The sequence below is a fragment of the Antechinus flavipes genome, chromosome 3, assembly GCF_016432865.1.
Source record: "Antechinus flavipes isolate AdamAnt ecotype Samford, QLD, Australia chromosome 3, AdamAnt_v2, whole genome shotgun sequence".
Classification (NCBI taxonomy): Eukaryota; Metazoa; Chordata; class Mammalia; order Dasyuromorphia; family Dasyuridae; genus Antechinus; species Antechinus flavipes.
Window position 1 is genome coordinate 177,419,313 of NC_067400.1, and position 144,179 is coordinate 177,563,491.

Here is a 144,179-nt window from a genome sequence, read left to right on the forward strand (position 1 = left end):
GCTACTGAGTCCAATATAGTTCTCTAAGACAAAGTTGTCAATACTGGTACAGGCAATTTCTTTCCTGGATTCCCTATGCCAATGATATGACAAGTCAGTTTTTCTTCTGACCCTACCAGAACAGTTTTTAAATGCTTAAAAACTGCATCAATTTTTTTTTAATTTTTGCTTTTTGAAGAGCAACTTATATGAAATTATTTCATTTTCCTTTAACTATTATTCTCATCCTCTGGTTTAAATTATACTGAAATTGCTATGATTTAATTCTTCTGGTAGTATCTCCATTCATTAATCAATGAACATAGATAACTAGTATTTCCATAGCATTTCGTATTTAAAGCACTAACTTAATAAGTTCATATTGATAGTCTAAAAACGGATGCTTCATTTTCTACTATTCTCTAACCATTAATGCAGAAAGAAAGCATGTTGCACAGGGCCAATGTCTATTTTATAGTTTTTCTTTGCTTCATAGGTTGCTATGGCTAACAAATTTTTACCCAGTGACAAACCTTCCAATAAGTTTTCTGTATTTAGACTGGCTATTAAAAACAAACAAACAAAAAACAAAAAAAAAAAAAACCCAAAACATGTAGTCAGTGGTAGGATCATAATAAAAATACAATAATAATAATAATAATAATGAATCCCTGTCCTCAAAAACTTGAAAATATTCTAATGAGATGATGTGATGTATTCAGAGATAAATTGTTGCCAGATAATTTGAGGAGAGAACATTATCATCTGGAAACAACAGGAAATATTAATGAAAGAATATATACCTAATCTGAGCCTAAAGGTAGAAAAATAGAAATGAGAAGAAAGTTTATTCCAGAAATAATTTGTTTAACTACTAAACTTTAATAAGTAGTCCATGTCGAGTATTTCTTAGTCTCATAAACCCAAAGGATAAATGAAAGAAAGAATCATCTCAATGAATCAAATACCTACTATACCTGCTGGTGAATGACCAATCTATTCCCTGATTGGCAACCCCTGTGGTCTGATGATATTATAAATTGGTCCCTAGATTAGGAAGAATCCCTACTCACTCTCTCCAATCTCTAGCATCTTCCTTGTAGAATGACTACTAATAATCAATGATTTGGGGAAATTCAGATTTCCCTCTTTCTCTTTTACCTTCATTTCAAGATCTCACTCTTTGAATGTTGAATTAACCTTCTCTTTTATGCAGACTCCACCCAGCCATTGTGTTCCACTCTGCTTTGGATGGGGATAAATTCTTTGAATAGATTGCCGTTAATTTAAAAAGTAAACAGCATAAACAAAGTTCAAGTCCATCCCCCCATTGTAATACTTATTCTTTCATTGATTGTTAACCAGAGTTATTTGCCACCCTGTGTAACATCTACTCTCCAAGAGCCATAAACTGTGACCCCACCACCATGATTGTCTTTGATCTAAGAAAGAGACAATCAAATGACCATCTTTTATTATAATGTTTCATTATTAATAAAATTATTAAATTACCCAGAAATTGTCTCTCAAAACTTTTTTAAATGCCACAGTTATAAGTATTAAAAATGTACAATCCTTGCCTGGTGATCATCCATTCATTCAACAAGTATTTTATTGAGCACCTTGCCACTCCCCAGAAATTGTCTCTCAAAACTTTTTTAAATGCCACAGTTATAAGTATTAAAAACGTGCAATCCTTGCCTGGTGATCATCCATTCATTCAACAAGTACCTTGCCACTCCCCAGAAATTGTCTCTCAAAACTTTTTTAAATGTCACAGTTAAAAGTATTAAAAATGTACAATCCTTGCCTAGTGATCATCCATTCATTCAACAAGTATTTATTGAGCATCTTGCCACTCCCCTTATAACATATTTGATATCCAATGTATGTGCTTTGCACAGATTTCCTACATACCTGGAATATGATTCTTCTTCACCTTTAGCTCTTAGAATTCCTCACTTCCTTGAAAGTTCAATTTATAATTCTACAGAATGTCTTTCTAGATGTCTATAGTTATTAGTATTCTCTCACTGACACTTTTCTCAATATTATATGAAATGACGTTATATCCCATGAAATGATATAATAATCATAATAAACATTTGCAAAAATGACACCATGAAAATAATTGTAGTTTACAAGCCAAAATCTGGCTGAAAATGAGGAGTAAAATTCTATGAAGATCTTAGTAAAGTCCTCCAAACTAAATAAACATATATTTTGATGTGCAGTGATGTCATTGTATAAAAGGACGAAGGGGAGGTTTCCAATAAAGCCATTGGAAATTATGGTTCAGAAGTAAAAAAAAAAAAAAAATAAGACAAGCTTAGATATTGCACAGAAGTTTCACAGTGACTACTTTCTTTGAGAAAAGATTAGGAGAACAGGACAAAGCAAGGACCAAATAGCATAATTTAAAATGAAATTATGTTGCAACACACAGGAACTGGCTTATTATGGATGTGAAAGTCACTTCTGAATTAACTGTTCAGAAGTGACTTGTTAGAACAAAGATCAAAATTAATACAAAACTAGAAGAAAGAATAAAAATGACAAAGATATATCAAACAATTCAGCTACTGGCACCAAAAATGGGAAAATCATAAAGGAAAAAACACTGACACAGACTGATATAAATCAATGGCCACAATGACATTTAAAAAGCTTAAGAAATGACCTCAGCCAGTAAAATTAGATTTCCTTGCCAAGCAAAAAGACATGGAAGCCAAGGGCAATACTATTTTAAAATATAAACTTTGCTGTAAAATTTTACAGAAGCAGATGGTCAACAGTATCACTTTATAAAAGTGAGAGGAACTTAAGGGAAAAAACAAATTTTAGAAAAGCGTGGCAAGAGACATACTAAGCAAAGTTATTCCAAGGGCATTTAAGGACAAAAAGTGGAAGATGGATGATAGATAAAACTTAGAAATTATTTGTGGAGATTTTTATTTAAGAAGCAAAATACATTTCATCATCAAGAAATGCAAAGCTATTAGGTTTAGGTTCCAATATTATAATCCCTAGTCTGTAATACAGGGAAGTAGAATTTTTTAATGGAGAAAGCAGCTGGATAAATTTTCAGAGAAATAGGTCTTATATGATTGAATCTCATGTTTGATTTAAAAAATAGTATTTGATATTCTCTAATACCAAAAGCATGACAAAAATAAATTTAGATCTCATTATTAAAAAAAAAAAAAGTGAAAGAGGGAATACTACCAATGCTAAGTAGTTCAATGTATAAAACTATGGAATCAGGAAGACCTGGATTCAAATCATACCTCAGACATTTACTTAGACCTTAGGAAAGCCATTTCATTGCTATTTACCCATTTCCTCAATTGTAAAAAGGAGATAATAATAGCACCTACCTGCCAGTGTTGTGAGGATTAACTGAAATAATATTTGTAAATTGCTTCTCACAGTGGCTAGCTTATAGGAGGTACTTAATAAATGTTTGTTATCTTCATTCTCTAAGGAACTAACTTCTGACTTAGCTTTCTGTTTTCCCATATATAATCATCTGCACAGGCATCCTTGATGAAGGTATTAGAAAAAATATGCAGGTTTTTGTTTATAATATTCTTTAGCCTATTGCATCTATATAAAACCTCATAATTGACTCAAAAGTGTAAAAAATGCACACTTTCTTTGGGTTTATTGTTTCTTACCTTTTAAAAAATCATTTGATTTGGTAGCAAAAAATGCAGCATTAAATGATCTTCTCTAACAAAATTTTCCTACTCTGTTTTTGCCAAGATCACATACAATGTTTTAAAATGTATTTTAACATAACACTTTTCTATGACTCACTGATTTTTGTGACATATAAAAAGCTACATATTTCTTACCAAAGGATATTGCTAGTCTGAAAGAGAATGGCTGAATGGAAAAGGGATATTCTATACATATTTTATACATGGGGAAGAGATATACAAAATGCTATTGTTTATAGATAGATTGATGGCACCAAGCCCCCATACATTTCAAAATTTCTTAAAAGTGATAGAGAACCATGCTCACTTTGATGTTATAGTGACTTGTTGTTAAATTTGGTGTCAAGGAAGAAATGATTTCAATTTCTACCTGAAACATTTGGTAGCTATGTGCCTGAGAAGTTTGTTTATCTTCTTTCAACTAGTTTTCTCATATGGAAAATAGGGATAATAATAACCAAGTCACAGAATTGTGAACCCTAAACAAAATAATACATCTAAAGCACTTTGCAAACCTTGAAATTACATTAGCTATTGTTCATTTCAAATTATTTATTTTTTATTTCAGATTACTTGATCTAATTAGCCAAAATGGAAAAGTGAAATAGATGAAGAATGCCTGTAGTCTACAGTTTCATATACAATTGGAAAAGCAGCCCATAGAACCTTTCTTAAAAACACAAATATGAACAATGTTTAAAGCCAGGAACTAAAAAGGAAAAAAAAAAGAAAAGAAAAGAAAAGAAACATGCTGGGTTGTACATAGTGTGTGGAAAAGGTAAAGAACTTACAGCTCAAGCACATATTAATCAGTAACCGTTAGCTAGATTAGCTGAAGCCTGGAGGCTTCAGTTTTGGCTTCTCCAGAGTCAAATGATTTTAGACAAGGCGTGGACTACATTCCATTGTCCAAAGAAGGAACTAAAAGTATATGTGGCCAGAGGAGCAGCTATACCATTATCTCATTTACTGCATTCTACTTGCCAAATAAGGGAATAAAGACTTATGTAGCCAGTAGTAACATGTAGAGGGTGGGATTTCTGGGCTTCTTTGTCTGAAACATATAAAAACTGCTCACACTCTCAAGGGAGCAGCCTTCCTACCACGAGTTTTCTCTTTCCCTTATCTCGTGGTGGGACTGCTCATACTCATGAGGATTTAATAAATAATCTTTTTGTTTTCTACTTTGAGTGATCTCTGAGTAGTCATTTTGGGTAGGGGTCTAAAATCTCCCTAACACAAAGATCACATTTTTAAAGCAATATTCTTTCACGAAGTTTGTATGGTTGGTATGCAGTGGAAAACCAGTCTTTGAAGAAAAGAAGTAGAAGATGTCTTACAGGATAATGAAGAAACACATAGTATGAACAAGCTATATGAAGAACTGTGTACACAGATGAAGAGTTTTAAAGAGAAAATAATACAAATAATATCATCAGAGGAATGGAAGACTAGAAAAAGGGAAAAAAAGCACATGCTTCCATCATATATTGTGAGTGAAAGACAGCTGATAAAGAACCTACATTTTTCATTGAGTATCCACACAATGTCTTAGAAGAAGTTCTGAATGTCATTAGGAAGGAAAATATGAGAGAGAAGTAATATTAGACTGACTACCAAACTGAAGGTCTACAGAGCCATTGTGCTGACCTCATTGTTGTATGCCTGTGAAAGTTGAATAGTATACTAGTGCCATGCCAGGAAACTGATTCACTTCCATTTGAACTGTCTTAAAGGAATTCTGAATATCATTTGACAGATAAGATACCAGACCTTTCTTGAACTAAATCACCAAGCATTCAAACTTTATTACAGAGAGCACAACTACACGGGGCTGATCCACTGTTCAAATGCCAAATATATCCTGGCCAAAAAATCTATTTTATGGAGAACCCACACAGGGCAAGTGCTCACACAGTCTTCAGAAAAAGCCAAAGGTCTCTCTGTAGAGTACTGTAGAATTGATCATATGGCATGGGACTACCCAGGATAACATGGGCTCTTCAGAAAAGATGCTGTGCTCTATGAGCAAAGCAGAATTGAATTAGCTCATAAGAAAGGCAGAATGTACCAAGTTGGAGGAGCCACCCCAAATATTCACAGGGACTATTTGTGTCTGGCCTGTGGCAGAACATTCTGAGCTTGCATTGGTCTTATCAAATACAGTAAGTTATATCTCAATTGTAACATAATAAATCATTTTGATCTTCTTCAAGAACAAAGGACAACAACTGTTTAACCAAAGCTATGGACAAGTCTCCAAAACATCACATACTCCTCTGTATTCAACTCCTTATATTCAGTTTGACTGAGACAAAGCCCATTTAGTGATTAAGGCTAGGTAAAATGAACTGATGCTGAGTGAAATGAGCAGGACCAGGAGATCATTATATACTTCAACATCAATACTATATGATGATTAATTCTGATGGACATGACCATCTCCAGCAATGAGATGAACCAAATCAGTTCCAATAGAGCAGTAATGAACTGAACCAGCTACACCCAGGGAGTAACTCTGGTAGATGACTATGAACCACTACACAGAATTCCCAATCCCTATATTTTTGTCCACCTTCACTTTTGATTTCCTTTACAGGCTAATAGTGCACTATTTCAAAGTCCGATTCTTTTTGTACAGCAAAATAACTGTTTGGACATGTATACTTATATTGTATTTAATTTATACTTTAACATATTTAACATGTATTGGTAAACCTGCCATCTGGGGGAGGGGAGGAGGGGAAGGAGGGGAAAAATTGGAACAAAAGGTCTGGCAATTGTCAATGCAGTAAAATTATCCATGCATATAACTTGTAAATAAAAAGCTATAATTTAAAAAAAAATTAAAAAAAAAAGGCTAGGTAAGAAGTGTAGCAAAGAATGACCTCTTCTACCTAGTCAAAAAAAAAAATCCATTAAAAAAATCCATTCTGTAAGAGGAAGAACTTCAATGTTTCTAAACAAAACAAAAGTAATTGCTGTTTACATGACTCTGAGTCAATCAGGGTCCAAACAATGACCAATGAGAGGTTGGCCTAGGACCTATTGCTGGCCAATCAATGACAACCAGAGTGATTTAGATTTAAGGCATGCTCCTTAAGAAAGAAATCTAACCATAAACCCCAAGATTTCTTAGGAGGTTTCAGTGATTAAAAAAAAAAATTAATGCATTCTTTTGGGCAGAGCATTCACAAGTAAGGGAATCAACAATGTCCCTAGATTTTTACAATATTCTTCTAATAACTTTCCCTATTTCCACTTGTTCCCCTTCCAAACTGTTCTGTAGACTAATCTAAACTCTTTTATGTATAAATATGATCATATTATTGCTTTGTTTTTCCCTCTACCCTTCCTTATCCCCCCAAAAAATCAGTAGATTCCTGCTGCCTATAGAATATATATATTTTTAAATTCTTTGCCTGGCATTCAATGTTCTTTATAAATACCATGATCATACCATTACAGCCAGCCATTATTATATGCTACTACATTCTCTCTACTACAGCCAAACTGCACTGCTCTCTGCCCCAACCTTCCTCTCATACCACAAGCTTGTTTGTTTTACATCTCCATGCCTTTGATCCTTAATGTTTCTCATGCCTTCATGTCCTCTCCCAATTTGCCTGCTAATATAATAATAATATATATAATAATAATGTTTTATAATTATATACTACTACTAATAATAATAAAATATGCTAAGCATGTTTTAAAGACCAATTCAAATTCTATCTCCACCACAGAGACTTCTCTGACTACCTCTGATTGACCACTTAGAGTTTCCTAAAGCACTTTGTTTTGGAGCTACCTAATGCATTAAGTATTACATTATAGCAGGGTATCAGACTACTCAATAGTAGGTACTCAATAAATGTTTGCTGGATTGAAATGAATTATAGTTAATCTGAATATGTTTCCCATCCCTCTTCTAGATTATGAGGGAAAAGGAGGACATTATATAAGCTTTGGGTCCTTCCTGGTACAGAGTTGCATACACTATTGTTGTTTTATAGATTTTCAGTCATGCCCAACTCTTCGTAATCCCAATTTGGGGATTACTTAGCTGCTTAATAAATTTTTATGCAGTATATATTTATGAAATATATATTTGTAAATATACAGTGTATACTTATTTAGTATACTTATTCAGCTATCATCATAATTATTATTAGTCTGCTATCACCATCCAAATTCAAAGAAAAACTAATATCAGAAAAAGTTGGGCGGTCCAAAAAAACATAAATGTCATCCTTTGGTGTGCATATTATTGAGAATAATCTTTATGCTTAGCAAAGTTCCTGGCATATAAGTGTTTAATTGAGGTAGCAAGGTGGCACCATAGTGCCCATAGAGTGCCCAGCTTAGAGTCAGGAAGACTCATTTTCCTGAGTTCAAATCTGATTTCAGACATTTACCAGCTGTGTGGCCTTGAGCAAAGCACTTCACCCCATTTGCCTCAGTTTTCTCATCTGTAAAATGAGCTGGAGAAGAAAATGGCAAACAACTCCCCAAATGGGGTCATGAACAGTCAGATAAAGCTGAAACAATTCAACAAAAACAAAGAGTTATTAAACTGAACTCCAGTGAAACTTTGGGATACAAATCTGTAACAAAATCTCTACTCCAAAGTTCCTGAGCAACTGTCTCCTCTCAATTCCTTAGAGGGAATCTAAAGCCAGACAAAAGTCCTAATTGATGTACCAGGTACAGTGTCAGGCTCCATTAACCCTTGACAATGCACATAGGTTTGAATGTTTATTTCACAGAGAATCTTGCTGTTGATGCTGACCATCAAGTCAAAACCGATTTGCTCATGTCATGAAAAAAATGTGACTCCATTAAAATAAAAAAATAGAACAAAATATTTTCTTCTTTCTCTCCCCTCAATTATTTTTATTGCATTCATTAAACTTTTTAGGAATAGAGAAATATTTTCTGCATGGTGCTATATATACCTAGAGGTGCTATAGCAATGTTCAAATCCAGATAAAACTACATTAAGATTTAGATCTAAGATTAAAAAATAGCAATGTTAACTCGAGCAACAGAAATGAGAATATCATTTCTATGTTTTGCCAAGTAGAAATTTTAGTTCACAATTTAATTTCTAAAGCAAGTACTAACTTGGTGCTCTGAAACTTGAGGTGTGTGTGTGTGTGTGTGTGTGTGTGTGCACATGTGCCATACACCTATATTTTCGTTGTTATTCTGTCATTTTCAATCATGTATGACTCTTTGTAACCTCTTTTGGAAAAGATAATAGTTTTTCATTTCTTTTCCTAGATCATTTTAAAGATGAGGAAACAGATACACAGGGTTAAGTGACTTGTTCAGGGTCACATGGCTAGTAAGTATCATAAACCAGATTTATATTCAGGAAAATGAATCTTTTGGATACCCTAGCCTGGCACTCTATCCACTGCCCAGCACCTATATGTAATCACTCTAATTTATAACTACTATAAGGAAGAGGAATACTCAGCATTAGATGCTCAATATATGCTTGCTGATGATAGGTTTATCTCTTTTTGCCATTTCCTGAATTGTTTTTTCTTGTTTCTTGCAAAATTTTCTCTTTGATCTGGGGGTTTTGAAATCTGGCAATAATATTCCTATGTGTTTCCCACAAAGGATCTATTTGAGGTGGTGATCAGTGGATTTTTAAAATTTCTATTTTTCCCTCATGTTTTATCACTCCAGGACGATTTTTTAGGATTATTTCTGTATTATTGTGTCAAGGTCCTCTTTATGGTCACAGCTTTCTGGCAGACCAATTATTCTTATATTTTCTCTTCTTGATTCTCTTTTCTAGATCTGTTATTTTCTTATGAACTGTTTTACATTTTGTTCTATTTTCTCATTGTTATAATCTGTTTTGTTATTTTCTGGTCTCTCATAGCTTGACTGGCTTCCCCTTGCCCATTTCTAATTTTCAAAGAGTTATTTTCATCTTTGAGTCTCATTTTCTAATTGGTTAACTTTTTTTTCATAATCTTGTTTTTCTTGGATCATTTTAATTTTTTTCTTTAGCTTTTCCTCAATGTCTCTCATTTGATTTTGAATTCTTTTTTGAGTTCTTCTATAAATTCTCTCTAAGTAGGGAATCATTTCACATTATTCTTTGGGTAGAAGTTTTTTTTTTCTTTAACTAATGTATCCTTCTCTGAAGATGAATTCCAATTTTTCCTGATCCCATATGTTTCAGTGGTGGGGTTCTTTCCTCTTTGCCAATTCATTTTTTAAAATAAGATGTGTTATTGTATCTCTAATCAGCTCTCCATTCTGACCAGGAACTCCAAACCAAAAGCTCCAATCTCCTGCAAATGCCCACAACCAGGAGTCCCTCTGCCCCCTTTCTTCTGCATTCACCAGGTGCTGGTTCCTTCTCGTCCACAGTGGCTGAGGTTCGCTCTGATTTCCTGGACTCAAACTCTATTAGACAACCAATCCAGGAGGTGAAAGTCTCTGTGGTTCCTGCTGAGGCTCCAGCCACAATTAGATAGTTCAAGGGATCCCCACATGATGTTTCTGTGGAGCTAACCTGGAGGTGTTTGTACTTCAGACAGCTCAAGCCCTGCTTAGGGTCTTTCTTCAGATCTTGTTAGATTGTATAAGGAGGATCCCTATTCTATCCTAAATCCTCTTGGTTTTTCACCAATCAATGTTTGCTCTGAGGCACAAATTTGTTCCATTCATGGGGGAAATCCAGAGAGCTTGAAATTTATGAACATACTCCCATCATCTTCCCAGAATTCTCCTATGGTTAAGTTCTTTGCACATAATCTTTAGAAAATGTTTGGATTGCTTTTTTTAAAATTGGTTTGATTGGATTTTTCTTATGTGGCATGATAATTATATAAATATATATGCATATATTGAATTTAACATATATTTCTACCAAGTTTAACATGTATTGGACTATTTACCATCTAGGAGAGGGCGTGGAAGAAGAGGGGGAAATTGGAACACAAGGTATTACAAGGGTAATGTTGAAGAATTTTCCATGCATATGTTTTGAAAAATAAAAAATCTTAATAAACAAAACAAAATAAAACAAAACAAAAACAAAAATGTTTGTATTGAATTAGGCTGGATTGAATTGGGTTAAACAGGCTCATCTGGATTGGTTTGAAATTAACTATCACATAAGTAGTAATGGAGACAGGTGGGCTTCAGATTTTATTCAATTTAATTCAACAAAAATTTATTACAGAATCACAGAATCTGAGAGTTGGAAGGGAACTCAGAGGCCACTGAGTACAAGTTATACCCAAAAGGAATCACCACCATAACATATCTGCTAAATAGTAATCCAGAATTTTCTCAAAGTTACAAGAAAAGGAAAAATGCCATTATCTTGAGGCATTCCATTCCACTTGTGGATGACTCTAATTTTCAGAAAAAAATTTTTCTAACATCAAACCCAAATTAATCTCTTCATAACTTCTATCCATTAAGCATGAGTCTTCCCTTTAAGGTCAAACAGAACATATCTAATTTCTTCTACATGACAGCCTTTCAAATGCTTGGAGACAGTTCATGTCTGTTCTGAGCCTTTGTTTCTCCAGAGTAAAGGTGTCCAGGTCTAATTAATTATTAGTGCCATTTGCACTGCTCTCTCCTAGGCACTGAACATACAAAGACAATAATGAAAAGCAGTTCCTAACATACACCCTAAAAAAGTAACATAACAGTCTACTGGCACTTAGGTTTTCTGAATTCAAATCCAGTGTTCTTTCCTAATTTGTTGCCAAGTTTAGTTCTGAATCTAAAAGATGAAGTGTAAAGATAGTGGGGATCCCATTGTGCTTCAGTACTGGTAATCAAGTGGAACAAGAAAAGAAATATCTGAATTATTTCTTTATATGGGATGTGATAAAATTGTATTTACATATGTGTAAATTTTCACATACATTTATTTATATATGGTGCTTGGTTGATTGATATAACTTGGGTTCTAATACTGTAATGTTCAGGCTAGCTTTCTGGAGGTCCTTCAGATGACTTGGTCTTAGCAGGTTAGACACCACGAGAATGGTCAGGAATAAAGTTTAGAGTCTTTATTCTGGCCCAGTCTTGATGGAGGAGTGCAGGAGGCAGAAGAGCCACCAGGAGGAGGGTCAAAAATGGAATGTATCATTTCCAGTCCTTCTCAGATCTTAAATACCTTGGTACAATTACATCACTACAGCATACTGATTATGTGTGAACTAGAGAACCATTGCATCACCATGCTAAGTACTAAGTAGATGTATACTAAAGAACCATCATCTCATCAATTCCACTGAGTTAACATCTTGTTGTAAGTATCCTTGTTTCAAGTATACTTCTCCAGCATTCCAGCACTCTACATAATGCTATCTAGAAATTGCAATGTTGCATATAGTTTGGGGCTGAAGCTGCCATTTTCTTATAGGACAAAGCTTTTCCTATTGGTACTTTCAATAACTAACTCAGTGCCCCACCTATATAATACTTTCGTTTCTCAAAGTACTTTCACATAGATTATGCTAACAGCACATAAGCTTAAGAAGAGAAAGTATTTTTACACACATTTTAAAAACATGAAAAAATGCAAGTCTACAGCCTAAAATTATGTTGTTGTTCAGTTATTTCAGTCATGTATGACTGTGACTCCATTTAGAATTTTTTTTTTACAAAAATAATGGAGTGGTTTTCCATTTCCTTCTCTGGCTCATTTTACAGATAAGGAAACTGAGGTAAACAGAATCAAACAGCTAGTCTGAGATGGATTTGAATTCAAGACTTTCTGACTTCAAGACCTGCCACTATCCATTACACCACCAAAAGTTATATGATGATAGTAGCTGGTGAAACCTGCACCTTTCCACACCTGCAAAATACTTCACTCAACTTCACTTCTTGAAATCCCTAGTTATATTCAAGACTTCGTTCAATAATTGCATCTTTTTGTTTGCTTTCTTGGGGAAGGGGAAAGGGAAGAAGAAAAGAAAATTAGAACTCAAAAAAAACCAAATGTTGAAAACTATCTTTACATGTAATTAGAAAAATAAAATACTGTTGAAATTAAAAAAAATTATATCCTACATAAGATCATTTCTAATGCATCTAATAATTAATACCCTTTTCCTAAAAAAATTGTGTTTATCTTGTATTTGGTTTGTATATGCCTATACACTTATATATTATCTCTTCCATAAAGCTCATGGTGGGAGGAGACTTACTTTTTTTCCTGTAACTTAGCACAGAAACAGCACATTGTAGGTGATTAATAAATGCTTTTTGATTGATTAATTATGTCCCTAGGTCAAATGGTCTTTCAGTATGCAGCATTGCTATCTTACTTTCATAATATTCTTGAGACTTATTGAGAATACATAAAGGTAATTTTGTACTAATGAGCATAACAAGAGACTCAAAACTATTTTTTAACTTAAAAAAGAGTATAAAACTGTAATAAAACACTACAATTGAAACAAATATGGATCCAGTATATTAAAACCTCCCTGACTTCAGTTATAAGATCAGAATAATGTAAATAATCTAATCAAAATAATCTTGCTGCTTTATTCAAGCAGCAAGCATTTTGTGTGTGCTCAGCACTGTAGTAAATACTTAAAGAATATAAACCAAGGAGAGTCATCAGTTCTTATGTGCAAGGCGGCTATAACCAAGATAAGAAAATAAAACACTCCAAGGAAAATATTAGATAGGAATGCTAAGCAATATATGATAAAGTGTTAGACAATATGATTAGAAATTGTGAAATATTCTAAGTTCCCTAGAATAACATTAGCAAACTTGAATGTACTTAATTGCTAAAGGGAATGATAGACATAAGAGCAGGGATCAGGAAGGGTATTCATGGAGGGAAGAAGAGAAATAGCCAAAGCATAGAATTGTGTGTGATATTGTTATTATTTGTCCTTTATTATCAAAGAGCACCATAAAATTAGAAAGGTAATATATGACTTGCAAGTGAATTGGATTTAAGTGAGGCTAGGCTAATATGAAAATACTAGCAAGTAGGCTGACCTGACTGGAGCTTGAATTACAAGTCCCATGTCTGGATATCCTTGTTCTTCTCTGGAAACTCATTTTCCCCTTACTGAGACCATGGTGAATCAGAAACTTAACATCAAAGTCTTCATTACAGCTCTCTAGTATTAGGCAGTAGTAAAGCCAAAATCATAGTCTAGCTTCCTTTTGCCTTACCTCCCTCTTCTCTCCAACCCATACTTCCATTTTTCTCATCATATACACTCACACTCTCATCACCAAGTCTCAAAATACCTTCTGGGCTATCACCTCCAACCTGAATGAATCACAGCCTGATTCTCTGGCAAGAACCACAGAGAAACCACATTCACACCATTCCCTCAAGCACACCAACTCCCAAATCTCACAAATATACTCAGATCTTCTATTATGATTTTATCACAAAAATACCAGTTTTCATGAACACACATTGCTTCTCTGATTCTCTTAACTGTATCCTAGGACTAGTTCTCCTATTATCAATCCATACATTAAACCACTTTCCATATACCTTAGACCCAGTAACTTCATATAATGCTTACTACCTATGTCAACTGATTATCCAAAAGCCTTAAATACAGGCCCACAAAATTCCAGGGAACAGCTTTTCTACCTTTCAACCCTGGGCCATCCTATGCTCTAAGAGAGAAGAAGCTATTTGAGGATCTATTTGATAGGTATGGAATATTCAACAGTTAAACTGAAGAGTGCAAAGTCCTTTCAAAACATTCCCCTCTTGAGAATAGTTTTGGAAAAACCTGGTAAGACCTATATGAATTGATGCAAAGTGAAATAAGCAGAACCACCTTGTACACATTAAAAGCAATATTGTAACAACAATCAACAGCAAAAGACTTATCCATTTTGATCAATACAATGATCTATGACAATTAAGGACTCATGATAAAAAAAATGCTGTTTACCTCCAGAGAAAGAACCAATTGAACTTTGAGTACAAAATCAAATATAATCATTTCCCTTTATTTTTCTTGTTTGCTCATGTTTTCGTTTTTTGTAACATAGCTAATATAAAACTATGTTTTATATGATTTCATATGAATTATCTTACTTGTATTCTCAATGGACGGGGAAGAAGCTGGAGGGAAGGGGATATTTCATTACTTAAATTTTTTGAGAGAATATCAGAAATAGTATTTTAAAAACATTTTAAAATTATATTTTAAGTGAGTTTTTTTTATTAGGAAACAAATCTATAGATCCCTCAAATATGACCTGTTGAACCTTTTAGAAGGGTTGTTGTATAGTGGACTCTTTGCCAGTTTCAAAAGAGACCTGGCATCAAATCCCACTTTTGACACATAATGACTATGTAACCCTAGTTAATATGTTGCTTAATTTTTCAGGGCTCTGGGAAACTCTTCATAACAATAAATTGCAGCAAAAGTACCAATCTTTAGGAGTAGAGGTAGTTTCCTCACTTGGGAATTCCCTATAATAATAAAATAATGGAACTTGCTAATTTGGTTGATCTAAAAACAAAATTAAGGGAATGTCTCCTTCAAGTAACCATCATATTTTTTAAATTATTGCTTTTTTTAAAAAATTGAAATGAATCATACACAATCAAAGAAGACTTTGACATTATATAACTTGTTAAGGGGCTCAAGAGCATCAAAAGAAATATTCCTTCAAGTTCAACCATAAAAACTCCACAAAATGTTTGGAAAGGCAAAAAATAATAATAATAATGACAGGCAGCATTTACATAATAACTTACAATTTGTAAAACTCTTTACAAATATTACCTCATTTTACCCTCATGACAACCCTGGGACATGAGTGCTATTATTGTCCCCATTTTACAGGTAAAGAAACTGAAGTTAAGTGACTTGCCTTGAGTTACACAGCCCATAAATATCTAAGGCTAGATTTGAATCAGGTCTTCCTTGAAGTTTTTGTTTAATTGAGATTTCATTATATTTGTGTGGTAGCTCCAGACAAAAGAATTAAAGTATTCAGCTTACTTTTGTTCTCTCAGATTCTCCTGAGATTTAATGGAATATAAAATAGAAGATTTCATGGCCCAGAGGATCATTTCAGATCAAATAATTTGGCAATATTAATGATAGCATTTCAGACAGCTATTTTAGAATTATGTAACTTAATCATTAAAATGAGGTTTGCCAAATTATTGCATGTTAATATTAATTACTGCAAAATATCAATAGACCATTTGGGAGAATAATATGTGTTTATTGATTCATGTTTACATTGTGTGCCCTGAATATGTTTTCTACTGTAAATGCAATAAAGACAACTATGGCAACAACACATAGGAAAAAACTCTGTAAGAATGTATGACATGTCAATGATTAATGGCCTACAGAATCTTGAATGAGAAAGTTTACATTTATAGTAAGGAGCTCTGAGTTTTATTTTGGTTCTCATGATTTATTTTGACATTCATTCTATTTCCCTCTATCAAAAACAACCAAATATTTATTACACACCTACAATATATATATAGTCCAGTGCTAGGCTCTGGAGTTTAGTAAATATATAGTAAACATAAAAAGTTTAGTAAATATAAAGAACCTACATTCATGGGATTTACAATCCAGTAAAGATATAGAATTCACACAGAGATCGTATTAACTACAGATTTTAGATGGTAATTAACTATAAAACAAGGAAATACGTCCAATTTTCCTTATTTGTAGAATGGGAATTGCATATACAAAATCTGGTAATAATGCCTGAGAAATACGTCTAAGGTTAAATAATCTCTACCGTATAATTTGAGATACTCACAAAAAGGCAATCATACTAAGGCACATAATTAATCTTATCTTCTTATACTGTATGACATGAAACGTTCTTATGGTTTTAATTATTCTTTCCCTTAAAGAAGAATATTATTGAAGAAATAGTGTAATATGTAGAATCAACCTCCTGAAATTGCCAATCTCTATTTCTAGGAATAATGCTTTTAAGTGTATAGAGGATTGTTCATTTGGAGATAGAGGTTAAATTTTTCAGACAGAGTTGTTAAATACTGATGTGGATTACAGAGGGAAATGGTGAAATCTCTTTGCTATCTATATACAATAGAAATTCTCATTTATTGAGATTAATTTAGATTCTGAATTGCCTGAAGATAGAAACATGGATTAAATGACCTGGAGGTCACAGCTAGTCCTACATTATTATGGAGTGAATAGGAATCCTCCACATGGCTCCACAATTCAAATTGATATTCTAAAAATACAGAACTGATGATATCACCCTCTCACTCAAAAATGTCCTATGATTCCTATAGCTTCTACAATAAAATACAACATTCTCAGTCTTCAATTAAAGACCTCATCAATATGACTCCCACCTACCTGTCCAGCCTTCCTCCTGACTCCACATTACTTTCTTTTATAAACTCTATGTTGCAGGCAAACTGGTCTTCTAGCTAGTCTTCATAAGGAACATTTCATCTCTTACCTTTATTGTTGGAATGTATTCCTCCTTAACTTCTCCATGTAGGATCTTAGTTTCCTTCAAGGGAAAGCTCATCTTTTTTGATCTTTCTGAGTTATGGTTCTCTTTCCCTTAAATTTACTCTGTATTATTTCATATATGCTTTGTATTTATTTATATATTTATTATATGTGTTTATTTATATTCATTTACATGTATCTTGCCAGTATAGCACAAGCTTATTGAAGGCAGAGGTTCATTTTGTATTCCCAGTGCTCTAACACACAATAAGTATTTAATATGTTTGTTGAACTGAATTGAATAGACATATTTTTCAAAATACAAATTATCCCTAGAAATAAATGAGATTGTTCAGGGAATTTTCACAAAATTTGGTATAATGCAGCAGGAAGTATATAACATTAGCTAAAAGAGCTGACCAATAACTGAATAAGAGTAGATTCCCAAAGATGACTGGATTTATTCATTTAGAGCTTTAATGTTTTCATTTTTCACATCCTTCCATTTAATCCATTTTGTGCAAATCTAATTTTAATGGTAATAATAATTTCTTCCACTTTGCCTTAGAATCAAATTGTTTTGGAGACAGAGGTTTCCCTAGGAACCCTCTTGTTTAACTGCATTATTTTACAGATATGGAAACTGAGTCCCAGAGAAGTAACATGATTTGACAAAGATAAAATAAATGAATCAAAGTCAAGAATAGGACCCAAGCCTCCTAAATCCCACTCCATTGTTCTTTTTATTTCCACTAACCTTTTTTCCCTCAAGAGTCCTATATTTTCTCCATCAGTTTCTGGGGTAGTTGAATCTATGGGATAGGGCAGATGGTCCTTGCTCACAGTACATGTTGGCTACCACTCTTTCAAAAGATACCACCAGACAATCTGAAACTATTCTGCCTTCTCCCTTTATTCTGGAAGACAATCTGTCTTATGATCATAAACTCCTAGTTTGGGAATTAGAAAAGATTTTAGAAACCACTGAGCCCAATTCCCTTATATGACAAATAAGGAAACTGAAACACAAAGAGATTAAATAAATTGCCCAGTTTTAGAGCTTGAGGGGGGATTCTTCAAACTTATTTTATCCTGACTTCAAATACAGTACCCTGCCCACTACATCACCTTGTTTCTCTATCATAACATACAGATATCTGCACTGTAAAAAAAGAACAATTTTCTTTCAGGTTTTGCCTATGTTTAAATTTCTGGAAATGAGTTCTGAACGATTTGCCAGAACATTAGGTCAATATTTAACAGATAAGGCTTTGCAAATATAGAAACATTCTTCTCTTAAAAGACTTGAATTTGAAGAATTGAACAACTAACCACTTTTTCATCATTTGTACTTTCCTAGATTCAAGGCCATAAAGAGGACTGTTAGTCTTTGTGATAATTCTCTATAAAATTCTGAATTGGGTAAACAGTATTCTCTGAATTATTTAGGAGAATAGATTTATAGTTTAAAGGGTCCTCAAAAGCAATCTATCCCAATTCTGTCACTTTATAAATGAGGAAACTGAATCTCAAGTTGGATAAGTGACTTGCCCAATGTAATATAGATAGTGGTAGAACTAAGATTTGAATTCAAGTCCTAAATCCAAAGGGCTTTCTACTATGCCATTTTTTCCCTAAATGTCGTCTTAAAACTTAGTTGGATATTTGGAAGCTAAGTAGATACCATAATTTCATTATCCGGGCTTCTACCTACCCTTTCCTGCTTCCATATAAACCACAAAAAGATCCCCCAAAACCAAATTAAAAAACCCAATTGAGAGAAACCTTTAGTTTCTTGGTTTGACTATCTTATTCTTTGTTTAATTGATGAATTGATACTATTCAATGAATAGATTCTATGAAGAAGTCAACTAATACAAAAATACTGAAAGTATTGTGCTAAAATACATTAAGAGGCAATTTACTTCTTGATCTTTTCTTGGAAACAACTTCAGTATGACTTTGATATTCAGATTCTGTTTTTAAACCATACTTTAAGCTTCTAATGAGTTATGGATTTTTTAAAATATCATTTAAGTTTTATCAACTCGAAAATGCCAGTTAGAAGAAGTGGGTTTGAATATTCTGGTTCTCTGTGATATTAGGTAAATGACCTATCCTTTTATGCTTCATTTTACTTACTTGTAAAATGGACTGAAAACATGTTACAACTATAAGATTATTGTGAATTTTAATACAATAAAATCCAGCAAGCATTTAAAAAAATATTTGTTATATATAACACACTATGCTACTAAGTACTGGACATATTAAAAAAAAATGTCATCACTGCCCTCAGGAAGCTTACCTTCTATGAAGATGAATAATAATAATAATAATAATAAATCTATGTGTGGGAAAGTCTTTTGTAATAATAGGTTTAGTGCCTTTTTTTTCTTTTCATTTATCTCTTGCTTCCTGTCAAGATTGAACTTCCCTTTAGGCTCTATTCTTGATTCTCTACTCCCCCCCATCAATGTCCTCTCACTTAATTTTCACTTCTCTGTAGATAACTGACAGATTTGTATCTTCAGCTCCTATCTTTTCTCTTGAATCTTATAAACTGCCTGCTGGATACTTCCATTTGTATATTCTGGCAACACTTGAAAATAACAAGTACAAAATTATGCTCCTAATTTTCCACCAGTAGATTGTAAGTTCTTTAAAGTAGATTTTATTTCTGTTTTTCCATCTCAGCATGTTTAAATGTTTGTTAATTGAATTGATAGTATCCCATTATTCTAGACAAAAGTTAATATCACAAAATTACATCTGATTTTTCCCTCTTCCTCCATTTCTCCACCTCCATTTTTAGTTGGGGATAATCTTAATGTTATATACCTGAGAAACTAGAAGAAGGATATTGTATTTATCTTACTAAATTTCATAAAAATAACATCTAGCATTTGTATAACACTTGAAAGTTTCCAAAGAGCTTAACAAATATAATTTCATTTGATCCAATAACCCTGTGGCAGATGCTATTATTACCTTCATTTTTAAGGTGAGGGAACTGAAGCAAACAGAGGTTAAGCTGCTTGCCTAAGCTCATACAGTTATTAAGCATCTGAGACTATTTTTAGTTCAGGTCTTCTTGAATTTCTGAATGTAGGTCCAGTATTCTAACCATTATATCATCTAGCTATTTTATCATTTCTATCTCCATTATGTCTCATTTACCTTCTTTCATATCCCCTCTATCATTTTTGGACTATTTTAGGAGCATGCTACATGGTTTTCCTGACTCTAGGATCTCTACACTCTGATCCATCTTTCTTACTATTGCTTAATTTAGTCATTTTAATATGTTATTTTGGTCATATCACTTCTTTAGCTCAAAAACCTTCAATGACTCCATTTGGGAGGAGTTTCTGGTAGTAAAATCATTTAATAAATAAAAATTACCTAAAAAATAAATATTACTTTATTACCAAATTATTACAAAAATAAAAATTACTTTTAAAAATAAAAATTACTACAAAAATTTTCAAACATTATTATACATTACCTATTACATTTCAATAATATTACATATTATACTTTATGCCTCTACTACAGAAAAACTACTCACTATTCCCTCATAGTTCTAATCTACCAACATCCAGAACAACTTTCTTTTTCCCAATAAGTTTAGTACCTAATTTATGGTATCTCTCTTTTCCCCAAGTCCTATCTTGATTAGAGTATTTGAAGGAGAAGCAATATATTTATTAAAATCCTTACCTGCGAGAGAAGCAGTTGGGCAGGTGAGAAAAGTTGTGATCCAGATCCTGAATTCACTGGGGAAAGAAGGCAAGTATGCAAGAAATCCAAAAGAAAAGAAAAGAAACAGACACAAAGACAAAAAGAAACAAAGAAAAAAAAAAAAGAAAAAAAGCAACCAAAATTTTGATTGAGAGATACGAATTATATGAATGGTAAAGTAAGAAAGGTTACTAAATGGCAGAAGTAGGGGAAAGTGGCAAAAAATGGAAATAAAAACTAAATTCCAACTTCTCTGCCTCAACTACTGAGCAAAAGAAAATGAATAGGACTTCCGGTTAAGATGGCGGAGAGGAGGCACACAATTGTATAGCTCCACGCTTTCTCTCACTATCCATTTCATTACAAGCCTCTGAATTAATGCTTGACTGAAAAAAAAACTCACAAATAGTTACCAAGAGAAGCCATCCTTGAGATTCGCCAAGAAAGGTCTGTCTTTACTGGAGGGCTGGGACGGTTTTAGATCGGGCGCAGGCGGCGGGCAGCGGCAGTGAGAGCACGGGAGCAGACTGGAGAGGGGGTGGGGAGTGATCGCAGCCGTCTCTGAGGGGAGAGCTTCGCTACAGGACTGGATACTTTGCTCCGGCAGCAAGTCAGCAGCCCAGCAGAGAAGCTAAAAACACCGGGGGTGAAGAATACAACCCCAAACAGCTGGAGTCTCTCGGGACCTGGCCGCCCCCCCTTTTACCCCCCCACAGTGACTCAGCACGCTCTGGGATCTCAGAGCGCAGGTGCAGCACAGTAGGGCTAGTGCCTCACTGCTGCCCCCCCCCCCCCGCCCCTCCCCCCCTCAGTCTGGAGAGGAAGCTCGGTAACACTACCCAGCCCCTCCCCCAAAGAAAGACTCCAGTTTTTTCTGTTTTTCTTTGCTAGTTTGTCTTTGATTATTAGACAGAATGAGCAAGAAACTGAAGAGGACTTTAACCCTTGACAGCTTCTATACAGATAGAGAGCAGACTCTAAATCCTGAGGAGACTAAAAACAGACAGTCCCCAGGTGAATCCCCAAAGGAGGAGATCATCTGTTCCTCAGCACAGATGAACCTCATAGAAGTGATTAAAAAGGCTCTCACAAGGAGAGAGTGGATAAAGAAGTAAAATCCTTGAAAAATAGGATTGGTGAATTGGAAAACAAAATTGGAGAAATGGAAAAAAATTCCACAGAACAGAAGAACTCAATGGGACAATTAGAAAAAGATTTTTAAAAAGTGAGTGAAGAAAATACTTCACTGAAAGTCAGAATTGAACAATTGGAATTGAATGACTCGAGGAGACAAGAAGAATCAGTCAAGCAAATCCAAAAAAATCAAACAATGGAAAAGAATGTGAAATACCTTCTGGGGAAGACAACAGACCTGGAAAACAGATCCAGGAGAGACAATCTGAGAATTGTTGGACTTCCAGAAAAACATGATGAAAAAAAGAGCCTGGACACTATTTTCCAGGAAATTATCAAAGAGAACTGCCCAGAAGTCATAGGAACAGAGGAAAAAATAAACATTGAAAGGATTCATCGATCACCCACTGAAAGGGATCCTAAAATCAAAACACCAAGGAATATAGTGGCCAAATGCCAGAACCCTCAGACGAAGGAAAAAATATTGCAAGTGACTAGAAAAACCCAATTCAAGTATCAAGGAGCCACAATAAGGATCACCCAGGATCTGGCAGCATCCACATTAAAAGATCGAAGGGCCTGGAATATGATATTCCGAAAGGCTAAGGAACTTGGTATGCAACCAAAAATAATTTACCCAGTGAGAATGAGCATCTTTTTTCAGGGAAGAAGATGGACATTCAACAAAGTAAGTGAATTTCATCTATTTCTGATGAAAAAAACCAGAACTTAACAAAAAATTTGATCTACAAATATAGAACTCAAGAGAAATCTAAAAAGGTAAAGATTAATCTTGGGAACTATATTTCGACTATATAGATGTATAAAGAATACATGTATACCTTATTCTAGAAATTCATGTGGAAAGGACATTGTACCAGAAAAAGGGTAAAGTGGGGGTAGTACATCTCATGAAGAGGCATAGAAAACCTATTATATCTGAGAGAAAGAATGGAGGGGGATGAATATAGTGGGTATCTTACTGCCTTCAGAATTGGCTTTAAGTGAAAAATCTTAAGACATATTCAATCTATGGTGAAACTTCTCCCACTTCATTGAAAAGTGAGAAGGGAAAAGTGAAAAGGGAAGGAATAAGCTAAGCGGAAGGGAATACGGAAACTGGGAGGGAAAGGGGTAAGATAGGGGGAGGAACTCTAAGGCGGGGGGAGGGATACTAAAAAGGGAGAGCTGTGAGAAGCAAGTGGTGCTCACAAGCTTAATACTGGGAAGGGGGGAAAGGGGAAAGAAGGGAGAAAAGCATAAACCGGGGTTAACAAGATGGCAAGTAATACAGAATTGGTCATTCTAACCATAAATGTGAACAGGGTAAACTCCCCCATAAAGAGGAAGCGGTTAGCAGAATGGATTAAAAGCCAGAATCCTACAATATATTGTTTACAGGAAACACACCTGAAGCAGGGAGATACATGCAGGTTAAAGGTAAAAGGTTGGAGTAAAATCTACTATGCTTCAGGTGAAGTAAAAAAAGCAGGGGTAGCCATCCTGATCTCAGATCAAGCTAAAGCAAAAATTGACCTAATTAAAAGAGATAAGGAAGGACACTATATCTTGCTAAAGGGTAGCATGGATAATGAAGCACTATCTATATTAAACATATATGCACCAAGTGGTGTAGCACCTAAATTCTTAAAAGAGAAATTAAGAGAGCTGCAAGAAGAAATAGACAGTAAAACTATAATAATGGGAGATCTTAACCTTGCACTCTCAGAATTAGATAAATCAAACCACAAAATAAATAAGAAAGAAGTCAAAGAGGTAAATAGAATACTAGAAAAGTTAGATATGATAGATAAGATAAAATCCCCAGGATCAGATGGATTTACATGTGAATTCTACCAAACATTTAAAGAACAATTAACTCCAATGCTACATAAACTATTTGAAAAAATAGGGATTGAAGGAGTCCTACCAAACTCCTTTTATGACACAGACATGGTACTGATACCTAAACCAGGTAGGCTGAAAACAGAGAAAGAAAGGAATACACTTTCTTTTCAGCAGTTCATGGAAGCTATACAAAAATTGGAGACAGAAAGGAATACACTTTCTTTTCAGCAGTTCATGGAAGCTATACAAAAATTGACCCTATATTAGAACATAAAAACCTCAAACTCAAATGCAGTAAGGCAGAAATAGTAAATGCATCCTTTTCAGACCACGATGCAATGAAAATTACATTCAACAAAAAACCAGGGGGATGTAGACAAAAAAATAATTGGAAACTAAATAATCTCATACTAAAAGAATGATTGGGTGAAACAGCAAATCATAGACATAATTAATAACTTCACCCAAGAAAACAATAACAATGAGACGTCATACCAAAATGTATGGGATGCAGCCAAAGCGGTAATAAGGGGAAATTTCATATCTCTAGGGGCCTATTTGTATAAAATAGAGAAAGAGAAGGTCAATGAATTGGGTTTGCAACTAAAAATGCTAGAAAAGGAACAAATTAAAAACCCCCAGTCAAGCACTAAACTTGAAATTCTAAAAATAAAAGGAGAGATCAATAAAATTGAAAGTAAAAAAACTATTTAATTAATTAATAAAACTAAGAGTTGGTTCTATGGAAAAAAACCAACAAAATAGACAAACCCTTAGTAAATCTGATTAAAAAAAGGAAAGAGGAAAATCAAATTGTTAGTCTTAAAAATGAAAAGGGAGAACTCGCCACTAACGAAGAGGAAATTAGAGCAATAATTAGGAGTTACTTTGCCCAACTTTATGCCAATAAATTCGACAACTTAAATGAAATAGAAAAATACCTCCAAAAATATAGCTTGCCCAAACTAACAGAGGAAGAAGTAAATATCCTAAACAGTCCCATCTCAGAAAAAGAAATAGAACAAACTATCAATCAACTCCCTAAGAAAAAATCCCCAGGACCAGATGGATTTACATGTGAATTCTACCAAACATTTAAAGAACAATTAACTCTAATGCTAAATAAACTATTTGAAAAAATAGGGATTGAAGGAGTCCTACCAAACTCCTTTTATGACACAGACATGGTACTGATACCTAAACCAGGTAGGCTGAAAACAGAGAAAGAAAATTATAGACCAATCTCCCTAATGAATATTGATGCTAAAATCTTAAATAAAATATTAGCAAAAAGATTACAGAAAATCGTCACCAGGATAATACACTATGACCAAGTAGGATTTATACCAGGAATGCAGGGCTGATTCAATATTAGGAAAACTATTAGCATAATTGACTATATCAATAACCAACCAAACAAAAACCATATGATCATCTCAATAGATGCAGAAAAAGCATTTGATAAAATCCAACATCCATTCCTAATAAAAACACTTGAGAGCATAGGAATAAATGGACTTTTCCTTAAACTAGTCAGGAGCATATATTTAAAACCATCAGTAAGCATCATATGCAATGGGGAAAAACTGGAACCTTTCCCAGTAAGATCTGGAGTGAAGCAAGGTTGCCCACTGTCACCATTATTATTTAATATCGTATTAGAAACACTAGCCTCGGCAATAAGAGTCGAGAAAGATATTAAAGGAATTAGAGTAGGCAATGAGGAAACCAAACTATCACTCTTTGCAGATGATATGATGGTATACCTAGAGAACCCCAGAGATTCTACTAAAAAGCTATTAGAAATAATTCATAATTTTAGCAAAGTAGCTGGCTACAAAATAAATCCCCATAAATCCTCCGCATTTTTATACATCACCAACAAAACCCAACAGCAAGAGATACAAAGAGAAATTCCATTCAGAATAACTGTTGATACCATAAAATATTTGGGAATCTATCTACCAAAGGAAAGTCAGGAATTATATGAGCAAAATTATAAAAAAGTCTCCACACAAATAAAGTCAGACTTAAATAATTGGAAAAATATTAAGTGCTCTTGGATCGGCCGAGCGAACATAATAAAGATGACAATACTCCCTAAACTAATCTATTTATTTAGCGCTATACCAATCAGACTTCCAAGAAAATATTTTAATGATCTAGAAAAAAATAACAACAAAATTCATATGGAACAATAAAAAGTCGAGAATCTCAAGGGAATTAATGAAAATAAAATCAAATGAAGGTGGCCTAGCTGTACCTGATCTAAAATTATATTATAAAGCAGCAGTCACCAAAACCATTTAGTCTTGGCTAAGAAATAGATTAGTGGATCAGTGGAAAAGGTTAGGTTCACAAGACAGAATAGTCAACTATAGCAATCTAGTGTTTGACAAACCCAAAGCCCCTAACTTCTGGGAAAAGAATTCATTATTTGATAAAAACTGCTGGGATAATTGGAAATTAGTATGGCAGAAATTAGGCATGGACCCACACTTAACACCATATACCAAGATAAGATCAAAATGGGTCCATGACCTAGGCATAAAGAACGAGATTATAAATAAATTAGAGGAACATAGGCTAGTTTATCTCTCAGACATGTGGAGGAGAAAGAAATTTGTGACCAAAGATGAACTAGAGACCATTACTGATCACAAAATAGAAAATTTTGATTACATCAAATTAAAAAGCCTTTGTACAAACAAAACTAATGCAAACAAGATTAGAAGGGAAGCAACAAACTGGGAAAACATCTTCACAGTTAAAGGTTCTGATAAAGGCCTCATTTCCAAAATATGTAGAGAACTGACTCAAATTTATAAGAAATCAAGCCATTCTCCAATTGATAAATGGTCAAAGGATATGAACAGACAATTTTCAGAGGATGAAATTGAAACTATTACCACTCATATGAAAGAGTGTTCCAAATCATTATTGATCAGAGAAATGCAAATTAAGACAACTCTGAGATACCACTACACACCTGTCAGATTGGCTAAGATGACAGGAAAAAATAATGATGAATGTTGGAGGGGATGCGGGAAAACTGGGACACTAATGCATTGTTGGTGGAGTTGTGAACGAACCAACCATTCTGGAGAGCAATCTGGAATTATGCCCAAAAAATTATCAAATTGTGCATACCCTTTGATCCAGCAGTGTTTCTATTGGGCTTATACCCCAAAGAAATACTAAAGAAGGGAAAGGGACCTGTATGTGCCAAAATGTTTGTAGCAGCCCTATTTGTAGTGGCTAGAAACTGGAAAATGAATGGATGCCCATCAATTGGAGAATGGCTGGGTAAATTGTGGTATATGAATGTTATGGAATATTATTGTTCTGTAAGAAATGACCAGCAGGGTGAATACAGAGAGGACTGGCGAGACTTACATGAACTGATGCTAAGCAAAATGAGCAGAACCAGGAGATCATTATACACTTCCACAACGATATTGTATGAGGACATATTTTGATGGAAGTGGATTTCTTTGACAAAGAGACCTAACTGAGTTTCAATTGATAAATGACAGACAAAAGCAGCTACACCCAAAGAAAGAACACTGGGAAACGAATGTGAACTATCTGCATTTTTGTTTTTCTTCCCGGGTTATTTATACCTTCTGAATCCAATTCTCCCTATGCAACAAGAGAACTGTTCGGTTCTGCAAACATATATTGTATCTAGGATATACTGCAACATATCCAACATATAAAGGACTGCTTGCCATCTAGGGGAGGGAGTGGAGGGAGGGAAGGGAAAAAAAATTGGAACAGAAACGAGTGCAAAGGATAATGTTGTAAAAAATTACCCTGGCATGGATTCTGTCAATATAAAGTTATTATTAAATAAAAATTTTTAAAAAAAGAAACACATTAAAAAAAAAGAAAATGAATAAAAGTATATCCAGTATTGTAATAAGTGTCTAGACACTGTGTTATCAAAATTTTCAGGAATAGCTGGAACACTGAAGAAATGGTAGAATCTCTTTTTATTATCTTTTTATTTAAGATGAGTGGAAATTTATTATCTATGGAATAGGCACTCCAGAGGACACAGTTGAAAGGCTCAGTAGGATTTGGTCAAAACTTGAAGCAGGAGAATTGAAGGGGATGGGAATAAAGAATCAGGTGTTAGGGGAAGGGAATGGGGTTTGGATAATGACCTGTGGATTTTCATTATGACTGTGATGTATAAGGTGTAAGGCATGAAAATGTTCATCACTGAGTGGAAGGTTCCACTTCTTCTCAGATGAGGCTAGAATTTAGGATAGAGACAAGTACTCATGATATGAAAGCTTAATAAAGTGGAAAGCCTTATTTCACCTTTCCTCTTCCCCTTATAGGCTGAAGATCAACCAGAAAACTGCATATCAGGATCTGGAATTCAAATATGCACAGCAGGCGAAATTAGTCCCACTTCCCAACAACTTTATTCTTCATCTTCCCTCAAGGATCAAGAACAATAAAATATGAAAGATCAAAGGTCAAAGAGAAAGTTAATCCTCTTTGCACCGAAGACATTTTTATATCTCAGTTTGGAGAGCAGTCTGACATTAGGAGCTAGAAGCTATCTTGTTCTGGCACAAATGGAAATCACTCCACCTCTAGAAACTCAGGAGACATGTGCAACAGGAAATGGAAGGTTCCTAATCAGAGGATATGAACAGATCACTCTGCTTCTTACCTGCAGATGTAACAGACCTATAGCAATTCTCTAAAATTTTAAGTTACAAGAAAATACCAAATTACATTGGCTGAGAAGTTCTCTTTTCTGATAATACTCAATACCAAGGAAACCATTGATTCATTGCCTATTTATATCTTCATCTTTATATTCAGTTTAATAACTCTGAAAAAACTTCCATATCAGAAACTTATAATTCCAAGAATGTGTGTATATATATATATATATATATATATATATATATCAGTAGTTGGAATGAGATGGTTAGATGTAAGGAATCATGTTGTTGTTTGGTCATTGCAGTCATTACCAACTCTTTGTGACCTCATTTGAGATTTTCTTGGCAAAGATTACTAGCTAGAGTGGTTTGCCATTTCCTTCTCCAGCTCATTTTGCAGATGAGGAATCTGAAGCAAACAATTAAGTGACCTGTCCAGAGCCACACAGCTAGTAAGTGAAGCTAGATTTGAACTCCAGAATGTGTCTTCCTAACTCTAAGCCTAGCATTCTACCCACTGCAGGATAGAATCTCCCTATGGAATCATAAGATTATATAGTTAGAGTATGAAGGAACATTAGTGATCAGTGATTCCCATTTCCTTATTTATAGATGATTGGAGGATTGAATTATTTGCTTAGAATTACACATAAAGTGAAATTAAAATCTTGTTCTTCCTTTCCTCTAAGGGTTCTAAGTAGAAAAGAAGCAAAAATGCCCTTAGGAGTAAGTTTCACCATCAAACAATAAGGAATGTTTTTCTTGAAAAGAAATGAGAGCAAACTCCTCACTTGACAGAATTCAGTAATGAAGATGAAAATATTAACCAAGCATTTTGTGCTGTTTTCCAAATCAAGGTCAGGGTCAATCAAAACACCAAATATGATTGCTGAATAAAAAACAATAATGATTATAAATACATTCTGACTCTGACATTTAGACTGAATTAGTATGCTTAGTGAGGGATACCATTCCAAGAAAATTTTATCAAGAAAATTTTATCAAGTGTTATGCTAATGGACCATCTAATCTGTTCATCCCTCAATGAATGAGTACCCCAAAAACATCTAAAGAAAAGGAGTAAAAGATAGCAAACTTCACTGAAATAGCCTAGTACAAGCTTGTGAAACTGAGAGGGAGCATGTTTCTGAAATAAAGCTTCAAAGACAAATATAGAAATAGAAAAGCAATGGAACTCAATGTACAAAGAACACATATAATTAATTTACACTAAATAAAGTCCATTTAAAAAGTAGAAATGTTATTGTGAAAGGCTAGAGAAATAGCAGTTATACTGGCTTATTCTTACCACCACTTAGTTTTAGGAGTATAAGATTTTTGAGGACCAACAAGTAAAGTAACTTGTCAAAACTCACAGGTAATAACAGAGCTGAGACTGGTCTTCTGATTCTGAATCCAATTCTTTCCCTTTAAAAAAAATCTTTATGATTATAAATCTAATAAAAATCAAACACATGAACTTTTAATGTAGAAAATAAGAAAAAAAGAATTGCATATGAAGCTGTAAACTCCTGCTCAGTCGAGTTCATTTTATTTTTTTCAAAATTAGTTTTAGTATATCAGTAACAAAACTGTTATGTATTTGCTTCCCCTTCTGGTTTTTCTTCCTTTGTCGAACCACACTGGCCAATTTTCACAAGAATCTAGAAACCTAAATCTGTTTGATCCTTCTTTTCAAGAGGAATGGATAATTCTTTCAGTATCTCACTGGCAATAAAATTACTCTAAAATCAGAAAACTTTGTATACTACAGTTGTCCCTGTGTATGCTATTAAAATTTTAATGGTTCTCACCAGACAAAGTAACAAGAAAGTGAAGGTTAATATGATTTAAATGAAGATGAGTTTTGTTTTGGATTGTTTCTAGAACTTTTCAGAAATGGATCTCTCTGAATCTAAAGTTCTAGAATGAATGAAGTTTAACTATTCAGGACAGTATAAAAAATAAAATTTAGTATAGTAAATTTGAGTCTCATGCCAACCTCAGGCCATTTACTCCATTAAAATAAGAAAATGAATAGTATTTATGTTTGTCTAGAGTTCAGATTAAAAACCAAATACATCTTAAACCAAATTAAAACCAAATTCTTGAGATTTACTGTCAATCAACTGTCAAAGGAATTTTTTAAATGCTTATCAGAGGTTGAGGATATTTGAAGGGCAATGCTCTTAATCCAGTGTGGATTTTTTAAATTATTATTGTAAAGGCTCATGAAAGTGCTCTTGCCAACCAGAAATAGATATAATTATTTTCAAAAATAACATTTAAATTTACTAGATTTCAAAAACTAAGTTTTTAACAACCATCAAAAAGGCCAGAAAATGTATTTCTTAGATTAATTAGCTTATTCAGCAACATTGATTTGGTAGTTTCAAGTTTATCATAGGTTAATAACTATGCTGGCTATAAGAAAAATGGAAATCTTGAAGATTTCCCTGGATTTCTACTTATCAATGCATATTTCTGATGATATGGACTAACACCACTTAAGATAGGCACTGCATAAACAAGTTGATTTTATTGGACATTCATTATCCAGGTCCTAGTAAGATTATCATAGGATTCCTAAATCACACAATTTAGAATAAGAAAACATCTAATCCAATTCCTTTATTTTGCAGATGAGGGAACTGAGGCCAAGAGAATAATTTGCCCAAGACCATATAAGTTATAAGTGACAGAGTTGGAATTCAAAACCAAACTACATACTACATATGATGAAAACCAACACAAACACACTAAACCTCATAACTATTTTCCACTAGCCCTGATAACTATGAATTGTTCAAGTATTCTCAGATTTGGTGGCTCTGGAGTAGAGTGGGATAGCTACTTCATAATCCAAAACATGCAGCTCCAACTCTTGTCCTATTTCTCCTTCTTTTCAAATACCCATCTTCATTCCTTTTAATCCCCTTTATCTGATTATTCCTTAATTTTAAGAATTCTCTCTCAAATAAATGATTATTCCAAAGTATGTTCATAACAACCTTGTTAACATTATGGGTGTTATGAACTTCTGGCATATTTTCCCAACACAGATAACTAATAGATCAACATAGATTTATGGATACTTGTGTTTTTATTTCAGAGATTGTAACAAAAGCACTTCTAAATCATTCTACTTCAGAGTGAAACCTATATTTATGTTTTCCTTTAGGGAAGAATATTTTTGATGATGGTGAGAATTTTTTTAAAAAAAGAAAAATGAACTGACAAAATTTAAGAGAACCCTTGTCAATTCAACCATGACAAATCCCAGAAAATACAGTCCTAGTATATAAAACTGATTAAACTGAGAAACTTTTAAAATTATATCCCAGTTGAATAAATTTAACTGGTTTAAAAAATGCATTCAAAAATCCTCAGTTCAGATCCCAATTTTGTTGCTTATCAAAAAGTTTACATGACCCTACCTTGGTTTCCTCAGATGAGAAATTCTAGAGGTCTCTAGTTCGAGTTCTGAATTTACCAAATAAAACTATAGGCTTTTTTCCCTAAATGCAATATTACCATCTAGTGGCCTGATTGAAAAATAACAAATTAGCTTTTTGGAATCATCCTAAATTGACTTCATCAGTTAGGCTTTTATTTGTTGTTTGTTATCTTAAGTTCTTGATCAGTGGTTTCATCTGTAGAAGGAGCTTTCAGTGTGAAAACTTCTTCTATCCATTCAGATAGATGTCTGCTGTATAATTTAGATTCACAGAGAATAATCTAGACAGAGAGCAGTCACAGAGACTGGTTCAAGGTCACATAACTGATATTTGTTAGTATATAAACCCAAGCTTTGTAGCAGGCTTCACTCAATTTGCCATGCTGCCTTTCTATCCAACCTTTTTGAGTTGAACTCCATAAAATTGTTCATACATTTGAAATTTGAAAATAATCAAATAATCTACTAGAATAAATCTTTTTTTTCCTTCCTACTTCTTCTATAATTGGAGATGATCTTAAAGAGATCTAACCCATCTCCCTGCTTCCAGTCTTCCTCTTTCCTATATAGACCCTAAATGCTGCCTGAAATATCCTTTTTCATGTGATCCTCTTGCTCAAGAAATTTTTCAAATTATTGTTTGAATCAACATTCAGTACTCTCCATAATCTCTTTTACATATCTGACCTTAAATATTATTATTCCCTGTGTTACATGCCTTCTCCTCCAATTAGTACAACATAATCATTATCCTCTAAATATATTACACCTACCTCTGCATCTCATCTCTGCTCAAGATGCTTCCCCTGCTTAGAATGTTTGCCTATTCCTCAACACTCTACTTATAATATCTTACCCTTTCTTTAAGGGGTAGTTCAAGCCCTACTTTCTCTGTGAAACCTGCCTTAGCCCACATTTATCCTTTAATAAGACAACCAACTGTCTGTACATTTGGACACTTAAGCAAACAGTCCTTGTTATCTGTGATTTGTTTGATGAGTTAATCTCATCTCCCTCAAGAGTGGTGAGATAAAAATGAGCCCTTTCTTTGGAAGCAGGAGAAATCTGGATTCAACCCTGCCTCTTATAATTATTAGCTATGCAGCCATGCCATAAATCACATCACTTCTCTGTGCCTCAGTTTTCTTAACCATCAAAGTAGGGACAATTATATCTCTTCTACCTACCTCCCAGAATTTTTATAAAGATCAAATGTGATAATCTGCATAGAGTACTTTGAAGAACCTAAAGCACTACAGAAATGTTAGATGTTGGCAGGAAAAGGCTTTTTAAAATGGTTCCTTTGTTTCCTCTTCCACATACCTAGCAGAGTGCTCAGTATTTTGTAATTGTTCAATAAATACTTGCTGCTTTTAAACTGAATGGGAGAGAAATTGTGGGTGTAGAACACTGCATAATGTAAGACCACTTGATATTTTTAGGTCTTTGTTTTTGTTTTGTTTTTTTTTAAATTTTATAAGGAATAGCTCTTGAGTAGGGGAAAAAGGAGAGATATATTGGTAAATTGATTTAATTGGTATAGAGGACTCTTAGATGAGGAGGACTTGAACACAAATTATATGGTGATTGAAAAAAGGTCAATTTATAATTTTTAAAAATACATTCAATGGGACAAAATGGAAATAACACTTCCCTCTCTCCCTATTCCCAGTAACAAAATATCACTTCAATTCAAAAATGAAGCTCCTGATGTTAGTATTTTCTGCAGCTAAGATTAAGGTGAATTAACTTCCCAAGGTTCATACTGGGAATCACACTTTTAAAAAGTCATACTCCTTTGCTTATTTTGTTGTGCATTTCAATAAGCAATATATATTAAATTGTTCCTTCTTTCCTAACACAGCTTCTGAAGGAAGTACCATTAACATGGATTCTAGTTAATGACAGTGGAAAGCAGATTATTTCAGAAAGTGTATACATACTCTTTGGACATACTCACTTTTTTATCTTCAAATTTGGCTCTTTTTTTTCTCTCATCATCATGTTTAATTTCTTCGTGTCCAAAACTGGGACCATAATGGGTTTTGTCTAGACAATGAATAGATATTGGGTTTCCAATCCTCATGAATTTTAGAGTTTTTCATTTACCAAACACCATATTTGCTGAGAAAATCTCCTGCTCATTTTGGGCAGATATTTACCACTGCCCACAGAGGTAAATAAGGACTATTAGTATAAGAGTATCATTTCTCTTGGAATGAGTCTCTGATAAGTCTTAGTGAGAATAGTCCTCTCTTCTAATTACTTTTAGCATACATGGTCATTCATCTCTCAGGTACTTTTAAAAGAATTTTTCAGGTGTCCTATTGCTAAGTTAAATAGATCTCTGGGAAGACAAATCATATAGAGTTGGATATTTTCTCTTCAATTTTGCACAGTATGGAACATATATTTTAATAAATATAGTTAAGGTTGCCTATGTTTTCTGTATGCTGTCTTTCTAGGCAAAAAAGTCCATTGAAGTGAAAGATATTTGGGTGTTTATTGAAAATGCTTCACTAGTACAAAATGGAGAATTCTTTTCAGGCATTTAGCTAATGTCATATTTCCAGCCTGGCCTCTCTTTCCAGTGCTATTCTCAGAGCCATCTCTCCGATAGGGGCCCCTAGAAAAGCTGTCCCAGGGTTGAGGCACTCTATGAATTATTGCCCACTCAAAATCCAAGTTCATGAGACTGCACTAATGTGTTTACTTTTACCAGCCAGCCAAAGGACACATTAGCTCAAAATAAAAGGTATTTAATTACATAGCATAGCAAATAAAGTGACAAGAAAAGATCCTTGCTCCCTTCCCCCAACAATATGGGATAAATATTTCTGTGGGTTAACACACAAATATTAAGGAAAGACAGGAGGAGCATACATATGACCAGGGAAATGTATATAGAAGGCCCACAAATAAGGAACATGTAGTCAGGGGACAGACAAGAGATGTCATATATAGGGAATCGGACAGATACTTGACAAGGGCATACATTTATCTGGAATAATTCACATGTCTAAGGCTAGAGATATATTGATATTCTATGAGTAAAAAAATTGTCCACTGGGAATCTCTATAAAGCACATGGTCACAAAGATGCTCTCTAGTATTATCCCTTAGGTTTTAGCTATCTAAATTTTTCAGGTACAAATGTTATTCTTTATTCCCACTGATGCTACCGAAGTAGCTAGTTAATCTCCATTTGTAGCAGAAAAGATTACATGCTCTAACTCTTAAAATATGTAACCTAGGGCATGAACTAACAAAGCCTTTTTTTTTTCTATTATTTAGTCATTTACAGTTGTGTCTTAAACTTCATGACCCCATTTGGAACTTTTTTTGGCAAAGTGGTTTGCTATTTTCTTTTCCAGCCCATTTTACAAATGGGAAATCAAGGCAAACAGGGTTAGATGAATTTACCTAAAGTCAGAGATCTGATATGTGTTTGGGATCATATTTGAATTCTGGTCTTCCTGACTTTAGGCTGGCTCTCTATCCAGCATGTCACCTTAGCTGTCCTATCAGTCTATCTAACAACCAAATAAAAACTAACATAATGCCCTAGGCTAAGATTAAATCTTTTATTTTAACTGAATTTGGCTAGTACTAACTTAAAGTTCATTATACCAAGCAATTATCACACATAGGGCTAGGAAATACTTTTTAAAAAAAATTCTTGTTACATGCTTGTTTGTAATCTTGCATCCTCAAAATCTATCTTGAGAACTCTGATCCCCCAAAAAGCTTATAGGAGTTTTGTGGAGGCTAGGGATTATGAAACCAATGTGCATCCTAAACTCACTCTCGATTAGTTTGCAAATGAAGATGGAGGAAGCAGACAAGGTTCACTTGCCAATCTATCTTGCTGGCCTCCTTACATAATACAGTTTTTGTTTTGTTTTATTTTATTTTTATGGATCTGAAATTCCTGCCCTGCTTCAATCTTGAAATCAGAGAAGAGTCCTTAGTTTTCACTCACCAAACAGACTTTTCTAAAAACCATGTTTCCAACAGCATAAAAAATGAGTAATTTCATTTAGCATGACATTAAAAAAAAATAGAGATGGTAATATTTTCAACCCCTGGAATATTAATAGTATAAAAGATATAAATTATTTTATAGGTGGAATTTTGATTTTTAAAGCTTTTTAAAGAAGATGATAAAATCTTTTGAGTTATTTCTCATTACAAACCTTAATTATTTATTTTCAGTCTTGGCATGTAAAAATAATAATAAAGATTTCTAATGCAATTTTGAAATATCTCATTTCATCCTCACAACAGAGTAACACAGCTAATGAACATCTGAATCAGAATTTGAGCTTGTGTTTTCCTGACTTAAGATCCCGAATTCTATCACCTGGTTGCCTTCATTTTAGAATTAACATGTTCTTGGTTATCACTTCCCTCCTTATTATTTTTCTATAACCTAATTGTTTATGCTACTGTTCTCTCATCTGAAAACATGAATAGAAATAGAACTTTAATCACTCTTAAATCCCACATCTTTCATGAAACTTTTCCTGATCATTTGTCCCTGATTAAACACCAGAGGAGAATAGACCTTGGCCAGAGAGAGCAGGATCAAAATCAAATTCTTGTCCACCTCAAAGTCCTAAAACTTCCTGTTCTTTCCATTCATTTGGCATTTGTTGATTCTTATCTTGTGTAATATGGTTTATGTTGGTCTTGCTCTCTGAGGTCCAGACCTGTTATATTTTAACTCTCTTTTCAAGATTCTCTGGTACCCTGAGGGGATTAGAAATTATATCTGGACTCTGTCATCATCTGGGAACATATTAATTGAGTTTTCCTTCACTTTATGGGTCCCTTGACCCAACATCTCAGTTGCATTTAGCCACTTAATGTCAAGTTATCTTTACAAAAGTATATTTGCTTCATAGATACAAGAAAACCAAACTTTTTTTTTCCAATACTTTAGTAGCATAATGCTATCCTGTATGATTTTGGTCTCTGGAGATGGAAGGAGGATTAGATTCAGAGCCTGTCCTTTTCCTACATAATATTGGTCCCACCAAGTTCAAGTTCAAATTCCCACTAGGCTACTCTCCCAGAATCTTGTTCTTTAGGGCTTTAAAAAAAAAAAAACTCTAATTCCTTTTGGGTTGGCCATAACACCACACTGGATTCCTGGACTTATAATGTAAGTTTTAGGATAGAAATAGAGCTACTTCCAATTCCTTGACTTCCTCATATATACTGTTCCCTCACTTGTATATCATGGCATTATTATCTCCCTGATTCATGATCCTCTTCAAGAATAAAGGACAAATAAAAACAACAACAGGAAAGATGCTGGTAAATATTTAAGAAATGTCTCTAAAAATGAACAAACACACTTTTAACCTTAAATTGCATTATTAATATTTTCTCCATTATTTTCTTACATTTTGGCAATCAATGAAATAATCAGTTGCCCTAATGTATATCCCACAAATAAGTTGCAATTCACCCTTGAAATTTAATATTTGCCTTTCCATACAGCTAGATTCTAACTCTAGACAGCTGTGGTTCCTACATATCCATAAATCCGTCTCTTCTGAGAAACACTGTTCTCTGACTAATCTCACAGCTTCTGGAAGGATACACGTGATCTAATTTCTGTCACATGCTGCTGGTAAGAACTGGACCTAACCTCTGTCCTAGGCCGTTTATAGATCGAAGAGTAGTAAATAAGGGGTGTTCAAGGAGGAATAGTACCTCTGGTGTGAGTGCTTGCAGAGGACTTCTGACAGCTGCTTATCCACTTTTTGCATCCACCTTCATATAATTCTTACTTGTGGGTTCAACATGTTGTACAAGGCACAGTAACCATACCCTGGTAAAACATCTCAGCAGGCAGGCTAAACAATGTTGAGGAAACTAACAGACCTCAAACCAATTTTTAAGTTAAGGGATGTCTACCACCAGGATGTGAAAACTCCTTCCAGTGTAATGGGTAGATGAGAACAATTTGTTTTAGTGGCCATAAGAGCAGTTGAGGCAGGTGTTGTGGAGTGCCTAGACCTTGGTCAGACATTAAAGATTCCATAACCATCCATTATACCTCAGGGGATTGCCTGTCACCTTGACTTTTGACTTGCTATTGGACTTTGATGACTTGAAAGAGAAAAAAAGGCTGATGACTTTGCATAACCCAGTCTCATTTAAATTTAAATTCATCATTGGTCCTCTTTGAAAAGGAAGGATGAAAAACAACAATGATGTTGCAAAGTATTGTCAATCTGCAGTGGGAGAAAGAATTTCTTCTTTGGGAACTTTATATATAGCAATGAAATCATAGATCCAATCTAAAAAGAAAAACTGTGAGTTATCTTTTCAAATGTATATGTCTCATTGGATTTTAATCAGAAAGACAATATACCATTACTCTACCAGGTAGCTGATAACTTGACAAGTGCTATACAAGTGAAAGTAAGGTATTATTATAGTGCCGCATTTATATGTAATTGTTCAAGGAGTGAAATGTGCTAAATGGCTTTTGTTATTGAAGCTTAAGACCCCAAACTTAGAAAATTTAAAGACTTTGAGGATGAAATGATTTCTGAAATACATTTTGCTATATGCTTTCCTTCCTTCTGCATTGAACATATTAACTTTTTCTTTATGCATAGGGCAATTGATTGTTGTATTACGTTTTTATGTGATGGGGGTCTATAGATGTTAGCAGGTTGTTTCCCACTAAGATAGCTTCATTCTGCTCTGCTATTTGAATTTGGTCATTTTTTAAATGGATTTCCCCTATCCTCTACTACTTTCAGCTTTCTCTTCTTGCTGCAATGGCCAGCCTTGAGAAATAGGAATGGAGAAATGGAGAAATAGGAATGAGAAATAATGTCTGTATGCAGGTATGTTTGTATGTTGTTTCTGAACTTCCATGATTTGAGAAAACAAGTAAGAATCTGAAGCAAGCAAAATAGGAATTTGGCTAGCGTGCAACATCCAAGGCGATACTTATTAGAGTCTAGTGTGAATATGCAGATAACTCATCCAAAAACATAGATTTTTTTAAACGAAATATACAGCTTATAAAAGCAATAGAGGATGAATGAACATAAAAGTATTACACTGCTACATTTCAATCAAAAAGCAATGTTGAGTGCCTAGTGTGTGCCAGGCACTACACTAAATGCTGGGAATGCAAAGACAGAAATGAAAGATCTTATGAAATGAATATTTATTAAGAACCTACTATGTGCCAAGTTTTGTGCTAAGCATTAGATGAGAACTTACTAGCTAGAAATAAAAGCAATGATATGAGGTTTCTTTAAGAAACATACCAGATTAATCTAATTTTGTTGCTGTTATTGTTTTTGCTGAGGGTAAATTTGAATTGTGACCCTGAGATGCCAGACATTTATAGGTGAGTTTTAATATTACTTCATCCAGAACTGAGCCTTCATGCCACTTTTCTCACTTACATACCCCTTCTATGTCAGCTCCCCTTTTGTATTGCCCACCATTAAAATATTAAGCCCTTTGATTTTGTTTCATCAGCACTGTGCAAAATGCCTGACACTAAGTAATGATTAAAAGATTATCTATCCATCATCTATCTATCTATCTTGCCTTCCTCCCTACAAAGATGCACAGTGCAAAATGTTTAGTAATTGCTTCAACATACAAGTTCTTTATTCAAAATAATTCTTTTTCTTAATTTAGATTTTTATGGACTGACTTTATTTTATTAATTAATACAATATTTTTGATGAAAAATCTATTTTCCCCCTCTCACAAAACAAAATCTTAGTATAAAAATATTCATAATCAAGTAAAAAGCAAACTCTTAACACTGGCCATTTCCATAAAACAATAACTGCTGGAAATATTTTATACATATCAGTCTTTTCTCCTTTGATCTTTTAAGAGTAACAGTAGCAGCAATAGCAGCAGCAGCAGCAGTAGTTATCAGTAGTAGTGCTATTTCTGTGTCAAAGAATATGGACAGTTTAGTGACTTTTTCAGAATAATTCTAGATTGCTTTCCAGAATGACTAGTCCAATTCACAATTCCAACAATGCATTAATGTGTCTATTTTCCCGTAGCCCCTCTAATATTTATCATTTTCATTTTTGTCAATACAATATATGTGAGTATCTCAGAGTTACTTTACTTTGCATTTCTCTAATTTTTCCTGATTTGAAGCATTTTTCATGGCTGTTGGATTTTTTTTTTTAATTTGAAAATTGACTCTATGGATGTCCATCAGTTAGAGAATGGCTGAATAAATTATGGTATATGAATGTTATGTGATATTACTGTTTTATAAGAAATGATCAGCAGGACGATTTCAGAGAGGCCTGGAGAGACTTACATTAACTGATGCTAAGTGAAATGAGCAGAACCAGGAGATCATTGTACACAGCAACAACAAAATCATACGAGGATCAATTCTGATGGATATGATTCTCTTCAGCAGGACAGTTCCAATCATCTTGTGATGAAGACAGCCATCTACACCTAGAGAGAGGACTGTGGGAACTGAGGGCGTATTACAACATAGCATTTTCACTCTTTTTGTTGTTGTTTGCTTGCATTTTATTTTTTATCATCTTTTTTTTTCCTTTTTGATCTGATTTTTCTTGTGCAGCAAGATAATTATATATGTCTGCATATGTTGGATTTAATATATATTTTTACCATGTTCAACATATATTGGATTACTTGCCATCTAAGGTAAAGGCAGGGGAATTAGTACACAAGGTTTTTCAAAAGTCAATGTTGAAAAATTATCCTTGCATATGTTTTGAAAATAAAAAACTTCAATTAAAAAAAAAAGAAAATTGACTATATTCTTTGATTACTTAACACTTGGGAAGTGGCACTAATTTTTATAAATTTGAATTAATTCCTAATCTTTTTTTTTAGAAATAAGACTTTTTCCAAAGGAAATCCTTTTTCTGAAAGAGGAAGTTTCTTAGTTACATTGTGAATTTTTTTTCTCATTTTATCTGTATTTGTTTTTGTTTGTTCAAAAATTTATGTGCAACCAAAATACATATATAAAAGTATGCGACTCAAGGTAATATACAATGAAGCTAGAAAGATAGGTTGGGGCAGGTAATAAAGGGATCTAAAAGCTAAGCAAAGGAGTTTATAGTTTATTCTAGCAGCAATAGGAAATCCCTGGAGTTTATCAAGCAGAGAAGTGAAGGGAATATATCTGTGCTTAAAGAAAATCACTTCAGCAGTCATGTGGAGAAAAAGCCAGAGTAGGAAAAGACATGAGGCTGAGAGACGCTGGCAGTAATCTAGGTGAGAAGTGATAAAGGCCTGAATTAATAAGGTTGCCTGTATGAATAGAGAGAGAAATGTTGTAGAGGTAGACACAGCAATACTTGGCAACTGATGGAATAAATGGTAGGGTGAAAGAGAGTGAAAAGTTTAACGTAAAGCTAAAAGTATGAGCCTGGGTAATTTCTTCCTTTATCCTTTAATTTGCTAAGTAAGTCATCTTCTAGTCTGCCATATATTCATTTGGAGCCTGTTGATCAGTCGTATCCAATACTTCAAGACTCCACATACCCTCAAGTCCATGGGATTTTCTTGGGAAAGATGCTGGAGTATTTTGACATTTTCTTCTCCAACAGATTAAGACAGATAAATAAAGGTTAAGAGACTTGCTCAGAGTCCCACAACTAGTAATTGCCTGAAGGCAAATTTGATGTCAGGTCTTCCTGAGTCTAGACCCAGAGCCTTATTCACTGAGCCTCCTAGATGCCTCCCAAGCAAACAGAGATTAAATGATTGCCCCAAATCACGTAGCACATTGTAAGATATTGGTCTTTACTTAGTTTCTATGAGATTTCTTTTCAATTTTCCCAACAGTTTTTATCAAATGCCAAACCCTTAATACAGTAGTTAGGATATCTGTTTTTATCAGATGCTAGATAATTGTGTTCATTGACTTCTTTAATTATCTTCACAAAATTCATATAAGGCTGCTTATAATCCACAAAGAAAATGCCAACGTTTTGGGAACAAGAGGAGCATATGAAGAGTTTTTTCCCCCTACAGTTGCATTTAGTGCTTTAGTGTATAAGCAAGGAGTTTGGGGGAAAACATTTATATAGCATGGCAGAAGGCTCTGTGGCTGATTAATATTTTTTATGACAAGAAAATGGCCAGAAGCAAACCTGTTAAATGGACATCAATATTATTTTTAACATGATAAAATATTACTGCAAAATATGTTCAATATTTTCAAGGCAACAAGTAAAACTGTCAAAGCTGAAGCTTCACTTTAATTTGATGAGTTTTAGCCAGTGTCATACAAAATGGATTTCAGAAACTATTGGGGAAAGGGAGAGTCTCACAAATGCTAAATCTATTCTGCAGAGTTTCTGAAATCCATTCTGTATGACACTGGCTAAAACTCATGCAAGGTAGAAAAGCTACTACATACAAACCACCACTTTGTAGACTCGTGTTGACTATAGTGAAGGGCTGTTGATACACCTCAATAATTAATAAACTCAAAACTATAAGTCTTCAAGTAGCTTATAAAGATTTTTAAGTCCATATCTTTTTTACCCTCCACATCCCAGTCAAACTGGACAACTAGACTTTCTAAGATGTCATTTTTCCTTTTCAGCCTCCATACGTTTACACACAATCTCCATGTATTTGATGCCCTCCTTCCTCATTACCTACTGAAGTATTTCTCTACCTTAAAGACTCAACTCTGCCTCCTCCACATATATAGACTTTGCTGATACATCCCATCCCATCCCAAAAGTGTTCTTTTCCTCTGCTAGAGCACTTTGGATTTCCTCTACTCCTACTACACTTTTCTTTGTACAATTATCCTTTCCACTCCAGACTTTTCCCCCATCACCATTTCAATACATAAGAAATTAAATTGGGGGCAATTAGGTAGTATAGTGGATAAAGCACCAGCCCTGAAATCAGGAGGACCTGAGTTCAAATCTGGCCTAGACACTTAATACTTCCAGCTGTGACCTAGGGCAAGTCACTTAACCCCAATTGCCTTGGCCAAAAAAAAAAAAAAAAAAAAAATTAAATTGTAATTTGCAGGAAATTTTGTAGAAACTGCAGATGATGCTGAGCCTGACTTAATCCAAATTTTACAATAAGGTCCTGTAAATGACCCTCATAAAAAAAGAAGAACAAAGGGAGGGCTAAAAAATTTAAGCAAATTTGCTAGATTTCTCCTAATCCCGTCAATATAGAAGGGATATCTGAACCTATTGGTTAGTTAGATATTAGCTGATTAAAATCTCTTTGCAGGCAGAATTTATTGCTTCTCTTTGCAATCCCTATCCCCAGTCTCTCCAAATCCCCACACACACCCCTAAGCAATTAAATATTGGTTGGTGAAAATGATTTTGCATATGGAGATAAGACTGAATTGGACTACCCCTATGGTCTTTGCAAAGCTTCTATTCTTACCTCTATATGCAAAATCATTGTTTGGCTTGTCTTTGGTGCCTGCCAGTTAAAAACAGGGAACAATAGTCATTAAAGGAATAAGATAAACTAATAAATTTCAAGGAGCTATGATTTGCCTTTTGAAATCTGTAGAGAATTAGAGATCTAAATTGTCAATTAGGAAGTATAAGATTCTTCCAGATTTCTAAGGATGAACCAAAATGTTTTTCAGAACATATTATATAGATTCAATAGCAATTGAGAGAGTCATTAAGACCAGAACTCAAAAGTTTACCTTGAACTCCTTCAGTATTGCTTAAAATAATTCAAAAATCATGTTTTTGCATTCTTCTCTCCCCTCCTCCTCCTCCTCTTACTCCTTCTCCTTTTCCTTTTCTTTCTTCTTCTCCTTCTCTTCTTCTCTTTCTCCTCCTTCTCCTTCTCCTCCTCTTCCTCTTTCTCTCCCTACATGTATATACAAACACATATATCTACATTGTATACAAATGTGTGTATGCATATATCTACACACATTTATATGTATATATATATATGCTATGATACAATTCCTTGCTGATATCTTTTTCTCCCATTCTTCTAAGAGTTATCCATTGAATACTATATATATGCCATAACCTCCCAAAGTCCATTATGCATCTCTATGTTACACTGATTTTTAGTTTCTTGGATACTATTGTATTCTTCATCTCTATGACATAAAGTAGAATGCTGATTTTAATGAAAAGTGGGACTTTGCTTTTGTGAGAAGTCTGTGGTAATTAAATGAAATTTTCATTTTCCGAACATAATCTAGCCCATTTCACCCTCCTCATTCAACTGTAAACCAAACTCATCATCTATCTGTGTTGTCTGATGGACAAATTCTAGTTCTTGTCAATTAAAATGCATATTGTATTCTAGTATATAGATATGCTTCATTTCCTTTTTTTCTTCCTGAGTAAATTATCAAACCAATCTCCTTTGAGTGACTACAGACATTTTCTAGGAAGCTCTATTATATATCTGATATATTTAATATAATCAGCAAAATGTCACCTATAAAGGAGCATATGAAGAGCCTCACCATTCCCACCTCTGTTTAACTTAAACTCTATACTGGAATTCCTTCATCATAATGGTGAACAGTTTGGGTATTTTATTCTTCTGATGATTATGATCAGAAGTTGTTGAACAGGATTATTTCCATTTTTTGGAATTTTAAAAACCTTAACTATGATCCAGTTTATCATATATCCAGTTATCTTTTCTGCCTATAAAATTAATTTTGTTTTTGTCTCTTACTAATTTTTCACTTTTTTAAGAGATTAAAGTATAGAATGTTATCTTATAACTTGTCTAGCAGAGCATTTATTTTCTTTTCCATTGACAAATTTGAGGCAGATAAACACAACAGAGCAATTTCCTTTCCATCAACTGAAAAGCGTTCATAACAGATATTTGCCTAGAACCTTAAAATGTACTAGATAGGAATAATTAAGGAACATGAGCATGATGCATATTCTGTAGGACTGTCCAATATCATTCAGGTGTCACTGAAAGGAACTGATTTCTCAACATACTGCACATATGGGCCAAAAACATTTCCCCCTAAAGTCATTAGTATTTCTGGCAAAAAAAAAAAAAAAAAAAAAAGAATTAGGATGGATAAAAAAAATTTTAGTAAAAACAAGGAAGCTGATTTATGTGTAAGTATAGATATATAATGAGATATATGTTTTCAGATATGGCTACTGAAGCAGGTTGTGGTCCCTTTAAGAAACTAGTCCTTTCAGATTGATTTATTCCTTTCTGATTCCCAACCCTACCTGGCTGATGCATTATCAATTCAGGAAGCTAGAACCTTTGATTCACAAATCCTGGTCAAAAGCATCCCTTTGAATTCCAATAGGAGATCTGGGCTTGTCCCAGCCCCCACAGGATCTGAGCCAACTTGGGACTCCACCCACAGGCCCCTTTAGCTAAATCTCCTATTATAAAAGAGCCAAATTAAAACCCTCTCTTTGCAGAGGTTCCAAACATACCAGCCTTACGCCTGGCATGCCAAGGGTCTCTGCCAACTGGAATAATGTTTCCAGTGCCCTCCTCTCTTTATCTAATACCTTTTACTAACTAGACTTGAACCTTATTTCCAATCCCCATAATAAACCTCTTTTATCAATCTAGGTTTTCGTGTCTGTAAATTCCTTTACAGAATACTACTTGCGCTGCCACTAGACCTCATTTAACTTCCTACCCTTGCACCGAATCCAAAGGGGTTGCAGGGGAGCTCCAATTGACTCCTTGTATCCCGAACTTGCCACTAGATCTCATTTTCATTTGGATACCCCAAATCTAAACCTCATCATTTTGGTTCCCTCTAGATCTCATCAGCTACTGTGTGGGTCTCTTTTGTTCTACTATATATAGCTTTACGTGGGAGAGTTTTTATTTGGGGAGGTAGAAGGAGTGGGAGAAAGAGTAGAAAGCAGAGATAAAAATATCAAAAAAAAAAAAGAAGATAAGAAATAGGAATCAAACTTTTTTTAAATGCAAAAAAAAAAAGAGAGGGAAGTTCATAATAAAGTAAAGATAAGCACAGTAGTTTTTGGTACTCCTGTGATAATTTCATTTTACACATATGTACATATGTAAATGTATAAAATTAATATAAATATATTAAATTATTTAACTTTAAATATATTTTTCTAAATAAATATGTATATAGAAATGCTAATCTGTGAATAATAATAATGAAAACCGTAATAATAGCATATACATAGCACTTTAAGATGTATAAAATACTCATTTTATTCTCACAACCCTTCAAGGTAGGTGCTATCATTATTCCCATTTTACAATCAAGGAAATTGAGATAGTCCGAGGTTAAGTGATGTGAGGATCACACAACTGATTTACTTCCTTCCTTTCTATCAATCCCCTTTTCTCTTATGTCTTTTTCCTCCTACTTTCTTGTAGGATAAGATAGATTTCTATACCCAAAGAAGTATGTAAGTTATTCCCTCTGAACCAATTCTGAAGATAGTAAAGTTTACTCACTTTGCTCCAACTTTCCCCTCTACTTTTCCACTCTAAAAACTTTTATTTGCCTCTTTTATGTTCAGATAATTTATCCCATTCTACCTCTCTCTTTCTCTTTCTCCCAGTGTATTCTTTTCTCAGTTCTTAATTTTTTTAGATATCATCTTTTCATCAACTCACATCTATGCCCTCTGTCTATATATACTCTTTCTAATAATGAGAAAATTCTTTTGAGTTACAAGTATCACCTTCCCACATAGGAATATAAACAGTTTAATCTTATTAAATCCCTTATTATTTCCCTTTTCTGTTTACCTTTTAATGCTTCTCTTCAGTCTTGTATTTGAAATTCAAATTTTCTATTTAGTTCTGGTCTTTTCATCAAGAATGCTTAAAAGTCCTCCATTTTAACTGAATGTTTATTTTTTCCCCTGAAGAATTAAACATAGTTTTTCTGGGTAAGTGATTCGTGGTTGTAATTCTAACTCCTTTGTGCTCCTGAATATCTTATTCTAAGTCCTTGGATCCTTTAATATAGAAGCTCTAAATCTTGTATTACCCTAACTGTTATTTCACTATACTTGGATTGTTTCTTCCTGGATGCTTTCCCTTTAACCAGAGAGCTCTGAAATTTGGCTATAGTACTCCTAAGAGTTTTCAGTTGGGGATCTCTTTCAGGAGGTGGAGCCTTTCAACTTTTATTATATTTTCTAAAATATCCAGGGCAATTTTCCTTAATCATTTCTTGAAAGATGGTGTCTAGACTCTTTTTTTTCCCCACATAACTTTCAGGTGATCCAATGACTTTAAAATCATCTCTCCTGGATTGATTTTCTAGGTCAGTTGTTTTTTCAATGAGATAGTTCACATTTTCTTCTATTTTTTTTCATTCTTTTAGTTTTATTTTATTGTTTCTTGATTTTTCATAAAATCATTAGCTTCCATTTGTTCAATTTTAATTTTTAAGGAATTATTTTCTTCAGTGAGATTTTGTACCACCTTTTCCATTTGACCAATTCTGCTTTTCAAGACATTCTTCTCCTCTGACTTTTTTGTATCTCCTTTACCATTTGATCTAGTCTGTTTTTAAGATATTATTTTCTTCTATATTTTTTGTCTCCTTTACCAAGCTATTGACTTTTTTCATAATTTTCTTGAATCACTCTTATTTCTCTTCCCATTTTTTCCTCTACATCTCTTACTTAATTTTCAAGATCTGTTTTGAGCTCTTCCATGTCCTGAGAGCAATTCTTGTTTTCCTTGGAGACAATGCATATAGGAGCTTTGATTTTGTTATCTTCTGTGTTTTTTGATCTTCCTTGTTACCAAAATAACCTTCTATGATCAGAATTTTTTTCTGTTGTTTGATCATTTTCTCACATTATTTCTTGACTCTTTTCTAATGTAGGGCTTTACGCCCAGGGTAAAGGGTATATAATCCCAAGCTTTAAGGGTTTTGTGCAACAGTTTTCAGAGGTACTTTTAGAGACCTATAAGTTTTCAGTTCTTCCAAAGAAGTCGATCTAAGAAGAGGTGTTAACTACTCTCCTAACCTATTCTCTGGTTTATGAATGAACCCAAGTACTCTTTTCTTCCTTGGAACTGTGACAACAGACCTTGCTCCACTTTTCCTGCCATCTTCTAAGTTGTCTGTGGCTGGAAAGTTATTTCACCTCTCCTTTTGTGGATTCTGCTTCTCCAGGAATTGTTTTATAGCATTATTTAAAGGTATTTGAAGAAGTTTGGGGGAGAACTCCAGCAAATTTTTGCTGTTTCTTTGCCATCTTGGTTCCACCTTCCTCAAAATTTCTTTTAATGTTTACTGTAAACCACCCTCAATCAGAAAGCTAAAATGAAAGGGCAGGTGTATATTAAATGGAAATTCAGGCTCCTTACTTTCTGTTCCCCCGTAGCAATCCACCTCTGTGTTTTATCTTTTTCCATTAGGTAAGGCAATTATGATGAAACACCAGTCGTTAGATGTCTGGATTCTAAAAATAGCTGACAGAATGTTTTGTTTGTTCTTGAAATGATCAGTTAATGGGAGTTCAATTTGAAAACACACATACACATAATTATATACATCTATCATTGCTGATATAGGAGCACATGCTATTCTTGAAAACTTGGTCTTTATAGGCTAAAGAAACAATAATGATGGAAGAAATCCCCTCCTCTTGATGGCCATACCTAAAGCTGCCCACCTATTTGCAGGGGCATTGGAGGAAGACATAAATATATATTCTAAACCATCTGGGTCATGTATCACAAACCGATTCAAAACATTAAGAAATCAGATAATGTAGAAATGATATGAACCAAGAGAATTCTGCAGCTAACAAGTTTATGAAGAAAAACAACTTATCATGGACAACTGCTGACAAGAAATCTTATCTCAAAGTCAAGAGGACAACTTTTGCTTCTCATTACTAATCTGTTCCAAGTAAGGATTATGTCCTTATTTTGCTTCTCAGATGCAACAAGAAAAATCACTATTGACACTAACACAGTGCTCATTTCCTCTGCCAAAGCTGATATTTTTTTATTTGATAAGATAGTGACAAAGCTTGAGTTAAAAAAAAATAACAAAAAAATAATTGAAGTAATATTTATAATCAACTGGATGCTCCAAAGAGAAGAATAATGAAAAATGAATCTCTATTTTAACTTGGCATTGTTAGAAAAGGTTTAAAATTATTTAACTTTTCACAGACTACATTTATCACCCATTGGGCATATCCTAGTGCAGAGTTGAAATGCATTGGTTATGTTCTAATTAAAATCTAGTAAGCCAGAAAATATTAAATAAGCTGAACTGTCCATGGTTTCCCAGAAGGCAACAAAAAAGAATACTATATAATAACCATTTCTCAGGTTGTCAGCAGTACTACTTTTGAAACAATAGCCTCTAATAGTGGCACGTGAGACTAATTTTTATTGAGAGTATGTATTGTAAGAAGCACAGGAAGACTTAATTCTCAACCAAGTAATGAATGGATAATCTATAATTTTTTTCAGCCACATTTCTATTTCAGGGAAATTTTGCATCCGGAAGAAGCAATGGAGCAATCTGCTGATGAAGTTCCATTACTATAAAGTTCTATTCCCTCAAGAGATCATTAAGCAGCTGAAAAATAATATAGAGACTTTATGAAATGGACTTTTGTAGAAATAGGTAATTTCTGATTACTTTAATTTATAATGGATAATGAAGAAGAAGCACCCATTATGCATTTTAAAAAGAATGATTAAGTAGACTTCTCATCTGATTAACCCCTGATGAAACTGTACAATAGTGATGAATAATCTCTCTATGTGGTCTATTCAACTGCATATCACAATCTGGGAAATAGTTTCTTCTACTTTATCAAAAGATATGAATGTTCAGTTCAAACTCATAGGAGATTTCATATTTCTTTCAGGAAGTTCTGAAATTTTTCAAATGTTGGTGCATTCAACCAATGCAATCCTCAAATAGAAAAATATTTGATCATGCAAAGAAAATTCTCCATCAACCTGAACCTTGTGCTAGATCTCCTCAATCCCAGTGGGAAACATCTTTAGTGAGTGTACATCTTGCTCTTATTTGACTCATCTGAAGTCATTGGTATATCTTGAATGAGCTTAATGTATGTAAGTGAGGTACCTTGTTGGAAAAGAGAACACTTAGCACACTACTGAGCACACAGTAGAGCTTTAATAAATGCATATTGACTTAACTGAATGTATTTTATTCTAATGAATCATTTTTTTCATAATCAACAACAAGCAAAATAGGATCTTGTTTTATCTACATCTTTTTGATCTCTCTCTGCTAATGACAAAGATATGTTCCATTAAAGAATATTACTCGTAAAAGTCTAAGTAATACCACCATTAAGATTGGTGTATTCTTGATACATGTATAGACAATTCTAACGAAAATTTGGTATACATGGGAAGATCGGCATACTGGTTAGTAGTTCTAAATCCTGTCATCGCCATTTTTTCCAGCAATAATGACATTTGAAATTTTCCCCACATGTCTTCTTCTTCAGATTTTCCCCACATGTCTTCACAAATTCTGTGAATTTTTAACTCAATTCATGCATAATTATTTCACTTGCAACATGAATCTTCTTTACATACTGTTGGTCTAATTTTGCTATTTTTCTATCTTTATTCTATCCAATGACCATTCTGCAACTTCTATAATACTACTTAGAATCATGATATTAGAGTGTAAGTGATATGTTTTTACTATTATTAATGATGAACATAATTATAAAAATCTTTGTGAATTTTCTCCAGTTTTCTTCTATTTACTATCCTTCCCTTTTCATCATTTAAATGCCCTCAGGATGACTTCACTTTCAATCTTTTATGCTTCTATATAAAATTATTGTAAGTTATTATTTCTAATGTCCACTGTCCATTTTTCATTATCAGTAACCATTTTTTAAAATTTAGGAATTAATTGCTTCAGTTACATGCAATAATTTTTTTCATTACTATTCTTTCATCTAGCTTTACAATAACAAACAATAATTATTAGAATAGAATACCAAAACTTTTGTAGTACTCAAAGCCAGTCAGACCTAGATTTAAGTTGCATATCTGAAATCTGCTAGCAATGTAATCATAGGAAAGTTCCTTTGACAAAAGAGGAGTTTTCATACTGGAGGTTTTCTATATCAAACTTCACCTTTAAATCAGCCAGTCTCATTGGCCTCATGTAAAGTTTGAGGTTATATACTGTGAAAGAAATTGAAAATGCCTGCTTCTAGTGAATGCTCAACTCTTTTTTGTTCATATTATTCAGAATGACTCTGTCTTCCTCCTTCATTCCCTACCTATCTTCCCATCTATTTGACTACTCAAGTGGAAATATAAAAGAGTTATTCAACTTTTAAGAGTCACTGGATGATAAAGACCAAACCCGTCATTACACCAACCTCATTTATATAGGATCAAGAAATTAATAGCATGTCACTCTCCAAAAAGTCTGATCATGGGCAGTGTGTGTGTGTGTGTGTGTGTGTGTGTGTATGTGTGTTTGGTAAACTAACTAAAAATTAACAAAAAATGACAAAATGCAAAGCTGAAATGGTTGTAGAGAAAATAAATACATTCATACACCACAAATAGGCAATTTTTGGAGGGCAATTTGTCACACAAGGAACCACAAAAATCATCATTTTTTTGATTTCTTTAATCCTATTATTAGAAATATGCCCTCAATATTCAAGAAAAAAATAGAGACAGTTCTTCAAAAGAATGCATGTGGTAACATTATCTGTAATTGAAAAGAACTCAAAAAACCCTAAATATACTAATTGGGCAATCACTAATTAAATTATTTAATATCAAAGTTATGAATTATAACTGTCATTAATTCCAAGCATGAGGAATATGAAGGAATTTAGATAGACAGATGAATTATTGTGAAACAAAGAAAATAGAACTAGAAGAGTCTCTATATTCAAAAATTATAAAAAAGGAAAATAGATAAATGGATAGAAAGAGAACAGAAAAGATAAAGATAGAATAACACATATATTCTTATGGTTAAACCATACATAGAAATTAATTTTAAAACATAAATAGCTGTATAGTTAATTAACTTTATTGGTTTTTAAGGTTGCATGTAACAAAAATATTGCATTATAATGACAACTTTATCAAAAACAAGAATGAAAGCATTTCCTTCATCTCAAATAGATGGAAACAAAGGATAACTTACCTGCTTAACTGTATACAGAAGTCGTCCATAGAAATAGATCATAATCAGGATGGGGATGACCAGGCAGAAGATGAAGAGACACATGATGTAGGATACAGATTGGACTGATTTTGAGGTCCAGTGCACAGAACAGCTTGTCCCTGCTCCCTCAGTTCCATAACTGCTCCAGCCAATCAGAGGTGGTACAGTCCAGATCAAAGAATATAGCCATGAGCCGGCAACAGCCAGTAGAGCCTTCTGATAGTCTGCCCCTTGTCTGGGACATAGGGTGAGGGTCCTGTAGCGCTCATAAGATAGGATGGCCAAAGAAATCAGAGACACAATACCTGCAACCAATCATTCAAGGCTTAGTTAAGCACAATATAATGGAGCCTACAAACACACACATGCATCCGTACACACAGTCTTTATATGCATTGTCTTTGCTCTCCTCTGCATTTTCCCCAAAGGCAAGAGTGATGAGTAGATGAGAAGAAAAAATTAGAGAAAGATCAATGTGAAATTGCCCCCAAAGTAACACCATAGAGGGCCACAGACAGTGGGAGGGATTCTCAGCGAGAGAAAGAGAGAGGGTTGAGACCCTTCAGCCCAGAGGGAAACTGCTATCAATGTCTGGTTCAGCTCTCATCTCCCCTTGGGGGCATTTCACCCTTCCTGAGAAGTGGGGGGTGGGGGGAGATGTGACAACCTGTATTCTACTAAAAGCAGAGATACTTGCAGTAAAAGATATATTAATAGTAGGGTGCTTATAGTTAGCACATGCTCAGTGTGCTGTGGTGATGTAATGGTACTAAAGTTGACACATGCTCAGTGTGCTGTGGTGAAGTGATCATACTATAGTTAGCACATGCTCAGTGTGCTGTGGTGATGTAATCATACTATAGTTAGCACATGCTCAGTGCGCTGTGGTGATGTAATTAAATACTAAGGTATTTAAGGCTGAGAGAACTTGAAATAAATGGACTTCATATTTGACCATCCATGCGGGTCCTTGCCTCATCTCTCCTGCTCTAAGACCAAAGTCGTGGGGTGGTCCTGAGATTCCCTAGAGACCCAATCCAGACACTACATTTGGCACCCCAACTTGGGGCTCTTAAAAGTACACTACATAACACAAAATGCAATAACCCAGGTGTCGAGGACCACGCCTAAACACGAAACCCAGAAATATTGTAAAAGGCTAAAGGGGACTGTACCATTAAGAGGTGGGATGGTTCTCAGAAAGCCCCTACAGCTGTGAATCCTAACACACTTGAAGGAACTGCAAATCAGTTATTACTCCTATATGCCAGATTTTTTTTTTCTTTTGTGATCTCACAGTATACATAAAATACAAAATTTCTTATGGAAAGACCCTGATTCTATTTTCTATATGGTAGATATCAGTGGCGATAAACTCAAACAGAAATTTGAGGGCCAGTAAGCCATACATAAGAATCCCTGGAGACCACATATCACCTTGGAAAACTACATATCACCTATGTTTTATTATATTTTTATTTATTTTGTTAAATATTTTCTAATTACATTTTAATTTGGTTCTAACTACAGCAGAATGTTGTAGGTTGCATGTGACTCAAGGGCAGCATATTTGACACCTCCATCTGTAATAAATCCAGAATTTGCCATCAGAGACCCAACTAACCAAGAAAACAAGAATATTCATATCTACTAGTCAAACCATATTGTTCTTTGGATAGCATTAGTAGCCCACCAATAAATTCTTATTTTAACTCTACATTTTCTAAATCCTAATTGAACTTTTCAATCAAACAAGCATTCAGTAATTTTCTACTCTGTGCTAAGCTGTGTTCTAGATGCTAAAAATGAGACCTTTATGGCCCGCTTCTCATATTCAGCTCAGCCCCATCCAACTCTTCATCCTTGCTTTTTTGTTTTTGTTCAGTCATTCAGTCATGTTCAACTCTTCATGATCCCATTTGGGGTTTTCTTGGCAATGATACTAATGAGTTTGTGATTTCCTTCTTGAACCCATTTTACAGATGAGAAATTGGATCAAATAGGGTTAAGGGACTTGCCCAGGGTCACACAACTAGTAGGTATCCGAGGCCAGATTTAAACTCAAGAAGATGAGTCTTCCTCAATGTAGGCCATTCATTTAATAAGGGAAATCATAATAAAGAAATTCATTCCACCCATCCTTCAGTGCAGCAATATGCTTGCAATTTAGCATTTTAGAAAGTTAGTTGGAGCTTGGCTTGTGTGTCAGATTTACATTCAGATCTTCCAAAGTCCAACCAACCACACAAGGCTGTTATGGGGTAGGCACTTGGTAAACCTTAAAGGAACAATTAATGAGTTATTAGAATACTTCCATTGTTGAGTAAGGCAAGTATAGGATTTGACATGAAAAAGTAGTCCCAAGATGGCAGAGAAACAACATGAGTGAAGACCCAGAAGTATGAAAGAATAATCATGTCACTCTGAGATATTATTAACATTGAAACTCTGGAAAAATCCATTTTGATAAATATAATTATATCAATCGGTTAGGCTTTGTTTTGTCTTCTATTCATTCCTAGCCATTTTATTGTTTTGCTGACAGAAATTTCTTAGGCTTATTTTTATTACAATTTCATAATCAGTATATTTCAACATTGCTCTTTCAAGGAGATTTTAAAGATATTTTCCCCAGGAGGATTTTAAAACAATAAATTCAGCAGAGCTGAAAGTTAATTATCAGATGGGAATGCTATTGACAATCATTAATAGTATTAGCTATGTCTCATAAGATATAAATCCTATTTTGCTTAAAGGAAATCATTTTTTTCTTTTCTGTAGCAAGAAAATTGTGTTAAAGAAGCATGATTATATATTCTGTGAAGAGCCATTTCAGTTTTACTTTTTATGACTGAGTTGCCAAAATATGATACATAGTTTGGTCCTCTCTATGGGATGCAGTCTTTAATATATAAGATTTTAAACTATAGATGCAGAGAAAAATCCAAATCTTTTTACTGTCATAAAATGACTTAAATTAGCAAGCAATACATTTAAGCACAGACTTATTCTTTGATAGCTATGAGATCATATCAAATTCAAATCAGACAATGGTTAGCACCTTTTTGAGAAGCAATATATGGCTGTCAGAGTTGGACTGTAAAGAAAGCTGAGCACCACAGAATCAACACTTTCAAACTGTAGTGCTAGAGAAAACTTTTGAGAATCGTTTAGATAGCAAAAAGATCAATCAGTCAATATTTAAAGAAATTAATTCAGGCTCTTCACTGGATGGTCAAATACTAAAGGTGAAGCTTAAATACTTTGGCCACATAATGAGAGGATGAAACTCATTAGAAAAGACCCTGCTGTTGGGAAAGATTGAAGGCAAAAGGAAAAAGGAATGGTAGAGGATGAAATGGATAGATAACATCATGGAAACAATGAATATTAACTTGGACAGGTACCAAGAGATAGTAAAATATAGAATGGCCAAGCATGCTATGGTCTGTGGGCTCATGAACCATTCAATATTACTGAATGACTGAGCAAAAATACCACCACCACAGTAACCTTAAATAATTGGTCTTTTTCATTATATATTTTTCCCAAACAAATGACTTAAACTATAATGAGCCAAATTCTCTATTTTTCTTCCCCACCTGTTTTATTCTCATTCCAGTGCTTAACTGAGATTTTACTGAGTTAAACTAGAAACAGCCTGCTAGCAAGGCACCATATATAACAGCTGATATTTTGTTGCTCCAGACAAGTGGTGACTGAAATATTGCTGGAAAAGGGAAGCTATGCAGATACATCCATTCATTGTAGAGCTGTATTGCATTGTATTGTAGAGCACGGGGATGTGTGTGACTTCAGAAAAATACCTCTATATCGAAACCAATCAAATATACCAATCAAATATACCAATCAAATCATTCGTTAACTTTCTATTATGTGTCATGCAGTGAGGTTATTCTCAATTTCATACTCAGTATATCTCAACATTTCTCATTCAAAGAGATTTTAAAGATATTTTTCCCAAATGAATTTCTCCAAGTATAATGAAATACAAAACACATATATAGATATACCTAAAACAGAAATTAATTCATGAAGTCAATTCAAATGCTGCCTCCAAAGGGAATTAAGGAGCTGGTAGACTATACACCATCATCAAGAAAACAAATGCAAAAACCAAAATAGTCATTTTTTAAAAGCTTGTATTTATCTTTGATCATCATCACAAACTTACAAGGAAGAGGTTTGTATTATTATTTCCATTTTATAGATGAGGAAATTGTCAGGTGACTTGTTCAAAGCTCTACAACAATTAAGTAGAAGAGATGGGATTAGAACTCAGATCTGCTGATCTCATGCACTTTCTTTTTTTTCTTTTCCTTTTTTTTAAGCTAATAAGCACATTTATCTGAATTATAGCAAAACAGAAACAGAAAAAAGTATACATGGGAGAATAATACCACAGGTACCCAGTAAAGAAGCTCTCCCATTGAGGACAAGGCATCTCAGCTGACCAAGAGATAGAATCCTAGATTTCATCCAAAGAGAAATTCTCCAAAGTTTCTGAAATAAAAAGCTGGAAATGGGGGCACGATAAAGATTCCCTTTTATGTCAGCTTTTTCTTATATTCTTTTCTTTCAGCAACCTGAAGGGGGGGTGGGCATCTTCCATCTTTTCTCTCAAAACTGAGCATTTTCCAATAAGCTGGGACACAGTTGCCTGCTCTTTTCTTAAAGCTTTTCACATTTTTATTACATCCCATACAGGGCCATGTACATAATAGATGTTTGATATGTACTTATTGATTGGATTGCCTCAGGGACCCAGAGAAAAGATACAAAAGCACACATAGAATATTGATATAGCCAGATCCACTCCCTATCTTAGTATCTTAGTTGTTCAACCTTCTACTTAGTCCGATTGCAAACAAGGAATAATGTTTCCATTTGTTTCTGTTAAATTTCACTCATGACTTATAGTACAGATTTGGGAATTTTCAAGGCTGAATCTCTTAAATAGACTTTACCTAGCATTTTGTTCTGGTGTCTTTCTGAATCCAAGTTCATTATTTTAGCCATTGAATAGAGTATATGGCATCTCTTACACTAGACAATAAGATTATGTCTTAATTATTTTTTAGCATTTGTGCTCCATAAGTCTATGCACATAGTTGTTTATTATGACCTACACACACACACACACATACACACACACACACAGAGAGAGAGAGAGAGAGAGAGTTTAGAATTGGGTACACTTGCACTTTCCATCCTTTCCCTTGCTCTTTGTTTGCCCAGGTAGAGACCATGAAACTCTGGGTAGAGATTCAGAATCATGACAATTTGTTGTGTTAAACTGGCCAGAACTTGTCACCATTGATTGCTCCATATATGTATATATATATATATATGGTTTACTACTTTCTCAACAATTTCTCAACAATATATATATATATGGTTTACTACTTTCTCAACAATTTCTCAACAATTTCCTCCCTGTTCAGTACTTCAAGGACTTGTGGTTTCACAATTTTTGTTTTATTTTCCAGTGATGCTAATCATAAGCCCTCTACAACTTCGCCAAGTGAACTACATCCAAACTTGAATTTAATGAGGTTAATCTTTAAATACCAACCAACCATTGCAAGCTATATTGAAAGCCTCTCCAGCCCGGCAAAATCTGACAGAATTTGAGCTTCACTGCCATAGTCTTTAAGACTTCAGAGCTGCCTCCATGCCACAATGAGTCTTTTGGATTATTTTCCCTCTTGCCTTTGTCTTTATACATCAGAGACTCAAAACAAAATCATAGCCCCAGTGAGTATTACACCAGTGTATACAAATACCTAAAGAATTCAAGTACAACAAAGGAACTTGAGAAGATGTAACTACTACTATGTGCCAGGCAATATACTTCAAGCCAGAAATGCAATGACAAAAGAAAACAGTCTCTGTTTTTAAAGAGATTATTTTCCTTACAAGAGAGACAAGATGTACATACGTGTGTGTGTGTGTGTGTGTGTGTGTAATGGGAAACAAAATACATATGTAGGTATACACAAAGCAAGAATTATTGCTATTGAAATCTTGTTTAAGCCTCTTAAAACTTTATCTGTCAGTCCTCAAATGCTTTCAAAGAAAACAAATATTTTAAGGAGAGACAGCAAGGAAATCGCCCCCTGAAAACACCTTTCCATACCAAATTGGAAATTCATTATTTTCTACTTCAGCAAATATACTGACTATCATTCTTCTGGGAAATAAAAAAGGATGTCATGGCCATAGTAGCAATGTCTATTCCCTATTAAAGGTTGGGGGGAAGAAAAGGAAATCATAGGTAGACAGAGGCAGAGAGGAGGAAAAGAAAAAGAGAGAGAAAAAGGAAGGAAGGAAAGGAGACTAAGAGGAAGAGTGAGAGAGGGAGAAAGTAGAAGAAAGAGGGAAAAGGAGAGGAAGAGAAATAGATACAGAGAGACAGTGAAAAAAAAATGGTCAAATGTAGGAGGTAACTTTCTTTTCCATAGTAAGGTATGATCATGAACAACCACTGATTCTATTCAGTTTTTTTAAAGTCTTTAACTGGATAATGGCAATAACTTTTTGATAATTAGCAATTAGATGGCATGGTAGATAGACTGATGAATTTGGAGTCAGGAAGATCTAAGTCCAAATACTGAGTAGTGGGAGTAATTTTTATCTACATTTTACAGATGAGTAAACTTGAGACAGAGATTAAGTGACTTGCCCAGAATAACACAGTGAATGTTTGAAGTTAGATATGAATTCAGACCTACTTGACTTTGTTGCAACTGTCTTCACCAAGTTGTTGTGCTTTGTGAGTTAATTAATCATCTCTCATTTGCTCACATCCAAAAGCAAATACTTATGTTAATTGGTTAAGTGCCTACATTGCTCAGTTTTTCCTGCTCACATTTTTCAATTATGCAAAATTGTTCTCAAATATTGACCTCTGCGTATGTCACAAGGGACATGGTCTTTGAGGGAAGAAAATATTCCATTGGAATATAAAGGAATTTATTTCCAAGTTTCTTTTCTGAGCTCATGAACTTCACCATGTTAGTCCAAGAACATTATGTTGTTCATAGCATTCTCACTCTCTCTATTGTTATTAGTTTGCATTTTGATTTTTTTCTGTTTTTCTTTTTCTTCTTTCTTGATCTGATTTTCCTTGTGTGACCAGATAACTGTATAAATATGTATACACATATTGGATCTAACATGTATTTCAACATATTTAACGTGTATTGGACTATCTGCCAGATGGGAGAAAGAGTTGGGGGAAGAAGGGGAAAATTTGCAATAAAAGGTTATGCTAGGTTCAATGCTGGAAAAATTACCCATGCATATGCTTGGTAAATAAAAAGCTTTAATTAATAATAAAAAAGAATTTTATGTTGTTTTCCATAGATTTCTGAAAGAAGACTTTATCAATGCATCCTAAGATGAAATATTATGTTCCAGCAATGAAGTTGCTTGTTCTTGGTAGGAAATAAAATTTTCTTAATTATCTACTATGTGCCAGGCACTAAACTAAATTACTTTGAACATAGGAGATTTTTTAGTAAATGTTTATTGAAATATCAGCAATCATTTTATCTCATCAAAAGAATCATCTCTAATGTTGTTAACATAGGATTATTGATTTAGAACAAGAAAGGACCTGAGAAGTTATTTAATCCAACTCCTGACTTTACAAATGAGGAAACTAAAACTCAGAGAAGATAAGTGCCTTGCTTAATAGATATAAATGATGTGCTCTCATCTATGTTATAATGGGGAGAGGGGGAAGCAGAGGAGATAGATAGAAGTTGAGTTGGTAGCCAGGGGCACTGCTAACACTTAGCTTAGAATTCCTTAGTATGTCATTTCACTTCTCTAAAGCTTGGAATCTTCCTTTGGCCCAACTAGATGGCACAGAGAAAATATATAGTTCCAGGCCTGGAGTTAGAAAGACCTAAATTCAAATCTTGACTCAAAAACTTAGTAGCTGAGCAACCCTGGGCAAGTCACTTAATCCCATTTGTCTCAGTTTTCTCATTTGTAAAATGAGCTAGAGAAAGAAATGACCAACCATTCTAGTTATCTTTGCCAAGAAACTGCCAAGTGGAGTCATAAAATGTTGAATCCTACTGAACAATATCTTTCTTTATAAAATGAAGGTATTGGATTAGAGGCTCTCCTATTTGACTCTCAAAATTAAAAAGTATCCTGAATCCATTGAATTCTATTTGAGCTTAAGCACAACACCTTATGTATGATTTATACGTTACAAAAGTTAGTGAAAGAATAGAAATCATATACAAAATCTTAAAATATTCCTGACAGTTTCAGCACATAGACTATTCAACTTATAGTCTCTTTTATTTCATTTTTAAAAGTATCATTCACTAAAACTAAAAACTCTTACTTGTAAAACTGCAGAAGTTTTGGTGGAAAGGAGATTTTTTAAATAAAAAAAATAGATTATAATAAGAATCATAGATTGCATTTAAATATCACTTTTAAGTCCATAAATCACTTTCCTTATGATAACGTTTTTGAAATAGATTAAGTAAATATTATTAAATTCATTTTTAAAAAGGAGAAATGCATTTAGAAAATTGAAGTTGCCCATAGTTATCTAGCTAATAAATGAGAAAAATAAGACTTCAACTCAAATCCTTTGATTTGCAAGTTCAAAAACATTTCTCCTACTCAAACAATATTTGTGGCAATATGACAACAATGTAATATGTATGTATGTGTATATATATATGCAAATATATATATATGAGCTGTATTATATATCTATTATATTCAATTCCTCCAGCCTTAGCCAAAGTTGATATTTATTTTAAAAAATCATTTTATTGCTTGATTAGGGTAGTTGAATTATGGCTAAGGCTAAAGGGACAAAGAAAAAGGAAGAAAAAAAAGCTGATATGGCTTAGAATAAAGGCTCGACAATACTTAGACACAGATCTAGCTGTTGTAATCTTCCTTAACTTTCATTTTCTCCTCACAAGGCAAAGGCTTTTAATTTTTAAGATGTATACAGAGTCAAAGCATTTTTTTAAATATTACCTAGCTGATATGTAGTATTCTTGTGGACTTAAATATAGTAATTCACCTCTATATAATGCCTTAAGGTTTGCAATACATTTTACATATATTTTCTCAGCTGATTCCCAGAACAACCCTGTGTGGTTGGCATTATTATCTCCATATTTCAGGATGTGAAACTAAGGCTTGGTATGGTTAAGTGATCTGTTCAGTGTCTCACAACTAAAAATGTCAAAGGTAGGCTTCAAATCCAAGTATTCCTGACTCTAAAACTAAGCTCTGTCCACTACACCACGCTGCCTCTGAAACCTGAGAAAAACATTTCATTGCCTTGATTTTTCTCCTCTTGTTCAAATAAGTATAACCAAATCTGGAGAGGTTAGATATGGGAATCATTTGCATAGAGATGATAAATAAAAGAGAAAGAGAAAGAGAAATAAAAGTTTTAAAGGGAGAACAGACCATTGAGGAACCTATAATAAATGGTAATGAGCTGATTGATAGCAAGAACTGAGAAGAAAAAAAGTGTGACAGATAGAAAAAGATCCAGGAGAGATCAGCATCACAAAAAACTTAGAAGAGGAAGAATACCCAGAAAACAGTGATCAACAGTATCAAAAGTTATGTTTGATGATGAGGACTAAAAAAGAATTTTTGATTTGGCAATTTAAAAAATATTATTGATAATTTGGAAAGAACAGTTTTAGTTAAAGAATGATTGTAAATAGCTTTCTCAAGGAGTTTTGTCATAAAAATGAAAATATACTATGATATTAAGAAAAGATGATTGGATTAAGTGAGGTTTTAGTTTGTTTTGGTTTTAAGGATGAGGAAGAGGAATATATAGGAGAGTTTATACACATCAAAGAAGCAACCAGAAGATAGGGATTGATTGAAGACTAATAAAAGTAAGAATGATACTAAAGACAATCTATTGGAAAAGAGTAGATAAAATGGAATCAAGAGTTCTTGTAAAGACCTTTCCTAAGAAGAAAAAGGACCACCTCTTCATGGGGGTGGAAGGGAAAAAAAGATAGAAGAGAAGAGAAATTTGAGAGAAGCAAGATGAAAAAGAAGAGAAAAAAGAAAGCTCTTGGAAAATGGCCTTATATTTTCTTCTTTTTCTCTCTCTCTTCCTCTCACTTATGTGGGAATTGATTTGAGATGCTACATCTCCCTCTTTCTAATCAGTGCTTCCACAGAATGAAGTAAAATGGTTAAAGTATTGTATTCATCCCCAGGAGAAGAAATTAGATACTATGTTTATCTCAGAAGTATCTCTAGTATATCATTTGCAAGGTTATAGGATAAAATGACAGGATAGCCTATAAAAAAAAGAAGGAAGAAGACAAGAAAATCTTTTATTAAAAATGGTAGGATTTTATGATTCCCAAGTGCTCTGGGACATTCTTTCATTGCTGAACTATATTGATTTAAAAGATAATGCTACTGGGTAAATCTTACATTTTAGTACAGGCTCAGGAAATGTAACTTTCCAAAGAGGAAAATAAACACTGCTATGGCAACAAGTTAAGAAAGTCAGTATATAAGCTGAGCCTTCCTTCAGTCATTCACATTATCTTCAAGAATGTTATCTGTTGAAAGCTTCCAGATTCTCAACAATCAGTCTTCCCTGACCCACAATTTACTCATTTGGGACTTGAAGGCAAGATGGACTTAGATAAATAGAAAAGAAAGAAGCCATTTCAGGTATGATGAATATCAAGGAAGAAGAGCAAAACAGTGATAGTCTACTTTAGTAAGAAACAACTCTTCTCAACTCTGCCCCATTACATCCCTTGAAAGTAACCATACATGCAATCTTGCAGAATCCTGGGAGCTTTGTTCTGCATCCTTGGTCACTAGGAGTAAGAGGAGGATACTAGTACCTCAAATCTTTCTCCCTATTCTTTCTGTAACAGCAAGAAAAAACGGAATCAGGGAACTGGATAGGAGTAACTTATTTTACTTCTGCTCAAGAAATATCTATTCTAATATTATCTTTATCATTGATATGAGCAACCAGTGAATCAATAGTAGAAGAACGCATCTGGGGACATATACCAGAAGAATCCATCTACACTTGGGCTGCAGAATAGGAAGCATTTAAACCAAGTTCACCCTGTATTTGGTGGCAGTCTATAATTGTCAAATTGACCTATCATTCATAAATTTCATGTTGCAGTTTATGAGAGGGTAATAATAATAATGTGTATAATACTTTAAGGTTTGCACTTAAGTGCATTATAAATGTGTTATTTTATTTAATCTTCATAAAAACCAAGTAAAGGAAGGTTCTACTGTTATCATGCATTTTAACTGAGACTGAAAGAAAAAGTGATATGGCTAGAGTCACATAGCTAGTAAGCATCTCAGATAGGATTTGAGCTCAGTCCTTTCTAAATTCAGTAACTTAATCACTGATTCACACTAGCTTCCTTGAGGAATAATTGGTCAAAATTCCAGAACTCTCAGGTCAAAGAGAAAATATTATAAGCATCCAGAAAAAAATAATTCAAGTAGAGTGAAGTCACATCAGAATAACACAAGATTTAGCAGCTTCTACATTAAAGAACCAGAGGGTTTAGAATATGATATTATAGAGAGCAACAAAACTAGAATTGCAACCAAGAATCACCTCCTCAGAAAAACTGAGTATAATCCTTCAGGACTTTCAGACATTCATTTTGAAAAGACCAGAGCTAAATAGAAAATTTGATTTTCAAATACAGTATACAGAAAAAGCATAAGAAGGTAATTAGAAAGTGATATCATAAGGGACTTCATTAGATTTATCTGTTTACATTCTTACATGGGAGGATGATATTTGTAACTTAGAACTTTTTCATTATTATGGCAATATAGTTGAATACGAAGAGAATATCTTTTTTTTTAAATGATGAAATGAAGGGGTGAAGAAGGAATGTACTAAGAGAAAGGAAAAAGGAGAAGTGGAATGGTTTTAATAATCTGCCATAAAAAAGAGGAAAGAAAAAGCTTCTACAGTGGTGAAAAAGAGAGAAAGGAGAGAAGAATGAATGAATTTTACTCTCATCAGAATTAACTCAACATAGAAAAAATATATACATACTCTATACAGATATAAAAATTTATCTTGCTCTGCAGAAAATAGGAAGGGAATGGGATAAAAGAGGGGGAAGGGGATTAAAAGAAAGGACATATTCGGGGAGTGAGTGATCAATAGCAAAACACTTCTGAGTATAGGCAGGGTAAAAGGAGAAAGAGAATAGAATAAATGGGGGAAGTACATTTAGCAATAGTAATTATAAAAAGAATTTTGAAGCAAGTTTCTTTGATAAGGCCCTATGTATGAGAACATACATAGAAGGAATTGAGTCAAATTTATAAAAAATAAAAGCTATGCCCAAATTGATAAATGATCAAAAAAAATATGATTTTTGCCCAAAAGGCTATAAATTTCATCCAACAGTGCACTATTAGGCATGAATATCAAAAAGAGATTTTTAAAAGGAAAAGGACCTATATTACAAAAATATTTGTAGCAGCAAGCTTCTCAGGGCAAAAAATTGGAAATTTTTTTAACTTTATTTTTCTTGAGGATTTTGTTGGAATCTTTACAAACTGCTAACTAATTAGAGTTGATCTAATCTTACAAGAAGATGTTTTGGGCAGAACCTGAAACAAGGTACTAAGTAGAACTAATTAATACAAGGCTTGTGTTCACACCTTTACTCATTGGAGTTCACAAGTATGCCAGCTTCACAAAGTAAACTTTGTACCTTTCTGAGTTCACACCTCCCTTGAAGCTCTTTGGGCCAGAGAGCACTATGGGAGAAAACCCACAATCCCTCTCTTGAAGGAGCATAAATAGAGCTTCAATGGGCCAGTCAAGGAAGTTTTCAGAAGAAGAAGCTACAAGTCGAGATTTCAGCGGAATTATGCCAGAAGCCCTCTCTCCGAGGCAAGGCAAGAGAGAATATTTTCCACTTGGCTGGCTGGTGGCGGAAGAAAGAGTTTTCAGAGGAAGAAGCTATGAGTCGAGAGTTCAGCGGACAACCAGATTCATCTTCATCTCACACCACTGTGATTGGTGGCTGGGCTCCTGCACTCCCCCCACTGAGACCAAGCTGGTCTGAAAGACTCACCAGAAAGCTAGCTGAGCCCCAAGTGAAGGAGACAAGAGATTCATTCCATCTTTGTGCTGGCTGGAGGCAGAAGAAAGCAGAGGCAGAGGCTGAAGGACAAAACCTTTGGGTTTGGAGACATTCGGAGGGCTCTAAGCTAAACCAGCTGTGTTTTGAGAAGAACAAGAACTCCAATATTTGAACTCCAACATTCTGGCGCCCGAACAGGGACCGACAAAATCCTGATTCCAGGGAAGGCACCCAGAGAGAACATTTGAACTCCAACAGATTTTTCCTAAATTAGAGTGGAAGATCTATATTTTTTTCTACAATATGGAAATGTTTTGCATAATTTCACATGTGGTTTCTTAACAGGGACTGGAGGTGAAGATAAGAGAGAGAGAATCTGGAATCCAAAAGTTTAGGAAATGTAAAAAAATATTTTAGTGTAACTGGGAAAAATAAATAAATATTATTTTTAAAAGAAATAATAGACCAAATAAATTTCTACAAAAATTGAAGTGGCCTGACTTTGGTAGTCTGGGTTTTCTTACCACATTCTTCTGTTTTGTGTGATCCTGGCTACTGAAATGAGAAGTTCCTTCTGGGGATCCATTCTTGTATCTGATGCCAGGACATGAAGTACACCAAAAAGGTTTTAAACAATGATGTTATTTCATATTTGTTCTGACTACCAGATATCTGGTCCTCCTGTGTCACTTAGTATACCTAGTGACATGTATCCTATGTGACAACAAATTTGCTACATCATATACATATACATACATGTGAGGTTATAATACATAATTATAATAACATAGCCCAATCTTATAATTGTATCTTGGTTTACTATTGCCATAAAGTAAGGTATAAAAACTAATAAGAAAAAAAATTTAATAACATGATCATAGAATAGTAGCTCTAGTCCTGGAAAAGCTCTCAGAAACCACCTAGCCCAACTCTTTTATTTTTTAGAAGAGGAAATTGAAGCCCTAGAAGGTCTAAATGACATCTATGCTATTATACAGATGATGTCTCTTATATTGACTTAAAAAGTTAAATCATTTCGGTGGGCAAATTATCACCATAGCAACTAAATTTGGTTTAATTTATGGTACTATAGAAATACTAAATTTAGTCAGAAGATCTGAATTCAAAATCCCAGATTTATCTCTTTCTAACTGTGTGATATTGAGTAAGTCATTTAATACTCACTGAGCCTTAATTTCCTCATATGTTTAATTAACACAACAGTTCAACTATCATACATTTATAGCAAAATGAACCATAGGTATCTTAATTTATTCAAAATAGAAAATATGATTTTTTCTTGAAAAATATTCTTTCTTCTTAATTTCCCTTTTTCTTTTGAGGATACCATCATCCGTTCAGTCAACCATAGCTTATCAGTTAGTTATATCACTCTGACATCTCTCTCATATGTATCTACTCATGTGACTAATATTCTAGTTCCTTATCACCTTTCACCCAGACTATGTCTTCAAGATGGCACAATGGATAGAGGGCTAAGCCTGGAATCAAGAAGATCCATCTTCCTGAGTTTAAATCTGGCATCAGATACTTATTAGCTATATGATCTTGGGAAAGTCACTTAACCTTGTTTACCTCTATTTATTCTTCTGTAAAATGAACTGGAGAAGGAAATGGCACATCACTCTAGTATCTGTGTCAAGAAAACACTAAATAGGGTCATGAAGAGACAAATAAAATTGAAAAAAAAATGACAACGAACATCACAATAGCCTCCCTCTCTGGCTCTCCAACCTATCTTCCATATGTAGTTGCCAAATTGATAGTCCTAAAGCACAGAGATTATTTCACCCTCTTCCCTCTTGCCTTTAGGGAAAAAAAATACAATTTCTTCTCTTTGGCAGTTAAAACCCTTTGCATCTAGTTCCATCCTGTCTCTGCAATTTAATTGCACATTTAATGTACTTCACATAGTCCACATTCCCACCAAACTTGCTTACTTATTCCTCCCTATGCATGACATCCCATTTTCTACCTCTATGCTTCATCCTTAGAATTCACTGCCTCATCATTTCTACCTGGTGGAATTCCATTGAATGTCATCTCCCAAATTGCTTTGTTTTTATCTTTTCTCATATTCTGTGTTTACTTATTCTTGTACATAGTGCATTCCTACCCAAAGAATGTAAGCTCTTTGAGGACAGGAGCTATTTAATTTTTATCTGTGTATCCCCAGTTTGTAGCACTATACTCGGCACCTAGTAGATAGATATCCCAACCAAAGCTTGATAATTGAATAATGCTTTAAAGTTTATATATCATTTTCCTCAAAGCAATTATTGCTTTTCAATTTTACAAATGAGGAAACTGAGGCTGAAGTTGAGCCAATCCAAATTATATAGATGGAAAACATTAGCCTCAAGACTTAAACTTGAATTTCCTGATACAAATATCACTATTCCAGCAATGCTAGAATAATACCAACAGAAGTATTACCTACCTTGCAAGACTGTTGCAAAGAAAATGAGAAATATATTATTGTTCATTAATATTACTTCTAAACAGGTTTGAAGGAAAAAATCATAATTGAAGCCTCCCTCCCCATAAAGGAATTTCTATGTTTGAGAAGATATGTGACCTGAAAAACCAATGACATGAAAAATTTCAACATACACAAAAAGAAAAATTAAGTTATATTAATCCCCTAATGAACATCTTTGTTGTTTGGAAACTTCTCCCAACACAACAAAATCACATGAAAGAGCACATCAAACATTATTTTATTTATCTACCAATATTCTCTCCTTAGCTTCCAAACCTTGCACACTAATCATGGGGCAATATTGATTATTTACATATAGATTTTATTTAGGACACTTTGTGAAATCAACAGAGTGGCAGTGACAGCTGCTGAATCTCTGTTTGCTATTATTGATCTGTCCATGTAGCCTTAATGGGCTTTCCTTAGATAGGAAAATTAGATAAAAGGTGAGACTAGGTTTGCATTTGGAGGCCAAGTTTTCTGAATCTTTATTATGTTTTGAAAGTAACAGTCACAAAATGTTTCTGTTTTGCCCAAAATCCAGACTTCCTTAAGCACTAATGGGTCCAAAATATAAAGTACAACAGATGACTAATCCACACAATTGAAAACCACCCCCGAGTGCCGCCCACTAAGGCATACAAAAAGGAAGTACTTCTTATTCTTTTGTTCCTGGGATGTAAAAGATTAATCCTCTAAGCAAAGAGCAAAATAGCCTTTTTTACAGAATAGACCTTTGTGGAAAGTCAGCTACAAAATCAAACCCCCTTTTCTCATGATACAGGATTGTATCAAGGAGCTTTGGTTCCCTAATTTCTTACAGATCTTACCTTAAATGAGATAGCACTACAGGATCATTTTAATTAATATACTAATTCCTAGCTTTTCCCTCCATTCCTGATAGAAATGAAGGACATCAGTGATGGGTTATATCTTCATTGTTACAGCACACAATTGGGAGACATATAAAATCCATTATCTCCTCTTGTAATATTAATGATAGCTACCCATTCATAGGCCACTTTGATCACCAAACATTTGATACCCTTTACTTTCTTTAGATTATTTTTATCATACCCAAAGTACTTTATAATTTAATTTTAATAAAACATCATCTTTTTCTTCCTATCTAAGCTCCACTTTTAGTTCCCTGGATTTCTTTTTCTGTCATGTCTTAGTAACCTTCTAACTCTGGAGAACCATTCTGTCCCTATTGGTCTCTTTTAGTAACTGACCAATCCTTTGTAGGACCTCCATTTTAAGGAAGTGATCAGGCCAGCTCCATTCCTAACTCTTCAAACTTTTTTTCTATACTATGACCATGTAGATCTCAAAAATATCCTTATCCAATCACCTCATTTTATAGATGTAAAAATTAAGCCCAGGGAATAGAAATGATTTATCAAAGCCACAATTAGTGGCAATAGTAGAATCCACATATGTAATTTGTCATCTGCCATTCTTTCCTTATGCTGCTATTTCTTCATAATAACATTTTTCAACTTTCTAAAGACTCATTAAAAAATTGATCATCCCTTGTCCTGCAACTGAGTCCTACGTATATAACCTTTAAGAGGGGATTGATGACAGTACTGTCAAGAATCCAAGTCTTCTTCCCATTAGTGGTTGCTAAGAACAAAAGAGAAGATTCTAATGAATGTACAGATGAAAAGCAGAATTTTTACACAGAAAAATTGAAGTGATTATGAATCCTGAATCATCATGTATTCCACAATACACATAGAATACATGGTTTGTCAAAACACTATTCTACTAAATACAGACAGTTCTTCCCTACCACTCTTAACTATGGGTTTTGAGAAGTAGATTTTATACATTCATTTTTTTTTTTGGCAGAGTGAAATCAAAGCAGAGCAGAAAGATTTGACCACTCCAGGGGGATACCAACTAAGCTTCAGGAACTGCAGAGGCCAGACTAAAGCAATAAATTAGGAAGAAAGACAGCATGAAAGAAAGCTATCTTGATTCAACTCCAGCCAGAAGGCAGATATTTGTTCACTATTTGTCAATGTGAAAAGAAAGGCTTCTTGCTTGTTTGATGGCAGGTAATCAAATATGAGCAGATTGGAGCATTCATGTGTGTGTGGTGGTAGTGAGGGGGTGGGATACGGGGAGAGGAGGATGACAAGATACCATAAACAAAGCACACAAACTTAAGAGAAAAAGAGATCTAAAAACTCATGGATGCTGGAGGCCACCTGAGGGGAAAAGCTTAAGGAAGGATAAGACCCTAAAAATTACTATTAGATAAAGATCAAGAAATAAAAGATTGAGATCTGATTAGATTGAATGAATCTTCCAGAAACTCCAGTTTAAGAGCATGATTTATTAGTACCAGCACAAATCCTTGGGAAGGTGGGGAGAACCCAGGTAGGGATAGGGAGACATTCAAGTCAGTTGGATAGAATGTGCTCAAATATATTACATAATCTTCTGCCAACCATTCTGATCTCAGACATTTGAGGAAATAGAATTCTAGTTGCTGACAGAAGGGTGCACATATGTGTTTCCTTAATATTAATAACTATATCTTAGACCACATAAGACAACATGTTCCAAATAGATATTTGACTTAAATATAAAATGTCACATCTTTTAAAAATAGGAAGAAGAAGAATAGTTTTCTTTTGAAACTTTGGCTTGGGGAAGAATTTTTAAACAAGAGTTATGGATAACAAAATATGAAATACATACTTTTAATTACATAATGTTGAAAATCTGCTTGTACAAAATCAATGCAACTAACATAAAAAGAAAAACTATTAATTGGAAAAGCCTTTGTGATTAATATCTCTGTCAAGTATCTGATAGTCTATTTATGGAGAATTAACACTATTCCATAAAGTTAAGAACCTCCCTTAATGGATAAGTAATCAATGAATATGAACAAATAGTTTTCAAGAGCAAAATTTTTGAACTATTAATGATACTATGAATAATTGCTCCAAATAAGTGATTTGTAATATGACAATGCAAACTAAAATGACACTAAGATTTTAGCTCACACTCAGCAAAGTGATAAAGATGATGCAAAAATGAGAGGAGTAGCATGCCATAATAGAAATAAAGAATTCAGATTAAATTCTCTCTCTGAGTTTTGTGACTTTAGATAAGTCCCTTAATTTCTTGGAACTCCAATTTCCTGTTCTATAAAATGAGGATGTTGACCTTTGAAGTATCTTTTAGTTCTAGATCCATGAGTTTATAAAATAGTCAATACTAGAATTGTTGTGAGAAGACAGGTAGATGGTTGGTGGAGTTATGAATTAGTCCAGTTTTCTGGAAATCAACTTGAAATCATGCTTTAAAAAGTAACCAAAGTGCCCATATCCTTTGATAATGAATCCCAATGCTAAACATTTATTTCAAGGAAATTAAATACAAAAAAAAAAGGATTTCATGAATCCCTAAGTATTCATTTCAGGGCTTTTGAAGGAGGGAAAGAAACAGGTGTCCCCTGGCTTGAGGAATTCCTGAACAAACTACATTACATGAAGGCAATGGAATATTACTGAGACAAGTTTGAAAAACTTAAATGTGGGAAGACATGTGAATTGATGCAAGGTTACATAGGCAAAACCAGGAAAAAATATGCTCAATGATGACAGCATTATCAATGTAAATCACCACACAAAATTAAATGCTAGTTCAAGTTTGGAAAAGCCTGGTACACATGAAGAATCAAGTTGCTTTGTTTTGTTTTTTCTCCCTCTCCTTATCCCTTTTTATGCCATTGAGTTTTCATTCTCTATAAATATTGCTTTCACTGCTACTTTTTTTTTAAACCACCATTCTGTCATTTGTCCCATCCCATATCTTCCCCCGGCCTGTTGGCATTTACTTTGGTCAGATGACAACAGAAATGTTCCATCCCCTCTCTGAAATGAAATCAGATATGGGTCATATGTTTGTACAGGGGAAGCCCCACCCTCCAAGAAATATTTTTTTTCCCATCAGAGCCTCAGCCTGTATAGTTTCTGAAATTGTTTCTGTCTCTACTCCTATACCTGGCCTGAGTTCACAAAGTAGGGCCAACTTTATTCCTCCACCTTCCCTTTCAAAAGAAAACAAGATCCCTCCAACTCAAGAGAAACACCAATCGGGTAATTGTTTCAAAAGTTTCATTTTTTTTTAGCCCAAACTTCATATAATAAAGTTCTGAGAGTACCAAAAAAACCAAACCAAAACAAACAAATGAAAAAAAATCTGAATGCTATATAACCATAACATATAAGCTTGGTTGGCCCTGAAGAAGAATTGAGCTTGAGGATTGAGTACCCATCGTCTCTTTATTGTAAAGATGGAGACTCTGGATGTAGAATATCAAATTATGATAGATTAATTGATTAGTTTTGTTGGATGGACTTTCCCCTTCTTTTAAAAATCTTTTTTTTTTTTTTAACAGGGGAAGGCTTGAAGGATAGCAGAAGCAAGGAAGAATGTAGTCAAAAATTAATGTGATATAAAAACAAAACACATCAATAAAAAGAGAAAATAATAGTGGTATTTATAGAATATTTTAGACAACAATGGCTTTAGATAACTTATATTCCTGGAGTCTCACAATAAATATGTGAAGTAGATGTTACAGGAACTATTATCCCCATTTCAAAGAGGAAAAGACTGAGTTTCAGATAAATGAATTGACTTGCCCCTTTCTTCATGGTCACATAGCTCAAAGTGTTAGAGAAAAAATTCAGATTCAGATCTTAGAATCATAGACTTTCAGAGCTGGAAGGATCTTAGAAGGTAACCAGTTTGTTGGTTGTAAAGTGATTATCTGAATAAGAAATCTCACTACAACACAAATGATAAAAGGTAATGTCTTTGTTTGAAGACCTCCAGTAAGGGAGAACTCACTACCTCCAAAATTTTAAGGATTTTTTTTAAATCCAGCAAACTAGTAAGAATAATTTCAATGAAAAACATTAGTTTTCTTTCCAAGTAAGAGGCAAGAGCTCAGCTGGCAAGCCAATCTGGTTGAGGCTGCAAAGTCCATCAAGAAAGATACAAGTAATAGTTTGTGCCAAGTGGAATGCTCTCTTGCCTAATATCTAACTCTCCTGAAGAAACTACACCTGGAACATTACCCTTCCTAACTTTCAACTCTTAATTTCTTTGCCTTCCTTTAAAAATTAAGCACACTTTCTTCACATTGTCTTTTGTGGTTCCTTCCAACCCCCAACACACACACACACACACACACACACACACACACACACACACACACACCATAGTACTTTGCTCTTAAACTACCTTTCATCTATTCTGTATTTATCTTGAATGTATGATCTTTATGTATTTGATTTCCGTCATTATAATAAAAACCTGTTGAAAGCAGAAACTCTTTTTCCCCCTTTATATCCACAGTGTTTATCATAGTGCATATCACATAGTAAGCACCTAATAAATGCTTTTTTTGATGTCATTAGTCTGTGTTATGAACAAAGGATGAACAACAAATACTAAATTAAATTAAAATTTTTAGCATTTTCATTTGTGTGACAAAGAAATGAACCCACTGCTTTGTATAATTTACTGTACAAAGCTAATTTGTAGATTCTGAAAATTTTTGTGTTATGTGTTATGTAAATGTACTCTCAAGGATTTGGTTATTTTACAAAAATAATCAAAAATAGTTACTGGATTGAGATTGAATTGAATCAAAACATTTCAAAAGTAGAAGGACCCATAGCAAACCTCTAATCCAATTCCCTCCTTTTATAAGTGAGACAGTAAGACCCAGAATGGTTAAAGTGAACACTCTAATTTTACAATCTAGGCACAATTAAGACCCCAGTGGTCTCTTCACTTATTGAATAGGGTTTTTTTTTTTTTCTTTTGTATTTGACTCTTCATGACCCCATTTGGGATTTTCTTGGCAAATATATTGGAGTGGTTTGCTATTTCTTTCTTCAGCTCATTTTAAAGATGAGGAAAGTAAGGCAAAAAGGGTTAAGTGACATGCTCAGGGTTATATATCTAGTAAATGTCTGAAGCCAGATTTGAATTCAGGAAAATGAGCCTTTCTGACTCCAAGCCTGGCACTCTGTGAACTATGGCATGCACATTTAGTGCATTTTGGCTGCTTAGCTTCCTGCTCTCTTCATTACATTACACTGTTTCTCTTCGTTATCTCCCACAGGCACGCCTAGATTAAGAAGATAGAAAAAGCTTCCTTCTACTACTTGTGCCATACTTTTGCAAATGTATTTGTTTTATACCATGTTACTAACCTCCAACTTCATGAAAGAATAATCACTTTTATCCCTAACCTCAGTCCTTACAGAATAGAGGATAGGGCATATTAATTCTGCTTAGCTATACTATTTCCTCTCTTAATTCCATGCCAATTTCAAAGGATGAACACTTAGTTTATTACATAAGTAAGTGGTGGAAAGGGATGGTTTGGCTGGTGAAGATGTACAGCATGATTTATTGATACAATTCCTATGGGCAAAAGGATGTGGAGTTTGCTTCCAGAAAAGCATGATCATGTCTAATGGAAAGGCCCAATTTGGGGCGTACATAGACATTTGGTAACTGATTCTGGGTTGCATTCAAAAGGCACTAACCAGTCAAAAAGACTATCATTTGCATGGATCCACACTTAACATTGTATACCAAGATAAATCAAAATGGGTCCATGATTTAGGCATAAAGAACGAGATTATAAATAAATTAGAGGAACATAGGATAGTTTACTTCTCAGACTTGTGGAGGAGGAAGGAATTTATGACCAAAGATGAATTAGAGGTCATTATTGATCACAAAATAGAAAATTTTGATTATATCAAATTAAAAAGCCTTTGTACAAACAAAACTAATGCAAACAAGATTAGAAGGGAAGCAACAAACTGAGAAAACATTTTCACAGTTAAAGGTTCTGATAAAGGCCTCATTTCCAAAATATATAGAGAATTGACTCTAATTTATAAGAAATCAAGCCATTCTCCAACTGATAAATGGTCAAAGGATATGAACAGACAATTTTCAGATGATGAAATTGAAACTATTTCCACTCATATGGAAGTGTTCCAAATCACTATTGATCAAAGAAATGCAAATTAAGACATCTCTGAGATATCACTACACACCTGTCAGATTGGCTAAGACGACAGGTAAAAATAGTAATGAAGGTTGGAGAGGGTGCGGGAAAACTGGGACACTGATATATTGTCGGTGGAGTTGTGAACGAATCCAACCATTCTGGAGAGCAATCTGGAATTATGCCCAAAAAGTTATCAAACTGTGCATACCCTTTGATCTAGCAGTGCTACTACTAGGCTTATATCCCAAGAGGGGAAAGGGAACTGTATGTGCCAAAATGTTTGTGGCAGCCCTTTTTGTAGTGGCCAGAAACTGGAAAATGAATGGATGCCCATCAATTAGAGAATGGATGAATAAATTGTATTACATGAATGTTATGGAATATTATTGTTCTGTAAGAAATGACCAGCAGGATGATTTCAGAAAGGCCTGGAGAGACTTACATGAACTGACGCTGAGTGAAATGAGCAGAACCAGATCATTATATACTTCAACAACAATACTATATAAGGATGAATTCTGATAGAAGTGGATTTCTTTGACAAAGAGAAGATCTAACTCAGTTTCAGTTGATCAATGATAGACAGAAGCAGCTACACCCAAAGAAAGAACACTGGGAAACAAATGTAAACTGTTTGCATTTTTGTTTTTCTTCCCAGGTTAATTTTACCTTCTGAAACCAATTCTCCCTGTGCAACAAGAGAACTGTTTGGTCCTGCACACATATATTGTATCTAGAATATTCTGTGACATATTTAACGTGTATAGGACTGCTTGGCATCTGGGGCAGGGGGTGGAGGGAGGGAGAGGAAAAGTCAGAACAGAAGTGAGTACAAGGGATAATGTAAAAAAAAATTATCCAGGCATGCGTTCTGTCAATAAAAAGTTATAATTATTAAAAAAAAGACTCTCATTTGCTCTTTGCTCATGTTCTTGATCATTTCTTCCTCATTATGTTTAAAGGCAAACACAAGGAATGCTATAAACCTCTGTCTCGAGCCTTCTTCTACCCAAAAGCCAACATTATGCAGTCTATGAATATATGGCAGTGATGTTGCTTCTGTCTTTGCATTGTCTATTCTGTCCTACTTTTTAGATGGAGTATTGGAGATGATTATAGCCTTGTGAATTTTGGAAGATCAGGAAAGTAAGACACTGGTAAATGTAACGCTGATAAGAATTTATGAGAAAGTAGATGTTTAGGATCAAAGTTCTTGGTAACTTTTTTGACCTAATATAGTTTGAAGACAATCAAGAGGAGGTTATAGTTGGCTATGATGAAATCAGAGATAAACTTGGTGAGTCAAATGTAGCTTAAAGTTTGAACCTATTCTTTCCAAGGACCAAAATGATAAAGGGAAAATTATATCTTAGAAGTTGGGAGAAAATCTTTAGAACCCACATTTTAATGCATCTTCTCAATAATAGTATTATTTGTAAAAGCTAATCGACATTAATTGGTTAAATAAGGAAGTGATAATCATTTATTGCTAACATTAAGAAGAACACATTAGAATACTCAAGCTGAAAGGTTTAGTAATGTCTCCCCAACCCTCAGTTTAGAACCCTTAAAGGAAGATGAATCCAACATTTTTCTCAGAACCTAATCTGTTAGTGTTTATGTAGGTGGTTTGGGAGAGTAAGGCCAGAATTTCACTCTATATTTAATATCATGGATATTATTGGTTATGGATATTAAATGGTTATAAGGATGACCCCAAAATCATGGGTAACAAAGTGGATTAGAAGTGTTTTAGGTGGAAGAGACTATAGAGATATTCTTTTATGCTTTAGTTAAATAGTAGATGATGGCCAGATGGTCTAGTTTTGTTTCAGATTGACAAAGAACTTGATTTTATCACCAAAAGACCATTTCATCTTGTACTCTAACTTCAATTAAATGTCTAGGCTATGTCCATGATACCATACTTTGTGAATTTATGCAACACTTACAAAATGAGTTGACATACTTGAAGGATACAATTTTATCAAGCCAAAAACAAAAAAAAATAGTTGATAATATCTTTACATTTACAAAAAAGCAATGAGAGAAGCAGAGACAGAGACAGAAAAGCAATTAGACAGATAGACAGCAGAAGGACACACACATGGGGAGGGGGAGATGGAGACAAAAACAGAGAAGCAATAAGAGGAAGACAAAGACAGACAGAGAGAGTCAGAGAGACAGAGGGGGGAGGGGGAGGAGGAAGGAAGAGGAGGAAGGGGAAGACAGAGATAGAGACAGAGACAGAGAGAGGAGAGAGATAGAGAAGCAATGGGAAAGAGAAATAGAGGGATGAAGAAGAGTGAGAGAGAAACAGAGAGAAGAGACAGAGAGAGACAAAGAAGCAATGAGAAACAGAGAAAGGGAAAGAGGAAAGGAGAGATGAAAGAGAAGAAAAAGAGAGAGAAAAAAGAGACAGAGAGAAAGGAGAAACACAGAGAGAGAGAGAGAGACAGAGACAGAGAGACAGAGAGAGACAGAGAAAGTGAAAGACACAGACAGAGAGACAGAAAGCTTGTATTAAGTGCCAGGCACAATATTTATCTCTGGGGATATTAAACAAACAACGCCTACCCTTCAGAAGCTTACAATAATAGCTAACAATATAGTGCTTATACAAGTTCCATGCACTGTGTAAACACCTAACAAATATTACTTTATTCAATCTTCACAACATTTCTGGGAGATAATTACTATTATGATTCTTATTTCACAGATGAGGAAACTGAGGCTAACAGAGATTTGGTGATTTGACTAGGGTCACAGAGTTCATACATGTTTGAGGAAGGATGTTTACTGCATCACTTATTTGCCCCAATTTAATGAGTTAGCCCAGCACACAAAGGGGAAATAGGAAAGGGATGGTAGGTAATAGGAGATTAGGTATGAGAAGTGGCATGAAGTCTTGGTTCCTGGCAAGATAAAAGCAAAGCTCACCTGTCAGAACCCTGTATCCCATTGACAGAGTCTTAATTTCCACAGAATGAGTAGAGGAGGAAGGACAATAGTCCAAATAGAAGTAGCATGATATAGATGTGATCAGAAAATGGCATGGAGATCTGTTTTCATTCAAAATAAGGTAAAAATTAATTTCTCAAACTAATGTTCCAAGGGTGATACATAACAAAAGAAACAATGGATTTGGAGTCAAAAGATTTGAAATCAAGTACCAATTCTGTTTCTGACTAGTTGCATGACCTCATGCAAGACACTAAACATCTGTGGATCTCAATTTCCTTATCTATAAAATTAAGATTCAACTAAATTCAATTTCCTCTAAATTTTTCAGCTCTAAATCTATGATAACCTTTTTGTAGATTTTAGCATCCTTTTCATGTATTTTTTTCCTCCTCCATCCACAGTAGATTGCATAATCTTTGAATGCAAGAGTTATTTTCCTTTTTTACTTCCTCAGTGCTGAGCATATAACAGGTGCTTATTAACATTTGTTGAACTGAACAAAAATTATTATTCTGTCCTATAAAAGTCATCTGACAAGTTGGAGACTGTTGTATCTCTTTTGTATCCTTTTCCTATGTGCACTTTTCTAATTCACTCAGATAGTTTATTGAACACATAGGGAGTTATCATTAGATTTCTCTGATAGGCATGTTTTTAATAATAAATTTTAAGAAAGTTGTTGGACTACTATTCTTTTAAAACTTCCAAATCAAAAAAACCACCTCATGTTTTACTGGAAAAAAATAATAGAAATATAGGTAGGAACTTTTACTTCATCAAGCACTTCAACTTTCTCATTTACAAACTGTAGAACCTTATGATATAGAAATATAACAAATGTGTCTATAAAAAAGATAACCATCCCCCCAAAATTTTTCATTGGGTTTCTACATCTATAGATTAAATTACTAGATGGTTCTTAACCATATCTTATTTCACATTCTCTGAAATAAATAAGATTTAGGAATTCAAAAGTTATGCATTATTATTTATATGTTTTGGGGAAAAAGGAATTGGGACAGAGTACAATGTTTGGTTTTTTTTTTTCCTTTTCCTATTTTAGTCTATTCAACTTTCACATAATAACATGGAAGCCCTCTGGTGGCCAACAGTAACTTTACAGTTTGATTAAAGTTCATTCGAAATCATAAACCAAGAATCATAGAATATTAAATCTTAAATAAATTTGAGAAGTCATCAACTTCAATCCACTCATTTTAAAGAACAGAATACTCATGTACAAATACGTGGAGTGACTTATCTAAAGTAGTAGGAGGACAAGAACATAAATCTGAATACCAATCCAATGCTTTCCGCTGAACTAAGATGATCTCCACCTTTTACTTTATTTTTTAGAGACAATTGGAGTTAAGTGACTTGTTTAGGGTCACATAGCTAGGAAGTGTTACCTGTCTGAGCCAGGTCCTCCTGACTTCAGGGCTGGTTCTCTATTCACTGCACAACGGTGCATTGCCCTCTTTTAATTATTACCATTAAATTTCATGTTATTTCATGTCTATAGGAACAGATGGTACAGTGGACAGAGCACCAACTCTGAAGTCAGGAGGACCTAAATTCAAATCTGGCCTGAGATACTTAATCCTTCCTGGTTAGGTAACCCTAGCAAAATCACTTAATCCCAACTGGCTCATCACCCCACTCCAAAAAAAAAAAAATTCATGTCTGTGATATTTTAATTATGGCAGTGGTCCAAGTCTTACAAACTAACATTTAATAAAAATAAATGTAAATTTCTGGATTTATATTTTTAAACTACAAATGCACAGTATTAGCAAAAGTTTATATAAAAAGGATTTGGTGATTTTAATTGCTTATGAGTCATTAGTATGATTTGATTTTTATTAAAAGATGGAAAAATAAAAACAAAATTATGTAATCTTGGCCTATGCTTATGGAAGACAATTTATAGAAAAAATAACATCCAAAGTTAGAAAGGTTCCATGATTTCTATATCCATCAAACTCTATTATTGTTATTATTAATTATTTTGTTATCATTTTATTTGTTGTTAGTATTATTGGCTAATAGTAATATAGCACTTTAAGATTTGCAAAGTACTTTACAAATGTTATCACAATTAATCCTCAGAATCATCAAGGAAAGTATATTCTCTTTTTCCTATTTTGTAGATAAGGAAACAGGTAGATAGAACTTAAGTGTTTTGCCCAGGTATCATGTAGTGTTTGAAACAGGATTTGAACTCAACTCTTCCTAACTTTGAGTTCAAACAGGTGCACTAGTTGCCTTTATATTAGAAATGGAAATTAGGAATTTGAAGCCATATCATATAAGTCAGTTAAGGAACTGGGAAGGTTTAGCCTGGAGAAAATTTAAAGGGAAAATTAATAACTGTCTCAAAATATGTAACTTTCTTTCATGTGGAAAGGGCATAAACTTTCTGTGTAGCCCCAGAAAGCAGAACTAGAAGAAGTAGGCAAAAAGTTATAGGCTTACTTATAAGAAAGTACTTTTTGATAATTATAGCTATTTTAAAAAATAAAATACTTCTGAGATAGTATGTTGTTCAAACTTGTTAGCCATCTGTCAGGGATGCTTTAGAAGGAATTGAATTAGTCTACATGACTTCCCACTCTTTGATTCCATGACGTAGTCCTGTATAAGACATGCAGCAGCACCAGGTGCAGACTGGTGATTTAAAGCCAAGGTCTGAAGTGGGTGGAATGTGTTTGACTTCATCCCCAGCTGCTTCCAGTTCTGAACTGCTAACTCTGTGCTCCCAGATTTGAGACAGGGATCAGGGGAACCTCTCAATGTCAAAACCATTGTGACTGAAAGGAACTGTTACTATTACCATTGAAGAGATATCATCTCCACAAGGCAGCAAGGAGAACACCCCAATACTTTGATGCTTGTTGCTAAATAGGCCACAAGTAATGACATCTTAACATTGCCACTGTACATGATTCACTATGCAAGATTCACTAGTAATACTTTTCTCAGGGGCAACATTATCCAGCGTTACCCAGTCAGACAGTCATTTTTTCAAGTGAGTGCTCATCATGTGCCAAGTAGTATGCTAAGTGCCATGGAGAATAAAAAATAGAAAACAAAGTTCTTTCCTTCGATAGAGAGACATGAGTTTTGTTTGCCAGATGTGCTTGCTACATTCGTGTCTTAAGTGCCTTAAGTATGTAGTGACTCTCTTATTTTTGATAGAGTAAGCTCTAGGTTTATCTTAGTAAATGTCTTTACTTTAAGGTAATACATAAGGGTCCCTGTAGATCATATATTGATTTAGAAAATATCATCTATATTCTATTGTATTTTTATTTGTTAAATATTTCCCAATTACATTTTAATCTAGTTCAGGCCATATTCTTGAGTTTCAAGCCAAAATATAGGCTCAAGGACACATGTTTCATGTCTCTGGTCTATACAGGGATATGCAGCTAGATGAATAGTTGGTTTATCTGTACATATATCTTATACAAATATTGTATATGGCTATTCAGTTGGACCCAGAGTTGAACATGAATAGAAGAATGGTGTTGATTGTGTTTGGGAAGTTGTACAGCACTTTCAATTATCTACAGCAGCTTCTTGACCCAAAACTCCATCAATTAAATGCAAATGTCCTTCAATGACACTGCATGGTTTCAAATTCTATAATTTCACAATCCCCAAAGAATCAAAATTGTCACTCATAAGAAAATAGAGAGATATTTGGTGAGCATGAGTAGGCTGTAGAATATTGCCAATGAAGAATTTAGCACAAAGGGAGGATTCTGAGAAGATGGCAGAGTAGGTTGGTAAATTTCAAGTTCTCCAGATTTCCCCCACAAATAGAACAAATTTCTGCTTCAGGGTGAACATAGAGTAGTGAAAAATCAAGAAGATTTGGAGCCAAAGACGGGTCTTCCTGGTATAATCCAATCTAAAGAAAGACCCCAGTCCAGGATTAGTCCATGTGAAGTGCAAACACCTCAGGGCTAGTGCTGGAGAAATGTCAAGTGGGGACCCCCTTGGGCTAAGTAGCTGTGGCTGGAGCCTTAGCAGGAACCATAGAGATTTTCACCACTGTTTATGGAGTCCTGGCCTGAGGAAAGACTGTGATAAACTCGGCTGATTAGGAATGCCATTCCCAGATATGCTACTGGGACCTGGCCCTGGGAAAAAAGGAACCAGTGCCAGGTGAGTGGAGAGGCAATGAGACAGGGGTGATGCTGGCTGCAGGCATTTGCTGGAGGATGGAGCTCTTGATTTGGGGTTCCAGGTCAGAGGGGAGAGCTCAAATGAAGGCAGAACCACTATTCCCCCTTCCTACAATTAGTATTGTTTATACTAATACCTTTTATTTTTAAAAAATGGCAAAGAAGAATCTCACCATAGAAGCTTATTATGGGAACAGGGAAGACTGTACATTTTTCAGAATAGGACACTGTAGTAAAAAAAAAATAATAATAATAATAAAAAAAATAAAAACTTCTACGCAAAAGAGTACCATGAACTGGCTCCCTGCCCCAGAGAAAATTTGTAGAACTCAAAAAAGAATTTAAAAATCAAATGAGAGACATTGAGGAAAAACTGAAAAAAAAACTAAAAGAAAATAAAGAAAAACAAGAAGATTATGAAAAAAATAACTAGAAAAGGAGATAGAGTCTCAAAGATGAAAATAATTCTTTGAAAACTAGAACTAGGCAACGAGAAACCTATGACTATGAGAGACTAAAAAAATTAACAAAACAGATTTAAAAGAATGAGGAAATAGAACAGAATATGAAACATCTTAAAATAAAAATGGCAGATCTGGAGAATAGATCAAGAAGAGAAAATACAAGAATAATTACATTGTCTGAAAGTTGTGACCAAAAAAAAAAAAAAAAAACCCGACAAAAAATGCAGGAAATAATCCAAGAAATTTGTCCTGAAATAACAGAACATGAAGGGAAAGTAGAAATAGAAAAAAATTCAACAATCATCACCTCAATGAAATCCTTACACACAGGACTATTATTGCCAAATTTCAAAATCTCCCAAATCAAAGAGAAAGTTTTGCAACTTAAATAAGAAAAAAAAAACTCAAATACACTGGAGCTACATACAGGACTTGTATATTGTACAGGACTTAATCAATAGCAACAATAAAAGATGGCAGGTCCTGAAATCATATCTACTGACAATCAAAAGAACTTGTGGCCAAAAATATCCTATCCAGCAAAATTATCCATGATATCAAATGAGGAAAAAAAATGAACATTCAGCAAACTTGCAGATTTTCAGGACTTTCTGTCAACCAAACCTAAACTTAATAGAAAAGTTAGCATAACAAGAGCCAATATCAAAGATCAGTTTCAAAGAACGCAACATGGACAAATGGTTTTTTGTTTTGTTTTGTTTTGTTTTTACTTGGGAAAATGTACACTATATGTTTAAGATTTCATATCAACAATAGAGTAGCTCAAAAGAAAGATAAAGTTAAGCTAAAAATAGTAATTATATTTTACAAATGAAGTACAAAGGAAGAATAGATACAGAAGTATTAAAGGGGGGAAAGAGAACTCATACTTCTGAAAATCTCTTCACATCAGAAATGGGTTTAATAGGCAATACTACATATATACAAACAAGGGTATATCACCCTCCAAAATATGTAAAGAAATAAGGGGGGAGGGATGGATGGATGGTCAAAGAAAGGAGTATGGGAAGAAGATAAGGAAGGGATCCATGAATGGGGGGAGGTTAAGTAATAGCAAGGAAAGTTAAGGAGCAGAATTAAAGCAAAGTCAGTAAGTATAGGAAAGATATGTGTGTGTGTTTATACTATATACATATACTTATGTATACATAAAGAAATTTTTTTTAACTGTAGCTTATTTGGGATTGGGGGAAAATAACAAGGGGGAAATTAAGTAAACAATATATACATCAGAGAGCAAAAGAACAATTTACAAGGAAATGAGAAATGGACATTTATGAATATAATTTGTTCTACTAATATACATGTGTACATATTAGTAGAAGAAAGTATATATATGTGTGTGTGTGTGTGTGTGTGTGTGTGTGTGTGTGTGTGTACTTTCTTGATCTGGTAATTTGTTATCACATATTTTGAATCCTTTCTGATGTTCTGCTGGGCACATGACAGTGTTCTCTTTTGTTTTGTTTTGTTTTGTTTTGTATTCCTTTTCTATTTTTCTTATTCTATTTCTTTTAAATAAAATTTTTATTTTATTTAGTACAAACTATGACATACAATATCATCAAAAAGAGAAGGAGTAGAAAGGCAGATGAAATGAGAAGTATATGTATTCCACTAATTGCCTATGCATTCCAGTAACACTTAGGCAGTATCAAAAATTCTAAGGAGGAACCTCCCTTCCATTGAGTTTATCTTCTATAAAAGAACTATGAGAGTCCATAAATAAGAATTGTACAGAATTATATTGGCTGGATTTGTTGATGGGTTGAAATCAATGGTATTATTCTCCAATTGAAAAATGGTCAAAGGATATGAATAATTTTCAAATGAAGAAATTAAAGCCATTTCTAATCATATTTTTAAAATGCTCTAAATCACTATTGATAAGAGAAATGCAAGTTAAGACATCTCTGAGGTACCACTACACAACTCTCAGATTGGCTAATATAACAGATAAAGAAAATGATGAATGTTGAAGGGATGTGGGAAAACTGGGACACCAATACATTGTTGGTGGAGTTGTGAACTGATCCAGCCGTTCTGGAAAGCAATTTGGAACTATAACCAAAAGGATATCAAACTGTTCATATCCTTTGATCTAACTGTGTCTCTACTGGGCTCTTTCCCAAAGAGATCACACACAAAAAAGGACCCACATGTGCAAAAATGTTTGTAGCAGCCTATTTTGTAGTGGCAAGGAACTGAAAACTGAGTGGATGCCCATCAGTTGGAGAATAGCTGAATAAGTTATGGTATATGAATGTTATGGAATATTATTGTTCTATAAGAAACGATCAGCAGGATGACTTCAGAGAGGCCTGGAGAAACTTGCATGAACTGAGAGAAACTTGCATGAACTGATGCTGAGTGAAGTGAATAGAACTAAGAGAACATTATACAAAGGAACAACAAGATTATACGATGATCAATTGTGATGGATGTGGCTCTTTTCAACAGCAAGGTGATTCAGGCCAGTTCCAATAATCTTGTGATTTAGAGAGCCATTTGCACCCAGAGACAAGATTATGCAGACTGAGTGTGAATCCCAACATAATATTTTCACTTTTTTGTTGTTGTTTGCTCTCTTTTTATTTTCTTTCTCATTTTTTCCCTTTGTAATCTAATTTTTCTTGTGCAGCATAATAATTGTTGACATATATATAAAGGAATTACACATGTTTAACATATATTGGATTACTTATTGTCTAAGAGATGGGGATGGGGAAGGGAGGGAGAAAAAATTTGGAATACAGGGTTTTACAAGGTGAATGTTGAAAACTATGCATATATTTTGAAAATAAAAAACCTTTAAAAAGAAAATGTAAAAAATACAACAAAATAAAGAAAAAAGAAACCAGCAATATTGTAGAGAAGATCCACATTAACTTTTTTGTGGCCTTGTCAGAATATTTTAAGTGAATAAAATAAAATGCATAATATTGTAAAGAAAGGTTCTTTCTTTGCAATATAGCTATTAAAACATTTTTAAGTACGTAAACTAGTATGAATACAGACTGAAGCATACTATTCTCAACTTGTTTGTTTTCATGGTTATTTTTTATTTTTGTTCTGTTTCTTCTTCCACAATATGATTAATATGGATTGCACATATTTAACCTAAATCAATTAATAAAATTGCACATATATAATCTTTATCAAATTATTTGCTATCTTGGGGTGGGGAAGAAAGAAAGGAGAAAAAATTTGGAATTCAAAATTTTATAAAAATGAATGTTAAAAAGTTATTTTCATGTAATAAAAAATGTTTTTAAAAGTTCATAAACTGCAGGTAAAAAATCCTTGCATTAGCAAGCTGAAGTATTCAACCACACAGGCTAAAAAGGCATGTATGGATTATGACCTATATTTTGGAGGGAATGTTCAGATCAATGAGACCAAGATCACGGATCCGTTGAAATAGATGATTATGAGTCAGTATGGTATAAAAGAGTGTATCCGAATAAAAACACAAAGATGGTTTTACCACTAACTGACTGTGTGACCTTGAGCAAGGGACTCTAATCCACCTCAGTTTCCTGAAATATATTTGTCCTGCTAATCTCACCAAAGTATTTGCAAAGAACACGTGAAAAAAACATATAGGAAAGTACCATAAAAACTATAAAGTAGAATACAATATAAAGCATTATTATTTTCCCCAAATTAATGATGCTTCATGACACCAAACAGTCTAAAAATAACTTATCAGGGTTCATTTAGAAAATTACAAAAATCACCAAAATTGCAGGCTTCAGGGCACCTACATAATGCAGAATAGATAGAAAACCAGCCCTGAAGTCAGGAGGACCTGAATTCAAATCTGGTTTCAGACATTTAATATTTTCTAGCTGTGTGACCTGGGCAAATCACTTAACCCCAATTGCCTCAGCAAAAAAAAAAAAAAATGCCAGCTTTAAAGGGCCTCAGGGACCTTTAGAAATGAGGGAAAAACCTCAGAACAGTGGAGCATCTTGGATGAGTTTAGGGGTCTTTAATTTATCTGTGGTTCATTCTCTTTTGCCATACTAATAGAGTGATAACATACATAATAAAAATAATTCCTAATTTTCTTGGGGAAAGATGATTAGTTTTAATATCAATTTAAGTATAATATAATTAAGGAGCCAATAATCCAGCAAAAATAATTTGCATTGCTTGCACACACAAGAGTGGACAGCAGGGGGAAGCAACATTCAAGTTATGATCCATAGTATACACTGTATGGAGATAGAGAATGGATCCTAAAATACGCAAGCATCTAGGATACATTGTATAAGATTAAAATAAACACTTTTAAAAGAAATTGAATCTTAACCACCTTTGCATCATAATCTCCAAGGATACAATTGAAAGCTGCTGGAACGGAAAAGCTAGAATCAAATACATTAGTCTAGCTTTCAGTGAGCAGAGGAGAATATAAACAAGAGAGCCCCAGAAAGAAGGAAGAAAAAGGAGGATCTTGTCAGGGACAATGATATAAATCATTCTCCTTGACTCCATATAGGCCTTCTGGTGCTAGCAGTAAGAGGCGTTTCCCCATAGTTGTTTCTGACTTAGGATAGTATGATTATCCCTGGTATATAGTAGGAAGCATTTCCCTCTCCTACTTTCTGAGAGGAAACTTACTTTGTAGTGCATCAGTACTCTTATGGTGAAACACCGCAACTATGCTTCATCATTGGTTTTATTGAATAAACTTATAACCATCACCACCACTATCTCCTCTTACCCCCAACAAGACCATGCAGCAACGAGGGCAGAAATCAAGGAACTCACAGGTTCATGATCTTCTACATTGCAAGTTGATGACTGGAAATGGGTAGTGTAAGCATTTATTATTTCATTTATCTACCTTCTATTTATTTTGCATTCTGTTTTATTTAAGTATCCTAGATCAGTTAGGAAATACAGTGGATAGATATACTAGGCCTGGAGTCAAAAAGACCAGGATTCAAATTCAGCCTCAGACATTTAAGCAAAGAAGCATTTATAAAGAGCATACTATGCCAGATACTGTACTAAGCACTTTACAAGAATTATTTCTTTTGATTTTCACAACTCTGTGAAATAGATACCACTTATTATCCCCATTTTACAGTTGAACAAACTGAGGCAGACAGGGGTTAAGTGACTTGCCTGGGGCTAGAGTAGTACTCAGGTCTGATCTGAGCATTCTATCTCTTGTACCACTTAGTTACCTCTAACATGGCATAATGAATAGAGCACTGGGCCTAAAGTCAAAAAAGACCTAAGTCTCTTACTTGATTGTAATAAAGTAAATTCCACTTTGGACACTTAACTAGCTATTTGACTTGAGCAAATTACTTCTCTGTGACTCAGTTTCTTCTTCTATAAAAACAAAAGGGCTGGACAATATGATCTCTGAGATCCTTTCTAGTACTAAATGATCACTGGTCTCTGGGGAACTATTTTTGATGAAACCTATTACTTATTGTTTTCTCACTGACATTTAAAAGTTTGGGACATAGATTATGAAAAAAGGAAAAAAAAAAGTCTCTTCTAAACCTTCATCTGGGCAGAGCAAACTCAGCCTTGTGAGAAATGCAACAATTAGACCCTTTATCATTCTCTTCTAGTGGGAAGAGAAGATTAAAGATATAGGGTAAAAAGAGAGGCTTAGAAAAAAATAATTAAAAATAAAATGAAGGGAAACTCACAAATAGTAATTATAACTTTGAATGTGAATTGGATAGTTATGGCACTTGTCTTCTTGGTGGCAAAGAACTAGGAATTACAAGACTATCAACTGGGGACTGGCTAGCTAAACAAGGTGTGGAGCATGGTTGTGATGGAATACTACTGCACCATGAGAAATGAGGAGTTCAGTGACCTTAGAAGGCATGAAAAATGTATACAAAATGATGGAGTGAAGTGAGCAGAACAAAGAAAACATCGTATACAGTAAAAGCAATATTGTGTTAAAAATAACTTTGAATGAGGAATTGTGACAATTATATACATTAAAACGTTAAAAACAAAGAACAAATAAAGACGCTATCTGCATCCAGAGAAAGAACTGATAAATAGATGTGTAGAATTTTATATATATATATATATATATATATATATATATATATATATATATATATATATATATATATATATATATAATATGCACATATATATTCCAATTTGTGTAGTCACCTTTAGGGTGGAAGGGAGAAAAAAAGGAAAAAATAAATTTATGATAACTTTGTTGTATATTTGAAGGAAAGAGCAAATTATATCTGATAGACTTGTAGTTTCATGTGCAATTATTTTTTATTGAACTATGTTATGGAAATGCTTGTTTTGTTACATTAAACATAAAATAAATTTGTAATACAATGAAAAAAAAAGGATGTAGAAGATAAGGGTAGGCAACAATTAAAGAAGCAGAAAAGCTGGTGAGGAAAAGAGAGAAAATTCAGGGGGAGAAACTATAAATCCAGAACACCATCTTTTTAAAGTAACAATCAGCTTAAAAATCTATCATTCAAAAGTAGAGGGTATTTTAAAGACCCATAGGAAAAAAAGGGAGAAAGAATTAAGAAAATGTACTAGCCAAAATTTAGGGACATGTCAAACAATGTTACTCTCTAAAACTGAAACTAGCAAGAAGCAGCACAAAATGTATTAGATCAGTTCTCTGTGGAAAAATTCCCAGAAAATAATATACCTAAAAAAATAGATAATTTATAAATATGATCATAAAATCATTGAGCATCTTCTTGTTCCCACCTAAAATGTAAGGAGATTGTTACCAGACAAATCATATTATGTCCATCACAAGTTGTGTTGTGATAATGAAAGCTTTTGGTGATTGATGAGAAACATTGGGAAAACAGGGTTGTAATAAAGGAGAGCTATGGTAAAGATTATCTCCAATAATGTGCAGAGGAGAGGGTACCCTGACCAGGAAACACAATATCCCAATATTCTTTATAGATTGAAAGCCCTAAAAGGAAATATCAAATTAGATTGGTAAACTAATAATAATCATAATAACATCAACAATAACATATGATAGTAGTAATGATAGTAACTAACCTTTATATATAATGCATACTATGTAACAGACACTATGCTAAATATTTAACAAATATTTTTCCCAACACTCCTGAGAGATTTTTTGTTTTTTTGTTTTTTGTTTTTTACAGATGAGAAAACTGAAGCAACAATGATTAAGTGATTTATCCTGGGTTGCAGAGTTATTAAATGTTTAAGGCTAGATTTGAACTTGAGTCTTCCAAGCAAAAATCATCCAATTACCTGTATCTGACTCTACTTATCAAAAAAAACTCTCAGTCTTGACTTTGTTTTTATAAATGAATATTTCTACTTGTCAAAAAACTTGCAGACATGCAGGTGTGTTTTATTACTATTGACAAGTATACTTCTTAGTAAAACTTTGAATTTATGAGCCAATTTGTTGTTTTTAATTAAGCTACATTATATCTCCTTTAAATGATCATCAAACTGGTCTTAATAGATGAAATCAAGTTTCTAAATATACAATGCAACAAAATAAACTTTGACTAGAGACATCACTGTCAAAGGTACAAATACCTCAATCACAATAGTCAGTCAGCCTCCATCTCTTGTAGATTCATAATAACCAAATACAATAATATTTTAAATTAATTTACTTTTAATTTATGGAATACAAAAGCATTTCCATAGCATTGTATAATAAAAAGATGATTGTACCTGAAATTGTAAACCTATTATATACAACTTTCTATTCCTTTTAAATATATAATAAAGTTATATAAAAAAATTTCCCCTCTTTTTTCTTTTTAAAAAAATAAATTTAGATAAAATGATAAGTCTAGAGATAACATGAAACAGTAAATAGAGTGCTGAGTCTAGAATCAGGAAAACTAGGTTAAAGTCTCACCATAGATACTAGAGGTTTAATTTGGGGCAAATCACTTAATCTCTGTCCCTAAGATTTATGTACTCAAGTCTTAGGTCTAAGAAAAGGACTTGAAGAAAACTCAGCTCCTCCAGATGACAAGCTATGACAAGCTTCCATATTATAATGTTTCTATCCTGAAGTTCAAAGATTTAAATTAAAGATATGCCAGAGTGCCTTTCCATTGCTAAAAGTCAAGTATTCAATGAGTGTCCACTATAAGCAATGCATCAATCTAGAACAGAAGCTCTTAAATATGGATCCTCAAGGATTCTATTCATAAATTTCAGAGAATCTTTAAACTTGGAAGTGAAAATTGTATCTTTATTGTTGTTAATTGTGATTTTTCTTTATAATTTTTTGTACTGTATTTTATGCATTTAAAAAACCTGTTCTGACAAGGGGTTCATAGTGTTCACTGGAAATTAGGGATATAAAGGGCTAAAAATCCCTATGGCCAGAACTTTTGAGATCTAAATCAATTTCATTACTTGCTAGTTACTTAATGGTATCCCAATAGAAGAATCTGTCATCCTATTCCTTTTCCTCTCCTCTCTCTTACTCTTCTCTTTCTGAGAAAGGGATAGTACAGAATTATGCTCATGTGATCCCAGTCTCTTTCCTTTTACCTCTTCTTATATTACTTAGGAAAGAATTCACAAGAGTATTGTAATGGAAAATAATCTTCAAACTGGCATATTCCAATTATTTGTGCATAATAATACAGTGGGTTTAATTATTTAATTAGAAACTTTTGTTTTTCAAGAATGGATGTATCAATTATATTTTTTAGATAATTGTCCAAAGCAGAATTACAGTAAGATATTTTGTTCTGTTAAAAGATGTTCCAGCCAAATCTTTAACTTTTTTTCCCAAAGCAAGAGCCTTTATCCAAACCTTTTGGACATTGAAAATATTTTTTTTTTTAAAGCTAACAGCAAAGGTTTGTGCAGGAGGCTAAATCAACATACCAAAACCTCTTCAGTTTGCTTATTAAGAACAATTTTGGTAGCCTGTTTTGCATTTTGTTATCTCACAAAGGAAACACCAGAATTTGTTATAGGTTTGTTACCAAAAGAGACTGCTTTAACATATCTGTCTGATCCTGAGAAAGTCACCTCTCTTCGTTTAGCTTTCCTCTCTTTAAAATAAGAGGTTTGGAATAAATGACATCTAAAATTTTTCAGAGAACTAGGATACTATTTAATCATCATCATCATCATCATCATCATTATACAAAATCTGTAATATTACTGAAATAGAGAAATCCTGGCAAAGAAATTCTCTCTACAGGAATAAATGGGCACCTGCTCTATACTTCCCAGTCTTATGGCTTTTCCTGGCATTTGTCCAACATCTCATAGGCATTTCATGTCAGAGGTAGGACTTTTAAACTCTGGACTTCCTAACTCAAGACAAGGTCTCTATGTACTCTGTCACACTGTTTTTCCTATGAATCAGTTTCATAAATTCTATTTCTGTTCTTTAGTTGTTTTTAGTTTTGTCTGACTCTTTGTGACCCCTTTTTGGAATTATCTCAGCAAAAATACTGGAGTGGTTTGCCATTTTCTTCTCCAGGTCATTTTACAGATGAGGAAACTGAGGAAAATAAGGTTCTGTAATTTACCAAGTGTCTCTCAGCTATTTGGTGTCTGAGATTAGGTCTGAACTCAGATTTTCTTATCTCTACATTGCTCCCTAGCTGCCCATAAATTCTGTTACTAAGTATAAATTAGTATTGCAACCAAGTAAACTAAACTGTTAGGCATATAAATTTTTAGAAATTAAATTCTATCTCAGGTGTCAGGTCACTTTTTATATACTCAGAGAAAGCCTATAACTAACCAAGTAACCTAATTAAAGAAGCCTTGTTCCCAAGGGATGTCATTGATAATCAATCATTCTCTCCACCATTTCATTATTCAACCATTCTGTGTTAACACATGCTTTTTCAAATGAATAACTAAAGACAGCAAATATAATGAGACATAATGTCATCTGTGAAAAATGTGATTTTTACAATTTCTCCTTTACTTCTGTGGTTCAAATAAAGGGAAAATATGTTATTATTTAGGCTTGATCATGAATCTGAAAAATACACCAAAAGAAAGAATCTTTTTGATTTACCATATTTTTGAATTCTCAGGAACTAAAAACCTCAATTTATAACCATATTTAAGAAAAAGGTCTATGACCCAGCTCATGACTGCTAAGACACTTCAAACATCTGGCCTTCTTACCAAAGCAAGAGTTGGCAAAACCATACCACCTGCATCCATGGTACCCTCCAATCCACCTGCCTCGGATGCTGGATGCAAAACTTAGTGTAGTGCCTGAAAGGCAAACTAGCATGTCACTGATACTGATGTTCAGGAGAAGCATGTTCACAGGATTTCGAAGGACTTTAAACTTGCAAAAGAGGATGAGCACAATGAAGTTATTGATGAAACCCAAGATAAGAATTATACCAAGAAATACTGCCACAACTGTATGGCCTGTCCTAGAAAGCCCACTTCTTTGCTTCTCCTCAGAGTCAGTCAGCAGAGTTCCAAAGCTCAGGTTTGTGGTCAGATTGATACTCATTCTGGATACCAGATGAAGAGAAATTCAGAAAAGAAAAATACTTTCCAAATCTTTCAGATGTCACGAAAAAAATTTTTTTTAATTCTTTCACTTTTTTACTCTAGGAATTAGTCAATAAGTCATCTGAGAGCAATAGGTTCAGAAATAGTTCTGTGAATAGGATCAAAGCTTTTTTTTAAATCTTTGCAATCAAAAATACCTGGTTTCAGGAGTAGCCTGAAAAAGGCCTGCTTTTTATCTTGACTTGTTAGAAACCCTGATTGTTTGAGCAGTTAAATAATCTGGAGAAGGCTCAATGTTCAAATGCTTTCTTGTGAGATTTCTTTCCTTATGTTGAAGCAAGTTCCTCAGGGGAGCACTATTACAAGTGGTAACATCCAATATCATCTCCTCATGGCAAAGTATCCTATGGAGATGAAGGAAGAAGGGAAGAGAAGATGAAAGTCAAAATATTCCTTCTCACGCCATGACCAGGCATCTCAATCATAGTCTTGTTACAATCAAAAAATATGACAGATTTCAGGATTCTTGAATTTGTTAACAACATGCCTGTACAGATATACATGCACACTTGAAAAGAATACAAACATTGAGAAGCCATATGATATAATAGAAAGAGTACTGTACAGGAGGGCAGCAGCTTTTGATTGAAATCTTGCTTTTGACACATGTAATTCTATAGAAGTTATTTAAATTCTCAAAGTCTCAGTTTCCTCAGTTGAATGTAACCAGGGCTTCAAATGTGCTCCATGTTCCTATTATGTGTCAGATGAGAATAATAATATTCATTTTTTCTTACGGAATTGTTTTGAGGAAGGTTTTTGTCAAGCTTAAAAGCCAAATCTTAAATGACACTATATAAATTTGAGTTGTTAGTATTCAATAACCTAGGTAGGTGGCACAGTGTATAGAGTGCTGGTCCTAGAGTTAGGAAGACCCTTTCTACTGAGTTCAAATCTGGTATCAGACACTTATTAGCTGTGTAATCCTGGACAAGTCACTTAACTCTGTTTGCCTCAGTTTCCTCATCCAGAAAATGAGTTGGAAAAGAAAATGGCAAGCCATTCTAGTAAATGTGCCAAGAAAATCTCAAATGCAGTCATGAAGAGTCAAACATGACTGAAATGGCTGAACAATAACAGTATTCAATTAACTTGATATTCCTATAGTTAACCGTAATCATGCAGAGAAATGGGAGCTACATGAAGCAGGTAAAGAGCACTGAACCACTACAGAGATCATTTCCTCCAACTATCTCATTTTATAAATGAGAAAACTGAGGTCTAAAGAAATAACACAATTTTTCACGTAGTATATTAGTAACTTCTAGTATAATGCCATGCTGCTATAAGTGTGGCTAAGAATTTGTTCTTTTAGCATCAGTTTCACAGACATTAATCAATCGATTATTTTTTTTACTTAGGTTTCTAATTAGTTCTCTTGGCCCTTTGTTTCCTTCTATTTTGTTCAACAAATGTCTACAGTTCATTACTGCAATAAACTTGGTGTTTTAAGACTATAAATTTAGACTTGGAAAGGATTATAGAGATCCTCTAATACAATCCCCTTTTTCAAATTTTAAAAAAAAAAAATTAGTTCCAGAAAGTCTAACTTGACTAAAATCAGACAGATAGCAAGTTACAGGGCCAGGATTTAAAACCATCTTCTTTGATTCAAATGTATTAGTCACAAGATCCATATTCATGTCCTATATCAATCAGGTATTACTGCCTGTTTGTTAAACTTTGAACAAAGCACTTTATCTCTGTAAGCATCAGTTCCCTCATTTGTAAAATAAGGAAATATTTGTACTAACTACTTAGAGGTTTACTATGAAGAAAACACTTTTATGAACCTATAAAATATTGAATAAATATAAAATATAATATTATGACTATGTTCAAGGACCTGGGTTATACCTTTCTTCCTATTCACTGAGGGTTTCCACAAAGATTCAGTGTTTTGACAGGTGCTTTTTCCTCCTTCTGCGTGCTTGGGGATCTTGGTCATTCTTTGTTTTAAATTAGCACCTACTTGTACCTGACTCTCAAATCCAAACTCTCATGGATTCCATACATTTTTTAAAATTTTATAGAAATGAAAAGAAAAAAGATGACTTGTCAAGTTTCCTATTATATTCTCTCTGCCTTCGAAAAATAGAAGGCTTATTGGTCTTCTATTCTTTTGTCTAATAAAGAAAGTGTTCTCTAGTAAATTGAATCTATTGCCTATTTTTTTTCCTTTTTAACAACTGATATCCTGAGTCTCCTGTCAATGTAAATTATGTGTGTATAGTCTGAATGTGTGTGTGTATAAATTTCTATATGTGCATGTTTATTTTCTAAAATGTCATACTCCTGGAAAATAGATTATTATAGATAAAAATGCTGATATGCACAATACCTGGGTTAGATGGCCCAGTGGATAGAGTATCAAGCCTGGTAGACTCATTTTACTGAGTTCAAATTTGGCCTCAGACACTCACAATGTGATTCTGAACAAGTCACTCATCCCTGTTTGTCTCAATTTCCTCATCAATTAAAAATAAATTGGAGAAAGAAATGGTGAATCAATCCAGTATCTTTGCCAAAAAAAATTCCAAATGAAGTTGCAAAGAATCAGACTCAACTGAAATGATTGAATAACAGCAACCTTGCCCAAGACAAGTTACATAAAAAATATCAAAATATTTAAAAGATAGATATTTTGCGTGGTCTAGTTATTTCAATTCAAATTTTAATTCTCAAGTCTAAATTATTTTACTATTAAGAAAATTAGTAACACTATTTCAAACTTTATTTAATAAATATAGGAATCTTATGTATTTTGAAATATAATTGATACTACTGCTGCTTCTGAGTATATATCTGGGTTGTGGCTGGCATTCTTTTAATCTCTCTACAAAGTATACCAATACAATATGTATTGAGTTCCAGTTTTGCTTGTTGAACATATTTACAAATCAAAACTGGTCATTGATCTGGCAATGAAAGTCCATTATGATAGACTTTATATCTTTGTATTTACCTGTACTATAAAATTAACATAATAAGATAGTATTTTTAATTGATACCTTCTCTTTCTTTTCTTTCATAAGTGCTACTATTCAGTATTTCCTGATGAACTGGAAATTTATGAGAGACACAGAACTATTCACTCAGAAGTAAAATCAGAGTTTTTAACAAAGAGGCAATTAATATTGTTCATTATCTATGGTACCCTTTAGCAAGATATAGTTTCCTTCCTTATCTCTTTTAATTACATCCATTTTTTATTTAGCTTCATCTGAGATCAGGGTGGCTACCTTTGCTTTTTTTTTTTTTTTTTAACTTCATCTGAAGCATAATAGATTCTGCTCCAGTCTTTTATCTTTACTTTGTATGTATCACTCTGCTTTAAATGTGTTTCTTATAAACAACATATTGTTAGATTCTGGCTTTTAATCCAATCTGCTATCTGCTTCTGCTTTATAGGATAGTTCACCCCATCCACATTTACAATTAAAACTACTAATTCTATATTTCCTGTCATTTTATTATCCCTAGATTATACTTTTCTCTTTCCTTTTCCCCATTCCACTCTCCCCAGTATTTATCTTGAAACATTTTTCAGTAGTTCAAATGTTCATTTTTAGAAAGTAATCTGGTGTTCCTATAGCACAGAGTTTGTATTTATTCAAGGTCTTGCTACCAATCTACTAGAACTTCATTTACCTATATTAACCTATGCTTACTCAAAACATTTCATGGGATCAAACCTGTATGAGACAATACATACAACCTGTCTGTCTCTGTCTCCCCATCTTTCTTTCTCTCTCCCTTTATCATTTTTTCTCTGTCTCTCCTCTGAGAGTCTGTCTTTTCTCTCTGTTTCCTTCTCTCTCTCTTTCCCTCCCTTCCTTTCTCTCTGTCTTTCTATCAGTCTGTCTCTTTGTCTTTCACACATATTATTTGTGTATTTCTCTGTTTCTCTGTCTCTTAATCTCCCCCTCTCTCACACAAGTATATTCTTCTTCTGTCTCTCCTCTCTGTCTCTTGTCTTTTTCTCCTCTTTATATTTCTGACTTTCTCTGGATCTCTCTGTGAGTTTCTCTCTCTCTCTCTCTCTCTCTCTCTCTCTCTCTCTCTCTCTCTCTCTCTCTCTCTCTGCTTTTCTGCTGTCTGTCTGTCTTTGTTTCTATGTCTCTCTGCCTCTCCTTCTCCCTCTCCTTTTCCCTTTCCCTCTCCCTTTCTGTTTCCCTCTCCTTTTCCCTTTCTCTCTCTCTCCTCCCTCCCTCCCTCTCTCTCTCTCTCTTCTTCTCTCTCTCTCTCTCTCTTTCTCTCTCTCTCACACACACACACATCCACACACAAACACATCCACATCCACACACACACACACACACACACACATAAACACTAAAGAGTTTTATCTTTTCTTCATTTAATCAAAGATACTTACTTTCCAAGTGTTTGCAAACCTTTCTGCCCTCTGATCCCAGGCCACTTTTCAGACCGATATGAGTGTCTTTTTCTTGTTCTTCACTTCAGGTTGTTCATTCCACTGTCCTCCTATCCCCATTGTGTTGGGGTTCAGCACAATAAAGGCAGACTTCAGTGTTTTATTCTACCCCCTATTTCCCTGTTCTGAAATCAGGTGGTAAGGGAAAAAAAAACAAAGTGGAAATTAGGAAATAAGAGTCCGACAAGAGGCCTGTGACCAAACAACGTAGTGTTCTGTCCCCTCCTGCCTTGCTCCTTGTTCTGCAGGAGCTTCTCTGCAGCCTGCTCCAAGCTTTGAGGGTTGAAGGCAGCTTGACCCGCTGCACTTTGTCTATATTTCCCCAGCATCGGCTTTATGAGCCTTCCTCTCCACTGCCTTTCAAACTCTAATACGAGTCGTACTTCATTTCTACCTTTACTAGTGTATGGAACCCTGGACTCCACCCACCCACACCCACACCCCCAGTGGAATTGGCTGCTCTCCCACCAGTATCTCCAAATCCTCCCCTATTGGTACTACTACAGTTCTCCCAACTTGTCCCTGGAGAACTATCCAGCAGCTTCCCCCTTAGGGCCCTCCAAAGTAGGAAAAGTATAAAAGCAATGGCTTTATTCTTTCCTGTGATAAGAAAGGTGATTCGTGGGGAAGGGAGGGAGGCGGGACTGGTGTGTGTGTGTGTGTGTGTGTGTGTGTGCGTGTGTGTTGGACCTCTTTGATTCCTTCTGATAATGTTTTTAAGTGAATAAAATAAAACCTATAAAATTATTACTAAAGTCAATTATATTGAATGAGCTATGAAAATATTATTTTTTTTAAAACCTAGTACACCAACCCCAGCTGCAGAACCCTTGCAGTTTCTAATCCTGAGATGTTCAATTTAAATGTACAGAGAAATTGCCTCAGAGGAGGTCACTCTGAGTGTAATTAATTTACAGAACTAAGAGCTGGAAAGGACCTTAAAGATCATTTAGTCCAGCTTCCCACGGCTATTTCACAGAAAAAGAAACTAGAACTCAGTCCCACAAGCATTTAACGAGTATCTATAATGTGTAAAGTCATTAAGTGATTTACCAAAGTGAATCATGAAGATGAGGTTGGCAACACTGGCATTCTACGCCATGTCCTCTGTATTCAAATCCTGAAGAATATGTCATCTCACTGAAGGAGTGTGGCTTACATGAGGAAGTTGTCTTCATTGAGGAGTAATAATTAATCTTATAGATGTTCTTGTTCTGTAGGCCCCTTTTCATCTCAAAAAAAGATATGTTTCTACAAGAAACTTTTCCCTTGTTTTCTTAAATAGAATCTCAGGCTATACCAGGATAGATGTAAACATTTATTTGGGTCTAAGTCCTCAAGTGTAATGGAAAATCAAGGTGTTTTTATTTGAATTCCCACAAAAGTTGGTCTCAGAAGATTAGAAGCTATTTTATGATGTGAGCAATGGAACATGAAATAGGAAACAGTCCGTGTCATAGTCCTGGAGGGATGCATATCTGTGTGCATGTTTTAAAAGATTGAATTTGGAGCTTGTTTGCTAATTTACATACAATTTGCATTCATTTCCATATGATATGCAAAAATCCGAACTCCAAATATGAGAATTACTGTAAAAAAAATAATTAGAGCAACTTATGAGAATTGTAGTGACTATATCCTTTTCTATTCCTTACAGACAATCCTTTTTACTTGCTATAGCAACTTCATACCAAAAAAGAACTGAACAATAATTTTTTACACCTATAGTGTTTATAGTGTTTTCACTATAGCTCTGGAAAGAAAAATTGTGATTAGCAAAGTAATCCCAGCCCCAAGCAAACACACATATGCCAAGAAACAGGTTAAAGCAAGGATTAAGTATGGTACAGTAGAAAGATCACTAGATTAGAAATCAGGAGTGTCTGTAGATATTATGCCATATAATTTAAACAAAATTTTAGAAGTGAAGGAGTAAAAAGTAGATGGAGTGAGAAAAATTGAGATATAAAAAGAATACTTTAAAATGAGACTTTTGTCACACAAATATTTAGACTACATATTCCAAAGCTAATTTGTAAGACAGAGGTAAAATTTTATTGCTGATTAATATGAATTGTCAGAGATTATCCTAAATGCTAAATTAGGCTAGTAGAATTTGCTTGTTTGTTTTACTAAGTAACAAAGTGTTTTTTGGTTGTCAACCTAGTTGATAATGGACCAGCCTAATATAGTTCAAAGAGTCTCATCACCAGAAGGCTGAACCAAAAGATGGTTATTTTTCCATCTACTCTGGCATAGCCATATTCTATGTCACATTACAGTATATCCACCTTGAGCAAATTACAGGTTTCTTTAAGTATTAAAAAATGTATAGATAACCGCCAAAATTAACAGCCTCATCTTGTAGTTAATTAAATTAGATTTCACTGGGAGTCTTCCATCATAGACTGCAAAATTGCCTCTGATGTTTTCTCTGATTGTAGGAAAGTTCAAGTTTATTTTACAGAAGTTATTTCAGGGTTTTCACTAATAACAACTTCTGCTAAAGTTACCTGGAAATTTATGGAGGAGATTAATATATTAGAATAAAAGGAGATTAAATTTATGAGAAGATTAAGATAGTAAAGCAGTGGTAAATTTGTTATAGAAGTTTATGATTAAATCTTCATGTCACAGCTGTATAAAAAGCTTGATATGAAAAATATGTATTATATCATGGTTTTGTGAAAGGATGGGAAAATGTTCCTTCTTGTATGCTGGAATGGATCCTGGGAAAACAAAGTCAGAAACAAATTTGCAGGTAAAGAGGTTTCTTGTTCAACCAGCTATTTCTCTTTCCTTGAATTCTGTTCATTTCAATAAATAGTTATTGAGCAACTTTGGTGCTCTACACAGTAAAATTACACAAAACTGTCACGAAGCCCTGAATTAATTTTGATAATTCAGATTATCCTTGCTGTCAAGTAGATTATGGCCTATGTACAGTCAGCCTAAAGTAATAATCTCTATAGCTTTGCATAAGGAAGCTAGGTGACACTATGAGTCATGGGTTAGGAATCAAGAAGAATCATTAAATCTCATACCCTTACTAGCTGTGTGAATCTAGGCAAATCATTTGATTCAATTTGACTCAGTTTCCTCATCTATAAAATGAGCTGAAGAAGAAAATAGAAAACCATGTTAATATCTTTACCAAGAAAACCCCAAATGGGATTATAGTCAGACATGACTAAAACTATTGAATAGATTACAAAATATATTGCTTGGTTCATATTACTCTTTGATACATTGTGGGAAAGAGGTGGAGGTGAAGGATAGCAAGGATATTTATTAAAATTTGACTTTTCATAAGCAAATATTAATTTTCACAAACAAAATATTTCAAACTTATTCCTCTAAGCTATGCCTATCTCAGCATGTTTCTTTCTTGCTTATAATTATGCTTTATCAATTCAAGTTGCATTTAGTAGGCACAATAGTATGCCAGGCACTGTACTGGGATCTGAGAATACAAAGACAAAAAAAATCATAAAGAAAGTAATGCAATATTAATTTTAATATCAACACAGATATTAAAAGAAGTAGGACTCAAGGAATGGAGTGGATTTGCCATGGAAAAATTATGTAAAAACATAAACAACTTCCTAGCCTGTGTGACCCTGGGCAAGTCACTTAACCCCAATTGCCTAAGCAAAAAAAAAAAAAAAAAAAAAAACCATAAACAAATATTATAAGGAAGATATTATATGACAGTATCACAATCTGCATTGAAAGAAAGAATAATTACTCCAATAAAACTGTACATGGAGAGAGTAGGGGGATTTTGCTTTGTTTTTTACTAATATGAAAATGGAGTCTCAAAGAAATTAAGTGACTTGTCCAGTAAATGCCAATCACATGGGGTGACCTTAAATTCTTCTAAATCTAAGCAAAATAATCTTTCCACTATACCACACAACCACACATGGGAAAAAATTGAGTTACAAATAATTTGTGACATTTCTAAATAGCTTACTACTATCAATTGAATTCAATCTCTAATAATATTCACAGATTGGAATTATAATCATTCTCATCCCTCTTGTCTCTCATTTTCTTAACTTAGAAGTCCAAAAGCTTCTGTTTGAACCCAAGGTGCTGCAGCTCTATATCAGTATTCCCACTTTCTTTTTTTGTCCTGAAGTGAGTAACAGAAAACTCTATATTAGAGAGAAAATATTTTCTGTATTTTCTCCCAAGTAATGATAGAAACATTGTTTCAGCTTTAGTTTGCCTTTGCAGTGACTAAGTAACCTTAGATTCTTGCTTCCTTATACATCAGAGAAACCAAAGAAAGAAAAAGAAATATTATATTTAATATGATAATACTGGTCTATATGAAACCACTTAATCTCTTTCTTTCCCCATTCATACAGCTTTTTAATCTCCAAACTTACTTACTTCTATCCAGAATAATACCTTTGCTGGGTCTAGTATAAATTGAAATTTCAGTGAAACCTTAGCAAGCAGCATTTTCAGTGTCCTCCTGATTGCAAGTATAAAAATCTTCATTTGTGCTAAAAACCTATTTGCTTCTTTTTCTTAGAACATATCATTTAAATGAGAAGTTTACAAGACTTTTAAAGCTATAATCCAGCTGTATCACAGACATTCGGGAAGGAATAATGCCCATTTTCTTGTTTGATGATTAAGGGGACTCAGTCTAGGCAAAATTTTGAAATAGACAAAGTTTGTCTTTGGAGACCTTTTTCCCCATTGGATACCCTTTCCCCCTTGCACTGTTTTTGTATCATCCAGGAGTTAAGGATGGTTGTCATGTTTTAAAATGCAGCATTTTATGATAAGCAGAATAATTTCAGAAAAGCCTAGAAAGACCTACATGAACTGATGCTGAATGAAGTGAGCAGAACTAGGAGAACATTATACATAAAAACAAGATTTTATAATGATCAGTTGTGATAGACTTGGCTCTTCTCAACAATGTGGTGATTTAAGGCAATTCCAATAGACTTGGAATGGAAAATACCAATCACATCTAGAGAGAGAACTATGGAGACTGAACGTGGCTTGAAGCATAGTATTTTCACTTTTTTGTTTATTTGGGGTTTTTCTTATTTTTTTTTCCTTTTGGTCTGATTTTTCTTGTATAACATGAAATATGTTATGAAAATATGCTTAAAAAATAGCACATATTTAACCTATATCAGATTGCTTGATGTTTTGAAGAGGAAGGGAAGAAGGGAGAAAGGGAGAAAAGGAGAAAAATTTGAAACACAAAGTTTTTCAAAAAAATAAATGTTGAAATTATCTTTACATGTATTTGGAAAAGCAAAATACTATTGATGAAAAAATAAAATATTTTAAAACATAAAAACAAAAACATTTAAAAGTATTTATCTGTACAGAAACAGGACTAGATTTGGTCCTGGGCTATAGTTAGCTGACAACAATCAACAATCAATAATCTCAACTATTGAGCCTGATTTATAGCTTGCTGATATCTAAGATCTAAATGCTCACATTGAAAATTTAATGATCATTTCTCACAAGCTGGTCTGAGTTGAATAAAAAACATTGCTAAACATTGGTTTTCAGAATTAGTAACGTACTTTTATGTAGAGAATATTCATAGAATCAGATAATGTCAGTGTTAGAAGAAATCTCAGAGGCCATCTAATCCAATTCATACCTGAAATAGAGAGTCCAACTACAACATCTCCAAGTGGTCATTCATTCATTTTCTCTTTAATTACTTCGAGTCACAGGAAAGTCATTAGCTTTTAAGGTAACTTTTTTGTAAAGATCTAATGATGAGGATTTTTTTCCATATGTAATAATACTTTTATCAGGTTTTCTCTCCTGAAAGAAAGTTCCAAGGTGAGTATGGAGACCTCTTATTCCTACAGTTCACTGATCCAATACAAATTATCAAGTATCTGACACTCTCCATGATAGTTAATGCATTTCCTTACAGATATAATCTACAAATGTCTGTATAAATATGATTAGTTGATAACTTACACCTCATTCTCTTCTATCTCTGAGAAAAGGGATAGGGTTCAACTCCTCACAGATCACTTCTACTAAGGCAGGGCCTTCTACTTCCTCCCAGTTTCTCTCTTCTTTTACTTGGGTAAAGACAGGAGAACTGACACCCTATCTTCAAATGGGACTCTCCTGGTGAGCCACACATAGATCATGACCACTTTTTTTCTTAGGTAAAATCAAAGTGAATGCTTTGTTCAGGTTTTAAGACTCTATTGTTTAGAGTAGTTGAATCAATTATTTTGAAATTCTTTATAATTTTATTTTTAATTTATGGACTAAAACAAACATTTACATAATGGTACAATAAAAAGATGATTATACATGAAACTGCAAATCTACTCTGCACAACTTTATTTTTTTTCAAATATACAACAAAATTTTCATGTAAATTTCTTTTTTTTCCTTTCCTATTCCCTATACCTTAGAGATGGTTATCATTAAACTCATATATATATGCATGCATATATATGTAAAGTTATTATATTCATATTTCTAGTTATCAGTTCTTTCTCTGGATGCTATCCGCATGGGTATTTTTAAGAGACAAAATAACTTATTCAATCAAAGTCATTTTTAAAACATTCTTTAAATTGGTTAGTCAGTTATTTTAAGCTTATTTATAGTCTGATAAACTCCCAATAGGTTATGTAACAGCTCTATCCCACTAGAAATGGAAACTTCTAGCTAGTACCTCTTTTGAGTCTCTTATATAAAATTTGCTTTGATTATTAAGTATATATGGCAGCTTGAAAATTATACTGCTTAATTCTGCTTTCTTCTGGAAAAAGGTTTACATATAAATATGCATCTTGGCCAAGCAACTTTTAAGAGAAAGTGCAGAACTCACTGTAAAAAAAAAAAAAAAATAGCTTGGTACAATGTGTCTAGTGATAAAAAAGGAAATGGAAGAGGGAATGGAGGCTTTTGGACACATTAATTCACAACAATGCATCTGAAAACCAAGTGGAACATCAGTTACATAGGCAAACTACCCCAATTGAGAAGTCCCTTTCTAACAATTCACAAATGTCTTCTCTTCTTCCAGCTATTGGAAGAAAAGCTGTATGAATGCTGCTATCACAACAATTGTCATTGCTGTAATTCTTCCAGCAGCTTCTCTGCCATCTGAGCTACAATAGTTCCAACATCTATGCTACCCATCCAAGCTCTATGGCTCAAGTGCTAAGATCTTCACTATTCCATCCCAAATTTTACTCAGTACCTTCATTGTGATAATGATCATCTCCCAGGAGGTTTTATGATTTAACCCTGGAAGTTTGCCCAGGAGAGGAATCTATATATACATACAAAATCTACCTAGGCTCACAAAATTTAAAACACTAATAATATTATTAATAAATTAATGGAAACAAACAATTCTGAAAGATTTAAGAAATCTGATCAATTCAATGATCTACTATAGTTCTAGAGGACCAATGGTTAAGAGTGTTTCCCATTTGATAACAGATAGGTGATGGATTAATATGCAGAATGAGATGATTTGTTTTGCCTCACTATGTTTTTGTTATAAGGGTTTTATATTTCTTTTTTTTTTCTGGGGTTGGAAGAATAGAGAAGGGAGGAAAGTAACAAAGAGAAAAAATTGCAATATAATTTTAATTTAAAAAATTTAATGAGTTAATGGAAATATGTAAGATGCATTTGAATCCATAATAATGAAAGTCTCCTCCAGAAATCTACAATATCCTTTCTGCCCTCAATAAAATTCCAATGAAGATAGTCAGAGATTGTTTTCCTACCCAGAGTACTATTCTACATGGCTTTCCTCTCTGCTTATCTTCAATAATGTTTTTCTTCTGCCATTCTCAGCAAAGATCAATGATTGTTTTTCCTTATATTTGTTCCCATCAACTGTTCTCTACCATTCTGCATTTTCTCCTTTGTTACAAGTCAGTGGTAATGGTTTTATTCTCTGCAGCCCCTGCTTCCTCTTTATCAGGCCTTATCCTGTTTTACTGTGCTTTGAGCTTTTTCAGCAGATAGACCTTTCAATTAAATAGAAGGAATAAAATGAGCATACAAACAATTAAATTAATGAAATCTTTAGAAATTAAGTAAAATTGAACAAAATAATTATATTATTAAATTTCTAGGCCAAATGTAAGTGGTAAAGGGGAACTATATAGTACTATGGACATTCAAAGGTATCTAATCCTAATAGGTAGAAAGTAGATACTTTTCTATCCCCAGCACTAGCACACAGTACATATTTAATGAACTTTTATTGATTGATTGCTACTTTCAAATGACTCTGCAAATCTTTTCCTTTACCTATACTACTTAGCCAGCAAACATATTGCATTTATAATAAATATGTGTGTGTATCCCAAAAGCAAACATTTAGTTTAGGATTAAATTAAAAGTAATTTTACAACTCTTTCCGGTAATCAAAATTATTCATTGTTCACATTTATCACTGTAATGCTACTAACCTTTCTTTTTACAATTTATATCATTAAGACAGAAAAAAAGGATGGAAAAGTGAGGTAAAAGATTGGCGTTAGAGTCAGAAAGACCCATGTTAATTTCCTGACTTTAGCATAAACTGACCATTACTATGGGTAACTCACTGAAATTCTCAATGTCCCAGGTCAGTGGTGCCAAACTCAAATAGAAATAGAGCCACTAAACTTTGTATAAAAATTTCTGCTGGCTACATATTGACTTAGAAAAATCACATACTTATATTAGCTATGTTTTACTTATATTAGCTATGGTTTTTTATGTGTTTTGATGAATATTTCATTTCAGGAGTATCACCCTGTGTGTTTGATAACTCTGCCCCAGGCAATTCTCCAAGACTATCTTGGTGCATCTCATTTAGCTGTGTATCAATGTGTCCATGTAATAGCTAATAAAGAAAGATAACATTTATATAGTGATGTAAGGTTTTCAAAGAATTTTATTTATGGTAACTCATTTTTTTGCATGGGATAAATTTATTACCAATAATTTATCAATCTGTACTGCTGTAGAGAATTTCCATTATGAAAACTCTCCACACCAATGAATTTCAAATCAAGATCTTCTATACTACTCTTCACAAAAGTCTCAAAAGAGAGACAGACAGACAGACAGAGAGTTTGTATTCATAGAGGGAGCTAGGTGGCTAGTGCATAGAATGCCAGACCTGAAATTAGGAAAATTCATCTTCAAGAGTTCAAATTTGGATTCAGACACTTACTGTGTGAATCTGGACAAGTCACTTAACCCTATTTGCCTCAGTTTCCTCATTTGTAAAATGAGCTGGAGAAGGAAATGAAAAACAAATCCCAAATGGGGTAACAAAGATTCAGACATGACTAAAACAACTAAATAACAAAATATATACACACATATGTGTGTATTCAAGTATGTTGTGTGTATACATATTTAGAAAGACAGAGAAAGAGAGAGAGAGAAATATAGAAAGAAAAAAAAAGGAAAAGGCAAAGGAGAGAGGGAAAAGTACTCAGAGAAAGAAAAATAGAGAGGGGGAAAAAAGAGAGAGGGCAAAAGAGAAAGAAAGGAAGAAAGGCAGAATAGAAGCAGTTGTGGCTTTGAAATTAAATGAACTGGGGCAGCTAGGTAGTGCAGTGGATAGAGCACCAGCCCTGAAGTCAGAAGGATCTGAATTCAAATATGACCTCAGACACTTAACACTTCCTAGCTGTGTGATCCTGAGCAAGTCACTTAAGTCCAATTGCCTCAGCCAAAAAAAAAAAAAAGTAATTAGAAGGTAGTTCTAATATATTGACCATTTTCTGAAATAAAACATTCTGAAAAATATGTGGCATTTAATTATAATAATGATCAACAAGAATCATTAAGGTAGGTCATAGATGCATTGATTTCCATTAATATTTAAGTCTCATTTTTATTTACATTAATTGAGTAGACTTTATCTTCCAATTTATCAAACTGGACCAATCATACTTTAAACACCCATATGACTAAATTTTAACATGATCAAACTGGATTCAGTGATTCTCCTTTCTCCATGATTTTCTTCTTCATTAGAACTCAATATTAAGTGAAAAAGCCTATTCAAGGAAAAAGAATGAAAGAAAAGATAGGTTATTTGAACGAGAAAATACAAGATTGCTACAGATCACATCAAGAGCAAGGTGGTTGTGAGGATTTATTTGTTTGTTTTAAACTAAAAAATATTTTCTGACTGAAAGGAGCAAATACATCATGTTCCTTTACTCTAGATGGCAGCATCCACCTGGATTCTTCTAGCTAAGAACCACAAGAACCCAAACTATTAGTGATTCAAGTCTTATCATAAGTCCTGTCTGCTTTTGGCATTTTGCTGTGAAACATAAAATCAATGTGCCTGAGCAGACATTTGTCAAAGTCCTTGTGCGTGAGCATGGATTTCTTCCACCTGAATAAACACAGAATAATTCTAATAGCACATCCTGTGTGTGGAAGAATCAACATCATTACAGTAAATACCATGACTAGACTATGGCATAGACTAGACTATGGTGGACACCTGCCAGCATGATGTGAAGAAGAGTTTTGATGATCATCCTGTTAATTCAATCAATAAAAATTGCCAAGTTGAATAAAGGTCAAAAAACACATTGTGCATGTATGGGCCCTGGATTATCTGTTTAGCCTGTCTATATTGATTAGATCAACAGAAGCACAGAATCAGAGAGTTGGAAGAGTTGTCAGAGACCATCTAATTCAAGCCTTCCTGAAGAAGAATCCCTTCTATATATCAGGGTTGTGGTTTCTCTCCTTCATGTCAACTCTAATTATCCTTTTCCTTGAATCAAAATCTCTTAAACTTATTACTACCCTCAGGAATAGATATTTGATTTTCACATTAGAGTGAAATGTGCCTAACTACCCAGCAGGACTCATTTCAACAATATTAATTAATTAATCAGTTCCCATTAAAAGCAATAATGTTATGTAAGCTAAATAGTTGTCCTTCACAATAGAATTATCAATAAAAGCCCTAATTGAATAATTTAGCAATCAATATGCCTTTTTAAGGCATAAAATGTCAAATCGATATTTCCTTTACAGGTATAAAGATATAATGCAACCTTACATAGTCTAATGGGATGCAGTGGGCTATGGTGGAAAAAAACTTGGGTTCAAGGTAAAGTTCTACCACCTACAAAGTCTATGACTAGAGGTATGCTAGTCAATACTTAACAGCAGGTCTGGGAGTGGAGAGAAGTATATACATTTTTATGTTTATGTTCTTTGTTCTTGTTTTTTTGTTTTTTTGAGATTTTTTTTTTGATGAAGCAATGGTAGGTAAGTGACTTGCCCAAGATCATACACCTAGTAAGTGTCTGAGGCCAGATTTGAAATAAGGTCTTCCTGACTCCAGACCCAGAGCTCTATTCACTGTACCAGCCAACTGCCACACCAGTTTTAGATTTAATTTGCATTATTAACATTTTCTTAATCCATTTAGGTCCACACAGTAAACAAAACAATAAATTAAGCCTAATTTGTGGTCTTTGCTAATTTTTGAGGTGTAAATGCTCACAAGGAAAATTTAACAATCAGTTCCAGTGGACTGCTTGCTATTTAGAAGAAGAGGCAAGGGAAGAGAGGGAGAAAAGTTTGCAACACAAGGTTTTGAATGTTGAAAACTATCTTTACATATATTTTGAAAATAAAAAGCTATTACTTAAAAAAAAAAAAGAAAAAAAGCTAATATATGATACCACACAGGAAAGGCCAATGAGAATTCATATATCCCCCTAGTATGGGGAACTATCAATACCAGAACAAGTATTCATTTCTAAGGCAATAGATTCTGTCAGTGCCTTTACATATTAGAAAAGTACATGAAAAAACTGAAGGAATTTAAATAAGAACTCTGCTCATCACAGAGATTAGTCATGATTTTAGAAGATAAATGATAAATGCTATCCATCTCTAAAAAAGATATGATAGATTAATGTAAAAATGAAACATACATTTTTACATGTGACCAATATGGAAATTTGTTTTGACTATACTTATTTGTTAGAGAAATCTTACTTTATTTTTTTCAGTGTGTGGAGAGGGAAGGGGTATTGGAAAGGAAGGGGAAAAATGCCTGATATTTTTTCTAAGCCTAAAAGAATAAAAAAAATCATAACTCTCAGTAATAACCTACATTGGACACCATATAGTCCAACCTCCTCATTTTTCAGATGAGGAAACTAAGGTCCAGAAAGGTTAAATGATATGCATAAAGCCATATAGTTCATGGTCGACAGAATCAGGATTTGAACTCAGGTTCAAAGCTCTTTTGACCATCATAAACTACATAATGGTATAGAGAAGGGATTTCTTCCTAAAATAATAAGAATAAAGAATAAAGACTGGCACTTATGTGCCATCATGGGTGCAATTTGTGAAAGTGAAAAAAACAATCCTGCATGGATCATTAGAAATGTAATAACCATAAAAACTCTAAGCAATAGGATGCTAACATGAATCAGAAAACATACACCACACTTTAGTCTCTGAAAGAGGAAAAAATATAGTCTGTATGCCAAAACACAGACCAGACTGATAGATTAAAATGATCTAAAAAGAAAAACAGTAGTCCGATTTTTGCCTGCAAATATGCTGCTATAGTTTGTTTTCTCATTAGGGAATCAGAAAGAACAGAAGGTTGGGCTTCTGTGTTGACTGTAGTGGAAAATCACAGACATAGCTGGCACTAGACTCATGGGATTGCTTTGCCTAAGGTAGAAGAAAAACTACTAGGAAATGAGACACCAGACAACTGACAGGATGGAGCAGATGGAAAGAGATTATTTTTAAGCAGTTTTTATTGAGGATAGTGAAAGCTAAGCAACTACAAATGAGCAGGACACATTTAACATGATTCTGGATTTTGTTTTTAGCTGCTGCAAATTGGGCAGCACAAGCAGAAGATGCAGAACCAGATTAAAAGCTATCCCTAGGGTGCTTTGTGCTCATTTCTTAAAAAATATAAGAAGGCCTCAGAGTATGACAGGAGCTCTTAAGCTCCTCATCATTGAAAATTGGAACCTAGCCACAGCTTGGCTACCTTTTCCAAGAATCTGAGGAAATATAAGAAAATAGAACTCAAAAATAAGAAATAACAAAGCTTGTACCCCATCCTCGGCTCCATCCTTGAATCTATATTTCTTCCTTTCCCTGTGATTCTGAAATATGTATATGAATACAATGTTGAATGTGAAATCTCAGCCTGTTTCCATCTCTGAGACCATAGTATGAATAGTTTTAAAAGTTCAATGCCAGCACTTCACACATGAAAATTAAAGGGTCAGCCGAAATCAGGATATTCAATGTACATATTTCTAAAATGCTAGAAAGAAATGCAGGGAGGAGTTAAAAAGATTTTATAATTACCTGTGAATTCTACAAACATTTAAAGAATAATTAATTTCAATACTATGCAAACTATTTGGAAAAATAAGGAAAGAAAGTCTTTTTTTTAATTACTTTTTTTAAAAAATTTTTATTTAATAATTATTTTATATTGACAGAATCCATGCCAGGGTAATTTTTTTTTTTTACAACATTATCCTTTGCACTTGTTTCTGTTCCAATTTTTTCCCCCTCCCTCCCTCCACCCCTTCCCCTAGATGGCAAGCAGTCCTTTATATGTTGGATATGTTGCAGTATATCCTAGATACAATATATGTTTGCAGAACCAAACAGTTCTCTTGTTGCATAGGGAGAATTGGATTCAGAAGGTATAAATAACCCGGGAAGAAAAACAAAAATGCAGATAGTTCACATTCGTTTCCCAGTGTTCTTTTTTTGGGTGTAGCTGCTTTTGTCCGTCATTTATCAATTGAAACTCAATTAGGTCTCTTTGTCAAAGAAATCCACTTCCATCAAAATATTTCCTCATACGAGGAAAGAAAGTCTTAAGAAATTCCTTTTATGAGGCAGATATGACGCTGATTCTGAAACCAGGTAGGGGCAAAACAAAAAAGAAAACCACACACCAATTTTCCTAATGAATATCGATACAAAAATCTTAAAATAAAATATCATCAAAGAGATTACAGCAAGTTATCGCAAGGTTACTACACCATGACCAAGTAGGATTTATATCAGGAATGCAGGGTTAGTTCAATCTTAGGAAAATTATTAACATAATCAATAATCCTAAACTAAAATCCTAAAACTATCAGCAAGCATCATATACAATGAGGATAAACTAGAATCATTTCCAATAAGATCAGGGGTGAAACAAGGTTGCCTGCTATCATCATTACTTTTCAATATTGGATTAGGAATATTAATTTTAGCAATAAGAGAAAAAAAGAAATGAAAGGAATTAGAGTAGATAATGAGGAAACCAAATTATCACTCTTTGCAGATATAATAATATACTGAAAGAATCCTAGCGAATCAATGAGAAAACTTTTAGAAACTATTCACAATATTAGCAAAGTTGCAGGATACAAAATAAATCTACATAAATCATTAGCATTTCTATGTGTTACCAACAAAGTCCAGCAGCAAGAGATACAAAGAGAAATTCCATTTAAAATTGCTGTAGATAATATAAAATATTTGAAAATCTACCTGCTAAGACAAAGTCAAGAACTATATGAACACAATTATAAACCACTTTCCACACAAATAAAGTCAGATCTAACAAATTAGAAGAATATCAAGTGCTCATGAGTAGGCCATATATAAAAATGGCAATTCTAACTAAATTAATCTATTTATTCAGTGCCATATTCATCAAACTCCCAAGAAATTATTTTACAGAACTAGAAAAAATAATAATAAAGTTCATCTGGAAGAACAAAAGATCAAGAATTTTAAGGGAATTAATGAAAAAAAATGCAAATGAAGGTATCCTAGCTATATCAGATCTAAAACTATATTATAAAACTGGAATCATCAAAACCATCTGTTACTGACTAAGAAATAGAGTTGTCAATCAGTGGAATAGATTAATTGTTTTTCTAGATACCAAAATATAGTCAAAATGGATTCATGATTTAAACATAAAAAGTGATACTATAAGCAAATTAGAAGAATAAAGGATAGTCTACCTTTCAGATCTGTGGAGAAGGAAGGAATTTGTGTCCAAAGAACTAGAGTACATTTTGAAATGTAAAATGGATACTTTTGATCATATTAAGTTAAAAGATTTTTGTACAAACAAAACCAATGCAGACAAAATTAGAAGAGAAGCAGTAAACTGGGGAAAAAATTTTACATTGAAGATTCTGATAAAGGCCTCATTTAAAAAATATAGAGAGAATTGACTCAAATTCATAAGAATATAAGCCATTTTCCAGTTTATAAATGGTCAAAGGATATAAAGAGACAGTTTTCAGTTGAAAAAATTAAATAGTTTTACAATTTACAAGGATGCCATCAGTTGGAGAATGATTGAATAAGTTATGGTATATGAATATTATAGAATATTATTGTTCTATAAGAAATGACCAGCAGGATGATTTCAGAAGGGCTCTCAGATTGGCTAACATGGCAGGAAAAGATAATAATGAATGTTGGAGGGGATTTGGGAAAACTGAGACACTAATACATTGTTAATGACGTTGGGAAACTGATCCAACTATTCTGGAGAACAATATGAAACTATATCCAAAGGGCTATCAAACTACAGACCCTTTGATCCAGCAGTGTTTCTACTGGGCCTGTATCTCAAAGAAATTTAAAAAAGGAAAAGGATATATATGCTCAAAAATGTTTGTAGCAGCCCTTTTTGTAGTAGCAAGGAACTGGAAACTGAGTAAGATGCCCATCAGTTGGAGAATGGCTGAATAAATTATGGTATATGAATGTTATAGAACATTATTGCTTTATTATCATGTCATTGTTAAAAAGAGACATGGCTCTTTTCAACAGCAAGGTGATTCAAGCTAGTTCCAATGGTCTTATGATGGAGAGGCATCTGCACCCAGACAGAGAACTGGGGATTGAGTGTGGATCACAACAAAGTATTGTCACTTTTTTTGTTGTTATTTGCTTGCATTTTATTTTCTTTCTCAGTTTTTCTTTTTTGACTTGATTTTTCTTGTGCATCATGCTAATTGTGGAAATATGTATAGAAGAATTGCACATGTTTAAATATATATTGAATTACTTGCCATCTGGGAGAAGTTATGGGGGAAGGGAAAGAGAAAAAATTGGATTACAAGGTTTTGCAAGGATGAACATTGAAAACTATCTATGCTTATGTTTTGAAAATAAAAAGCTTTAAAATAAAATAAAATTTTATAAAAAATTTACAAAATAAAATAAAAGTCTCATAAGTACCTTAAGTTTTTTGGTGGAAAGTTTTGTTTAGCAGCAATAAAACTGTTAAGGAAAGAATAGATTTATAATATATTATATTTGTTTTCTCATGTAGCTTTATAATTCCTCTAGAGTGATATAAAAAATAATTCAGGCTTCAAAGCAATATGGTGAAGTAGAGGTGGCATTGGGTTTGAAGTCAGAGGACCTAAACATAAATATTAGCTCTGATATTTCCAATCCAAAAAATATTTATTAAGGTGTGTAGTGTTCTAAGTGCTGGGACACAATTGATAAAAATTAAGAAAAGAAAGATAATGCCATACCTCAGGGAGCTTACAACCTAATGAGGGAGAAGGGGAGGGAATGGAGAAAGCACACTAAAGAGAAAAGAAAGTAGCAGAGGTGGAATACAGGGGAGAGATACCAAAATGTATATCTTGTACTGTGGAATTAAAACCAGACAGAACAGAAGATGAAAAGCCCAAGTCCACTTTTGGTCTTTTATAAAGGAAGGCATTGGAAGGAATTTGGTACTTACTCTCTAGTCTTCCAATCAAAGGGGGAGGAGGCTGACGGAGATGGTGTTGGTCAAGACTTGAGTTAGTAGCATGATGATGAGATTAGAAATGATGAATTTAGCCCAGATTAAGAATGGGCATCTCCTTCCTTGGAGTTGTAACCAGATAGAGCCCCAGATATGAACTTGGACAAATCTTTGACCTCTCTGAGTTTGTTTCCTCATTGGTAAAATGGGGTGGGTTAGATTAAATGTTTCCTGAATGTCCCTTCCAATTCTAAATCTTTGATTTCAGAATTAATGAAGATTGTCATTAGCACTATTGATAGCTATATCTTAGTGATCTGCCAGTGACTAGTTATACTGATCAGTTTGATCTCTTTATCACCCATTGGTTTGGTGGGTTCTGGAGATAGCCCTGGTCTCCCAAATGGCTAAATAATCATGTAAGCTCACATGATTAGCTAGCCCCTTTTGTAGACAAAAGAACACTTCTCCCAGTTTGATTTATCAATAAAACTCGGATTTTGTTCCTCAATCCCCGGATGTCTTTAACCATAACATCTGTTAGTACTCCAGTTATATAGTAATAGCCTAAATAGGTAGTCTTTAGATGGAATTTAATTGGACATTACAGACAATATCCAACAGATAGATAAATAGATAAGTATATAGAAGAAATAAATAAATAGCAAATAACAAATACAGACAGATGGACAGACAACAGACAAACATACACACAAAAAGACAGACAGGCAGACAGGATAGATAAATAGACAGACATAGATAGATTTTCCTCATTCAACAGTTCCTGGTATTGACAACAAGAATTTGCCCTGCCAACTGGAATGCTTTGACCTTTCAGCAGACACTCCAGCTGATGGCTCAAGAATACAGCATGAAGATTGTTCTCTGAATGTGTCTCTTTGCTGCTGTGTATTTTGTAAATGCATAATGAGCACTAATTAAATTAAAATTCCATTCACTGTTTTTAACTAAAAAAAATTGTAAGGTATGGAAAATTTGCACAAATCCTTCCTCATTTGCTTTTTAATCTGGATTTTTATTTCTCCACATTCTTTTATTGATCTTGAGTATAATAATATTTCTAATACTTATATATACATACCACATTTTATAATTCTGTGAATACTCATTTCTTGGCCTTAATTGAACCAATCTGTCTCTTGACTGCCTAATAACCACATTTTGACAACTTGTATCATTTCTAAAGCCAAAGAATAGATGATATCTTAACAGCATTTACAACATAATCAGTACAAGATTAAACATATCAATTCTTATTTGTCTTTGTACAATATCTCCTGCCTTTAAAAATCTGTCCACTTTATAGCATTATTGTGATATCTATTCTATGATTCTAGAGCCAATTATACCAGTTGTTCATAAAATTTAATTAAAAAAAAACAAAAAGTAAAGCAATTCTGGGCCTGCTTTAAATGGCATAATGTTTCTCTGTGTTTCTAACGACCTCTCATTTTTTTTGTTTTGTTTTTAAAATAGAAAACAAAATCTCCAACAATTTGTTCAAAGTCTTATTTTGTACCTTTCCTGCTTCCAAAAGACTATTTGATTCAAGCCCCACACAGTGCACCAAAAGATATTTTTTTTCTATGTTCAATATAATATGGGACTTTGATATTAATAGCTAATTATTATATTAGGATCAAGATTCTTCCCTTCTTTTACTTACTCATCCAGAAACCAGGTAGTGTGGGAAATGTCCTTAAAGATTTACCTAGACCAAGATCTAATCAAAGATTGTAAAAGAAATTCTAAGTTTGGTTTAATGGATAAATTCTTGTTAATTGCCTTTGTTCAGAGAGGTCTGTGAAAACTGGGTCCTACTTTTTGTCACAGAGATGATATGGAAAATGATAAGTCTCTTTGAAAGATTTGGATGATCACTGTAATATAGCCCACTGTTCAATGTAATTAGCCACTCAGAGTTAATTGCCATCTTCAGTAACACCTACTCTTTGAAGGGCTTATAAACTGTAAGCTCACCCCATTAAGAGTGAAATAGCCAGGTGATCATCCTTTTACTAATAAATATACTAGGCTTGTTAATAAAATGATTAAATTACCCAGAAATTATGTCTCTACCATGTTTTAGTTTCACACTTTAATTAATCAACAGGCTAGTGAGAGGGATATACACAGATATGAAAACAACTGACATTCATAAGTAGTCAGAAACAGAATTTGATAAATAGGTAATCACTATTAGCAGATTTATTCGGGTCAGGAAATTTATTTATTATTTATTTTAATTCAGATATTAACTATATATTATCTTAAGAATGGCACTTGCTCAAAACTGTGGTATGGGTTATCTGGGAAAACTAATATGAACAGATAGAGTGAAGTGAACAAAACCAGGAGATAACTTTATACCATGAATGCAACATTTTAAAGGAAAATTTAATACACATTTTAAAAAATTTAAGTTTTTAAAAAATGCTCTTCCAGCGCCTCCCTCAGAAGACAGCAGAAGACAATCAAGAGGAAGAATAACCAGCTGATCAAGAAGGGCCTTGGCTACAAACAAACAAGTCACAAGACTATTGAGTGTGTAAACACATGAATACTAATGAAAATGAAAAGATAATTAAAAGGAAGCCAAACCCCAAACAACAACAACAACAAAAAATCTAATGATTGTCTAGAAAAACAGATAGCTAAGTATGTATCATTCCACATGGAAGAAAGGAAGGTGGGAAACTTCTAGGACAGAGTTTAGCATATACAGTTATTATCAAATTCAGTTATTCTAATGGATGTTTTGCTTTTTTTTTTTATTTCAAAATAGGGTTTAATCTAGTGGGGAGGACAAAAGGAATAAGCATTTCTTAAGCACCAACTATGTGCCAAGTTCTGTACTAAGCACTTTATAAATACTATTTCATTGATCCTCACAATAATTCTGTGAAGTAGGTGCTTTTATCCCCATTTTATAGAAAATGAAGCAAAGGTCCATACTTCATTTGAACTCCTTTCTGATGCCTGAGCCAGTGCTCTAACAACTACACTAGTTAATTCCTACAGTTGAAAGGGTAGGGAAAATTTCTTTAAACATAAGTAGTTAAATATAGCTCACCCAAAAAATTTGTTAAGTTGAATTTATGAATTTTTGTTAGAATAAACACATCATCAGCTAAATAAATACTAGTAAGAGGCCTTGCAAGTCACCATTTGAAGAATGGTAGTAACTAAATATTCTCAAGCTAGGTGCTACAGTGGACAGAGTTTTAAGTCTGAAATCAGGGAGATCAAAATTCATATCTGGCCTCAGATATTTAATAGCTATATGACTGTGGGCAAGTCACTTAACTCTGTTTGTTTCTATTTCTTTATCTGTGAAATGAACTGGAGATGGGAATAGCAAACTGTTCCAGTATCTCTGCAAAAAAATCTCAAATGGAATCATCAAAAGTTGGACACAACTGAAATGTCTTGAGTAACAATAACTATATATATATATATATATATATATATACTGAAAATGAAGTTACCAAATGATCCAGAGAGGGGAAAAAAAACTCAGCTCTATTTGTCAGGAGAGAAACTCTGATTCTAGGATTACATTTCAATTGATAATAGAAGTGTAAACATAGTCTTAACAAATGGATTTACTAGTTCTTTAGTTGGAGTTTTAAACCTGATATAGAAATAACTGCTTAAAAAGCATGGAAGGTAGAAAATGAACTTTTAAAAAGGAAAACAAAAACCAACAAATGGATATTGTATATGCATGACATTTTTTCCACTGTAATTTCTTCTCTCATTTTTTTTCTCAATAGAACTAAGCTATAGTTGCAGCTGTAGTTTAGCTCCCAACAGGTGCATCAGGGAACAAACAGTACCGGATTGCCTGTCCAGAGATGGTTGGAACATAACCAAGATAAATAGGGAGTGTGAATGAGTAGTGATGCAATTAATAACTCAGCTAGCTCTCTGTCCCCAAATCCCTCCAGTTTAGGACACAACCTCCACCTGCAGGTGCAGGGATCGGGGACCAATCTGATTCTTAAGCAAGGAAGCAAGATAGATTTTTTTACTGGTCTTCTTTTAACTTGTAACATGGTTTTAGCAAATGAATTTTAACCCTGTCCCTGGTTCTGACACTAGGTTCCTATCTTACTTTCCTTAGTCTATGAGTCCTCCCCTGGTACTCTGTCCCAGTTCTTCCAGAACATGTTGCTAAGTTTTTATTATCTAATGCCACAGCTCCATGTCACTAGCCACCTACCTGGTATTGCCTATTCCTTCTTATTGCCTGCTACCATATTGTCCCTCAGCTGCAATCTACCTACCTAGGGCCCCACACTCATGTTAACCTTTACGTTTATATATTCTACATATTATCTATATCATATTTCTACATATTATCCATATCATACTTTCCTAAAAAGTTCCCCATCACTGGATCAAGTTCAAATTGAAGCTTGCTATTTGAATATGTTTAGGATTTTCTGTTTGCATACAGATTGGACTAGATGAGTTCAGAATTCTCTTTCTACTCTGTTTTGACAAATCCAACCTTTTCTCCATACTTCTTCCTAGTGCGTACTCCTGGGAAATTTCTAGAAATGTCAGCCAAGTCTTCACTGGTCTGTCTCATCTCTGGGGTATGGCTATATTCAGGCAATCTTATCTAGGCCTGCTGCTGCTGGCATTAGCAGCAGCCACCCATCAAACTACGAATGAAAGTAGTGAGGTAGGAGAATGTAGGGAGTGTAACCAGAGCCACCCTAGCAGAGGAAAGCATCTTACCAATGGTTTCTGGATTCCATAACTCATGCTCTCTGATCATATTCAGCAAATGTTTCTTTTAATGGCTGTAATCTTGTACTTATTCAACTAAAAATATTATCCACTGTCTGTTGGCATAAATCCCTCTCTCCTAAGAATATTGTTTAACTTTGATAGATGTTTATAAAATAATGTTTATAAAACAATATATTTTATGTGTTATATTTGTTTATTCATAAATTTAAATATTTATATTCACATTTCTTATTTAATTTGTTTAATTTGCAACTCCAGGTGTTGACAAATGCTTTGCTGCTACTTTTATAGTATCCCAGACAGAATTGCATCTATCTCCCAAACACATAAGGAAGCAGATCATCACCTTGGAGGTGGATAGTTAGCTGGGGAACAGGTAATTCTGATGTCCATTAGTCCTTAACAGTGATCATCAATAAAGTTATGGCTTAGGGACTTAAAAAATGATGTGGGAAGGCAGGAACTTCCTCAACCTCTGCCCCAAACTGCTCCACATTTCTTTAAGTGATGACTCTAAACAAATTTTAGAGTAGCAGAACACCCAAAAAGAAGGAATAGAACATTTTCCAGATGAAGGCAACTTAGAAGGTTAGCAGAAAAGGTCTGTGTAACCCGGATGGAAGCCCAGCACAATCCCAATGCAGGCTGTGTCAATGCAGCCCCAGCCCTGGTCTGGGCTCCAACAACAGTGAGATGGGACCTCTGAATTAGCAATAGTACTAGAGATTTCTAGCTTCTCAGCTGGGAACACCCGGGATGATTCAGATGGTTGGTGGCCTCTCGCCTGTGGCAACAGGGTGGGAGTCTGGTTGCTGTCCCAGTGCAGGCCATACCAACAGTTCAGGTCCCAGATCCAGGGCCTTATTGTCAGCAAAGCAGAACTCTGTTGCTTTAAAGCCTGGGACAATGTATCCTCCACCTTAGAAACAGAGCTCCATTTTAACAAAGAATTAAAAAACAAATATCAAGTTAGGAAAATGAGCAGACAACAAAAAAAGTTTGTGATCATTGAAAGTTATTATGGTGACAAGGAAGATCAAAACATACTCCAAAACTTCCAAGAAAAAGAATAATTGGGCTCAGCTCATAGAAGAGCTCAAAAAGAATTTTGAAAATCAAGTAAGAGAAATACTGGGAAAAATCAGGAAAAAAAAAAGTTGAGTACAAAAGGAAATGCAAAAAGCTAATGAAAAGAAGAATGACTTTTAAAGTAAAATTAGCCAATTGGGAAAGAAGTTACAAAAGCTGACTGAGAAAAATAATTCCTGAAAAATTATAATGGAAAGCTAATGGAAGCAGAACAAAAAAAAAAATTTTTTTTTTTAAATAGAAAAAAAAAAGTGAAATATTTCATTGGAAAAACAACTGATCTGGAAAAATAGACCCACGAGAGATAATTCTAAAATTATTGGTTTACCTGAAAACCATCAAAAAAAAATCTTCTTTTAAGAAATTATCAAAGAAAAATATCCTGATATTCTATAACTAGAGAGGAAAATAGATATTGAAAAAAATCTACCAATCACCTCCTGAAAGAGATCCCAAGATGAGGAATATTATGACCAAATTCCAGAACTCCCAGGTCAAGGAGAAAATATTATAAGCATCCAGAAGGAAACAATTCAAGTACAGTGAGCTACAGTCAGGATAACACAAGATTTAGCAGCTTCTATATTAAAAGACTGGAGGGCTTGGAATATGATATTCCAGAGAGCAGTGGAGCTAGAATTGCAATCAAAAATTGCTACCCAGCAAAACTGAGTATAATCCTTCAGAGGAAAAGGTAATCATTCAATAAAAATAGAAGATTTTCAAACATTTGTGACAAAAAGACCAGAGCTGAGTGGAAAAAAATTTCAAATACAGAACTCTGGAGAAGCATAGGAGGTAATCAGGAAAATGATATCATAAAGGACTTAATAAGATTTTTCTGTTTACATTCCTACATGGGAAGATAATATTTGTAATTCATTAGAACTTTCTGATTATTATGGCAGTTAGGAGTATACATCAACAGAGGCACAGATATGAATTGAATATGAAGGGATAATTTTTTTTTAAATTATTAAATTAAGGGATGAGAGGAATGTACTGGGAGATTAGGAAAGGGATAAATGGAATGGTGTACATTATCTGCCATAAAGAAGAGGCAAGAAAAAGCTTTTACATTGGAGTGAAGGAGGGGCAAGAAGGAAAGATAGTAAATCATAATCTTACCAGAATTGGCTCAAAGAAGAAATAACATACATACTCAATAGGAATATAAAAATCTATCTTAACCTGCAGGAAAATATGTAGGAAATGGGATATGGGAAAAGGGGAGGGTGATTTAAAAAAAAAAAAAAGAGAAAGAGAAAGAATATACTGGGAAAGGGAGTGCTCAGTACCGAAACATTTTTGAGAAGGGATAGGGTGAAAGCAGAGAGAATAAATGAGGGGAAATACAGTTACCAAAAGTAATTGTAAAAGGAATTTCAGAGCAACTTTCTCAGTAGAGCTGATAAGCTCTCATTTCTCAAATATAGAAAGAAAGCTGTCAAATATATAAAAAATAAAAGTTATGCCCCAATTGATAATGATCAAAAGATATGATGCCCAAAGGGATATAAATTCATGCATATTGTTTGACTCTAACAACACTACTATTTGGCATAAATACCGAAAGAGATTTTTTTTAAATGGAAAATGACCTATATGTACAAAAAATTATTCATAGCAACTCTCTTCTCAGGGCAAAAAAAAAAAAAAAAAAAAAAAAGAAATTAAGGGGATGCCCATCAATTGGGAAATGGCTTAATAAATTGTGGTGTATGTTTATGATGAAATATTATTGTTATGTGGGAAATGATGATCAGAATCCTCTCAGGAAAATAAACAACCTACAAAGTCCTCTATGAACTCAATCAAAATGAAATGTACTGTAACAAAGTAATAGCAATCAATGTTCTAAGATGACTATCTGTGAATGACTTTGCTATTCTCAGTAGTACAATTATCCATGACTACTCTGAAGGACTTATGATAAAAAAATCCTATCCATACCCAGAAAAAAGAAAAAAGACTAATTATACCTGAATACAGATTGACGCATTTTCTCTTTAGAGCTCTCTCTTTTAATTTTCTTGAGGGTTTTTGTTTTCATTAGGGTGGGAGATCCATAGTTTTGGGGTTTTTTTTCACAATTTAACTTTTATAGAAATGTTTTGCATAAGGGAAGAGAACCTAGAACTTAAAAATTTTAAAAACAAATGTAATTTTTTTCTTTTGAATATAACTGAAAAGTATTAAATAAAATAGAACCAAAAACAAAAACAAAAACAGTGTAACTGGCTTTTCCTTCTTCTCCTTGACAATCTCTGTTCACCTACACTTGTCTAATTTAGCCAAAAATAAATTTCATAAATTGGAGAGAATAATAGATTTGGAATATTGATTCAAATCTGGACTCAAAACCTATTCTCCATGAGACTGTGCACAATTTATTTTACTTTCTGGGACTTAGTTTTTTATATGTATAGAATGAGGGCAAATGAGCTTCAAAAGTCCCTTTCAATTCTAAATCTGTAATCCTAAAGCGATAATAATTGTAGTTTCAAAGTGGGGGAGAAATAGAATTTTGTAGAGAATATATTTATTTTCTTTTCCTTAATGTTTTGAAAAAGGAAACCTGCAAAGGAAAGAAATTCTTTTTTTTAGTTTATTTATTTTTAATACATAGTGTTTTATGAATTATGTTGGGAGAGAAAAATCATAGCAAAAGGGAAAAACCATGGGAAAGATAAAAAAAAATAGAAAAATAAGTGAACATAGCATGTGTTGGTTTACATTCAGTCTGCTTAATTCTTTTTCTGGTTGCAAATGGCATTTTCTGTCCAAAGTCTATTGCTTTGGATCAATGAACTACTGAGAAGAACCAAGCTTTTCTTGTTGATCATCACAGATTCTTGCTGTTATTGGGTACAATAAATTCCTGGTTCTACTTGTTTCACTCAGCATCAGTTCATGTAAATCTTTCCAGACCTTTCTTCTTTCTCTAGCTTGTATATCTTTTTTTAATAGAACAATAATATTCCATTACCTTCATGTACCACAACTTGTTCAGCCATTCCCCAACTGAAGGGCATCCATTCAGTTTCCATTCCTTTCTACTACAAAAAGGGCTGCTACAAACATTTTTGAACATAAGAGTCCTTTTCCCTCCTTTATGATTTCCTGGGATACAGACCCAGTAAAGGCACTGCTGGGTCAAAGAGTATGCACAGTTTTATAACCTTTGGAGTATAGTTCCAGATTGCTCCCCAGAATGGTTGGAACATTTCACAACTCCACCCCTAATGCATTAGTGTCCAGTTTTCCCACATCCCCTCCAACATTTATCATTATCTTTTCCTGTCATCTTAGGCAATCTGAGAGGTATGAGGTGGTACCTCAAAGTTGTTTTAATTTGCATTTCTCTAATCAGTAATGATTTAGAGCATTTTTTCATATAATTATATTTTTCATATAATTATAAATGGCTTTAATTTAATAATCTGAAAATTGTCTATTCATATCATTTGACTATTTATCAATTGGGAAATGACATGTATTATTATAAATTTGATACAGTTCTTTATATATTTTAAGAAATGAGATCTTTATCAGAAATAGTGGCTGTAAAGATTTTTTCCCTAGCTTTGTATTTCCCTTTTAATCTTGTTTCTGTTGGTTATGTCTGTGCCAAAACTTTTTAATTTAATGTAATCAAAGTTGTCCATTTTACCTTTACTAATGTTTTCTAGGGGCAGTTAGGTGGTGCAGTGGATAGAATACCAGTTCTAAAGTCAGGAGGACCTGAATTCAAATCTGGCCTCAAACACTTAACACTTCTTAGTTGTATGACTCTGGGCAAGTCACCTAACCCCAATTGCCTCAGCAAATAGTAATAACAATAAAAATAATGTTCTTTAGTTATTCTTTGATCATAAATTCCTTCTTTCTCCAAAATCCTGTTCTCCTAATTTGTTTATAGTATCATCTTTTATGCCCAAATCATGAATCCATCTTGACCTTATTTTGGTATGGGGTGTAAAATGTAGATCTATGCTGAGTTTTTGACATATTATTTTACAGTTTCCCAAAAATTTTTTGTCAAATAGTGAGTTCTTATTCCAGAAGCTAGGGCTTGGGGTTTATCAAATACTAAGTTGCTATAGAATTTGTTTATTGTATTATGTGCATCTAATCTATTCCACTGATCCATCACTCTTATTTCTTAGCCAGTACTAAATGGTTTGGTACTGCTAAGCCATCATTCCTTGTATTTGTTTTGCATTGATTTCCTTGATATTCTTGGCCTTTTGTTCTTCCAGATAAATTTTGTTATTATTTTTTCTAGTTCTATAAAATAATGTTTTGGCATTTTGATTGGTATAACACTGAACCAATTTAGAGTAATTTAGGCAGAATTGTCCTTTTTTATTAGCTCGGACTAGCCATGAATAATTTATATTTTTCTAATTGTTTAGATCTGATTTTATTTGTGTGAGAAGTATTTTGTAATTGTGTTCATATAGTTCTTAGGTTTGTCTTAGCAGGTAGACCTGCAAATATTTTATTTCAACTGGTAATAATTTTAATGAGGATCTGAACTCTGAAAAGGTGTACCTAAGTTCAGCATGGTACTTATAGTTAAGTATATACTTAGTACTTAGTATGTTGATGTAATGATTGGGCACTCTCAGTGTGCTATAGTGATGTAATCATACTCAGGTTTTTAAGGGAGTCTCAGACACAGAAAGCTCTCTCTCAGCCACAGATACAGAGAAGACTTCTGGCTCCAGACTCCAGACTCCATCTTTGACCAGCCATGTAGTAGCTCTCCTGCCTCCTTCACTCCTCCTAAAAGCAAGGACTTGGGCTAATCCCAAGGTCCTATATATGTTAAATATGTTGCAGTATGTGGATTTATTTTATATGCTGCACTTTGCTAAAATTGTGAATTGTTTCCAGTAGATTTTTGGATGATTTTCTAGGATTCTCTAAGTATATCATCATATCATCTGCAAACAATGATAGTTTTACTTCCTCATTGCCTATTCTAATTCCTTTAATATTTTTCCTTTTCTTTTTGCTAAAACCAGCATTCCTAGCACTATATTGAAAAATAGTGGTGATGATGGGCATCCTTGTTTCATTCCTGATCTTACTGAGAATGTGTTCAGCTTCTCTCCATTACAAGAAATGCTTGCTGTAAGTTTTAGATAGATACTGCTTATTTTAAGGGAAGCTCTCTTTATCCCTATGCTCACTAATGTTTTTAATAGGAATGGATGCTGTATTTTTTCAAAAGCTTTTCCTCTATCTATTGAGATTATCATATGATTTCTGTTGATTTTGTTATTGATATGGTCAATCATTGTAATACTTTTCCTGATATTGAACCAGCCCTGCATTCCTGGTATAAATCCCACTTGGTCATAGTGTATTATCCTGCTAATAAATTGCTGTCATCTCTTTATTAATATTTTATTTAAAATTTTTGCATCAATATTCATTAGAGAGATTGGTCTATAACTTTCTTTCTTTGTTTTGGTCCTTCCTATTTTAGGCATCAGTATCATATTTGTCAGTATCATATTTGTGTCATAGAAGGAATTTGGTAGCACTCCTTCTTTACCTATTTTTCCTAATAATTTATATATTCTGTAAATGTTTGGTACAATTCACTTGTGAATCCATCTGGGACTGGAGATTTTTTCTTATGGAGTTAATTGATGAGTTGTTTAAATTCTTTTTCTAAAATAGGACTATTTAAGTATTTTATTTCCTCTTCTGTTAACCTGGGCAGTTTATATTTTCATAAATATTCATCTATTTTGGTTAGATTGTCAGACTTGCTGACATTGAGTTGGGCAAAATATCTCCTAATTATTTCTTTAATTTTTTTTCATTGGTGGTAAATTCTCCTCTTTCATTTTTGAAGCTGGTGATATGGTTTCTTTCTTTACTTTTTCTGACCAAATTAACCAAGGGTTTATCTGTTTTGTCAGTTTTTTTCCATAAAACCAACTCCTATTTTTAATTATTTATTCAATAACTTTCTTAGCTTCTATTTTATAAATATCTCCTTTGAGGTTCAAAATTTCTAATTTGGTATTTAATTGAGGGCTTTTAATTTGTTCTTTTTAAAACTTTTTTAGTTGCATGCCTAATTCATTGATCTCATCTTTCTCCATTTTATTTATGTAGCTATTTAGAGATATAAAAATTTCCCCTAAGAACTGCTTTAGCTGCATCCCATATGTTTTTGTATGTTGTCTCATTATTGTCATTTTCTTGGATGAAATTATGAATTGTTTCAGTGATTTGTTGTTTGACTCATTCATTCTTTAGATTTAGATTATTTAATTTACAATTGGTTCCCTGGCCCTTTATTGAATATAATTTTTATTCCACTGTGGTCTGAAAAAGAAGCATTTACTATTTCTGCATTTAATTATGAGGTTTTTATTCCCTAATACATGGTCAATTTTTCTGTAGGTGCTTTGTACTGCTGAGAAAAAGGTGTATTCCTTTCCATCCCTATTTAATTTTCTCCAGAGGTCTATCATATCTAGGTTTTCTAGGAGCCTACTAATCTATCTAGTTTCTTTCTTGTTTATTTTGTGGTTAGATTTGTCTGATTCTAAGTCAAGAAGATTGAAGTCCCCCACTAGAATAGTTTTGCTGTCTATTTCTTCCCATAACTATAAATCTTTTTTAGGAATTTGCCTGCTCTACCACTTGGGGCATACACATTTAGTATTGGGGTTTTTTTTTAACATATGCATGGGTAAATTTTTTTCACATTATCCCTTGCCCTCACTTCTGTTCCAACTTTTCCCTTCCCTCCATCCACCCCTTTCCCCTCCCCCCAGATGGCAGGCAGTCTTATACATGTTAAATATGTTATAGTATATCCTAGATACAATATATGTGTGCAGAACTGTACGGTTCACAAGAAGAATTGGATTCAGAAGGTAAAAATAACCTGGGAAGAAAACTTGCAAAAATGCAAGTAGTCCACATTCATTTCCCAGTGTTCCTTCTCTGAGTGTAGTTGATTCTGCCCATCATTGATCAATTGGAACTTAATTAGATCTTTTCATTATCAAAGATATCCATTTCCATCAGAATACATCCTCATGCAGTATCATTGTTGAATGTTGGAGAGGATGCGGGAAAACTGGGACACTGATGCATTGTTGGTAGAGTTGTGAACGAATCCAACCATTCTGGAGAGCAATTTGGAACTATGCCCAAAAAGTTATCAAACGGTGCATACCCTTTGATCCAGCAGTGTTACTTCTAGGCTTATATCCCAAAGAAATACTAAAGAAGGGAAAGGGACCTGTATGTGCCAAAATGTTTGTAGCAGCCCTGTTTGTAGTGGCTAGAAAGTAGAAAATGAATGGATGCCCATCAATTGGAGAATGGCTGGGTAAATTGTGGTATATGAATGTTATGGAATATTATTGTTCTGTAAGAAATGACCAGCAGGATGAATACAGAGAGGACTGGCGAGACTTACATGAACTGATGCTAAGTGAAATGAGAAGAACCAGGAGATCATTATACACTTCAACAACGATATTATATGAGGATATATTCTGATGGAAGTGGATTTCTTTGACAAAGAGACCTAACTCAGTTTCAATTGATAAATGATGGACAGAAGCAGCTACACCCAAAGAAAGAACACTGTGAAATGAATGTGAACTATTTGCATTTTTGTTTTTCTTCCCAGGTTATTTTTACCTTCTGAATCCAATTCTCCCTGTGCAACAAGAGAACTGTTCAATTCTGCAAACATATATTGTATCTAGGATATACTGCAACATATCTAACATATATAGGACTGCTTGCCATCTAGGGGAGGGGATGGAGGGAGGGAGAGGAAAAATCGGAACAGAAGCGAGTGCAAGGGATAATGTTGTAAAAAAAAATTACCCTGGCATGGATTCTGTCAATATAAAGTTATTACAAAATAAAATAAAATATGAAAAGCAAAAAAAAAAAAAATACAGTATCATTGTTGAAGTGTATAATGATCTCCTGATTCTGTTCATTTCACTTAGCATCAGTTCATGTAAGTCTTTCCAAGCCTCTCTGTATTCATCCTGCTGCTCACTTCTTACAGAACAATAATATTCCATAACATTCATATATTACAATTTACCCAACCATTCTCCAATTGATAGGCATCCCTTCAATTTCCAGGTTCTAGCCACTACAAACAGGGCTGCCACAAACATTTTGGCACTTGCAGTTCCCTTTCCCTTCTTTAGTATCTCTTTAGGATATAAGCCCAATAGTAACACTGCTGGATCAAAGGGTATGCACAGTTTGATAACTTTTGAGGCATAATTCCAGATTGCTCTCCAGAATGGTTGGATTTGTTCACAACTCCACCAACAATGCATCAGTGTCCCAGTTTTCCTACATCCCCTCTAACATTCATCATTATCCTTTCCTGTCATCTTTGCCAATCTAACAGGTGTGTAGTGATATCTCAGAGTTGTCTTAATTTGCATTTCTTTGATCAATAGTGATTTGGAACATCCTTTCATATGAGTAGAAATAGTTTCAATTTCATCATCTAAAAAGTGTCTGTTCATATCCTTTGACCATTTATCAATTGGAGAATGGCTTGATTTCTTATAGAGTCAGTTCTCTATATATTTTGAAAATGAGGCCTTTATCAGAACTTTTAACTGTAAAAATGTTTTCCCAATTTGTTGCTTCCCTTCTAATCTTGTTTGCATTGGTTTTGCTTGTACAAAGGCTTTTAATTTGATATAATCAAAATTTTCTGTTTTGTGATCAATAATGATCTCTGGTTCCTCTTTGGTCACAAATTCCTTCCTCCTCCACAAGTCTGAGAGGTAAACCATTCTATGTTCCTCTAATTTATTTAGAATCTCATTCTTTATGGCTAAGTCATGAACCCATTTTGATCTTATTTTGGTATATGGCGTTAAGTGTGGGTCCATGCCTAGTTTCTGCCATACTAATTTCGAGTTTTCCCAGCAGTTTTTGTCAAATAGTGAATTCTTATTCCAAAAGTTGGGATCTTTGGGTTTGTTAAACATTAGATTGCTATAGTTATTAACTATTTTATCCTATGAACCTTATCTATTCCACTCATCAACTAATTTATTTCTTAACCAATACCAAATGGTTTTGGTGACCGCTGCTTTTTTTTTTTTAATTTTTATTTAATAATTACTTTATATTGACAGAATCCATGCCAGGGTAATTTTTTTTTTACAACATTATCCTTTGCACTCGTTTCTGTTCCAATTTTTTTCCCCTCCCTCCCTCCACTCCCTCCCCTAGATGGCAAGCAGTCCTTTATATGTTGGATATGTTGCAGTATATCCTAGATACAATATATGTTTGCAGAACCAAACAGTTCTCTTGTTGCATAGGGAGAATTGGATTCAGAAGGTATAAATAACCCGGGAAGAAAAACAAAAATGCAGATAGATCACATTCGTTTCCCAGTGTTCTTTCTTTGGGTGTAGCTGCTTTTGTCCGTCATTTATCAATTGAAACTCAGGTCTCTTTGTCAAAGAAATCCACTTCCATCAAAATATGTCCTCATACAATATCATTGTCGAAGTGTATAATCTCCTGGTTCTGCTCATTTCACCTAGCATCAGTTCATGTAAGTGACTGCTGCTTTTTAACATAGTTTTAGATCAGGTACAGCTAGGCCTCCTTCATTTGATTTTTTTTTTCATTAATTCCCTTGAAATTCTTGACCTTTTGTTCTTCCATATAAATTTTGTTGTTATTTTTTCTAGGTCATTAAAATAGTTTCTTGGGAGTCTAATTGGTATAGTACCAAATAAAAAGATTCATTTAGGGAGTATTGTCATCTTTATTATATGTGCTCAGCCTATTCAAGAGCACTTAATATTTTTCCAATTTTTTAAAATCTGACTTAATTTGTGTGGAAAGTGTTTTGTAATTTTGCTCATATAATTACTGACTTTCCTTTGGTAGATAGATTCCCAAATATTTTATGCTATCAATAGTTATTTTGAATGGAATTTCTCTTTGTGTCTCTTGCTGTTGGATTTTGTTGGTGATGTATAAAAATGCTGAGGATTTATGTGGATTTATTTTGTATCCTGCAACTTTGCTAAAGCTGTGAATTATTTCTAATAGCTTTTTAGTAGAATCTCTGGGATTCTTTAAGTATATCATCATATCATCTACAAAGAGTGATAATTTGGTTTCCTCATAACCTACTCTAATTCCTTTAATCTTTTTCTCAACTCTTATTGCCGAGGCTAGTGTTTCTAATGCAATATTAAATAATAATGGTGATAGTGGGCAACCTTGTTTCACTTCTGATCTTTACTGGGAATGGTTCCAGTTTATCCCCATTACATATGATGCTTACTGATGATTTTAAATATATGCTCCTGACTATTTTAAGGAAAAGTCCATTTATTCCTATACTCTCAAGTGTTTTTATTAGCAATGGATATTGGATTTTATCAAATGCTTTTTCTGCATTTATTGAGATGATCATATGCTTTTTGTTACTTTGGCTATTGATATAGTCAATTATGCTAATAGTTTTCCTAAGGTTGAACCAGCCCTGCATTCCTGGTATAAAAATCCTACTTGACTTTTTGTAGAATGTTATCCAGGCTCTTTTTTTGGTCATGACTTTCAAGTGGGGCAATAATTTTTAAATTGTCTCTTCCCAATCTATTTTCTAGGTCAGTTGTTTTGCCAACAAGGTATTTCACATTTTCTTCCATTTTTTTCATTCTATTTAGTTAGTTTGATTGATTCTTGCTGTCTCACAAAGTCATTAGCTTCCATTTGCCCTGTTTGAGTTTTTAAATTTTTTTTCAGTTTTTTCAGTGATTTTCTTCAGTTACCTTTTGTATCTCTTTTTCCCATTTGGTTTATTTTCCTTTTTAAGGAGTTGTTTCCTTCAGACAATTTTTTTCCTTTCTTTTCCAAACTGTTGACTCTTTCATGCATACCTCTCATTTCTTGGTGTGGGGCAGGGGGAGAGAGGGGTGCAGGGAGTGGGAGAAGCTTCCAATTACAGCTCAGAAGACAAATTCTGAGAAACCAGACTGTTTGTTGAAAAGGACAGGCAAAGCTACCCCCCTCTACAGGGGAACTTCTGTGCTCAAAGCCAGGGCTCAGAGCTGCTCAGGAAGCTTAGGACAACTGCACTTTTACATCACGAGCAGAGCTCCACCTTAAAAGTAAAAAAAAAAAAAAAAAAAAAAAAGGAAAAAAAATAGCAAGAAACAAAAAATAACCTTGACTATAGAAAGTTACTATGGTGACAGGGCAGACCAAAATGCAAACTCAGGCAATGACAGAATATCCACAGAAGAAATCTCAAAAAGTGAGATGTAGGTCTCCAGCCCAGGTCATACTCATAAAAGATTTCAAAAGGCAAATGAGAGAGAGGAAGAAAAAATGAGAGGTATGCATGAGAGAGTCAACACTTTGGAAAAGGAAGGAAAAAAATTGTCTAAATGAAACAACTCCTTAAAAAGTAGAATAAATCAAATGAGAAAAAGATATACAAAAGATAACAGAAGAAAATCACACATTAAAAACTCTTAATGCCTGTTTTGTGTCAAAGGAAATAGAAATTCTTGAGTAAATATGGCATGCAGTCTCAGAAGTATGCATTAGAGTATCCAGTGAAATTGGACACCAATCAAATTAGTGATCAAACTGTTCAAGCTTGCCCTATTTCATCAATATAAGGTGAAAAAAGGAAGAATTGTTGAAAGAGATTATGAAGGCAAAGAATTTTATATTCAACGTCCTTCAGCCTCTCTATTGCAATATTGGGTTTTATATATGATTATAACAATTATTCTTGGGCCTATTCATAGAATCTTAGATTTAGAGTTGTAAGGGACTCCAAAGGTTATTTAGTTTAAGACCTTCATTTTACAGATGAGAAAGCAGAGGTCCAGATTTCCTAAGTGACTAATTTCATCAAGGTCACAAGTGGCAGAACTGGGATTTATATTCCAATAAGAAAATTTCTTTCATGCTCCACCAGGGCCTTCTTCTCCCAGCTGTCTGAGCAGAATTCTCCATCTTTTAACACATCTAAGTTTGTTCACAGTTGACAGAGAGATCTATGATTTTAGGGAAGCTAGGAAACAAACCCCCCAAATATTTTCACACCTCCCCCCAGTTTATTGAAGTGTAAAATGATTTTATCATGCAAAAAGCTTCTTATTACACAATTAGAAATAAAGTTTTAGATGTAATAATTCATGTTTACCCTCACAAAAAGTTTCAATGCTTCAAAATGCTGATCTTGACAATATTGCTATTCCCTCCATTGGTGCGGGTTGCAACCTAAGCACCTCCTTTCATTCCATGCAGTTCTTGTCTATGATTCTCAAAGTTGGAGGAAATTTCAGAAAGCTGTCAGTTCAACCCATATTCCTCTCTACAACATTGCCAATAAGTATTAATCCATTTTTGTACAATTGATAATAAACTTTTCTTTATATAAAATCTTATTTTGCTTCTCTGCAATTTCCATCCTTTTACCCCATATTCAGCCTCTGGCACCAAATGAAATAATAGGAATCTTTCTTTCATGTCATGAAGTCAGCCAAGTGCTTCAATAGATAACGCACAGGAAGACAAGTTCAAATCCTGCCTCATACACTGATTTTGTGACCCTGGAAAAGTTATATAATATGTTATATTATAAAGTGAGGTTGTTTTATAGGACTGTTGTGATGATCAATTGAGATAACATTTGTAAAGCTTGATACATAATAGGTACTAAATAAATGTTTGGGTTTTTATTTTTCTTTTTTCCTCTTGACTGACCTACAAATACTTAAAAGCAATACTTAAAATACTTAAAAACTCCCCCACCCCTCAAAAGTTTGACTCTTTTTTTGGATATTCCACCCCATCAATTACTAATCCTCTGTTCAGTTATTCTTTCTTTTAAACTTTATTTTCTATTCTATCACATCTACTTTGGCCAGTTTTAACTCCACTGCTCCCTTTTCATTTTTAAATTGAATTGGTTCACAAGATTTCCAGGAAATATATATTTTATAGACCCTTCTTAGGTAGGTATATATCTCTGAGCAATAGCTCATTTTTCTTTCATTTTATGTCTTCTAGTCCATAAATTTAACCTACTCTTAGATATTACCTTTTCATGTAACTGTTTACTTCCAAATCTGCCTCACTTTTCTGAACTCCCTACATTCAATTGACAATAGCTAAGAAAATGCCAGTTGCGTCTCTAAGAACTACAGAAAGATTCCAAATAAAATTAATTCTTCATAGCAATTATTTATGGTTGCAAAGAATTAGAAATAAAGTAAATTCAAAAATGATTTAAAAAAATTTTTTTTTGTTATCTGAGCAATTTCCTAGGAGAGGGAAGCAGAAAAACAAGGTTTAATATTTAGATAATAGAAAAACAAAAAGATAAAAATGTCAATAACAGTCTATTTTTTTAAAAGAATGGAATAATTTCTTTTAATATCAAACTTTTTTTCTTTTCCATTATATTTATACCACCATTTGCCAGAATAGGGATAGCCTTTCCATAGTTTTGGTGTGTTTTTTTTAAATTGAGAGCTGGAAGAAAAATGTTTTTTTATAAGGAGGGATAGGGAAAGAAACCAATCATGCCAGTGCCCAAATAGAATAAAAGCAATTTATCACAAATCTACTATCCTGGAGGGTAAAACAATAACTGGGATTAGTAACTAAGAAATCAGAAATGAGTTTTGATCATAAGCAAAGCGTTGTAGAGCAGACCTCAAAAGAAGGAATGTCTGAACATTTTAAAGTAAAACACATGGTGACATTTAGTTTGTACATATTCCTGAACTTTATAAGTTATTAATAAAATAAGAATAATTATTTATTACTATTATTAATATAGTATTATAGTGTATTATAATTAATAAAATACATTTATTAATTACCCAGAAATTATCTCTCTCAAACTTTTTAAATATCACATCTTCAAGTAAGGAAGATGTTTAAAGATAACTTTCCTTATGAAAGCATAAAAACCAAACCAATCTTAATACTGCAGTGTGTTCTTAGATGTATTACCTGGAGATATGAACTTTACTCTTAGAAAATTTTATATTAAAAAGTGTTTTTTTGCAAGATAAGTTAAAACATTTGGCACATAAGTAAACTAAGCAATTTTTCTAAATATTGAACTCCCCTTACTCTAAAGCAGAGGTGTCGAACAAACAGGTTCCAGCTACATGAAGTTCACAACACTTGCAAGTACACCCAAGAAGATTAAAATCTAATTGGAAAATATTAAACAAAATAAATAAAATATGATAAAACATAGATAATATTAAATGATAAAACTAAATCAATATGTAGACTGCAAGGATTTTATATACTGAGTAATGGTCCCTATTTCTGAGTTTGACACCATCAGTCTAATGGATGTGAAATCTAATATAGGTAATTTTTTTCAATGATAAATATTACAACTCAACCATACCTACCTATTCTATGTGACTTCAAAAAATCTACTACAGAAGTCCTTCTGACATGGAAGGCTCCTAATTCTATATTTCTTGGCATTTGGAGATAGGTACCAATGAATTCTGTGAGTTGTCCATCAGTTATTGCTCTCTAATTACAAAGCATCTTTTGATACTCTTTTGAACACTCCAAATATCACTCAAAATAGCTATTTACAAGAAACAGTTATTAAGTTGGTAAGGCTGGTGAAATCACAACTCAGGTCTCTAAATTAAAAGAAGGAATCAATATCAGGGAAGTTTGGGGGCAACTAATTCATAGTTTTGACTGAAACCCTATGCAATAAAGTTGTAAGTATTATAATGATGACTCAAGATGTTCTCTGCTCTTTTTCAAGTCTTCAAAATCACTTAATTTTTTGCTGAGGCAATTGGGTTAAATGACTTGCCAGGGTCACATAGCTAGAAAGTATTAAATGTCTGGGATCAGATTTGAACTCAGGTCCTCCTGACTTCAGTGTCAGCACTCTATCCACTGAGCCATCTAGCTGCTCCCAAAATTTAAATTTTTAAAGAAGATTCTTGACAATTGAAAAATATTAATTTCTAGAGGAATGACTCTCTAATGGTGAAATCTTAGACAATTTGACCAAGTAGAGAAAGATATTTGCATATGGTATAACTTATTGTAACCTTCAAAATCCAACATTTATTCAGTCATATATTTTTAGGTCACACTCCTTCAAAGCCACCTTAAAGAATTATAGCAAATTAGAACAACCTCAGTTACACAGTACAGTGGCGATAATGTATGCTTTATGCAATGGATATCTAGTAGATTTTTGTTGATCAGATGTAGATGCAATTGAAGTATTAAGTCACCAGATGGCAGTAGTGAAACCCAAATCAGACTTGAACACAAGGAAGGGTTATTTGTGTTATATTTCTGTACTATGAATAGAGATATATTTGTCTTTTTCCGCATTTAATAGTATTTTAATTTTTCCAATTAGTGTAAAAACAGTTTTCAATATTCACTTTCATAAGATTTTGATTTCCCTTCCTCCTTACTCTTCATCCTCTTGAAGATGGGAGGCAATCTGATATATGTATACTTTTATATACATGTACTTCAATACTTCAAACATCTGTCATTTCTTCAGTATGAGTACTCCCTCCAGTAAGAATCTTTTTATATCTTGGTATATTGTGTTTTCTAGTTGCCTTGGCCAAAAACCATTTCACTATTCACCAATCTAGTCAAGAGCATCTTCAGATTTAATTAGACTGGTCCACAAATAGGAGATATACAATGAATCACTGGATCTGCACCTGAAACCTTTCCAATGTAGTACTTTTTGCTCTCTCTGCCAAAGAAATATACATGCTAAGGATGAAGTAAACAAATAAGATTTGGTAAAATAGAGACAATTCCCCTGAGAGATAACTGACTACAGATAACTATTTCACTTCTCATTATCCAAGGACCTTCTTTTTCTATAGTTATTGAATAGAGAAAAGTCATGTTCATGTTTTTTAACTAAAGAAAGTAATGGGGGAAAGTGATTCTGCCTACTGAAGAAAGGGACTACCTAAGAGACTTCTTACTAAATCAAACTTCCCCATATAGTCATTGTTATATCATCTTGGGGGAACTTGTAAGAGTCTATGTTCTACTGGCATAGCCCTTGAAAGTTCGGAGTCATCTTTATAACATGGAGCAGCATCAAACTAGGATTTTTCCTGGAGCTACGGTCCTAGTTTGATGTATAAGCACAACCTGGAAATATTGCTTTGATTTCAAAAGACTACACTTGCAGAGCATAGGTTCTGTCAGGAAAGAAGGAGAGAGAGAGAGAGAGAGAGAGAGAGAGAGAGAGAGAGAGAGAGAGAGAGAGGAAGAGAGAGAGAGAGAGAGAGAGAGAGAGAGAGAGAGAGAGAAGAGAGAGAGAGAGAGAGAAAGGAAGAGAGAGAGAAAGGAAGAGAGAGAGAGAAGAGAGAAAGAGAGAGAGAGAGAAAGGAAGAGAGAGAGAGAGAAGAGAGAAAGAGAGAGAGAAAGAGAGAGAGAGAGAGAGAGAGAGAGAGAGAGAGAGAGAGAGAGAGGAAGAGAGAGAGAGAGAGAAGAGAAGAGAGAAGAGAGAAAGAGAGAGAGAAAGAAAGAAGAAAGAAGGAAGGAAGGAAAGAAGAAAGAAGGAAGGAAGGAAGGAAGGAAGGAAGGAAGGAAGGAAGGAAGGAAGGAAGGAAGGAAGGAAGGAAGGAAGGAAGGGAGGGAGGAAAAAGAAGGAAGGAGAGAAAGAATAAAACTTTACAGCCTAGATGAAAATTTTCGTTGTTGTTTTTCAGTTGTGTCTGACTCTCCATGATCCCATTTGGGGTTTTCATAGCAAAGACACTGTAGTGGTTTGCCATTTCCTCCTCCTGTTTATATTACAGATGAAGAAACTAAGGCAAACAGGTTTAAATGACTTGTCCAGGGCCACGCAGCTAGATCAGATTTCAACTCAGGAAGATGAATATTCCTGATTCCAGACTTGACACTCTATCCATTGCATCACTTAGCTGCCCTGTAAGTCAAAATAGAGTAGAAGAAATTCCTACTTCTCTAAGTTTGGAGGAAAGTCAACATTATTCATTAAGAAGGGAAGTTTGGCATCTCCCATTTGATAATAAACTTCAGAATTAGCAATCTTGAAACCTGAAATTCTTTAATAATCTAATCACAGTTCTATATACTATATTGGGTGGGAAAAAAATACTATTTAATCTCAGTTGACTAGTTGACTTCAAAACCTGTTCAGATTGTTATTGCCACTCCCTCTTATCAGCAGAAGGGGCAGAATATCCGGTCATATGCCTCAGCATTTTAAAACATTCCAATAAGTCCCTCAGTGAATGATTCACCATGAGAAAATTCTTGAGGTTGTAGATGGTAAATTATACTTTTTTTGTATTCCTCAGTGCAATGAACTACTCGGTTCCCTGTTTCTGTATCCTTCTAACCTTTATAATTAAAACCACTTAGTCTCTAGGTTCAGACTTTCTCAAGCTCAGAGATAAAATGTGGCATTATGAAATGGAATATTTCAGTACAAGAGCACTCAGACCTTGTGGCCCAGCTTCTACTCATTGGACTCTTTTCTGGTTTCATTGTGTTCAAAGGCTCCCTTTCTAACTCTGAGTTCCTGCCTTGTTGTTCACCAATTCTGGTGCTTCAGTTCAATGAGGACTGGGTCCTGACTGCCAAAGGCCTATGGAGCATCTCAACTATTCAGTGCTAATGGAGCCACATTGATTAGTGATAAGGACATTATCAACAAACATCATCCCAATGCTGATGTCATTGACCATTTACTTCAAGTTGAAGTCAATCCCTCCCTAGCTGAACTGAAGAAGAGGTTTTGAATGACAGTAGACTACTTTGGTGTAGTGAAGCACCTGATTTTGATTCTATTCCAGCTTAGATTTACAAGGTAAGGGATCCATTGTTCATACAAAAAGGTGACTGATATTTATTGGGTTATGTAGCAAGATGGGGTTATCCTCCAGGAGTTCAAGGATGCTTCCATTACCCAACTCTATAAAGATAAAGAGAATTGATTGTCCTGTGACAATCACAGAGGGTCTCTTTCTTGGTCATTGATGATGAGTTCTTGCCAGAGTCCTCCTTAATAGATTAATTCTTCACCTGGAAGATGGTCACCTACCTGAGAGTCAGAGGCTTCAGAAAGAGCAGAGGAATGATTGATATAATGTTTGCTGTATGACAAGTCCAGGAGAAATGCCAGGAGCAGAACAGATCTGACCAAGGCTTTTAATACTGTCAGTCACAAGAGTTTGTGAAAAATTATGCCAAAATCTGGCAGAAAAGTTCAAAAAGATTTTATGCCAATTTCACCATGATATGCTAGCTCATGTTCTGAATAATGAACAATGTCCTTGTGCTTTCCCAGTCATCAATGGAGTGAAACAAGGCTTACTCCTATGATGTTTTCAGGCATGCTGTCAAATGCCTTCCATGAGGACAAATTTCATGGCAACAAGTTCAGCTACTGCACCAATAGTAAATTCTTCAACTTGAAAAGGCTACAAACAAAGACTAAAGTGAGAATGTGTTGGTGCATGATTTTTTTGTTTGCAGATGATTGTATACTTAATGTAGCCACTGAAACTTAAATATATCAAGGCATAGATTGATTGTCTACTGCTTGTGCTCATTTTGACCTAACAATTAACACCAAGAAAATTTAGATATTCCATCAGCCAGCACCACACCATCCATATGTGGAACCATTGGTTCCAGCAAATGGAGAAATTTTGAATACTGTGGATACTTTCCAGGGGTGTACACATTGATAATGAGGCTGACACATGCATTGCCAGAGCTAGTTCAGTGTTTTGGAGGTTCTGAATGAAAAGTGAGTGAGACTATTTCAGAGTCTGATTCTTTTTGTACAGCAAAATAACGGTTTGGACATGTATACTTATTTTATATTTAATTTATACTTTAACATATTTAACATGTATTGGTCATCCTGTCATCTAGGGGAGGAGGTGGAGGAAAGTTGGAACAAAAGGTTTGGCAATTGTCAATGCTGTAAAATTACCCATGCATTTAACTTGTAAATAAAAAGTTATTAGAAAGAAAGAAAGAAAGAAAGAAAGAAAGAAAGAAAGAAAGAAAGAAAGAAAGAAAGAAAGGAAAGAAGGAAGGAAGAAGGAAGGAGGAAGGAAGGAAGGAAGGAAGGAAGGAAGGAAGGAAGGAAGGAAGGAAGGAAGGAAGGAAGGAAGGAAGAAGAAGGAAAGAAGGAAGGAAGGAAGGAAGGAAGGAAGGAAGGAAGGAAGGAAGGAAGGAAGGAAGGAAGGAAGGAAGGAAGGAAGGAAGGAAGGAAAAAAGAAAGAAAGAAAGGAAAAAAGAAAGAAAGAAAGAAAGTGTGTGAGAGAAGAAGTATTAGATTCACCACCAAACTGAAAATCTGTAGGTTGTTGTGCTGACCTCATTGCTGTATGCTTGTGAAACCTGAACAGTATACCAGCACTGTACTAGGAAACTGAATCACTTACCCTTGAATTGCCTCAGAAATATTCTGAGGATCACCTGACAGGATAAGATCCTAGGTACCAAGATCCTTTCTCAAACTCAAATCCTTTCTCAGGAATTCAAACTCTACTGCAGAGAGCACAACTCCGATGGGACTAGCCATGTTGTTCAAATGTCAAATATATGCTTGCCAAAAAGACTATTTTATAAAGAACTCACACAGGGCAAGTGCTTACAAGGTAGTCAGAAAAAGCAATACAAGGACGCTCAAGGTTTCTTTTAAGAATTTTGGATTTGATTGTGTGACATAAGAGACACTAGTATAGGACCACCTAGCATGGCATGCCCTCATCAGAAAAGGGACTGTGCTCTATGAGCAAAACAGAATTGAAGTATCTCCAAAAAAAGAAAAAAGAAAAAGAAAATACAAGATGCATATATTTGGAGAGTCCACCTGAAGTGTTTACAGACTATTTGTGCCCATCCTGTGGCAGAGTATTCCAAGCTTATATTATTATGATCAGCCCTAGGACATAATATGACTTGACTCTAATATAATGTCATTTTGTTTTTCTCTTTGAGAACAAAGGACTTATATATATATATATTCCTCTCCACTTATATAGCTATCATTCATTGTAGTTCAGGCCCTCATTTCCTGTCTTCTGGACTAATGCAGCAGTCTTCTGGTTAACCTTCAAACCTTCAAACCAAAGCTTCAAAGTCTCTTCTCATTCCAATCCATTTATCTTTCAAATGACAACATGATTTTTCTAGTCTGTAGGTCTACTTATGTTATCTTCAATTCAACAAATTCCAATTATTCCCTATAGCCTCCTTGATAAAATAAAAAATCTTGTTAAACATTTAAAGTTCTTTTCAACCTAGATTCCTCCTGCTAGGCCTTTTGTGTTCTACTGCCCTTCACATATTGTACAATCTATTTACCCAGTGTATTTGCTATGCCTTGAATTCAACATTAAATTTCCACGCCTTTGAATTGTATTTTCCTCCTTTCTAGACTGCTCTCCCATCTCTCATCAATACCTGAATTTCTTTCTTCTTAGCTGAAATCTAACTTTTAGCAGAATGCCTTTCTAGGTCCTCTAAATGCTAGTGTCTTCCCCTTTGAGATAATTTTCATCTACTCTGTATTTATCTTGATTATATCTATATGATGACATCCTTAAGAACAGGAACTATTTTTACCTTTCATTATATCCCAATGTGCTTAGCATAGTATATATAGTAGTTGTTTGTTGTATTAATCTATTGATTGATTGGTTGGACCATAACTAGTTTTACTCATGACCTTAAATCATGTTCCAAGAAATTTTCATGAATATGTTAATAAACAGACAATAGTAACTTTCAATATTTGTTCAGATATTCATTCACAAATATGATCTATTCTTTCGATCTCTTTGGGATGTTTGACTGCTTATTTGAACAGTGTTGCAGAACATCAAATTGGGAACTATTTGACAATGACCTTGTGATTCTTTTATTTAAATAAGCAACAAAATGGGTAAATTTGGCAACTGTAAGCTAGTGTTCACTACGTGCTACAAGTGGCTAAAAGGATTTGGAATGAGTTGCAGTTAACTCAAAAAAGTTGAAATACAATAAAGGTTCCATTTTTATAACATGCCATTTAAATGGCAATTTCATTTTTACAAGATTCAAGTAGCTAACTCATAAAGGTTTGAATATGGCTGATGAGTCTTTTATGTATCTTTAAATTAACTTGGTGTATCCTAATTCATTATTAAAGTAAAGAAAGTAAAAGACTGGCATGGTTTATCTCTAATCATTATTTTAGCATAACAATCTTTTTTTTTTCTATGTAATTCTGAAGAATGAATTCTCAGTTTCTTGTTCTTTCCAGAAAACTAATTTAAAGGAATGACCTTGGTACCAACCCATTCCATAAAAATGGAATTTTACTGTATTCATTATACCCAGAAATGAGAACTGGTGGTGTATTTTGTTTTTCAGACCAACCTAATATTTTGCAATTATTTCTTTGTCTAACTTTAAGAATGATTGATGTTTTGTGAAGATTTTTTTGGGGGGCAACTAACTTATCCAATGTTTAATTAGACAACTTTAGCTCCTTTGCTGTGTCTTGAGATTTCTCTCTCTTCCATGAAATACTTCCCCTACATTATACCATTAGTTTATATTTTATAGGGAAATCTAAAAAGGAAGAATTGGAATAGATTTTTCTTCACAAACCTTCACTGAGTTGTTATTGCTTTTTTTATATTAGCAGCCATGAGAAAAAAAGAAGTGAAGATTTTATTTAACCATGTAATTCTCTCCTCCTTTTTCTGTACCCCTGACATTTCATAATTTTAAGTTTCTTTGGTTTGGGGAAAATAACACTTTTAGCCTACTAGCTTTGTTTCCTTTGGTTTATTCTCAAGAAAAAAAAAACAAGTTTGAACAGGACAGAAAAGATAAAATTATGATTCTATATGATACCACCTTGATTTAATTCTGAATTCAGAATGTTGACTAAAGTAATATAGTTTGAATTAGAGCTTTCCTTTGCTCTCACTCCTTTCTCCCTTTATCAAAACTTACTCTTAGGGATCAGTCACATTTTTTAAAAAGAATCTAAATTTACAGAAGAAACAACAATAAAACTAAGTGACTTGAACAAAGTCATATAGTTAATAAAAGAGAGCACTCTAATCCATGTCTTTAATAGTATATTTTCAGAGCTCAAAAGCTTCGATTTAGGAGGTATAATAAAAAGCATGGGAAATAGTAAGTAGACAAGTTTACCTGGTACCTTGGTGGTGGAGGAGGTTGGCATGAAATCAGACCATCCTAGAAACAATTATTCTCTCTGTTTTGACTCAGATACAAACTCATATTCTTTATGTAGCTTCTAGTTTAATTCACCTCCTAAAAGATCTCAGAGCATCAAGAAAATAGATCCAGAGATTTTGCTAATAAACTTAGTACAGATTCATAGCCTTTGTCTGGGAACTAACATTGAAATTCAACTGTTAATATTTCATCACCTAGAACTGAAAGTCACAGTCAAAATTAACCTAAATTGTTAATTCTGTTTTGCTTATTCCTTCCTTTCATTGTCCCATCTGGCATCAGTTAGACTTCTAAGTTTTGGAAAACAAATAAAAGATAATACTCGAATGAAATTGGAGCCATGTATAGCAAGATAAGAATATATCAAAAATGATTTTTTTTCTGAATAAGAGACCTAAAAAAGAGGTCAATAGGATCCCAAGAGGATTTCAACAAATCTAAAATCATCTTAAGGAGGATTGAGACTGCCTGCTTTAAGTTGTAATGACAGATGGTTTCTTTAGACAGCTATACTGACGGTTGACCAGATGAGAGAGTTCCATAGTATTCTGACTAAATAACTGGGGGAAAATATAATTTTTAAAAGCACACAAGGCAAAATAGAAATACAATTACAACAAAACATCAGGATGACATAATCAACAATCCATTGTCAAATCCACTTGTTGTTGCTAAAATGAACATAATTCACCATTTTGAAAAAGAAAGATACTGTACTTATCTGGTACTAGGTCTCATCGTTTTTCAGTGAGACAAAATAACAGACCACTTGATGTAAAGTCAAAAATTTGAAAGCTAAAAGGAATCTTAGAGATCATCTGAATCAAACCTCTCAGGACAAGTCTGGACTCTGAGTCGCCAAGAGGGAAAGGACTTGCCCAAAATCTTAAAATCTTAATGAGCTATCAATAGGTACCTTGCTCCCTTCCACTTCTAAAGGAAAAGAGTCTCCTGGTATCTCAATTAACCTCAGTGGATAACTCTAATAATGAGAATTTCAGGTGTCACAGTAGGTCAGAAAGAGAGAGTTGTTTTGTAGCAGTTCAGGGCTTTATAACACCCATCAAATCACTCATGACAACAGTTGTCCAATGCACATGGAGGTATTTGGACTATGCCTTCTGATCAGGAATTAAGACTTGAAAAGAGATAAAGGAATGATTTTGGAAAGGGAATAAATCAAATGTAGATTTAACTTTTAATTTTTTAACTACAAATATTTGAAGAGCAAGTTGCCAAAATGATAATAATTTTTTATTTATATTTATTTCAGAGCTCATATTGCTATTGAGGGATATTTAAGATATGGTATACCAAATCCTGAGAGAATAGAAAGGATTTCAATTGAACAGTCTGTCCCTTAAGAGCTTTTCTTTAAAGTAAGGCAGAAAAACATCACATTGTATGCAGACCAATCATCCTAAATGACAATAGAAATAATTATCAATTATAAAATATAAGGGTACTAAAAGAGAATAACAGTTATCTAATAAACCTGTGATGTGAGGTAGGTATTACTATACCCATTTCACAGATAAGGTGACTGAAACACA

The 144,179-nt window shown here is 33.9% G+C and overlaps 1 protein-coding gene across 1 annotated transcript; it reads right to left on the reverse strand.

Annotated features, from left to right (window-relative positions):
* Window positions 1-9,969: 9,969 nt before the first annotated feature.
* Window positions 9,970-93,122, reverse strand: LOC127557095 (opsin-3-like). The gene is made up of 4 exons (XM_051990551.1): window positions 92,780-93,122; window positions 52,221-52,546; window positions 13,902-14,001; window positions 9,970-10,136 (listed from the first exon to the last, which is right to left on the reverse strand). Exons 1-4 carry the CDS (start codon window positions 93,120-93,122, stop codon window positions 9,970-9,972), a joined length of 936 nt encoding a protein of 311 aa, XP_051846511.1.
* Window positions 93,123-144,179: the final 51,057 nt, after the last annotated feature.

Excerpts from the sequence above, each read along its gene's own strand:
- LOC127557095 (XM_051990551.1), bottom strand. The coding sequence starts at position 93,122 with ATGAGTATCAATCTGACCACAAACCTGAGCTTTGGAACTCTGCTGACT. Across the intron at positions 14,002-52,220 it reads TTCTGTATACAGTTAAGCAG|GTTGGAGGTGATAGCCCAGA; the intron begins GTAAGTTATCCT and ends TGATTCATTCAG. Across the intron at positions 10,137-13,901 it reads GGGTTGGAGAGAAGAGGGAG|AGTTTGAGTCCAGGAAATCA; the intron begins GTAAGGCAAAAG and ends GTTGTCTAATAG.